Raw genomic sequence first — 140,744 nt, 5'->3', positions numbered from 1 at the left:
TCTACGATAGCTGGCGCCAAACTGTGCCACACCCCTCCCAGCATAGTTTTGTGGGAGCCTTATTTTAGCTTTTAATCCCGATTATTAATCTCACGAGTCTGTGGGATGAATCAGAAGAAAAAACTGGGAAAGGGTGAACGTAAATCGCAACACGTTCGTCAGTAATCCAGTCCCCTTGAAAGGGATTTTTTTTTTAAGACGACGTTTCGGGCAGCATTTCTCTTTTATAGGTCAATAGGTTATGCTTACCTGAAATTGAGTGGGGTATGAGTAAAACATTTGATAAAAAATTTAGATTTAAAACTAATTTTTTTAAACTGCTTTTTGTGTCTAGTTTGGTCTTTGTCTCCCCACACCTCCGATGAGCACGGTTGGCTATGTACGGTGCAAAAGAAGTCCAACATACACGCAAAATTGCACATTGCGCCATGGGATTCGAACAGAATTATATTTCACAAATGTATCCCGATTAACTTTTTTTTTACTGAGGATTTCAACAGAAACCGTGATACAAGTGGGCAGAAGTTGGAGGGTGTTGGGAGTAGAGTAGGGTGATATTTTATTGTATTTAACGAGTGCTTTTACATGTTACTTTTACACAGAGCACCAGATACACCAGAGAAATAATGAAATTAATACATACGTATCTCAGTGTTATACGTGAGGTGGATGTCAGCCCACGTAGCCACAGAGCCATGTGGCAGCCTCCTCCTCCAACACGTGCAGGGTAACCGGTCGGCCCGGCACACCTTGATGGACTTCCCAGCCAGAGACGACGGTGCGCCATTGGCCTCCTGCTCCCTGCATATTCACACAGCGGGGCTGCCGCGCAATCGTACGATGCCCCATCCATGTTCGGGAGCGGCACACAACGCCATGCCCTGGTCACACCAGGAGCGGTTCAACTGAACCCCACTGGTTGCCTTGGGAGGTCGAAGGCAGTAGGGTGAGTGAGATGCGTGAGCATTACTGAGGCTGCCTGCTTGTACTGTCGTCGCTGTGTGATGTGGTACCAATACACTGAAGTCACTTTTCTTTTTGTTGTTGTTAGGTTTCCCTCTTCGCTGTTCCTGGGCGTCGGGCAGGTGATTTACGCTCACAAAAACATCCCAGAGACTCTTTGAGGTTCAGACATTCTGTTTTTATTTTCCCAGGTAAGGCCCACTGAGCTATATAGCTCTTTTTCAGAAGCAACTTGGCCACAAATGATCGCTCTGCAAAGTGGCTTATCACATGGGAATGTATAGCAGCCATATACTCGAAACGCATGTTTCTAAATGTGGAGGAAAAAACGGGAGGACCCGGATAAAAATCCACACAACCACAGGGAAAGACGTGCAAACCGCAAATATACAGCAGCAGCAGCAGGCGTCAGGCTCGGGGTCAAACCCACGACCTCCTGTGTACCACGCGAGATCGTTAATATCTCACATCTCTTTTGAAAAATTTCACTTCTCAACCAAGCCGTGCTGGAGCATGCCGAGCCGACCCAGCGTGACTTGGGAAGCGCCGGCTTCTTTTCCCACCGCAGAACCGGAGCCGCACAGCTGATGCCACGCGTTTAACGTGTTTAGCACTGGTTGCCAGGTTCCGGCTCCGGTGCCGAATGCGGTTTGCCTAAGGGCTGCTTTGTGACAGTTATTTACTGAGGACTGCCGTCTCGTATATTCATGTACGTTGCAGCTCGTCAAATGTGGATGATTTGTTTTTTTCTCGAGTTTGAACAAAAACGGCTCATTGTTATTTTGGTTGCCGAACCCTGATTTAGCGTGATGCTTAACGCGTGGTGCCGGTGAGATGACCTTCCAATTTCTCCTATGACATAGTTGGGTTTTTTTTGCTCTAATTTTTATTTTGCTTCATTTCTATAACTTTTATTCAATGCTTTTTCCTTTTTGGTTAACCCGGATCACTCGTGCGAGTGAGACTTCTACCCCGGTCCCTTGAGATCTCGCTTTGGTTGAAATAAACTTGACACTTCACCTCCGTTGTGCAGATGTTGGTGACGCTGGTGCTGCTGCATGTTGGACGGGTGTGTGGTCTCGTGTCCTTCCCATACTTCGACAGAAACCTCCCCAAGAAGGTGCCTCTCTTATTTTCCTCGTCACACATCTGCCTTTTCTTAAACTAAACTAAATTATGCATTGCAATTCCAGTTGGTCAGTTTTATTTTTCGGGTAAGGCACATTGAGCCAAGAAGCTCTTTGAAAGGCAGCCTGGCCACAGCGGCAAGCGACGTCAGATGGGAAGGGAGAGTTTGCAGGGGCTGCTTGGAACAGCTGATACAACAGTAGCCAGCACGTTCCATGGGAGGTTGAGCTAGTCAGAATCAATCAGAATTGTTAGTTATACTGGAGGAATCCGGTGAGCTATAAATATCTTTTTCACAGATGGCCAGAAAATTACAACAACAAACAATACAAAAACACGATATTCTTGCAAAGTATAGGAATGGTACACAAATCAAATTTTTTTAACGTAAAAGTTAACTATTTTTTATTTAACCAGGTAAGGCCTACTGAACTATAAGCTGCTTTTTCAGAAGCGACCTAGCCACAAATTATTGCTCAACAAAGTGGCTTATCACATGGAAATTTATCCCAGCCAAATCATCTAAATAGTCTGTGAATGTGACACCGAAGCGAGTTTGTGCTATGCTGTGCGAGTCTGTGAATGTTTTATTGACCGAGCGTGTGGTTGTTACATGGAGGGTCATGGTGTCGAGATGTTAGCGACCTCGCCTGGTATAGAGGAGGTCGTGGGTTCGATCCCAACCCTGACACCTATATATTTTGAGTTTGCATGTTCTCCCTGTGGTGGTCCACGTGATTATAAGCCACTTCGTTGAGATATCATTTGTGGCCAGGTGGCTTATGAAAAAGAGCTATATAGCTCGATGGGCCTTACCTAGTAAATACAAAATAAAGATAGAATAAATAGGGTCGAGTCAGACTGTTTTTTTTAAACGAGCGTGCGGTTGTTACATGGAGAGTCGAGTCAGACTGCATGTGGTTTTTTCCACGATTGCTCACCGAGCCGCGACCCCCACTCCTGCGTTCCAGATCTTCCCTTTACCGCTCATCTATCTGGGGAACCATATCACCGGCCTCATCAGCACCAAGAGACTCAGGTGCGTCACGTCACACTCCACCCACACACTGACCGACGCGATCCTCGCTCGGGCTGGCTAGCCGGCACGGACCAAACATGGGGCTGGCTAGCCGGCACGGGCCAAACGCGGTGCTGGCTACCCGGCACTGTCCAAACACGGAGCTGGCTAGCCGGCATGGGCCTAAAACGGGGCTGGCTAGCCGGCACAGGCCAAACGCGCAGGGCTGGCTAGCCGGCACGGGCCAAACACGGAGCTGGCTAGCCGGCACGGTTCAAACAACGGGCCGGCACGGTGGACGTGACACGTGTTGTATGTATGTATGTACGTTGTGTGTATGTATGTTGAACTTCTTTCGCACCGTACGTAGCCAACCGTGCTTATCGGAGGTTCGGGGCAAGGACGACAAACTAAACCGCAAAAAGCAGTTCAATCTAGGGAGGTTGAGAGTGGGGGAGGGCAGGGTTTCACTGCTGGAGTGGCAAGTGTGCACCCGTAGTGCAATCCAGATCTCCTGTGTTCGATTCCCAGCTTTAGCGAACATCAGTTTGAATCGGCCTTTAAATTAGTATTGGCTGCGGTGTGTCAACATCAGCACTGCGGATACAAAGGTGGATCAGAATCTTTATTTAGAATGCAAGAGAAATCCCGATGAGCTATGAAGCATCTTTTTCACAGATGTCCATAATGAGCAGGTCAGCAAGTTACAACTACAAACAATACAAACGAGAACAACAAGAATACAGTCCCAGACCACACCAAGATAACACCACACAGCAGTCCCTCAATAAAATTATACATTAACATTAAACTATCGATCAAAGTTACAAAGCACATTTGCAAATGTGACTGCTGTATCCAGCACTAATCTTCTTCAGGATATTTTTTTGAAGGAAGATTTACGATGTTAAGGGGGGCAACAGGTGTCGTCCTGGCCACACTAGGTTTGGTGGATGAGGTAAAGTATGAGTATTTTGCCACCTTTCGTAAGACGTCTGACCGACATCGAAAAGTATGCGAAATGCCCTCTATAGCCTGAGCTGTCTAGAACTCCCTCGAGTTGAGGTCATTCAGCCAGCAGTGCTGTGAGCAAGTAGTGGTTAGCACAGTAGGAAGTGGTAGTGCAGCATTTAGTACGCTGCGCTATGAACCCGGCGACCCGAGTTTGATTCCCGCTCAAGGTCAACACCAATGACGTTTATCTGAACCGATCCTGGGCCTCGCCTAGGTCGACTCAGGCTCAAATGAGTACCGGGTGCGGTGTGTAAGCGTCGCCACTCGGGAGACAAAGGCATGGTACTGGCCACCCTGCCCCCCTCCTTGTGTGTCATGCCGGCCTTCTTCATAGGTGCAGCTTGCTAACACGGGGGATATTTGTCGTGTGTGCCTGCACAGCCTCCCAATGTTCACGGTGCTGCGGAAATTCTCCATCCTCTTCACCATGGTGGGCGAGATGTTCATCCTCGGGTGAGCGTTTGTCGCACGTGAATCAAATTTGAAGTTTGTAATTCTCAGGGCTGCGTCGTGAATGTACCACTTGGGGCACCGTGGTGGCGAGATGTAAACTACCTCGCTTGGTATGGAGGAGGTTGTGGGTTTGATCCCAACCCTGATGCTTGTATATTCGGAGTTTGCATGTCTTTCTCTCCCCATGGTCGCGTGGATTTTTCTCCACTTCCTCCAGTTTTTCCCTCCACATTTAGAAACATGCGTTTTAGAGTATATGGCTGCTTTGAATTTCCACGTAATAAGCCACTTCGTTGAGCTGTCGTTTGTGGCCAGGTCGCTTCTGTAAAAGAGATATATAGCTCAGTGGGCCTTACCTGGTAAAACATTTTAAAATAAATAGAAAAAAATCGGACCGAACGAGTCTGTAACGGGCTCGCGCTTTAATCAATAACAAATAGGGGGACAGCTTTTTCACATGTGACGTCATCGCATTTTGTTAAATCGCAAGGTAACGTTATCGCTAATTAAGTAACCTCCTGTGAAGAACACACGCTGGGAAAATGAAACAGAATCTGTGTGTGCAAATTTTTTTATTACTGTTAACCCTTTCCTGTTCCGAGACATCTGCAACTTGCAGGGTGGGTGTCCCGTGCATCGCTGGATCTCGGAACGTGCAAGTGGTTGGGCGTTAATTTTATTCAGAGAAGGGTAGTGCCGCTGTTTTTAAAAACATTGTACCCACCGCAGAGAGCTGTAGCGACACGACCGCACTCTATGACAACTGGCACCAAACCGTGCCACACGCCCTCCCGCCTTGTGGTGAGCCTCCGGTTTGTTGACGTACATGTACGTGTGCGTCAACAAACCAAAACCGTACATGTGTACGTCATCTGAACAGTATCGGAAGAAAATCTGATGGCGTACACGTGCGCTATCGGAACGGGAAAGGGTTTCATATACAGTAAAACCTTGGATTGCGAGTAACTTGGTCTGCGTGTGTTTTGCAAGACGAGCAAAAATTTTAAATAAATATTAATTTGATAAACGAGCGAGGTCTTGCAATACGAGTAGTACGTATACGCTTTGTCTGCCGAGCATCACGTGATCACAACTGATATACGAGTGCTTTGATATACGAGTGCTTTGGATTACAAACACGTTTCAGGAACGAATCATGCTCGCAATCCAAGGTTTTACTGTATTATCTTGTGGGCCCCTCCAGAGTTCTGGGCCCTGTGCGAATATCCATTTTTGATCCCTTCCCCCCCCCACCCTTACTCCAACGCTGTGTGCGGGAGGACTGGACTCGTGACTCGTGCGCCCCTGCCCTCTCAATGGTCGCGCCTCTTTCCCTCTTGTTTGATTTCGCAGAAAAACAACGTCACTCCCTATCCAGTTGACTGTGGCCATGATGATGGGCGGGGCCATCTTCGCCGCCAGGTGGGGATCAACTCTTCACCCCACAAACGATGTGTGCCAGCTGTGATGGGAACAAAGACTACAGTGTTTTTTTTATTCATGGCCTGCGGGCAAGCAGGGGTGTGCAGTGCCAATATATGTGCCTCACATTAAGAACGGGCTGGGTTCGATTCCCGATTCGGACGCCTTTCTGCACGCTATTTGTATGTGTTCTCCCCCTGTTGTCCATGAGTTTGCTCCAGGCTCCCCGGTTTCCTCTCATAGTTAAATAAATTGCTGGCAAAAACATCCCATTGCTGGAAAATTACCTGAAAATTACTTGATTTAGGATTTCACGCACAAGCAACATTTCCCCCGACTGAAAAGTTGGCATGACCGTCCTAAAAAAGCCTAGCCTAGTCTTGAGACTCGGCGAGGCTTTCCTGTGTAATCAAGCGTAACAATAAATTTGATAATAGCTCAGCCCATCCTAATGGACGGGGTGACATGACACTCGCATAACAATAATAATCCCTCTTTGACACATGATCCTCATCGGACGCTGCCCACCTAACCCTCACGACTCACCAGTTGTTACGCCTGTGGAGAGGCTCGTGAAGGATGCTACCGGGCAGTTGGAGGCAGTTGCCTTCAAACAACATCGGGAGGGAGGAGGAACGACGCTCGTCGCAACAACGAGCGGAGCACCGAGCGGCTAAAAACGCAGCGAGGTGGCACAGGGAGGAGCACAGGTGGCGCATCTGCCAGTGATCTCCAGCCATTCGACCCACGTCACCACCTGGGTCTGTCCCGTGACCTTCTTCCAGCGAGCCTTCCGCACTCCGCGTGACCTCAATGTGCACCAAGGCTGGCACAAGCGCCGTGGTGACGTCACCACAGCTTAGTGTCGAATGGCGGCTGTTTTCTTTGTGTGTGTGTGTGTGTGTCGGTCCTCTGAAGCTCTGACCTGGCGTTTGACCCCGTGGGCTACACCTTCATCCTGGCCAACGACCTTTTCACCGCCGCAAACGGCGTCTACACCAAACAGAAACTCGACTCCCAGGTCCCGGACACGGAACGCTCGCCTTCTTTTCGCCGTCTCTCACCGCTCTCGCACCACCTCTCACGTCTTCTCACCCATTCTCACCTCTCGCTCACCGCCCCTCTCACTGCCCGTCGTGTTTCTGACTTCCCGTCACCTTCCCACACCCCCTCGTACCCACCTATCACAGTGTTCTTCACTAATTGTCAGAGGGGAGTGGGGGGGGGGCGGCACACTTTCACCGATAAGACACCATCAGTGTGAGGGCCGCCACACGTTTGAAACCATTGGGGTTTGACAGCAGCACGATGACCATGGGGGATGTTTTCACATTTGTGTATTGTCGGGGGCCGTACTAAAGGCCACCAGGGGCCCTACTAAAGGCTACCAGCAACCACAGTGGCCCGCGGGCCTTGCAATGAAGAACACTGCGTGATCACATCACCTCCCTTTCTCTCACCTCTCATCCTCTCGCTACCCCACACCACCGTGTACCGCCTGTCACCTCGCCTCCCATCAAACACCCCCCACCCCCTCCTCTCATGGCTCAATCCCAGCTCTACTCCCACCCAACCCGACTGGCGAGTCGAGCGGTCTGGCATGGCGCCACCAAGCCACAAGTGATTATATTTCCTCCACGGTGGCGAGATGTTAACCACCTCGTCTCATATACAGGAGGTCATGGGTTCGATCCCGACCCTGACGCCTGCATATTTGGAGTTTGCATGTGCTCCCTGTGGTTGCGTGGATTTTCTCCGGGTCCTCTGGCTTTTCCCTCCACATTTAGAAAAATAAGTTTAGAGTATTTGGCTGCGATGTATGTCCACGTGATAAGCCACTTAATTGGGCTCTCAATTTGTGGCCAGGTCGCTTCTGAAAAAGAGCTATATAGCTCAGTGGGCCTTACCTGGTAAAATGAAAAATAGTTTATTAGTTTAGTTTACTTCTCTGTGCTATGTTTAGACAAAGGTAAAGATGCAGCTCGGCGATTGCCTGCTCATGCCGACACCACCACTGTTGGCATTTTTGGCCGAGTCTTCCGTATGTATGTATGTTGAAGTTATTTCACACCGTACGTAGCCAACCATACTCTCTTTCTGTTGAACTTCTTTTACACCGTACGTAGCCAATCGTGCGAATTGGAGGTGTAGGGGAAGGACAACAAACTAAACACAAAAAGTCGTTCTCAAGAAATATGTTTTCAAGCTATATTTCAAACTACATAGCTCCCAGTAGCTTTCTAATATTGGAAGGAAGAGCGTTGCAGACGGCCGCAGAAGCGCTTCTGAAAGTGTGCGATGTGGTGGCCGTCTTTGTTCGGTGGCCAGCCAAAAGCCGCTGCTACTGCTGTGAGGGACGACCACTGGAGTTCGCGTGACGATGGTTTACGCCGACCAGACTTTGCCCCCTACCACGTGCGACATGCCGATCGACTTTCCTCGTCGTTGTGTGTTTAGGAGCTGGGGAAATACGGCCTACTCTACTACAACGCCGTGTTCATGATCGTGCCCGCCGCTCTGGCGTGCGCGTACACAGGCGATCTGCAACTGGTGAGGCACCTTCATTATTTTTTATATCTTTACCTAAGTTTCTCCCGGTTTTGGTCTCTGCACCCTTCGTGTTACGGTAACGGGGCCTGCAGAAGCAGATGTCACAGAACTACCTCTTGAGATCCCTTAAAATTAACTCTGTCCCACACATTAGAGGGCAGCATTTTCCTACATCCCCTCCCACAGAGTATTGTTTATTGCGTGGCAGTCAAACAAATATGTCGGCAGTCCCCCCCGGGTTACGGAAGACACAAATTACAGAAAGCCGACTTTGCGGAAATGCTCCCATAAATCATGTTAAAAAAATGAAATACTGTAAGCGAAAATAGTGCAGCGCGGTGAGGTTGCGAATGAATACAGCGGAGCGAGGCGTAAGGCGGGGGCACACATTCCCCGAGGCAGTGGTGTACTGTATGGCACTCACGCCGTTACATTGTTACCATGAGTATACTGTACCCGGCCACATAGTGTCGTAACTTTCAGTGTAACATTACCCATAATCGAATTGCAATAATGACTGGAAAGCAACCAGGCGCTTGCAAGAGTGCAGGGCCATGCTCGCAAGCGTAAAGCGATAGCTTTAGAGCATAGACGCCACCTTCACCACAAAAACTCCCCCTTCCTGAGCTTCACGAGGATTAAGGTCAATGTTTTTTTTGTAGCGTTATGTAATTGTTCTATGTGCTTCGTGGTATTCATAAACAATTGGACACAGTGCAGTAAATGTTCCATTCGTTGAATTGTGGGTAGCGATAGAAAGCGGACGACAGTGCGATACGGTACTGAGAGAAAACGGTAGGGGAGGCTACATGTATTTCCGGATATAGGATTTTATCTTGATGTTGGGGGAAAACTTGTTCGACATACGGAAAATTGTGGCTATGGATATTTCTCGAGAACCTCCTAACCCTTCCGTAACCCGGGAGACTGCCTGTACTTAAATTTCAAGACTGGAACTATTAGTTTCATTTGTTATAATCAAGTGATGTAATAATTTCAGCACCATGGACTTAACCCTGCCTACATCTTCCCATAGATCATTGATTATATCCGGCACAGCTTCAAGGGGGAAGGCGGTGCCGTATTTCCAAAAACCCCAGATAATCACATAATTATTAAAACTAGCTTATTTTTACACATTCTCGGATCACATGTATATGTTTTGTGTATTATAAATATCCTAAAGTGAAAAGTTACCGTGCAGTATTTACTGTCCCGTACTTACCAATTCCAATCTCGAAGACTCTTCGTGGGGGTGGTTTTCGTGGTACTACTCCGCTCTTGTTTCAACAACTTACGTCCGGACGATTGCCGGACTGATGCGAACGCCGAATTGCACAACGCAAATTTTCTCCGGATCGCCGCGCCTTGTATATTTTCTGTTTTTATTACCGTAGTTATTAGTCGTAAAAAAAATCTATATGCGTGCAGTATTTTCATTGTTTAAGTTGTATTTACTCTATAACGTACTGCGTATAAAAATTGACACGCCGGACTGGTTACAGCCTTTGGAGCGGTTTTGCCCGATCAGCCTTGGACTGCCTAATACTGTTGGAAGCCGGATAATCGCGCAGTGCCGGATAATAGATAATCAACTGTATTTGGTATTCTATAAAACGGCATTGTATTTGTATTGTACCTCTCCCCCGTGTTTCCCCCCCCCCCCCACACCATCTCCCTGCCGCCCCCCTCTCTCCGAAGGCGCTGGACTTTGAGGGCTGGAGCAACCCCTGGTTCGTCGTACACTTCACCTTCGCCTGCTTCATGGGGTGAGTCGGGACGATGCCACGCTGGGTCCCTGCCGCATAAACGGAGAGTAATAATCGTTCAGTCTCGCACGTTATGTTAACACGTTATATTTTCAGGGGCCCAAATAGGGGGGGGGGGACCAAAAATAATAAATTGGAGTTAATTTTTATTCATTGTTATAGTTATAGGCATTATTTTTCTACAATATAAGCTGTGTTTACTCCAAATATCAGCTTGCTAGCTCTTCTAGTCGTGCACGTTGATCAGTTAACAATCACGGTAAGCACACTGTGCTACGAGACCTGGCGACCTGGGTTTGCCTGCCAGCCGTGCCCAAAATCAGTGGGGAATGCCTCGACTAGTCCTGGGCTTCCCTTACGTCGATTCACCATCAAATGTTGTGGTGTATCAACATCAACACCTCAGATTCCCTTCGATTAGCACGGTTGGCTACGTGCGGTGCGAGAGAAGTTCAACAAACATACACATCAAAACTGGGGAGGCAAAGGTGGCGGAGCGCTGTATTTGGCGACAACCCCTACCTCTTGTGCGCCATGGCCATCTTCAAAGGTGCCACTCGCTAACAGCACTTGCCCCAGCAGTCTGGTAAAGGCTACACGGGGGATCTTTGTCTTGTGTGTATGTGTGTGCATGAGAGCACCTATGGAGGCCGATACGGCGTACGAGAGGGTGGGTGGCCAGCACCACACCCGGCCACCTTTGCCTCCCTAGTGGCAGTGTTTACACAATCCACCAGGTACTCATTTGCGGCTGAGTCGACCTAGGGGAGGCCCAGGACCGGTTCAGATAATCGTCACTGGTGTTGGCCGTAAGCGGGAATCGAACTCGGGTCGCCGGGTTCGTAGCGCAGCGCGCTAACCGCTGCACTACGGCTCATAGGTGCTCGCTAACAGCACTTGCCCCAGCAGTCTGGTGAAGGCTACATGTGGGATCTTTGTCTTTTGTGTATGTGTGTGTATGAGCGCAGGTTCATCTTGCTCTTCTCCATCATCCTTTGCACACAGTACAATTCTGCCCTCACCACCACCATCGTCGGCTGCCTGAAGGTTTCTTGAATTTTAATCAATGCATTGATTAATATCTACTGTACCTACAACAGCCCGTCGTTAACAGGGGAATGGTCGGTAAGCGAACACATTGGGCTCTATGGAGCCCCATCATTAAGCGATTAGTCATTAACAGCAGTGACGTGCGGTGAGGTCAATGACTGGGGAGGCACTGGCTAGTGTCAGAGCCAGATTCACACACTGAAGGGAGCGTGGCCTCATTGAGGGGGGCGTGTCACTGAGGGGGGCGTGTTAGATACGTCCCCCTCAGTGAGGCAGATGTGATAGCTGCCTCCCCAGGTGCTTTTTTTATTGCAGTGTCATGACGAGACCAGCGAGCCTAAATATCTTCGTACACATACGTGAAATAAGTTACCTGGAGTATGGAAGGCGAGGACATGAAATGAAGGGGTCTACAAACATTACATTGGTGGCATACTGAGATAGTAACAGGCACGCGCTTATTTCCCGCGCTCCATCCAGTTACTGAGGGGTTGCGCAATCAGAGGGGAGGCTGAGCTCGTCGCCGCCTCACCTCTCGTCTCTTCCTGAATTTGCAGCAGAGCTCCGCAAATTTGGCGATTTTGACTATAAAAATTATGGGACTCGTACAGAAATGACATTTATAACACAGATCAGTGGGAAAATATTAATATTTATTTCATTTGATTTTATTTGATTATCTTTTTTTTACTTTTCGTAACAGCTATTTTCATTGGAGTATGACAGGTGAGGCTCTGCCTCCCCTGACCGCACTTCCCTGGTTAACAGGGGTGGTCGTTGAGAGGGGTTCTACTCTACACTACTATACACTACACTGCTATACACTACACTACTATACACTACACTATACACTACACAATACACTACACTATACACTACACTATACACTACACTATACACTACACTATGCACTACACATTGGGCTCTATGGAGGCCCGTTCGTAAGCGTTTAGTCGTTAACAGGGCTGGTCGTTAAGAGGGGTTCTGCTGTATTTTTGAGGGTTTTTTTTTATGACTCCCTACTGCGTGTGCCACTGCAGAACGTGTCGGTGGCCTATATCGGCATGCTGGTGGGAGGTGACTACATCTTCTCATGGCCCAACTTCGTGGGTCTAAACATTTGGTAGGTGTTTCTGACCGTGTCCGCGTCTGCGAGCACAAGGCAGATTTGAAATACGGCAGGATGAATTCTTCCGCCGTTGCTGATCATTGTTACAATGTTGTGGGCTCTCATGATATTATCTTTTCCGAGACCAAGGTGCTCTGCAAGCCGTCTGGATACCACCAAAGGTTTGTCCATGAGGCCATCCAGATATACAGACATAGACATAACTTCAACCGAGAAGGTGGATTCAAATTGAGCAATCATTGGAAATATGTCATTAACCATGTTAAACCTTAACCGCTACTCTCCCCCGCCCTGCGTCCCTCCCCCCCCCCATTCGTGGCGCTGATGTTTTCCAGCAGCTTTACCTTCCTGGCTCCACCCACACCCCAACCCCCCCCCCCCCATCCTACGCCCGTCCTTCCTGACTCCTCCTCTTACCCTATATAACAGTCTCTCATCACAAATAGCTCTCACCACAGTTGTTTTGCTGTGCCTTTTTTACACCTGATGAAGGAAGCTTGTGTTGCCTCTGAAACGTCGTGATTTTATTTTATTCATTATTATTAGTTTACCTACGTGACTTTACCTAAAGAACCAAATAGTATTTGGTAGGTGCTTGGGCAATGCAACATGTAAGTGCTTCATCTTCTTTGGTTCTTTCGGTAAAGTCACGTAGAATGAGAATAAAATAATAAATTGATAAATAAAATAACACAATAATATTCTCACGACGTTTCGGCCACAACACAAGCGGCCTTCATCAGGTGAAGGGACGAGACTGTCTGGAGGACAGCGCTGGAGTGAAAAAGCCACGCTCAGATCACGACCTTTAAGCTGTCGTGATCTGAGCGTGGCTTTTTCACTCCAGCACTGTCCTCCAGACAGTCTCGTCCCTTCACCTGATGAAGGCCGCTTGTGTTGTGGCCGAAACGTCGTGAGAATATTATTGTGTTATTTTATTTTATCAATTTATTATTTTATTCTCATTCTACGTGACTTTACCGAAAGAACCAAAGAAGATGAATCCTTGCAGTCACAAAAGCTTTAAATCGAAATGTAAGTGCTTGCTAACATCACTTGTCCTCCGCAACGGCCTAATGAAGGCTTATGCAGGGATGTTTGTCTTTAAAAGCACTTTCCAATTAAGGTTGTAAACACTACGTCCGTGTGTCAATCCATCTTTAATGGGAGAGGGGGTGGTGGGGAGGGGCACGATAATTATTGTAAAGACGACCCAATATGAGCGAAACTTGAGAATGAAGTTGTGTTGCTTTTAAGGGTTCGCCCTGTAGGAAATCGACCTGACGAGTTTTCTAATGCTTAAGGGAAAAAAAAAGTGAAACGGTGCTAAAAGCACATGCCCAGGGTATCCCGGCCCAGCCAGCCAAGATGCCCTGACCTTGACAGGGTCGCTATCCAATCCCCGTTTTCCTATCTCGGCCTACGGATGTACCGCTCCCTACAATACCTTTAATTATCCTTAAAAAAAAATTCCGACAACCATGTATTGGAAGGCAACGCATAATGCATTCGTGCGTACGCATGATTTTTGTTCTCGATTGCATTTATGCATGCTGCTCCTCTTTCTTTTTGGTAGCATCAGCGGAGGCGTCCTTTACTCCTTCCTCACGTTCCGGGAGTCGCCGACTGAGAAGCAGGGAGGCTGATCCGGGCGACGCCAGGGCCCGTGCACGCGTCTCCCCCAACGCCCGCTCGCTAGCGCCAGGGTCCGTACGTGCAAGGGGCATGCGCGTGATGCTACGGTCACGTGTGAGCGTGTCCCCGCTCACACGTGCGCATGTCCGCACTCACCTTGCTGAGGGGGGGGGGGGGGGGGGGGGAGTGGCTGCCCTGCAAACATTGTGATAACCCACAAGAGATCATGGTCCAGAAAGTTTATCGAGCTTTTGTCGAGAGCAGGGCGAGCGAGTTAATTCCGTTTGTTGGCGCGGTCGTCCACAGGGAGATAATGCAATCGAACGCCATCAAAAGTGTAAAGTGTTCCAGCGAAGGCAGAATATGTTCGCTTGCACAAATTATATATATATCAATATATTACGTGGGTTATCAGGTTTTTCAGGACACCTCTCGATCAATTCCCACAACTGTTTACAGCGGACGGACGTACGATCAGCACAATCGTCGTATCTTAAAATCAACTTGTGAAGTGACTGGCCGAAATATAGATTTTTTTTTTTTTAAATACGTCCGTTTTGGTATATTCAGGAGCGCAGGGATTTGCAAACGCTTATCTTTGCATGTAAAGCTGAGGGGTTTTGCACAGCCAGCATAACGAATTGCTTCACCTTGCAGTGGATAATGACTCGGCTCTATACCACAGGACCTTTAAGCCATGACTATGAACTCGCACTGACCAGCGTGGTGAAGTATGGGTGAAACAATCTCCATGAACTAGCGCGGAATAAAAAGCCTTTATCAAACGGTGCATTGGATTAAAAAAAGGTGACATGCTAGATTTTTTTAGAGTATATTTGGGTCACATTGCAATACTTGACCTTTTTGGGTGTCTTTTACCTGGAATATAACTTAATTTTTAATTATGTATCTATCATTGGATTCACTGGTGTCTTTATTTGAAACCCCTCAATAGCACATTAAGATTAATGGCACCTGTTGTCAAGGAAAGGTGGGAATCTACGGTTACAAGGGGAATTTTTTTACACTTTTAAACAATAAAACGTGCAATTTTTACAATGTGTGTAAAACAGGAAACTTGCTGTTGGGATAAAGGAATCTGACACGACGACGTTGCTAGGTTAACTGGGTGTGTGGGTTTTACACAAGATTGTTATATTGGTTATATTTACAATATAGGGTGTGAAGAATCTGGTTTTTATATTTTCTGTAATGCAGAATTGGACGGTGTACGTGTGCATGTGTATAACAATGACCGTGGTTGTACTTTTTTTTATTCACAAGCATTTATTTTTAATTATAAAAGATTGCTAAACATCCCAATTTTAAAACATACAAAATTGCACACTTAAGCCACACTTCCCAACGTGGTTGCTTTGTCATTACCACTGGTTAATGCTGTGGCAGCCGTCCCAGTGCCGTATTCAGTAGCCAGGAATCCCCCCACAAAGCCTTGCCCAGCATAACGCGGCTAATGATGATGATTAAGCATCACCAATCCCTGTCCCATCACCTCCCTTCCAGTGGCACACATGATGGGAACGGAGGAGAGATTTTTTTAAAAAAAAATTCATTTCCTTCCAAACTATTTTCGTGGTATCCGAGTGGTCGATTGACCTCACCGGATGATCGGTAAGGGTCTCGTCGATTCACGTAATTAATCTGGAGAGCCCACCGCTGTTTGCGAGCGCTAAGTAAAAAAAGGAATTAAGGTAGCCATTTGTATTCGAAGCTATTGCCTTAAGTAGACCCCATGTAGATAGCCGGGAGAGTCGTGCGTGGTATAATCAAGCCACACCAAGTGTGCTCACTTTTGCACTTACATGCAGTCACTGTTCTACTGTCGTGCCTTTTCGTGATGGGGAGAGTGAGTTTGTGGGGAAGCAATGCTAATCATTTGTGGATATTATAGATAGAAATTACCAATGAACTGGGTTTTTACTTTCATTTTGGTCGGCGATGACATTGAGCGTGACGATGACTGTGAACTACTAAACCAAAAGTCCTAATCGCGACTGACTATGACGAAGTACAACTAACTTTCTGTGTCATAATCGAAGACGCAGATTTGGGTCATAAAGTAACGCGATGAGCGACTGCAGTGCAATGACAACTTTGAATGGTAATTGGTAGTTGCCAATATATGTACTCTACATAACAACATGTTTTATGAGTTCACTGATTGGCCGTACTGATAATATTGGGGGTGAGGGAGTATGGAAATAGTTCACCACTCGCCAACATTGAAAAACTCGGAGTGGACTCAATATTTGACCAATTTAGTCCTTCAGACGTCGAAGATGACTATTAAATGCACAGTGAAACTTGACTTAAAATTCCAAAAGTTATAAGATGGGCTTAAGACTGTGACAAAAATAAACAATGCTAACTTAATTTACACTTAGGTGTGAGGGTATGTGTGTCGCATGATATAAAACATGCGTAAAAAAATAATTGTCTACGTTACGATTGACTTTGAGGTGTATGTGTAGTGATGTTGCTACACTTTAAATAAATGTATTTAAGGGAATGGTTTTGGATCTGATTGAGCGTGACTGTCCATCCCCCCCCCAAGCCAACCAGCCAGCCAGCAAAACTTTTTTTCTCTCCACCGAAGACACGGCTGGGGTGGAGGGTGCGTGGGGGATGCGGTAAGTTCACGCTTACGAACCCGGCTTCACACTGCGGGATGCAGCCAGACGGGCAGGAAGCCAGCCAGAGACAAAGACGTTTTATTTATAATCTAGTCGGAAGTTGTTTGCAAAAAGGCAGCAACAAACAGCACGAACAAAGATTCTAAACGATAAAGAGTGAAACACGATGCTTTAATTGAGCAACGTTATAAGAATGCGTGGTGGGGTGGGAACAGAGACGGATGATGGGGGAGGGCATTACAAAGTGGAACATCACAAACCATTCTCGTTCACGCTCCTTCAACAGAGGAATGGCAAATACCACACAAACGCTCTCTCTCATGAAAGCCCTCTCTTGACTAGCAGACCTCGACATTGGCATTTCGCGCCTGAACATATTTGCATACGCGAGAATGGAATTACAAAGTGGGGCAGTGTGAGGGTATAATTTGAGAAGAGTTTTGTGATCTGTAGTGTGGTGAGTGGGTGAGTGTCTGTGCTTGGATTAGTGAGTTTTTATAACCTGCGGTGTGGCGAGTGGATGAGTGTGCGTGAATGAGTGAGTGGGTGAGTGAGTTGTTGTGACTTGCAGTGTTGTGAGTGGGTGAGTTTTGTGTGACCTGCAGTGTGGTGAGTGGGTGAGTGTGTGCGTGAATGAGCGAGTGGGTGAGTGAGTTTTGTGTGACCTGCAGTGTGGTGAGTGGGTGAGTGTGTGCGTGAATGAGCGAGTGGGTGAGTGAGTTTTTGGGTGACCTGCAGTGTGGTGAGTGGGTGTATGTGTGCGTGAATGAGCGAGTGGGTGAGTGAGTTTTGTGTGACCTGCAGTGTGGTGAGTGGGTGAGTGTGTGCGTGAATGAGCGAGTGGGTGAGTGAGTTTTTGGGTGACCTGCAGTGTGGTGAGTGGGTGAGTGTGTGCGTGAATGAGCGAGTGGGTGAGTGAGTTTTGTGTGACCTACAGTGTGGTGAGTGGGTGTGTGCGTGAATGAGTGAGTGGGTGAGTGAGTTTTTTGTGACTTGCAGTGTTGTGAGTAGGTGAGTTTTGTGTGACCTGCAGTGTGGTGAGTGGGTGTGTGCGTGAATGAGCGAGTGGGTGAGTGAGTTTTGTGTGACCTACAGTGGGTGTGTGCGTGAATGAGCGAGGGGGTGAGTTTTGTGTGACCTGCAGTGTGGTGAGTGGGTGAGTGTGTGCGTGAAGGAGTGAGTGGGTGAGTGAGTTGTTGTGACGCAGTATTGTGAGTGGGTGAGTTTTGTGTGACCTGCAGTGTGGTGAGTGGGTGAGTGTGTGCATGAATGAGCGAGTGGGTGAGTGAGTTTTGTGTGACCTGCAGTGTGGTGAGTGGGTGAGTGTGTGCGTGAATGAGCGAGTGGGTGAGTTTTTTTGTGACCTGCAGTGTGGTGAGTGTGTGCGTGAATGAGTGAGTGACCCATTCCTCAACGTGAGTGGAATAATTGGTGACCAGTAACCACGGATGCAGTGATCTCCGGAGAGTGACTGGAGTGAATTAGTGCTGAATCGTGCTTGTGGATTCAGGTAAGGCCCACTGAGTTATATAACACTTGTTGAGACATGACCTGGCCACACATAAGAGCCCATTGAAATGGCTCATCACGTGGAAATGTATAGCAACCAAATACTCTGAACGCGTGATGTTGATTATAAATGTGTAGGGGGAAAAAAACTGGATGACCCAGAGAAAAATCCACGCGACCACGGGGAGAGAGAGACACGCACACTCAACATATACAGCAGCAGGCGTCAGGGTTCGGGATTGAACTCACGCCCTCCTGTATACCAGGCGAGGTAGTCAACATCTCCTAGCCACTGTAGCGCCCTAATCGATCAGCAGGACGCGTCTAGTGGGGCAAAATGTGGGTAACGCTTACCTTTCGATTTAAAGCTTTCGTGACTGCAGGGATTCATATTCTTGGCTCTTTCGGTAAAGTCACCACGTAGAAGGGAAATAATAAAAAATAATGAAAATAAAACAATAGCAATTTCTTGCTGTGGTTCTCACACCTGACGCTGATTGCTTGCGTTGCAATCGAAACGTCGTGAGAATTTTATCGTTTTATTTTTATTATTTCCCTTCTACGTGATTTTACCGAAAGAGCCAAGAGTAGAACGCTTTACCTCTTGCAACACGTCTCGCCAGCGTGGGGGATGTCACAAACAACCCTCCAGCAGTGTTGGTGAGCGAGCAGTTTCAGGGCTGCACCTTTACCTGCACCTATTTCAGGAATATTTCGATGTTTTTTTCCTGTATTTTCTGTTTGCACAGTCACATAGTCACTTTTTAAGATGTTTTTCTTGTTCATGTTTTTTGTTTGTTGCGGTTGCACCCGATTCAAGAGCCGAATGGCTCACAGGGGCTATACCAAATAAATGAAACTATGAAACTATGTACCAGCAGGGAGGCGTTGATGTGACCGCAGTGTCGACAGCATCCCCTTGTGGCGTGATACAGCATCGCCTTTAACACCGAGCGTGGTTTTTTTGTAGAAGGCCTGTTCAACAGGCGGATGTGAAGCTTCGTCGGGGTGGGTGTTTTTTTTCTCCACATTAAATTCACCGAGACAGACGACGGTTGATATCATTAGGCAACTGGGTTATTGAATGGCAGCGCACTGATTGTGCATTGCCTATAGAGTACAGACAGTAAATGTGCACTCCGCTCATTCAAACACCCTTCAATAATACGTCAACGAACAGCAATTGTATATTCCTTGGTTCTTTCGGTAAAGTCACGTAGAAGGGAAACAATAAAAAAATTAAAATATATATACGTGACTTTACCGAAAGAACCAAGAATATGAATCCATGCAGTCACGAAAGCTTTAAATCAGCAATTGTATAGTTGCCTCAATCCAGCGGCGTGGGTTGGTGAACGCGGCTATACGCTTTTATAAAACTTCACACAATCTCCGCTTAAAATGCGACGAAAGCAATTCGAATAATGAAATGTGGTTTGGTAACGGCAACAACAAAATAAAATAAAAATTCCATGTCAGAAGTGGGATTCGAACCCACGCCTCCAGGGGAGACTGCGACCTGAACGCAGCGCCTTAGACCGCTCGGCCATCCTGACATCGCTGACGGTCTTCAGTAAAAACCGTCCACTTAACACCAAACAACGCGCGGCATTTGATGTTATGCTTGGTGATATTTCGTATTGTGAACACAATTATTGAACAAACCAACAATAATAATAGGGGCTTTCCCCTTTTTTTCTGGCAACAAAACTGAAGGCTTTTTACAAGGATTCATGTATGCATTAACCACAATACCTGCAGTCGAAATGCAAACAAAAAAACATACTATGATAATATATAGTGCATTGTCCTTGAAACTGATTGGTCCACACCAAGGGACGGCTTTCTTTTGAGCCTCGACCCAATTGGTGACGCCAAAGAGAGAGGTTTTTTTTGGGTTAGATCGCGTAAATATAAAGATGTGTTGTTAAAACCCGCCACCACCCGACACAGCCAACTAGTAAGGGTTGTCACGTAAACAGAACGTGGCCAATTCGTCACTAGTACAGCACTAACCGCTGTGTTGGAGAGCCACGGGGCCGTCCATAAATGACGTCACGCGATGTTGGACGATTTCTGACCCCCCCCCTCGTCACACGGCGTCACAAAAAGTCAGACCCCCCTCAAATATGACGTCACAAAGCTCTGCCCCCCCCCCCCAAATAAAACATGCTTCAAATCGCTTTAAACTATTGTCATTGTAGTGCGTATTTAATGTGCCGCTGCACTCTGATGTTGTAGGAGAAAACATTTATTAAAAAGTCTATTCAATTAAGTAGAACGTGTTGTCCATGTTAATTTAAAGTTACGCATTTTGATGTGACGTCACATTTCTCAAACCCCCCCCCCCCCCCTTGTCACACATCGTCACAAATGTCTGACCCCCCCACCCCCACTCCTGGGTGCGTGACGTCATTTATGGACGGCCCCCAAGCCACAACATTTACAATCTGAGTACGACGTTTCGCCAGTAATTAAAACTGGCTTCATCAGGCGACAGCCAGATTTGTAGAGGTCCTCCTGTTTCGCTCCTTATATCGAGGCGTAGATGTGATGACCACGCTTCTGCACTCTTGCAAAATGATGGGGTGGGATTACTGAATCAACGTACATTATGCATTCTGCAAGCCCTTTGGACTTGAACCTTCCTGTCTGTTGTGTTTATTAAAATAGCCCTACCAACGGCAATCCCTATTGAAGTACGCTGCCCTTTGTAGGCATGCAATTAAATCATGTTTCATTTGATGATTCGCTTCCACGCAGCACTTTTTCAGGAATATTTTGCTGTTTTTTTTTTCCCTGGATTTTCTGCTTGCACAATCAGTCACTTTAAGATGTTTTCTTGTTCATGTTTTAGTTTTTTGTTTGTTGCGGTTGCACCCGATTCAAGAGCCGAATGAACAACTAAGACGGTAGCTATCCGAACGGTTAAAATTATTTTTATTTCTTTCAATTTCGATAAATTCTCTAATTAGTCTTAGCCAGTAGTAGCTAGTTTTGCACAAAACTTCAACATCATCAAAATCAATTGAGTGTCCTTGTTGGCACGCGTGTTCTGCTACTGCTGCCAATTGTATTTGGGAGTATTTAATGTTTCTCTGATGTTCTTTTAGTCTCATGCTAATCATTCGTCCTGTTTGCCCAACATAACATTTACCACACGTGCAGTTAATCCTGTAAACAACTTCTGTTGATAGCTTCGGTAATACATATTTTGTAGCAGATATTGGCTTCTGTATTTTATGTACCGTGCCAAATCTGACTCGGATGTTTTTTTTTCTTTCAAATATCTGGCTAGTTTATCAGTTACTCCCGCAATGTACGGTATTTTGATCGTTTTAATTACTTGGGCAGTTTCAATTCTCTTGTTAGTTGATTTGTTTTTGGTATTCAATGCCGTGTTGATTTGTGCATCATTGTAACCGTTCATTTGCAGCGCTTCTTTAACATGTTGAATTTCACTTCTCAGACTGTCACCATCTGACACTTTCTTAGCTCGATGAATGAGCGGGGTGATGGTGTGAGTGCATTCAGATAGGCGTCAGAATGCGTTTTCTTTCGGTAAACCCTGTGTTATTTTACCATTTCTACCCCGTCCGAGCAGAATATCCAGAAATGGTAAAGTTCTGTCAGCTTCCACTTCCATGGTGAACTGGATGGATGGGTTTTGCGAGTTGAGATGATTTAGAAATGCGTTCAGCCCATCTTTGCCGTGTGGCCAGACCACCAATGTGTCATCCACATATCTAAACCAAGCAGATGGTTTTAGCGTGCTTGCATGTTATTGGTTTTGTTTGAAAATCATCAATGTACAAGTTCGCAATCACAGCAGATAAAGGAGAGCCCATTGCTGCTCCTTCCTTTTGTTTATAGAAGTCACCTTGCCACAAGAAGTAGGTGTTCTTTAGACAGTGTTCAGCTAGTCTTGGGATATCTTTGGCTAAACCTTTGTTCGTTACCTGAGTGTCGAGTAATTTAATTGTCTCGTTGACCGGAACCCTCGTGAACAGAGAGGTCACATCAAATTTTACGAGAATGTCATTCGGGTTAAGCTTAATATCTTTCATTATATTTACGAGATGTTCAGAGTTTTTTTATGAACGAAGAGGTCCTACCCATGTAGGGCTGTATTTGTTTCGTTACGTATTGTGCTAATTTGTGCGTGGCAGAGCCTATTGTACTTACTATGGGTCTTAATGGGACATCAGGTTTGTGAATTTTTGGTGAGAATATTATTGTGTTATTTTATTTTATCAATTTATTATTTTATTCTCATTCTACGTGACTTTACCGAAAGAACCAAAGAAGAAGCCCATAAAGTCTTGGTGCCCTTGGTTTGATCAGGTATTGCTCTTCCTTCGGAATTGATGACTTGGCAATGATTGCCGTTGTTATACATTCCAAGGTGCTGGTTGGGTCTCGTTTATTTTTTAATAATCAACAGGACAAAAATATATCCATGATAGAGGTTTTTTTTTTTGGGGGGGGGGGGGGAGTTCGACTGCGTGAATATACAAAAAAACGTGCCAATTAGTTTCTACTCTATGTTTTTTTCGGTAAAGTCACTTGACACAGATATTCTGCTGTGACTGTTCCACCTGAAGACGGAAGCTTGTAGCTTGTGTTGCCTCCGAAACGTCGTGATTTAATTTAGTTGTTTTATTTTATTTTACCTACGTGACTTTACCGAAAAAACCAAAGAGTATGAATCCTTGCAGTCACGAAAGCTCCAAATCTAGAATTAGTTTCTACTCCAGCACACCGGTGTGGTGGACAGTAAACCCACAACATTTACCATTTGATTACGACTCGCTGCATGTTAAATACAAATAAAACATACAGTATGTATGTATGTGTGTTGAACTTCTTTCGCACCGTACGTAGACAACCGTGCTAATCGGAGGTGCAGGGGAAGGACAACAAACGGAATACTAAAAGCAGTTTTCAAGAAATTAGTTTGTCAATCTAGACGATTTAAAACTACATCGCTCCCAGTGGATTCCGAATATAGGAAGAGCGTTCCAGACGGCCACAGAAGCGCATCTGAACGCGAATTTGAATCATTGCTGTTGTAAATGATGCCCTCCCGGACGATCGTGTAACTAATGGGTTTTATTACAAACACGGTACTTTTTATGTGGACAGATAGATACTGCGTGTGAATGCTGCTTATATAATGTTTCGTAATTAAGAAGCTTCGACTATGAATGAAAAACTGCCACGACAACTATTCGGGTTGTGATTGATATCGATATTCATTCTAGAATTCGACGAATGCGAGTGATAACTTTCGTTCACATAAACACAACTTTGTAAACAATCGAATAAAGTAAAAATAAAAATCTTTAAATCAACACGTAATATTAAAACGCGAAAATCACCGCTGTACTCCCTCCCCGCTCGCCGTAGTTATTTTTTGCCGCAGTGACATTCACGAAGGATTGACGTCAACCTTGGTTGTGACGTCATTTTCAGAGCACCTTCTTTGATCACGTGTATGACGTCATCGCATTTTAGCCTCGTGCCTCTGCGACGTCATTACTTGTGCTGACGTCATCATCGCTCACGATTGAAGAAGCTATTTGGGTGGACATGAAGTCACGTCTTTGGTGCGAGGGGGGGGGGATGGTTTAAAAACTAAATTCGGGACGTCATCCCGTCACCGAAGTCACGTGCGCGCCGACGTCACAAAGTCACGTGAGAGAGACGAGCTCCGGCCAGAGGAAGAAGCGGAGCGAGAGAGACGCGAAGGGGGAAATTAACCATTAAAGAATAACGCTTAAACATTATTATTAGTAGTAGAAGTAGTTGTTGTTAAATAATAACAAGTTACACGATCGTCGACACAACTACGACGTCGTCGTCGTCATTATTATTATTTACAGGGTCCGCAGAGTCAGAAGAGGTTGAGCGAGGAGGTTGAATTAGCGGGGGATCTGATCCGGAGCTGTCGCGGTGGTTCAGGTGAGGAGTGGGGCCTGTGGGTCATCGGCGATGATCTCTCCACTGCTGGGGGTGCAGGCCTCTCCGAAGCGGGGGTCGCCGTCCGTCACACGATCACCGTCGTCATCACCATCGGCCGTGATCTCTCCGCTGCTAGACGCGGGGTTCATCTAAGCCTTGGCGATTCACATCAGTCTCATCGCCACCGTCAATCATGATCTATTCACTGCTGGGGTGAAGGCCTTCTATTCCAAGGCCTGCCCACGGCTTTTTAGAATTCGTCAAAACGCTGATTTCAGCCCGGCGAGAGAGAGAGAGATGCGCGTCGTAATATCATGTGTTGTAATGATTGTTGATTGCAGTTGTGACGACGAGTGGGTGTGACATTGATGAGGGATGCTGCTGCTGTGTTGTGCTTACAGTCATGGCCGCGCTCTCTCTTCTCTACGGCGGTGTCTCGCTCGCCTTCTGGAGCACGTTGACCATCGTGGGTGAGTCGAGTCCTGGATCTAGCCACGGGGGTCACCCACATTACCAGTTGTGCCTTGACGTAACCTTTCTTTCGCCACGGTGCCCGCCGATGTCCGTCTTGATGTGTCCCGTTATTTCACCAGTGTGGGTCAGTACGAATTATGCGCGTTTCAGATGTTCACCTTTATTTAAGCGTTTGTTGAATAGTTTTTTTTTATAGTCCTTTGTATAACCGTGAGGGGGTGAGGGGGGTTTACGGTGATCACCGTGGGTGCGTCCTTTAGTGAAACACGGGGGGAGTACAGTATTCGGATTCACCGTGATGACTGATTTGCACGTTCTTTTTGCCGCGGGTCGCATTGTAATCAAAGCGAGTGGACCTCATCGCTTTAACCAATTTGGGGGGCGGGGGTCACGTGCAGATTGATGGTGTTTTTTATGTGTCCTTTTATTTGCCGATGTGGAGGCATTGCGATTCACTGTTGTGAATGTCTTGTGCTGTGATCGCGGGGGCTTTGGCATTCACTGGATTCGTTACACGATTGTCCTTTATTTAACCGCAGATGACGCTGTGATTCCCTGTGCTTATTTTTTTTGGTATGTTAATTCAACTTGGGTGATACATCGACATGTAGATTCATTGCAATTGGCGTTTAACCGCGGGGCACATGGTCATCCACAGTGGGCGAGTGGAGTCCTTTATTAACCATTCAAGACACGCAGTGATTTTCTTTCGTTGTGTCTCCTTTCTTTAGCCATGAGTAAGCATTGAGATTGACTTTGAAGCTTGATGTCAACATTGAGTTCACCCGGGTGCACGACCACTCGCACCTTTATTGAACCATGGTCATTTTATTTTATTTCACATTCGCTGAGAGCTCATCGCACATCGTCGTCAGCCACGATAAATCCCACCGCTGGGATGAGGGCCTCCCCCGGTGCCATTGCCATTGCCATCTCTCACGGTTTTGCGATGCAACAATCCATCTCGCTTATTTCATTTCCACCACCCCCAGTACGTGTTGGAACGTTCTCACAGATGCGTTTTCCCTTCTTTGGCTGCTACTCTGTCATCCCTCTCGACCACCGACCGCGCCCCTTATAGCGGTGTCCTCGAACTTGTGTTTATACTCGAAGTCCACGTGTTCCTTGTCTGTCTCTTGGTGTTATTCAAATCATGGTCGTGGTAGTTAACTCAAGATTTTTCTTTCTTTAACCATGATGACAACGTTACATATTCAATGGGTTTCATGGTGATTAACCACGGGCCCTATCGAGATTCATTGTGGATGTATTTATTCCTTTTTTTAATCATGGAGCCACATGAACATTCACTGGGAGTTGATTACTGTTGTCCTTTATTTTGCCACAGTATGACACTGACATACACTTTGTTCATTGCTAACATATCGGTGCGAGTATTTGAGTGTTATTATCCACTCGTATGCTTGCTGGGTCTACTGCGGGTACTCTGGTTTCTTTCCACATGCAACACACTACTTAAAAGGAAGTATTATTTGGTGATGCAGCTGCTTTGGCAAATATATAATAGACAACTTTTGGGAAATGACCCTTCACACATGAATAGGCCAAAGATATAGAGTGGATAATAAGAGTTGGAAACTGCACTTTACACGATTCAGCCCTGCTTCGCTTGTCATTTCTGTGACATGTGCATTTCAAGTGAATTGGTCGTAAGCTCATTAATTTTGGAACTGATCTAACACTTTGTTTTTCCCTGAGCCTGCCATCACACCTTCCCATCTTCGCGACGCTCATTCTAAAAGAACTCCGGCATGTGTGACGTGAACAAAAATACCTGAACAAGCATCGAAACCTCCGATTTGTCCCACCACGCTAACCCATTCGTGCATTTCCCTCCCTCCTGCCCACCACCCCCCAAGGGATTTGCTACACTATCTTCGACCTCGGATTCCGGTTCGACATCGGATGGTGAGGACTCGACCGCTATGGGGCGGTTTTAGTGGTGGCACGTGCCGGTTGTGGCTGCTTTTCGGTTGGGGCAGGCTCACCGTGCGTGCGTGTATGTGTGTATACGTGCATGTGCTAGTGATACCAGACGCTTACTGTAAACAGAGCACAACGGGGGGGGGGGGGGGAGAAGCGTGATAGTGGCAGGTCGTGTCCGCCCTCTGATGCCCAGTGCCCTTGGTCATTGGTTTCTTGAATTGCGTTGTTTAAAAAAAAAATCTAACTTTGTAACCAATTTGTTTCCGATGATGCCTTTGGTGTTGTATGCATCATGACACTGAGCAATCCATTCATTAAAAAAAAATTCATATAAAAAATTAAGTCCAGATCCAAATTTTACGGGACTATTTTTGTGCAGTCATTGGTGACTGGGATGAGCCCGTCGACTCACTCGAATTGAGAACCTGGTTTTTAATCACAACAACTTATTCTGTAAATCTATAGATACCCATAGTCATTTATATGCATTCGATAACCTCCCCCCACCACTTGATGCAAGAGAAGCGCACAAGTGTTGTCATCACATCTACCCCTCTGTCTGTCGCCTGATGAAGCTAGTTGTAATTACTGGCGAAACGTCGTACTCAGATTGTAAATGTTGTGGCTTGGCTCTCCAACACACCGGTGTGCTGTACTAGTAACGAATTGGCCACGTTCTGTTTACGTGACAAACCTTACTAATTCGCTCTGTCCGGTGGTGGCGGGTTTAACGACACATATTTACGTGATCTAACCCCAAAAAACCTGTTATCTATAGATATCTCATTACGAGTTTGTGGGTCTCGTCTAGGAAATGTATGGGTTTCTCTCAGTCACTGGTCATCAGACTGAGACCTGTCAACATCGCACCACGAGGGAACCCGCTTTAATCACAGGTGGTATCCGGAGTCTAACCCATAATTGAATGCCAGTTCTGCGCACTCACTTCTGAGTCATCTGGCCACTACTGCCTGCCGCCTCTGTAAGAGTGAGAGAGTGCTTAGATGCTGGAGTTGCGATGCACTCTCTCGGCATGTGACGACGCATCTATTAAAATAAAGGCTTATAACACCCATGATGCGTGCTTTGCATGGGCCATGTAAGAATCAATTGCTTTAGGGTTCATACAAAATGTATGCGAATATTAACCTGTGGGTTGAAGGTATGAATGAGTTTAAACAAAAGCGGCAGAACATCGGTGATAGGCAATTCAAACAGGGCGGTAAAAAGAATCGCCTCTTCAATGGAATTTGGTCGATCGGTCCACACAACCGACGCGGCATGGGGGACGGTCTTCATTCCAGCAGTGGATTGAGCACGACATTCACAGATAGTGCTCCTATTAGCTTTGTGGATTGCATGACTACTTGAGTTTTACCGAGGTTATTTTTTAAAATACTTGTACCACCAGTGATGACCTAAAACATTAATGATTGACACGTTTGTCACGGCCGATTTTTTTTGTCGTTTAATACGAACGGCTTTGCGTTCATGATATGATACCAATCGATGAAAGGGCTAGGGTTAAGTACAGTGTTGTATAGTGAAGCTGTTCAATGTTTTAATGTGGAGAAATTGGGTTAATACTGTCTTTGCTCAAAGTGCAAACATCACCCCGGTGATAAATCGCTTGAAAATGTTAATAATTTTCCATACCGCCGTTAGCTTTCTGCGATCTACTTCGGCTGTGTGAAGCAGGTGACGGCTGTAAATGGGATTCGAATGAATGAGTCTACGCAATTATAAAAAAATTTACCGCCTTTTTTTAACGCATTTTTAATTAATTTTCTAAAAGCCCTTTCTAACAAGTTTTGCCGGATTCGCATCGCACTTGCGCTACGAGCCTGGTGAGCAGAGTTCGAATCCTCGTCACGGGTTTCACGTCATTGGCGAGTGACATCTGGAACAGTTCTGGGCCCTTTCTTCTTTGCCATTTTGCTCTGACCAGTGTCGTGGTGACATTTGGTCAAACAACCCCCATGACCAACGTGGCATCAGGACGACTTCATCCAGCAGCAGTGGATTGACAAAAGGGCTGTACACATGTACCAGTGATTATTCTTCCACCTTACCATCGGTTGGGCAAACGTTCGATTGTCACAGTTTTGCCGAGGATAGTCAGAAATGTACAAATGATCGACCTCTCAGCTTGACCCTTAAGAACAATGTTAACTGCATTCGTAACAATTGACCCCTTGTTTGCACAAGAATTTACTCAGTGCTGCACTGTAGTCACACGCCCTTAATTATTCCAGCCTTTTTGTTATTTCCTATTCCAGCCTTTTTGTTATTTCCTGTCCACGTGGCTGACAATTGATTGAACATTTATAAGGTGGTGAATGTCCCACGTGAATACTGGCTCACATTTTTGCCAACCTCCGAGCAACGAAGGGCTGAGTTGAACTCCGACATGGCATCGCGAGACTTCCGGTTGCAAGTCAAGCGACGTGTTAAAGTGTTACATCACACTGTAACAGTGGTGAAGTGTTATTCCGAGTGCAGCCGTTATTGGTGTCATCTGTGTTCCATTGTCGTCTGGCTCGGAGCGGAACCGTGACTTGCCTACAAGCCGTTTGTCCTCTTGCCGTCAGGTTCCTGACCGAGACGTCCCCGTACATGTGGGCCAACCTTGGGATCGGCCTCGCCATTTCGCTGTCCGTGGTCGGAGCTGCCTGGTGAGAGGTCCCCACTCATACGTTCATTCGTTCGCTCACTCTCTTACTCACTCGTTCACTCACGTGTTCGTTCACAAATTTATTACGTGGTTGTAGCTAACGAATATGCGTAGGGCACGATAACGCAATCGGGATGGAGAGACCACCACCTAGCCACCGGCTAAAGCGTTTAGAGCACCTAGAGACATGCGTTTAGAGTATTTGGCTGCTCTATATTTCCACATGGTAAGCCACTTCGTTAAGCATTCATTTGTGGCCAGGTCAGTGGGCCTTTCCTGGTAAAATAAAATAAATAGTTTTAGTTTAAATCAACATAATCTGCGGTTATTTGGGCACTTCAATAAATCCTGAAGATTATTATTTTTTTTTAAACATGACTGTGTTGAGATGAAAGAGGGAGGGGCGGCACCCGAGCAAGGCTGGTGGGGGGGGGGATTTGGAGCACTGCAGACTGGACGAGCTCAAACCACAGTCAGCTGATCCGCGAGGGTGGTGGAGTGGGGGGGATGGTGAAGGTGGTGAGAGGTGGAGGGGAGATCGAGATGGGGGGGCTGCCAGAGCGGGGCTCCAACAGCCTTATCGCTAGATCCAACATAGAGGGTGGATGGATATTTGGCACTTGTTTCTGATCCATATCTCACAGCAGGAAAAATAAAACATGCTAATACAGTAACATTCTTCTGTGGGTACGTCCGTATGTAGCTTTTCGTTAAGTTATTTTTTTTTTACAAAATCGCAATGACAATGTAACAAAAGATGCAAACTGTGTAAAGAAGCATTGGGAGGGGGGGGGAGGTGGTGCATGGGAGATGGCAACGACTTGGGGAAGCCTTCATCCAGCAGTGGATAGATGGTGGCGCATTATTGTTATGATTTTGGAAGTTGGTTTTGTGTGTATATTCCAAAACGAAAATTAATCTTGACATGTAGGAGTGGATTTATGAAATTAATAAATGTATCTTAATTGATTCAGATGTATTTGGTGTTATTTTATTGGAATGTATTTGTTGAGCTTACTATTTCTGTTTAATATTTATTCAGGACTATTATGAAATGTATCGTATTCGTTGTATATGTAACACTTACTTAAATACATTTACATTGTAAGTTCAATTTGGTGAGAGATGTCGATAGCTTGGTGAGGTCTCTGTCCATCAGTGGATTGATCCCAGCCGCTGATGGTTAATAGTAATAATGTGATTATCTCGTTGTTATAATGCTAAAAAAATCTGCCGTCCTTCCAACATCAACTGCTCATCTGCTCATCCGTCCTCACCCGTGAATGTGACTTGCGGTGTGCTTTGCTGTGACCTTGAGTCAGCTTGAGTCAGACTGGTCTGGTGGGTGTGTGCTCGCGCGCACACGACTGTGAGAATCTTGGCCAAACAGGTTCACTGCTGTTGGATCCATGCTTAGAAATAATGCGCGTATAGAGAGGGAGGGAAGGAGCTTTTGTTGGTGTGTTGTGCCCTTGCCAAGAAATCAACACTTTACACAAACACACACACACACACGCGTTTACTTGTGTAAACAATGACTTCTGGTTTGTGTATTCGTGGAAAACTGTTTTTCCTCACATTTTTCCATGAAAATGTACGAAGTTTTTCCTGCAAAATGATGCCACAAACCACTTTTCCGCAAATACAAACACTCGGGCTAAGGCACACACTCCACAAATTACCCATGATCACCACCCAGTCTTGTCAGGGCCCACCGGCCTTGCCCAAATGGTTTTGTGGGTGGGCAAAGTCTCGACGGTAGATCACTCGCCAAATTATTCCTCCAATATGAATAAGTATTCTGATTATGAAATCTCAAGTTTACCACGTCCCAGTGCGATTCTTGTGCCGCGTACGCTGTCATAGCTTGTCGTCTCTTGTTATGAACGTGTGCATATAAACATAATTGTTTTGTACGTATTGTATTGTGAACAATACCGTACTGCAATTTGAATTTACTGTGTGCAGCCTCGTGAGCAGCAGTGATCTACCCACTGCTAGATGAAGGCCTCCCCGATTCCCCGTTGGTTGTCGGTGTATTTTTAGAACGCTTCACCGACCTGCCGCTGACTATCGCGGTTTGGTGGTAGCGCTATTATCTCGATAGTTTCACACGGCCGTGTCGACGCGGTTCCCAAAGCAAACGGCGTGAACGCACCCCCTCCCCCCCCCACCCGACGCACGCGACGTACGCTCTCATATTCGTCTGCACGCGTTCTTCCCCAGGGGCATCTACATGACCGGCTCCAGCATCATCGGCGGCGGAGTGAAGGCACCGCGCATCCGCACCAAGAACCTGGTCAGGTGAGCCCCAAGAGGCCCAGTCAGGTGACCCGGTTGGGTTCAGCGGAGCTATGATTCGCGACAGTTTATGCACCAGGGTAGGTGAATCGGAGGCGTCTGTCAACAAGTTCCAGTGCTTTGTGCGAAGGCAGTAGCAGTGGGTGGTTGTCTTTACGACAGAAGGTCTGGGCTGTGTCAGAAAACATGGGATATACGGCATTGGCTACGTGACAAGCCGTTGTACTTGGTGGTCATCCATGTCCCCCCAGCACTATCCAGGCCCAGTGCTGCTTCGCTTCCGTGATCTGACGAGACCGGGGCACAGTCCGGGTGATTTGATCGTAGGTTTTCCCATCATGTGGCGTGTAAAGCGCGAAGCCACGATGCATCATGCGTAACCATGTGAAAGGGGGCGTCCAGCAGTCGTACCTGAAGCTGTTTTGATGTCGGTGACCGGTCGGTACGTCTCCCCCAACGCTCTCTCCGCTCTCCGTCCCTGCCTCTCTTTTTTTCCCATGCAGCATCATCTTCTGTGAAGCCGTCGCCATCTATGGAATCATCATGGCCATCGTCATCAGCAACCTCGCCGAGGTGAGCGACCAAACTAAATGCCACCGCTTGAGCGGAATATGTTCGTGTTTACTTTTGGCGACGCATGTGTACATCCTTATACAGTAAAACCTTGGATTGCGAGTAACTTGGTCTGCGAGTGTTTTGCAAGACGAGCTAAATTTTAAATAAATATTAATTTGATAAACGAGCGAGGTCTTGCAATACGAGTAGTACGTAGACGCTTTGTCTGCTGAGCATCACGTGATCACAACTGATATACGAGTGCTTTAATATACGAGTGCTTTGGATTACAAACACGTTTCCGGAACGAATTATCCTCTCAATCCAAGGTTTTACTGCATATTATTTACTTGTGGCTCCGCGTGTGTGTACGTGTCTGTAAATGCCTGTGTTTATTGTTTTGTGTTGCAGCCTTTTAAAGGAGCCATCCCTGAGCTCATTGGTAACCGCAACTACCACGCAGGTACGGCACGGCACGCATTCCGCAGTACGGCACAATACAGCAACAACAGAGGTCCCCCATATAGCCTTCAACAGACTTTTGGAGCAAGTTCTGCTTGCAAGCACTTAACAAGGCCGGCATGGCTCGCGGGGCGGGGGGGGGGAGGGTGGCCAATACCACGTCTGGTGCATGATTGTGTGCCGCAGTGCACTTTGGCACATTGTTGTGTTGTGCTGCCCCTCTCCCGACAGGCTACGCTATGTTCGGGGCCGGCCTCACCGTCGGCTTCTCGAACCTCTTCTGCGGAGTGTGCGTGGGGGTGGTGGGGAGTGGAGCGGCGCTTGCCGACGCGCAGAACGCTTCTCTCTTCGTCAAGATCCTCATCGTGGAGATCTTCGGCAGCGCCATCGGCCTCTTCGGCGTCATCGTCTCCATCCTGCAGGTGGGCGGCGGACGTGGGGTTGTGTGTGGGGTTGTAGGTGGGGTTGTGGGTGGGGTTGTGGGTGGGGTTGTGGGTGGGGTTGTGGGTGGGGTTGTGGGTGGGGTTGTGGGTGGGGTCGTGGGTGGGGTCGTGGGTGGGGTCGTGGGTGGGGTCGTGGGTGGGGTCGTGGGTGGGGTCGTGGGTGGGGTCATGGGTGGGGTCGTAGGTGGGGTCGTAGGTGGGGTCGTCGGTGGGGCTGTAGGTGGGGCTGTAGGTGGGGCTGTAGGTGGGGCTGTAGGTGGGGCTGTAGGTGGGGCTGTAGGTGGGGCTGTAGGTGGGGTTGTAGGTGGGGTTGTAGGTGGGGCTGTAGGTGGGGCTGTAGGTGGGGTTGTAGGTGGGGCTGTAGGTGGGGCTGTAGGTGGGGCTGTAGGTGGGGCTGTAGGTGGGGTTGTAGGTGGGGCTGTAGGTGGGGTTGTAGGTGGGGCTGTAGGTGGGGCTGTAGGTGGAGCTGTAGTTGGGGTTGTAGGTGGGGCTGTAGGTGGGGCTGTAGGTGGGGCTGTAGGTGGGGCTGTAGGTGGGGCTGTAGGTGGGGTTGTTGGTGGGGCTGTAGTTGGGGCTGTAGGTGGGGCTGTAGGTGGGGTTGTAGGTGGGGTTGTAGGTGGGGCTGTAGGGGTGCGGTTATGGGGCTGTGGCGCTACGGTAACGATGGACATTGTTGGAGCTGGGCTATCCAATTAATTCAGTGATCGATTACTCTATCGATTATCAATTCTTTATTAGACTATATGTGTAACACGTTGGATAAAAAAGATTCAACTCTGATTATCATTTTGGGTCGATTAATAAACTAAATTGCAGTGTATGCATTTACCAAGCAACTATATGCATGTATGTTAAGCGTCTCTCGCACCATACATAGCCAACCTTGCTAATCGGAGGTGCAGGGAAAGGACAATGATTTACTTGCTGGCATCGTTTTGTTTGTGTTTTACGCAGACATCGAAAGTGAAAATGGGAGACTGAGCCTTACAAGTGACAGCTGCTGTTGGTGACCAGAACGCACGTTCAGTCCACAACCAGCGAACGCACGACTCCTAACCCTAATCCCATGCACATACACTTACACACGTACATACATGTGTATACACACGAGCTTGTACACGAGCCACACACTGTCATACATTAAACACACAACCATTATACATAGACCCACACACAACCCACACACACTCACACACATAATATACACACCGCAAAGACATACACCCACACATACATCATTCACATGTATACCCATTCACTTATGCACATATCCCACTCACACATGCAAAGACACACACACACATATCAACCCACACAAATACACACAACCCACATGCATATACACACACACACACCGTACATGTGCACGCACACACCCCTATACACCAACTGCCCCGCATGATGCCCACGCATACATGCGTGCACACCCCGCGTGAACACCCACCCCGCACACACACACACTCTGCACACACACCCTGCACTCGAACACCCACCCTGCACATACACACATCTGCCTAAGGACACCTACGAGCGCGCTCTCTGGAAACTCCCCCTGTTGAAGCTTAACACTGGGCGGCCACCGCTAAAATCACCGCAGGCGCAGCGTTTATTCGTGACTACAAACCGGTCCGCTGCACGAGAGCCATCCTCGCTCCTCTGCCGGCACCTGAAGGCTCTTCGAGACATTTCGATTCAGTCCTCGCCGATCGTAGCTGTTTCCGAGGGATTGATATGAGAGCGTCTATTTAAGATTGAACTACCCAACGAGGTATTGTGGGTGAGAGACCACTTGATTATTTTTACAATCCCGTGTTGAGGGGGGGTGGCAGTCTTGGTGTAGAATTCTTGACGTGTGCATGTGTGGGCAGCTGCCAGATTGTCAGGGGAAAGTTTCCAGTTCTGCTTGGGTGTGTGTGACCCGCCAGAACTGGCGTCATTTACAGTTATAATTGTGTAATTTGTAATGAAAGCGGTCGAAATTGCAGATAGCAGTTATAACCACACATTAATACCCTGAATAAAACAAAGATACACGCACCTTCACAACAACAACCGCCTTTCGCCACTTAAGTGGTGGTAATATCACCATGGTGTTTGTGCCAGGCTCGGTGCACTTTGTGTGTGTGTCCACCACGTACAAAGACGTACACGTACCCAAGGTCACCTAAGTACAGAGACTCGCAACTCGAAACTCCCCCTGTCGCAGTTTAACCTCTTCCAGTCTGACCATTGGGCCGGCACTGCGAACAATCACTGCCGGGAGAGTCGATGCTCAAGTACAAACAGATCCGCTTCGCGAGACGCACTCGCACTACCATCGCGTCAAGGCTCTCTCGCTCTGAAGGGCTGTTCCTTTTACATAGATTTCTGTTTCATCCGCACCGATTCTTATTTGTACGTATGTTGAACTTCTTTCGCACCGTACGTAGCCGACCGTGCTAGTCGGTGGTGCGGGGGGAAGGATAACAAACTAAACACAAAAAGCAGTTGTAAAGAGATGAGTTTTCAGTCGAGATTATTTAAAAGTGCATAGCTCCAGTGGCTTCCGCATATCGAAAGGAAGAGCGTTCCAGAGGGCTGCAGAAGCGCCTCTGAAAGCGCGCGATGCGGTGACCGTCTTTGTCCAAATGGCTAGCCAAAAGCCGCTGCTTGCGAGGATGACCGGAATTTGCGTGACAGCTTATGCTCCTACTCATTGACGAGATCAGCAAGGTATTGTGGTTAATTTGTTGCAAGCACTGGTGTCTAATGAGTGCGACATTATAATGCGAGCTGTTTGAGATGAGTGCCCGTTGCCGATTTTGAACGCCTACCGTGGTAGGGGCGGACTCGCCGATTCACGGACACCGCTTTACGAATCTCCACGGTCGATCCGTGCCTCGTAGCAGGCCACATGTAGACTACCTGGCATGTGCTTCTGAACGAGAGCTGGTCATCGGTAGTTGGGGAGGAGTTTCCAATTGTGTCAGTCTATCCGTGTGTGTGTGTGCGTGTGCTAGACCTGGAGTCGGTTACAAATGCGTTATCGCGTCACTTTGCAATCGCAATGCAAGTGCAACAACAACAAAAAAAAACAATATCGGGATTGCGGTTGCAGCCAACATCGCTGCTGTTCTCGTGGTTGGTTCCAGCTCTGGTACGTGCTCGCTTGCCAATGCGCTCGCGCGCTTTCATCTGCACTCTCTGGCCATGCACATTCGGGCTATGCGCACCCACGTGCTGGGTCGTGTGCCGTGGGACACGTGGCAACGGAGAAGCGTGACGGACGTTGTAACATGTGGGGGTTTTTTTTATTAAAATTTCCAGCGTTGATACATTCCATGATTGGATTCAGAATGTAATCGCCAATCACCAGGAATGTGTCCTGTTTCGTAAGCCAAGCAGAGACGAGCCTGGATAATGTTTGGATGGGCGATCACAACGTACAAAATTTGTATTGTATAGTACCGCTGTTGGGCTACATTGCCAGCAGAAGGCGGCAGTTCAGCATCTATACTCCACCAACCAGCACTGCCCAGCGGGCATTATGGTCAAATAACACCCATGACCCACACAGCATAAGGAGGCCCTCAGCCAGCAGTGGATTAACTCGAGGACTGAACATGTGATTCTGACTCCACCCAACCAGTGGCGGTGCACATCCGAGGTTGTCACAGTTTTGCCGAGGACAGTGGGACATTCCAAACGGTTATCATCTCGGCTTGCTTAGCCATTAATAAACAACGCTGACTGCATTGATCACAATTCACCTGTTTATTTGCACTGCAATTTAGTTATTGCTGCACTGAAGCCGCGCGGCCGTAATTTTTCCGGTCATGTGTTTAGCATCATGCCACATGTATCGTTGTTCAAAGACGAATAGATGTTTGAGGCGAGCGATTATATCACGATTGCTTTCGGTTGCGTCTGGGGTACACGGACCTGAGCACAAACAACTGTCGAATCACAACTAAGTAAAAACAGAGTAGACCCAAGTCTTCTTTCGCTGAAAGGTTTGGTCTGATTTGTTTTGGCAGCAAATCGGCTCCCTTAAAAAAAATAACTCTTCCGTAATTTTGCATCTTTTTTTTCTTTCGTTATGTTCAGGTGCGGGAGAGTATTGAGATTTGTTAAAATGCACGCAGCCGATCAATACAAAGAGACACACGGCAACCTTGTTCGTTTCGGAATGCTGTATTAATTCTTGCCACGTGTAAATGGCTTAAACAGAATTGAATGTTTGGAAGTGGTGTAGTTGACGTGCGAAACGTGTGTAGTGTAATGTGTGCTCGTCTAAACGTTCCTTCCACCCTCCCCTGGCTCCGGTGTGGTTTAGCAGTCGTGTGAGAGTAGCGGTAACCTCGTTGTGTGGCAGCAAAAACCCTCGATGTGCTGTATTTAATTTTAAGAGGCTTGCCACGGTGCACCGTTTCCTCGCATTGAGTGGCTTGCTTGTCGCTTGAGTGTCGCGCGATTCCTTACGAACTTTATGACCCCCACCACCACCACCTTATCCTTCCTCTTTGAAATGGTTACAGCCAGGGGGTTGTGCGCTGTGTCCTCGAAATAGCATGGGTGGATGAAATGCCACCACGTCCCGCACGCATTGGAAGTGGGGTCGATCGGCAAGGTCACGCGTGGTGTGGGTGAAGTATGGGTACTCCCACCTCTTTAAGATGTCTGGCTGGTGTGGAAGAGTAGGCCAAAAGAGCCCGATAGATCTCCCTCTGGTGATGTGAGTAATCGGTTTGAAGGGCTGCTCCTTTTACACACACAAACTTTTGGGGGGGGGGGGACCCCTAAAAAAAGAGAATGTAAAATCACGTTCGCACAGCTCGCCAGAGGCGTGCAAATGCGGATGCTGATTTGATGACGGGATGCGTTTGCACTCGGTGCAGATTTATCACAAGCCAGGACAGCAGTCCCACTTTGGTACCGTGCTGCAACTCATTGTGGCAAAGAATTGTGTGTGTTGCAAAATTGGCTTGTGATTTTTTTTAAACTGTAATTTGATTGTTTTATATTGCTTTTTGTGTATATTATACCAAGCAATATAAATGCAACTCCTGGTTGTAAATGCGCAAAATTTTGCCTTTGTGGAATATTATTGGTGGTTTGTAAGGAAAGTGAGTGGATTATCCCGGCATTTCGAGGACACTCTGGGAGTTGCTTTTGCCCTGGGCTGTGCCGTTAATTGATTTGGTTCCCCAATCCCCCCCCCCCCCCAGTATCTACGCGTGTTGAATATTCACGGACGCGCGGTGGGAATTGTTGTAAATTGCAATGCTCAATTAAAATTTTAAATAGTGTGACGCTCCTGTCTGCTTGTGGACACTTATTGAAAACGACATCACGCTGATACGTTCGTCTTCCCACACAAATCTGGCTGTCGCATGATGAAGCTAGTTGTAATTTACTGGCGAAACGTCGTTCTCGGATTGTAAATGTTGTGGCTTGGCTCTCCAACACAGCGGTTAATGCTGTACTAGTGACGAATTTGCCACGTTCTGTTTACGTGACAAACCCTTACTAGTTGGCTGTGTTGCGTGCTGACGGGTTTTAACGACACATTTAAGTGATCTAACCCAAAAAAAAACTCTTATTATGGACGTTCGTTTTTGTGTGCAGTGTTTTTGTTGTATATTAACTCAAATCTGAATACATTTAATATAAAAGCCTGCAAACAAGGTTTTTTGTTACATTTCAGGGGATATTCCGGGTGAACTATTCTAAGTGCATATAGTAACTTGGGAATCCATTTATAGATACCACCACTGATTTTTGATAAAAAAACGAAAATACGTAATGCAATATATAACATACACAATATTTCATGGGAACCCTAAGGTCGTGGTTGCAACATCTGAGGATGTGACGTTTATGCTAAATATTGTAGAAAATATATTGTATTTTTTTCCGGGGGAAATTAATAGAAAGTCAACTTTTCCTCATCGAAAATATTTCCACAAATATTTTAAAAGTGTCGTAAAATATGAAAAGTTGTGCTGGTTGACCGGAGGGATGGACGGTTTCGTCCAATAAACGTACGGGCTGCTAAAAAAAATATTGGTTAAAATGACACGTGTTATCCTTAATAATGAATAAAAGTCGACAAAATTTCACATTTTGAAAATAACTTGAGAAAAACAAATATCATGACGAGAAATTGAGTTCACGTGAATCCTGCAGACGCTAGGAGGGCGCTACGGACACTTCCGTTAATCCGCGCCACCAGCAAAAGCTCAACAATTTCAATTTATGGTAGATATGTAATAGCATAATCATAATAAAGAGGATTTGCAATAATGACAAAAATACATTGCCTTTTGTTTTGTATATTCTCCACAATTACACTATTGATTAGTTTGTGTTGTGTATTATTTAGTTTTGCGTCGAGCTAGCGACATGTATAGCCCATGCGCATCTTCACAGTTCAGCATTGATTCAAGCAAGTCTGACTACTGATGAGCCACTGAATGTCGAAACTTGTCCAGAGTTATCCTGTATTGAATCAACAGTGGTGCAAGCCTGACTACTGATGAGCCACTGAATGTCGAAACTTGTCCAGAGTTATCCTGTATTGAATCAACAATGGTTTAAGTCTGACTGCTGATGAGACACTGACTGCTGTTGAGACACTGACTGCTGATGAGACACTGACTGTTGATGAGACACTGACTGCTGATGAGACACTGACTTGATGAGACACTGACTGCTGATGAGACACTGACTGTTGATGAGACACTGCTGATGAGACAGTGACTGCTGATGAGACACTGACTACTGATGAGACACTGTTGATGAGACACTGCTGATGAGACACTGACTGCTGATGAGACACTGACTGCTGATGAGACACTGCTGATGCGACACTGTTGATGAGACACTGACTGCTGATGAGACACTGACTGCTGATGAGACACTGACTGTTGATGAGACACTGACTGCTGATGAGACACTGACTGTTGATGAGACACTGACTGCTGATGAGACACTGACTGTTGATGAGACACTGCTGATGAGACAGTGACTGCTGATGAGACACTGACTACTGATGAGACACTGTTGATGAGACACTGCTGATGAGACACTGACTGCTGATGAGACACTGACTGCTGATGAGACACTGCTGATGCGACACTGTTGATGAGACACTGACTGCTGATGAGACAGTGACTACTGATGAGACACTGACTGCTGATGAGACACTGACTACTGATGAGACACTGTTGATGAGACACTGCTGATGAGACACTGACTGCTGATGAGACACTGACTGCTGATGAGACAGTGACTACTGATGAGACACTGCTGATGAGACTGACTGCTGATGAGACACTGACTGTTGATGAGACACTGCTGATGAGACAGTGACTGCTGATGAGACACTGACTACTGATGAGACACTGTTGATGAGACACTGCTGATGAGACACTGACTGCTGATGAGACACTGACTGCTGATGAGACACTGCTGATGCGACACTGTTGATGAGACACTGACTGCTGATGAGACAGTGACTACTGATGAGACACTGACTGCTGATGAGACACTGACTACTGATGATACACTGTTGATGAGACACTGCTGATGAGACACTGACTGCTGATGAGACACTGACTGCTGATGAGACAGTGACTACTGATGAGACACTGCTGATGAGACTGACTGCTGATGAGACACTGACTGCTGATGAGACACTGTTGATGAGACACTGCTGATGAGACACTGACTGCTGATGAGACAGTGACTGCTGATGAGACAGTGACTGCTGATGAGACACTGACTGCTGATGAGACTGCTGATGCGACACTGACTGCTGATGAGACACTGCTGATGAGACACTGTTGATGAGACACTGTTGATGAGACACTGCTGATGCGACACTGCTGATGAGACACTGACTGTTGATGAGACACTGACTGCTGATGAGACACTGCTGATGAGACACTGTTGATGAGACACTGACTGTTGATGAGACACTGCTGATGAGACAGTGACTGTTGATGAGACACTGCTGATGAGACACTGACTGCTGATGAGACACTGCTGATGAGACACTGCTGATGAGACACTGCTGATGAGACACTGCTGTTGAGACACTGTTGATGAGACACTGTTGATGAGACACTGTTGATGAGACACTGCTGTTGAGACACTGTTGATGAGACACTGTTGATGAGACACTGCTGATGAGACACTGCTGTTGAGACACTGTTGATGAGACACTGACTGCTGATGAGACACTGACTGCTGAAGAGACACCGCTGATGAGACACTGCTGATGAGACACTGTTGATGAGACACTGACTACTGATGAGACTGCTGATGAGAGACTGACTGATGATGAGACACTGTTGATAAGACACTGCTGATGAGACACTGACTACTGATGAGACTGCTGATGAGACACTGTTGATGAGACACTGACTACTGATGAGACACTGCTGATGAGACACTGCTGATGAGACACTGACTGTTGATGAGACACTGCTGATGAGACACTGCTGATGAGACACTGCTGATGAGACACTGACTGTTGATGAGACACTGTTGATGAGACACTGCTGATGAGACACTGCTGTTGAGACACTGTTGATGAGACACTGCTGATGAGACACTGCTGATGAGACACTGCTGATAAGACACTGCTGATGAGACACTGACTACTGATGAGACTGCTGATGAGACACTGTTGATGAGACACTGACTACTGATGAGAGACTGACTGCTGATGAGACACTGTTGATGAGACACTGCTGATGAGACACTGACTACTGATGAGACTGCTGATGAGACACTGTTGATGAGACACTGACTACTGATGAGACTGCTGATGAGACACTGTTGATGAGACACTGACTACTGATGAGACTGCTGATGAGAGACTGACTGCTGATGAGACACTGTTGATGAGACACTGCTGATGAGACACTGCTGTTGAGACACTGTTGATGAGACACTGCTGTTGAGACACTGCTGATGAGACACTGTTGATGAGACACTGACTGTTGATGAGAGACTGCTGATGAGACTGCTGATGAGAGACTGACTGATGATGAGACACTGCTGATGAGACACTGCTGATGAGACACTGACTACTGATGAGACACTGTTGATGAGACACTGACTACTGATGAGACTGCTGATGAGAGACTGACTGATGATGAGACACTGTTGATAAGACACTGACTACTGATGAGACTGCTGATGAGACACTGACTGCTGATGAGACACTGCTGATGAGACACTGTTGATGAGACACTGCTGATGAGACACTGCTGATGAGACACTGCTGATGAGACACTGACTGTTGATGAGATACTGACTGCTGATGAGACACTGAAAGTTACGCTTGTGTTGAACCAATGCTGCTGAAATGATGCACTCCCGGACGGCCGTGCGTTGAATGGGATGAGTCTTAAATAGTGTGTGCATCTTCTTGATTCTTTAGGTAAAGTCACGTAGAAGGGAAATAATAAAATAATAAAAATAACACATCACAAAATAAAATTCTCACGACGTTTCGGCCACAACACAAGCAGCCGTCATAAATTGCATCGCGTTCGTTTTTTTTAATATATAAAAATCATCAGTGAGGGTATCGATAAATTCCGTCCAGAATGGCAATGACCTGGCCAACCACCCCCACGCCTTGCTCTTAAGAGTCAGGTGTTGCCCGACCCCGTCGATGCAACCGGTAATGCCGTCCAGAATGTTGCAATGTAATGATGTTGAATGGAGGATGCGGTATTTTAAATAAATTTATTTTTATTTAAAAATAAATCAAAATACCGCATCCCTTATCGGCTGTTTCCGTGATAACCAACACGCATACGGTGGCCGCAAGGTCATGACCACCAAACGCGTTTTGTAATGCACGTGGACCCTTCCTACACAACAGCGCAATCATTACAATAATAATTATTAGATATTAACAATCGATTTGTTGGTGTTGCTGACGACTGCTATCCGCTTGCACAACATACCGTCTGCGTTTAGAACTCTGGAGTGCGCGCGTTTATTTATTTTTATTCTCTGAAGGAACGTCACCACTTGCTGAGGGCAGTTCTGTTAGTCCGACCCTGGGCTCGGCTTTAAGTTGTTAATGGTTCGATTAAAACGACGTTTTAAAGTCACCGCGGACGACGCGACGCTTTGTTGAGCGAGATATTTGGTGTTCGAACGGGCACGGGCCGAACGAGACACGACACTTTGAGCGTTCGACTCGAAGCAAAATAAAAAATAAAGAAATCTCTCGCGGAAAGTCATCGCCGAGGCCTGGAGTGAAGCCTGCGGGCCAAGGCCTCTACCGTGCCCCTCTCTGTCGGTAAAGACGCGTGCGAGTGTGTGTGTCTGTGTGTGTGTCTGTGTGCGTGTGTCTGTGTGCGTGTGTCTGTGTGCGTGCGTGTGTCTGTGTGTGTGTCTGCGTGTGTGTGTGTGTGTGTCTGTGTGTGTGTGTCTGTGTGCGTGTGTGTCTGTGTGTGCGTGTGTGTGGTGTCTGTGTCTGCGCGTCTGTGTGTGTCTCTGTGTGTGTGTCTGCGTGTGTGTGTCTGTGTGTGTCTGTGTGTCTGTGTGTGTGTGTGTCTGTCTGTGTGTGTCTGTGTGTGTGTGTCTGTGCGTGTGTGTCTGTCTGTGTGTGTGTCTGTGTGTGTGTCTGTGTGCGTGTGTGTCTGTGTGTCTGTGTGTCTGTGCGTGTGTGTGTCTGTGTGTGTGTGTCTGTGTGTGCGTGTGTCTGTGTGTGCGCGTCTGTGTGTGTCTGTGTGTGTGTGTGTCTGCGTGTGTGTGTCTGTGTGTGTGTCTGTGTGTGTGTCTGTGTGCGTGTGTGTCTGTGTGTGTGTGTCTGTGTGTGTGTCTGTGTGTCTGTGCGTGTGTGTCTGCGTGTGTCTGTGTGTGTGTCTGTGTGCGTGTGTCTGTGTGCGTGCGTGTGTCTGTGTGTGTGCGTATGTCTGTGTGTGTGTGTCTGCGTGTGTGTGTGTCTGTGTGTGTGTGTCTGTGTGTGTGTGTCTGTGTGCGTGTGTGTCTGTGTGTGCGTGTGTGTGGTGTCTGTGTCTGCGCGTCTGTGTGTGTCTCTGTGTGTGTGTCTGCGTGTGTGTGTCTGTGTGTGTCTGTGTGTCTGTGTGTGTGTGTGTGTCTGTCTGTGTGTGTCTGTGTGTGTGTGTCTGTGCGTGTGTGTCTGTGTGTCTGTCTGTGTGTGTGTCTGTGTGTGTCTGTGTGTGTGTCTGTGTGCGTGTGTGTCTGTGTGTGTGTGTCTGTGTGTCTGTGCGTGTGTGTGTGTCTGTGTGTGTGTGTCTGTGTGTGACTGTGTGTGTGTGTGCGTGTGTCTGTGCGTGTGTCTGTGTGTGTGTCTGTGTGTGCGTGTGTCTGTGTGTGCGCGTCTGTGTGTGTCTGTGTGTGTGTGTGTCTGCGTGTGTGTGTCTGTGTGTGTGTCTGTGTGTGTGTCTGTGTGCGTGTGTGTCTGTGTGTCTGTGTGTGTGTGTCTGTGTGTGTGTCTGTGTGTCTGTGCGTGTGTGTCTGTGTGTCTGTCTGTGTGTGTGTCTGTGTGTGTGTCTGTGTGTGTGTCTGTGTGTTTGTGTGTGTGTGTCTGTATGTGTGTGTGTCTGTGTGTCTTTGTGTGTGTCTGTGTGTGTGTGTCTGTGTGTGTGTCTGTGTGTGGGAGCGATAGTGTAGCGGTTAGCGCGCTGCGCTATGAACCTGGCGACCCGGGTTCGATTCCCGCTCACGGCCAACACCAGTGACGATTATCTGAACCGGTCCCGGGCCTCCCCTAGGTCGACTCAGCCTCAAATGAGTACCTGGTACGGTGTGTAAACATCGCGACTGGGGAGACAAAGGCGGTCGGGCGTGGTGCTGGCCACCCACCCCCTCGTGTACCGTTCCGGCCTTCATAGGTGCTCGCTAACAGCACTTGCCCCTACAGTCTGTTAAGGCTATACGGGGGATCTTTGTTTTGTCTTTGTTGTGTCTGTGTGTGTGTCTGTGTGTCTGTGTGTGTCTGTGTGTGTGTGTCTGTGTGTGTGCGTGTGTGTCTATGTGTGTGTCTATGTGTGTGTGTGTCTGTTACCGTGGAGCTGATCTGCCCTCTGACCATCGACTAGTCATCTGTAAGATGCGCCTGTCATTCTCCGGTGGTGGGTGTACACCCAGGACCCCATTCCGACCTAAAGTGGCCTGGTCTCAGTTATCTGATGAAAGTTGCAAGCGAGAATTTTATCATCGCTTGCGGCTGGGATTGGCATCGTCCCCGACTCCTCCTGATGTCGAGGGTAAATGGGCGAGGTTTAGGACTGTGACTCATGCAGCTGCAATGGCTGCTTTAGGTACGCGGTCCAGACCTCCCCAGAGACCCTGGCTGACAGAGGAGGTGTTCAGGATGGTTGAGAAAAAGCGACAGGCCCACTGTCATCGGCTACAGAATCCCACGTCAGAGAATGAGGAGGCTTACCGCAGCCTTCGCTCGGAGGTTCGGAGAGCCGTGAGGCGCTGCAAGGATAGGTGGTGGTCGCGGGTTGCTGAGGAGATGGAGTCTGCCTCAGTGGCCCATAATCACACATCTCTATTTAACTCCATCAAAAAAGTAACCTGCAGCGCCACACCTATTACCATCATTAGGGGGAAAAACGGTGATCCAATCTCCGTCCCCCAGGAACAGGTTTGCAGATTTGCTGAGCATTTCTGTGAGGTCCTGGGGGAGGGAAAATCCCTCAGCCAGGAAAACATCGTGGCACAAAGTGAGGATGACCCTGCTGAGGCTGCGGTGCCTCAAATATTGGAAGAAGTCACCCCCTGTGAGTGGCTGGCTGAGGTGCCATCTGTTGAGGAAGTACTGAAGGCGATCCGGAGTCTGAGACCAGGAAAGGCAGCGGGCAGAGATGATCTCCCAAGCGAAATGCTGAGGGAGGGTGGCGTTTGTGCACAGACTGCCCTATATGACATCATAACAACAGTCTGGACCACTGGACGGGTTCCGCAGGATTGGAAGGATGCCCTGGTGGTCCCCCTTTTTAAGAAGGGGGACCGCACAGACTGTAACAACTACAGGGGCATTTCACTCAGTGTGCCGGGAAAGGTCCTGGCAAGGATTATTCAGCATTGCCTTGCCAGGCACGCTGAGGAGAGGCTTGCGGAGCCCCAATGCGGTTTCAGGAAAGGGCGGTCCTGCACAGATGCCATATTTTCTGTCCGTCTGCTACAGCAGAGGTGTAGGGAATTCCAACAAGACCTACATCTCTGCTTTATTGACCTGGTCAAGGCCTATGATACCATCAGTAGGCCTGGGCTCTGGGTCGTTCTTCGTGCTTTTGGAGTACCTGACCCTCTGCTCACGATCATTAAGGACCTTCATGATGGTGAGCGGGCCCAGGTAAAACTACGTGGCCGGGAGTCAGAGCCATTCCCTGTACACCTTGGGGTGCGACAGGGATGTCCTCTGGCTCCCACATTATTTAACATCTATTTTGACCACGTAGTTCGTGAAGCCTTCAATAGCTGTACCGGGGGAATCTCCATATGGTACAGATATAATGGGAGGCTGATCGATGCCCGGGTGCGGTCAAGGGATGGCTCCCTATTGCTCAACCACGTTATGTATGCTGATGATTTGGTAATAGCTGCTCAGTCAGAGGAGGAGTTGGAGACGCTGCTGCTGAGACTGGAGCGTGCCACTAAGAGGTGGGGCCTTACCATCAGCCCCACCAAAACTAAGCACCTGCCTGGGTATTTTGTACCATCGGACACTCCACCCCCACAACTGCCAATCGGTGATGGGGCAGTTGTGGAGAGAGTGGAGAGTTTCCCATACCTGGGCAGTGTGCTTATGAGCGGCTCCAGTTTAACAGCAGAGGTCTCACTCCGAATCAGTCGAGCGGCAATATCTTTTCATCGGTTGCGTAACGCTGTGTGGAAGCTACCTGGTCTGTCGCTCCGCACTAAGCTTCGGGTCTTCTCGGCCACGGTCATTCCCTCCCTTCTCTACGCTTACGAAACGTGGACCCCCCTAATGGAACATCTTCGCCGGTTAGAAACATTTAGGCTGGCCTGGCTACGATCCATCCTGGGTTTAACCAGACTGGATTGTGTGAGGAGTTCACAAATCCTTGAAAGATCTGGGCAAGGTCCCATCGGTGAGCTCCTCCGGCGGGCAAGGCTGCGATGGCTGGGTCATGTAGCCCGCATGCCCAGCCACCGCATGCCGAAACAGCTTTTGTTCGGCCGGATTGAGGGGGCTAAGCGGGCGCGGCAGGGGCTAGAGAAGAGATGGAGTGATGTGGTACAGGAGGACGTGGAGCAGAGTGGACTTGCCGATGACTGGTACCAGCGGTGTCAAGATCGGCCTCTGTGGAGGAGGCTCGTGAAGGATGCTACTGGGCAGTTGGAGGTAGTCGCCCTCCAACAACAACAGAGGGCGGAGGAGCGACGCTCAGAACAACGAGCGGAGCGCCGGGTGGCTAAAGCACAGCAGGTTGGCACAGTAGGGGGCACAGGTGGTGCATCAGCCAGTCAGTCGACCCGTGGCACCTGGGTCTGCCCTGTGACCTTCTGCCAGCGGGCGTTCGACACTTCACGTGGCCTCAGGGTGCACATAGCCTGGCACAAGTGTGGTGACGTCACCGCCACTTAGTGGTGAATGGCGGTTGTTGTGTGTGTCTGTGTGTGTGTGTCTGTGTGCGTGTCTGTCTGTGTGCATGTCTGTGTGTGTCTGTGTCCGTGTGTGTCTGTGTGTGTGTGTCTGTGTGTGTGTCCGTGTGTGTCCGTGTGTGTCTGTGTGTGTGTGTGTACTGTGTGTGCGTGTGTCTGTGTGTATCTGTGTGTGCGTGTGTCTGTGTGTGTGCCTGTGTGCGTGTGTGTGTGTCAGTGTGTGTCTGTCTGTGTGTGTATGTCTGTGGGGAGCGATAGTGTAGTGTTTAGCGCTACGCTGCGCTATGAACCCAGTGACCCGGGTTCGATTCCCGCTCACGGCCAACACCAGTTACGGATTATCTGAACCGGTCCTGGGCTTCTCCTGGGTCGACTCAGCCTCAAATGAGTACCTAGGCGCATTGTGTAAACATCGCCACTCGGGAAACAAAGGCGGTCGGGCGTGGTGCTGGCCACCCACCCCCTCGTGTGCCGTGCCGGCCTTCACAGGGGCCTTGCTAACAGCACTTGCCCCCAACAATCTGTTACAGGCTACACGGGTGGATCTTTGCCATTCACATTAGAAGCGTTTACTTAAATAAAGGAGGGCTTTTACACGCCACGCATCTATTATTATTTGCCCCCGTTGTGAGGCGGTTGCCATCGACTGGGCTGGGTTATTTAAACTCCGTCTTGAGACTGGGCGAGAAGGCCTTTTGGTAGTGTGAGGGTGATGGTTTGGTGGTGGTGGTGGTGATGATATGAATACTCTTTGATTATTTCGGTAAAGTCACGTAGAAGAAAAATAATAATAATAATAGATCACGACGTTTCGATCGCCACACAAGCGGTCGTCCTCAGGTGGGAAAGAGAAACAGGGGGGTAAGCCGTATGGGCTGCTTTATCCCGTTTAAATCACTGGATCAGCGTTGGCGTTTCTGTTGCTCCATATGTATCGAGTTACAGCAGTTTAATAAGACTTATAGATCTGGATTTGCATGCGGTAGAGCAGTGTCTAAATGCGACCAATATCTCGAGACGCAGTACAGAAATTGTGCAAAAATGTGCTTCCACCGGTTTGTGAATTCCATACGTGGTAAGAGCCGGTCATGATCCTGGACTCGGAAGAGGGGGAAAGGAGTCTACAGGATGCTGAAAGGAGTTCCATACTTGAGGGGCAGCAGAGGAGAATGGGTGACCTCCGTCGTGAATGTTGACTGGGACTCTGATCAAAAGCCTTGATTTCCGGAATAGAGAGTGTGGAGGGGAGTTGCGTGTGACGAGGAGTACGTGGAGGGGAGTAGTGAGGCGAGATCGTAGAGGTAGGCAGTTGAGCACATGGAGGATTTGAAAGGGTATAAAAAATGTACCGTATCAGTTTTTCAAGCAATATTTACTCTGATTGCACTCGTTCCAACAACAAAGTGAACTGCATACCCAATACAACTCACGCAGTACTCATTGCCCCCAACCTCGTCGTTTAACGCCACAGGCCGTCTCCACCCGCGACCGCACCCTCACAGTGGGGGTGCCGGCGGTGGCACCAGCATGGCCTCTGTGGCCCAACGCAGACGCAGCAGCAGCAGCGTGGACCCGCATGGGGACTTCCCGGCGTGGCTCGCCTCCCGCGGCATGAAGCTCACGTTCGCCGAGGCCATGGAGCGCGAGCTGGGGATCAGCGACTACGGGGAGCTGCTGGCGTGCGCGCTGGCACCGCAGGTCCGCGTCGAGCTGTTCGCCGCCGCCAAAGAGCGCCTGCCCTTCGCCTTCTACGCCGTGCTGCGCCGCATCGCAGATTCGCTGGTCCACGAGGAGGGGGGCACCGGGGACGGTGGATCGGTGGCGCTGGGCGGGCTGGTGGAGACGATCGTGGCGATGCTGAGCGCGCTGAGCGACGCACTGCATCATGCCGCACAGAGGTTCATCTCGCTGGAGCCTGGGATGGCGGCTGGGGAGGAGCTGTCCCAATCCGGTGGGTGGTGGCGGGTGGGCAAATGGGTCAGCGAATCCAGAGCTAATACCTGGTAACTCGGTTGAATGGCTTTGGACCAGCGTTGGTTAGAGGAAGGTACAATCCAAAACATATGTACAGTCCTCATCTTGTTGTAGATATGTGCCGAAGTAAGCTATGTGCAGTAACATTATTACAGTAAAACCTTGGATTGCGAGCATAATTCGTTCCGGAAACGTGTTTGTAATCCAAAGCACTCGTATATCAGTTGTGATCACGTGACGCTCGGCAGACAAAGCGTATACATACTAGTCGTATTGCAAGACCCTCGGTCGTTTATCAAATTAATATTTACTTAAAATGTTTGCTCGTCTTGCAAAACGCCGCACACCAAGTTACTCGCAATCCAAGGTTTTACTGTAACAGACAAAAATCCTTCATAAAAATAAAATTTTGGTTCATCGGATTATGGGACTTGTGGACTAATGTTGGACTCTAGAAAACATTGATGCAGAAGTCCCATAAGCTTATAGCAAAACTTTCATTTTTGTATGGGTGGTCAAAAAAAACTACTTCTGCTTTTTACGATACAACGACAGTTTTGTTCCCCATCGGCATGTGGGCCTTCGGACTCTGTTTTCTTGCAGCATTCGTACATGCAAGCAAAATCTGAACAGTTTTATCTTTTTTAGAGTCTCACAAAGAGACCGAAACATTTTGGTTTGGTTAACGTACGATTTACATTCCTTTCAGGGCCCATAAAGGTTGTGTGTCCCTCGAGTGGATGAATATTTGAGAGGTCTGTTGAAGTAACTTTAGAAGAAATAGTTCTGTGATGGCATCTTCCAGGCTGTTCTATGGCACAGATTGATGCACTGCCGGCTGCAGAATTGCAAATGAAAATGGCATGACATTGGAAACACCAAGGCAAATCCTTCCAGTGCTGGTTTCATTGGACAACTCTATCTACAGAGTAAGTCTCTAATAGATACAGACAGAACTCGTGGACAGCAGCGTAGCAGAAGAAGAAAAAAATATAACAGCAAAAGGCAGTAGTTTTATAGCATTGGGTGTTCATTCATCATTGCTCCATGCGCACACCACGTGTTCAGAGAGTGTAAAGAGTGAGATCACGGTGGCGGCGGCGGCGGCAGCAACGGGGGAGTCCAGCAGTCCCCTACACCCGGGGGAGGATTGCGGGGTCCTCGAGGATTCTGTGTCGGAGCACCTCGGCTGCGCCCCACGGAACAGCGCACATTGGGGTACGGCAACAGCTCCAGCCACCGGGTAACCTGTGGTGTCTTTTGGAGCCCGGTTCCAATCGTGTCACGTGGCCAGTTTCACTTAATTGCCACTGTCACATTGACCCGTATGTAAAGCGGGGTGTTTACACAAGAGACCCCCCCCCCCCCCCCAGTCTTTCTCCCTCTTTGGCACTACTCACTCCTGGGTACTTATTACCTCGATTAGCGTCTTTGCTATAACATCAGAGTTAAATTTACAATACAGATAGTCCCCGACTTACGATGGAGATGCGTTACGATGACCCCATCGTAAGTCGAAAATATCGTAAGTCAAAGATGGCCTAGACTACCCAGGAGTATTAAAGAATGGTGATAATTTAGCAAAACAGAGCAATTTACAGTACCGTACTGTATCAACTATATACTGTATGTATTTATTAATTACAATACTGTATTTGCACAGTAAAATTTAAAGTAAAAAACAAGGTAAATTCTTAGCCTACCTATATGAACTGCAATTTCATAGAAAGTTTTTTTCAGGAAACAATCCTCCTATCTGCTATAAAAAAAAACCTTTAACATGGATTGAATGTATGTATCGTATCGTGGTAACCCTAAAATGAAATCGCTAAAGCTATGTATCATACATGCATTGAACGTATCGTAACTATCGTATTCTACTGTACTCACCAAGATTCTGTCCGTCGTCTGCATACTTGAACGATCTTAGGTTGTTGATGGCTACATTAACTTAGTTGTCGGAAGAGGAGGATGGCGATGATAACGTTTCAGTATCATACCTCGTACGCTGCTGCGTTTGCCTGCCGCGCGAAATTAAAAAAATATTTTACAACTTTGTCATATCGCTATCGTAAGATCGAAATATCGTAAGTCGGGGACCATCGTAAGTCGGGGACCATCGTAAGTCGGGGACTGCCTGTACTGTCAAACTTTGTCAGTCTGCCTTTATTACCATGTCAACAGTTTCTCCCCGTGGTCGCGTGGATTTTTCTCCGGGTCCTCTGTTTTTCCCTACACATTTAGAATGAACATCACGCGTTTTGAGTATTCGGCTGCCATACATTTCCACGTGATAAGCCACTTTGTTGAGCTATCATTTGTGATAGCCAGGTCGCTCCTTAAATAGAGCCACGTAACTCAGTGGGCCTTACCCGGTAAAATAAAAGAGATTAACTTTTTTTGTTAGTTTCACCAGATTTGCCGTTCATGATTGTGTGGTTGACAAACTTATTTATTTACCCTCCCCATACAACTCGATGAATTGTCAACAGTTTAGGGTCAGGATTCGAGTACGTATATTTTTTTGCTCAGTCTGTTACGTTCCTATTCACACCATTAGCACGTACTTTGCTGAGTAAGTCGATGCTTGTATTCATGAGTGGAGGAGTCAATTTAAACGAATGAATTTGTTAGTTAGCAAGCGCAAATCGCCTCCCCTCTCACCCTCCGAGCAGACGTAGTGAAGAGCGAAACCGATGGCCAGCAGCAGCAGGAGGACATCTCCGCCATGGAAGACCAGGAGCCGCCGAGTGAAAATGAGCCATGGAGCAGGCTCAGCGAGGGGGGCTTCTCTCCCCGTACTGCTGTGGCCGGCGCCTGGAGGCCACAACCGGACGCCGGCCCCTGCGTCGAAGACGGCTTCCCGCTGGCGCCCAGGCCTGACGGGGCCCTGCTGGGGCCGCCGCTCGCCTACGACGGCGCCAACTGGCGTGACGACAGCCGGTGGCCATACACGGACTCTTCTGCCGACCGCACATTCCTCTACGACGGCGGCGGCGGCGGCGGCGGCCTCAACCCGCCCTCCATGGTCTTCCGCTACCGCTTCCTGTGGCGGCAGCAGCAGCAGCAGCGGCGGCGGCAGCAGCAGCAGCTGCAGCAGCAGCTGCAGCAGGCGCAGCAGGCGGGGGTGGATGGCGCGGAGAGGCCGTACGTGTGCGAGGACTGCGGCAAGGGCTTCGGTTCGCCGGCTCACCTGCGCCAGCACCGCGGCACGCACACCGGAGAGAAGCGCTACGCCTGCGCCGAGTGCGGCAAGGCTTTCGTGCACCACGCCAGCCTGTACCGGCACCGGCGTGGGCACGCCGGCGCAAAGCGCTACCGCTGCGGCCGCTGCGCCAAGGAGTTCCGCTGCGAGGAGAGCCTGCAGCAGCACCTGTTGCTACACACGTAGCTATGTGCGAGACTTCAGGGCGTCAGCCAACAGACGGTGCCTGTGGGGGAACACAGAGCCTCGAGCACTGAGAAACAGTCGGGAGAGGAATCGGGAGGCATCCGAGATTTAACTTATTATCTGTGGTCAGATTCACGAGCAACAAGTCTTGTTGAGCTTCTTGAGCGAGTTTAGTTATTTTAAAGATTCACTTTTGGTTGCTCAATTTTAGTTTTTTTTTGCTTGCGATGCAGTAGACATATGATTCGTAGATCCAAATTGGTTCGATGGAATAGTGCACAGTTGTACGGTTCCACGTATCAAAAATAAGTTTCCGCTGACAATAAGGGAAAAAAGGTCATTATTTCTGATCACGTTCACGTTTTTCCACAATATCAGTGGAAAGGTGCACAACTGGTATGAAATTTCACCCAACTGATACTGCTTAACCGGGTTGATGCCATGCGTTCGTACAGGAGCAAAGAAGCTTGCTTCAATGCACTCGGTGAGAATACTCGAGTCCTCAACCATATTGCCAGACCGACCGGTGGCTCGTAATATTTGGACCTCAGTCCACGTTTCTGTGTTGACCATGCACGTGGAGGCGCACACCTCTCGGAAAAGGGTTGGTGGATCAAGACAGATTTGTAAAACTCTCCACAACCACGGGGTTGTGAGGTGACCAGGAGATGGTAGTACAGCAAGTTCGGTTCGTCGATCTCGTGGACTTTTCCGTGATACCCTTTACGAGTGAAGTGGGTTTTCTCCGGGTGCGCCAGTTCCTCCCACACTCAAAAACACTCCGTTGAAATGGATGGCTCAGAGGTCAGAGCACTGAGCTGGCACTGCTGATTTCCTGGTTTAGTAAGATAATGGTCTAAACTTGGTCACCGAGTTTGTTGTCCTACCCCGCACCTCCGATTAGCACGGTTGGCTACGTACGGTGCGAAAGAAGTTCAAAATACATGAATTTCACGGGGAAAAAAAAACGATCACATTAATTTGGTTCTGCACTTAATTTGGCAAAATTCCATATTGCTTTGACGGTCATGCAACGAAATTTACACCAAGTGGCAGGGGTGGGTGGCAAAGTGCTGCCCGCTAACGTGCGCATCAGATGCAGCTCTGCGAAATCCGCATCCATGGGCCATTCTTGAACATGAAGGGTAGCACTACTGCGGGCGATCCTAATGGATACTTTGTATTATTCTGTGGCGCGCCGATAGCACAATCGCGATTAACCTGAGAGGGGGGGGGGGATAACAATATTAAAAGGAAAGTGCCACGGAGCCCTTGAGAACGCGCGTTCATAGTAACGTTTATTTTAGAGGTTGCCCGAGATTGCCAGCGACTGCCGAAATCACAAACCCCAGTGGCAGATTGTCGATCACAGTTAAACTGACCCCCCCCCACTGGTTTATCGCTTAATCATTGTGCTGCTTACAATGTCTATAAATATGGCGATCATGATCACTGCTGGGCGAGTCCGGGGAAAAAATAAGGGTGGAACCCGATGATGGGTTTACGTATGCCTAACGAGTCTAATCATGGGTGCACAGCGCTATCCACACTTTGCACACATCCAGTCTCTCTGTGCATTTTTTCTCAACTCACCTGTTTTTTTTCTACATTTTTTCTACATGAAGCGCTTGACAAATTAATCATTTGGCGGGAGCCCGGGGTCCCGCAAAAATCAGGTCAATAATAATTATTTTTCTTCAGTCCGCCCCACTACGTGATCCCGACAGCAACGCGCCGCCCGCCCAGACTCGCACCAACAAGCGCCAGCAGCAGCAGCAGCAGGCGGCGATCGACACGATGGGCGCCACCCCACCGGCCAAACGCGAGCCCCGGGGGGCGTCCGCCGCACGACGTCCGCCGCACGACGCCCTCCGGTCAGCCGTCAATCCTCAGCTTCTTTGCCAAGGCGAGCCCCGCCTGCCCCCCGCAGGCAGTGAATCTAACGTGTTTGTCATTTTCAACTTTTTAAGAAACTTAGTGCCCCGAGTAGCTCTCGACGAGGCCAATCGATTGACCACTAGTTTTGTTGTCGGTAAGGCAGCAAGACTCGTGTCGCTCCGCGGTTTTTCCCACCCCGGGGCAGTGATGGGACCCCGGGGTCCCGCCAATTGCTTCAAATGCTAATGTCTTAAATGAGTACAAAGAAAATCCAAGATTGGTCAAATTATTTATTTTGTTTAATAAACATACTAAAACTATTTTGAAGTTGTGTTTGTCGCAGGTATAATACAGACATCTATTGCCTGCACAGTGTACAATGTTAATATTTATAATTTTCATAATCACATGGTAACTTGACAGTACATCGATATGTGACAGAAGCTTGCAGCTTCGAGGTAATCCCCAATGCCGATTTAAACAGCATATTGCTATAGAGTGCAGCATTTTCAGCTATTCATAGTGTAAACTTATCGGTTTTTGATGGACATTAATTTTCGAATGCGAAACTTGACAATGGGACATTCAATGACACTGTCAATACATTCATATTCATTCTCTTTTCACAATTGTTAAATCAATGGTTATGCATTTAAAAAAGAAACCCTGACCACCTTTATCATGAACGCTGCCTCGTGTCGAAATGTACTGTCGTCGGCAAAAACGTTTCCGTCAATGGCCCTTCGCCTAGGGAAAAACGACGTTACAATGCACAGGCTCCTGTTAACTAACTGCTGGATGAAGACCTATCCATGCTCCCCTGCCAGCTGTGGGGTTGACCATAGTTCACATTGGGCCAGTCAGCGAAGAACAAGGGGTCCGAGGCCGGTCATATGTAAATCGTCACCGATGTTAATCTGTGGGCGAGAACCAAAACTCCATTCACCGGGTTCTTGCGCCAAACCGCTGCAACACCACTTCTGAAAGTGGCGAGCGCTCCGCTGGGGGTACAACGGAGATGTCGCAAGGTCGCGTCGAAAGCAGCAGCTGGCCGCGTGCAACATCGACAGCGCGGAAACTGGGGAACGACAGCGCAAGACAGGTCCCCGTGGCGTTCCTCCGTGCTCCATGATAGTGGCAGTCTTTGTGTTGTTTGCCTTTTGGCGTCCTCTGGTCTAACACCGTTTAATACTTGGCTCCAAAGAAAGCTGTCTCTGGTGTGGACCAATCGGTTTCAAAGACGATGCAACGTATACTACCAGAGAGCATGTTTTTGTGTTTGAATGTTCACCACAAGTACGTGTGGTTAATACAGACAGGATTCCTTGCAAAAGCTTTCAGTTTGGTGTTTTAACATCTTAACACAAACTGCTTTTATTGCCAGAAAGGGTAAAAACCTATTTTATTCATGGTGGCGTTGGAACTATTTGAAAGCTGCTGCGAAGTGCATAGCGCCATGGAAGGCGCCCTTCAAGCGGCAATCGGGGTTAGCTTCTTCAAGTGTTCATGTGGGAGCTCAGCGGTCGCTGCTCCTATAAGTCTACAGAGACAATCAGGGTTAGCTTTTTCAAGTGTTCATGCGGGAGCTCAGCGGTCACTGCTCCTATCAGTCTACCGAGCCATATGAAGACACACAGAGGTGAGAACTAACCTCTCGGGCAGTCATCGCCAATCCGAGGTGACAGCCAATAAAGTGTTTTATTAGTAGGCAGAGTTACAATGGCAAAGGTGGTGAGATGTTTTCAGCTTTTCCTTGTACACCACTGCCAGTATATTCCATCACGCAGTATTCCATAAAACCGGCTTGTCTATAACACTACACGCAGCCTCTGGATGTCATCCGTTCCCACGCCGAGCCACTCACTGCGTCAAAAAACACTTGTATCGACTGCCAAAGTTCACAATGGTTGTAGAGAAAACCGCTTTTGAAGGATTAATAAAAAAAAAATTAAGTTCATCCTTCAGCATTTGTATTTCTGTGGCCTTCACAAACTGCTTCATCACCAGTGAAACCAGGGTTCTTTAATCATTGGAGGTTGGCAAGCCGAGACGTGAAGAGACAGGTGATTCGTGAGATCAAATAGATAAACAAGAGATACAGATGAGGGGAGCTGTAGAGAAATATATAGAGATGACAGTAAGATGCCAGAGAGATGTACAAGAGATAGAGATGAACACAAGATATCAAGATCAGTAGTCACATGTACGATGTCATCATGGCACCACGTGATGCCATGACAACTGTACATGCGATGCATGACATCACGTAGTTCACTAAGCACACAATTTATTGAGTCTCGCCAGATATGTTTTTTTTTAAACCTCGATTTGTAAAACCGTGTCTCACACTGAGCCAAGTCAAGCAATGAGAGCGGCGAGCCGCTGCACCGAGTGTGTGCATCTTCAGAACCCCGTGTTCAGATGCCGCTGCAGGTGGTGGTGCTGCCCACTCACCGCATGCGTTTGCTGACCTCCAAGAGGCCTGCGTTGCCAGGTGCCCCTGGGGGTGGTGGTGGTGGTGGTGGACCAAAACACGAGTGTGCTTCAAAAGGCTGTGTTTTCAAATGCCCCTGCAGAGCATGACGCTGGCCCGCCACCGCCTGAAAGAGCAGCCTCGGAAGCTTGTGTTTTCAGTTGCACCTGAACGAGGTGGTGCTGGGCCACAGCCTGAGGTCGTTGACCTGCAGAAGCTTGAGTCTTTAAATACCCTTGCGGGTGTGGCTGTTGGCGTAACACAGCTCGAGCCTGCTGATTCGCAGAAGCTTGCGTTTTCAAATGTCCCTGAACGTGGTACTGTGCCACAACTTGAGTTCGCTGACCCATGGCCGGGTGCGTCTTCAAATGCCCCTGCGGACGGTGGTGGTGGACCCCCGCCCGTTGCGCGTGGTGAGCGGCCCCCTCGGACGCGTGGGTCTTCTGGTGCGCCTGCAGGTGGTGCTTGAGACGGAAGGTGGCGTTGCATTGGCCGCACAGGAAGGGCTTCTCGCCCGTGTGCGTGCGCATGTGCACCGTCAGGTTGTAGGCCTTCGTGAAGCCCTTGCCGCACAGCCGGCAGCAGTATGGCCGGCTCGTGGTGTGCGTGATGCGGTGCGCGCGCAGCTGCTGGCGCTGGGCGAACATCGCCCCGCAGTCGCGGCACTGGAACGAGCAGGGAGCCGCGCCGTGCCGGATGCCGGCGATGTCGGTATTGTCGCCCGAAGCGGCTGCTGGCGCATCGAGCGAAGCCGTGTCGGGGCCCGGCCAGCCGTCCGTGACCTCGTCATCGGGGATGCGACTCCGGATGCTCTGGTCGCCATGCGGCGCGTGCTGCGGGACGACGTCGGCCGGTTCTGCGGTGGTAGCGGCGGGCGGAGACACGAGAGAGCTGAACAGGGCAAGACGTGCGGCGGACGAGCCGGTCGCCATTTCCCGTCAACGCCTGCGCGCGCGACGCGCGCATCAGATGGTGCGTGCAGGAATCCATTATTTGCGTGCGTATGCATTCACACTGCCACCATCGGCAACACCAACTGCTCCAACAGCAACTTTCGCACTTACGTAATATAGGGTTTTTTGGGTTAGATCGCATATTAATGTTGTTAAACCCGCCACCACCCGACACAGCCATTTCGTTACTAGTACAGCATACCGGTGTGTTGGAGAGCAAATCCACAACATTTACAATCAACATTTACGATTGCAAATGTTGTAGATTTGCTCTCCAACACACCGGTGTGCTGTACTAGTAACGAATTGGCATGTTCTCTTTACGTGACAAACCTTACTAATTGGCTGTGTAGGGTGGTGGCGGGTTTAACGGCAGATTTATATTCACGCGATCTAACCCAAAAAACCTGTATTATGGATATTTGTCGCAAAAGCCTATGCGTTAAACTTGGCACTTCCAATTAGCACGGTTGGTTGTGTATGGTGCAAAAGAAGTTTAACATACAACTGCCACCACCATCACCGCTACTACCAACAGCAACACCACCATCACGGCCATAAACGCTACCATCAACATCACCATCACCACCATGAGACAAAGATATCCTTTAACACACTGTTGGGGCAAGGGCTGTTAGTGAACACCTATTAAAGGCTGGCATGGAAAACTCCCATCATCTGGGATCCCTCGAGGTCGAGTATGATGAGGGGTGGGTGGCCAACACCACGCCAAGCTGCTTCGTCTCCCCAGTGCTGATGTTTAAGGTTGGGTTGACCTAGGAGAGGCAAGGAACCGGCTCAGATATTCGTAACCGATGTGAGCTTTGAGCAGGAATTTGAACTCGGGTATGCCGGGTTCGTAGTGCAGCGCGATAACCACTACACCACCGTTCCCTACAACCAGCACCACCATTCCCTACAACCAGCACCACCATTCCCTACAACCAGCACCACCATTCCCTACAACCAGCACCACCACGACAGACCTTCGTAGTTGGTGCCGTGCGAGTGCAGCGCCGCCTGCCAGTGCGCCATCACGTCCTCCTCGTGCTCGGTCTTGCCGAGCCAGGCCCCGCTCACCGCGCGCTCCGCCACCATCGCCACCTCGGCCTCGCCGTCGGAGCGAGGCGAGAACCCTACATGCCCACGTCGGGAGATCAAATCTGGGATTACAACTCCGCCGTGTTCGCCATTACACCGCGGCACAATCATCCCTTAGCACCACGGTGGCAAGATGTTAATCTTCTCGCCTGGTATGCAAGTCGTGGCTTAAATCTCAACCCTGACGGTTGTATATTTGGAGTCTGCACGCTCTCCCTGTGATCGCGTGGACTTTTCTCCGGGTCCTCCAGTTTTTCCCTCCACATTTAGAATCAACGTGCGTTTATAGGGTATTTGGCTGCTATAAATTTCCACGTGATAAGCCACTTTGTTGAGCTATCATTTGTGGCCAGGTCACTTCTGAAAAGAGCCACACGGCACATGTATAAAAAAAATGCTAAATGTAAACATACCACTGAAACTACAAAACTAAAGATTATTCCTGGGCACACAATCCAATACTAGATTAATTGATTTTCGATTTAAAGCTTCCGTGACTGCAGGTATTCATATTCTTGGTTCTTTCAGTAAATTAACGTAGAAGGGAAATAATAAAATAATAAAGATAAAACTATAACATTCTCACGACGTTTCAATTGCAACACAAGCAGTCATCATCAGGTGTCAAAACCACAGCAATAAAATTTTGATGACGATTGCTTGTGTTGCAATCGAAACGTCGTGAGAATTGTATTGTTCGATTTTGTTATTTTATTATTTTATTATTTCCCTTCTACGTGACTTTACCGAAAGAACCCAGAATGTAGATTAATTGACGTGCAGTACAACACCAGTACTGCCTGCAGCGTGATATTTGTGCAGTATCGAGATGCTTTTGAACGCCATTCAGTTTTTGAGCTTTGCGAGTCCAAATTGTCAAATTATTTAACACCCCGTTTCACGTGGGATGCGGTATATCCGACCCAGGTTATTTCGAGCACACGTGGGATATTAAGTCCCCTAGCCACACGGAACACCTGTACACCGATCGTCATTCCTCACCGTCACCGCCATTGCCACCGCCGCGGCCATCGTCGTCCCGTTCCAGCTTGATCTCGCGCCACGCGACGCACGGTTCCGCCTGCCCGAAGCAGTTGTGGGAGTCGAACTGTCGCCCCGCGTACTCGACACCCGCTGGAGGAGATGAGGTGCGAGGAGGAGGTGGTGGTGGTGGTGGTGGGGACAGCTCCGGCGCTGGGACAGCCGGGGTAAAAGGTGCGAAACGTTAGAACGACGCGGCCACTGAAGCTTCCGTGGGCTTCAGCATGTGCCTTGCTGACGGTTTTTCTGTAAAAAGGTGTGTTGTAAAGAAATTAATGAACGAACACCAGGTGAAGGGATGTCTCGGGCACTGCCAATTTGTGGGCAATATCACCGACATTCAACAACCCTCCGCAGAGGCTGCCGAATGGCTTAACCACCTCGATAAACACAAGTTTCAAATTATGAAAGAAGTGGCATCATGCGTAGTTTCCTATAGCCTCACCTGTCAGGGACTCGTCAAGCTCTATCCGCTGCGAGCACTGATCATGAGCGCCGTTCATCATGGTCGTAATGGAGTCGGATATTGGGAAAGCCTCCTCCTCCAAGTTCCGCACGTGGGCTTCGTAAGAGCCCAGTGCACCTATGGGGGCACGGTCACGCACAAACATTTCATTGTGTAAGGGGACCTGCTGTGGTTGGCAACAGGTGTCTATGTGTGTGTGTGTAGAGTACTGGTGAAGTGATTTGCACGATGCGCTAATGTATGTACGTATGTTGAACTTCGTTTTCACCGTACGTAGCCAACCGTGCTTACCGTATGTAGCCAACCGTGCTTATCGGAGGTTGCGGCGGCGCTAAGTCACCGGCCATGGCTAACAGTGGCCAAGAGTGATATCTGAAATGTTCACAAGCCTGCCATACAAATGTGGAAATTCCCACTTATTTCTCAGATATTTTCTCAGATGAACAATATATTGTTGTCCTCTCATTCATTGTCTACTTAAATTATTCAGCCACGACACACATTATCTTTTGTAATAGCTGCACGCCGAGGGTGTATTTTTCAGGCTCTCTGACATGAGATTGAAGCTTCGTTAAATGTCACCGTTTAAGCCACTTCCGTGTTTTAAAAACCCAAAGCAATAACATCACTAAAGTATCGGTTGATGATTTTCAAGTCTCTGTGCAAATAACTGAAGCTTCAAACTTGTGCAGGGACCGACCGTGACACACCCGAAGCGTGTAGCGACAAGAGCTCTCTATCTTTTGTGTGTTGCGTCTTGCCTGTGTCAAGTTCACCAATTGTCTGATTCAACCGAGGATTTGGCGTCACAATTCAGGTAAGGAATCGATTCCCTTCACCACAGCCCCCCTGTTGATTGCTGCTACCAGTGCAGCCGTAAACACGAGCCGAGGCCCCCGTCTCTCCCACATACCCGAGGGCGCCTCCGAGAATCCCGGGCTGCGTGGGCTCCTCCTGCCGCCGCACGGCGATGCCGGCAGCGCCGGCTCCAGGCAGCGGAATCTCTGCGCCGACTGCAGCAGCTCACGGCTCAGGGAGCTCAGCGTGGCCACGATGGCGTCGAGGACGGCGCGACTCGCCAGGACTCCCTCGCAGTCGGGGGCGCACCCTCCCGGCCCCTCATCATCCTCCTCCTCCTCATCGCCACCACCGTCATCGTCCCTCGCTCGCTCCTCCTCCTTCCCGTTGCCGGAGAGCGGCTCCCGGCTGCGGCTTCGTCGGCGCCGGCGCCGACGCTGCCGCGGCGCCAGCGCGCGCACGAGCCGGCGCAGCACGGCGTAGAAGGCGAAGGGCAGGCGGTCGCGGGCGGCGCCCAGCAGCTCGGCCGTCACCTGCACGTCCTCGGCGCACGCCAGCAGCTCCTCGTAGTCGCTGATCCCCAGCTCGCGCTCCATGGCATCGGCGAACGTGGGCTTCATGCCGCGCGTCGCCAGCCACGCCGGGAAGTCCCCGCGCGGGTCCGGATCCACGGCCAGCACCGCCGCGCACGCCATCGCCACGCGCTGGCACACGGGCTCCTGGGGAGGCGTGTGGAGAGAGGGAGGGGGGGGTGAGGGTTGGCGGTGCCTGGCACACATTATGCTTTCAAGTTTTACATGTACGGGAGACCCTTGAATACCGCGGGTTTAGAGTTTGCGGTTTCGACCTATCGCGGGCAAGCACTTTGTATACCAATTTAACTATGGGGCCGTCCATAAATGACGTCACGCACCTAGGGGGGGTCAGACATTTGTGACGATGTGTGACGAAGGGGGGGGGGGCGGTTTGAGAAATGTGACGTCACATCAAAATGCGCAACTTTAAATATAGACAACACGTTCTACTTAAATAGACTTTTTAATGTTTTCTAATACATCAGAGTGCAGCGCCACATGAAATACGCACTACAATGACAAGAGTTTCAAGCGATTTGAAGCATGTTTTATTTTTGGGGGGGGGGGGGGCAGAGCTTTGTGACGTCATATTTGAGGGGGGGGCTCTGACTTTTTGTGACGTCGTGTGACGAGGAGGGGGGGGGGTCAAAAATCGTCAAAAATCGCGTGACGTCATTTTTGGACGGCCCCCTTATCGTGGGGGTTAGTTTTTGCTTTTCGCGGGTATAGTGTGCACGGATGTTACTCCTCCTCCTCCTCCCCCCCTGCTCCACTGGCCGACAAATTACTGTGACGGCCAAACAAACCCCGCAACCGACACAATGGGCAGGGGCCTTCGCCCGGACGATGCCTTCACCAAGTGCTGAGAACCACTCCGCAATTATTTACCTTCAACACCCCCCGGGGGTATACGGAGGGGACCGCCAGAGCTTGGACGAACTGTTGACACGCGACCCAACCCACGTGGCCGTCTCTATCTCTCTCTCTCGCGCGCACTAAACAATATTTATTTTAAAAAATCGGAAGCGACCGGTGGGCGCTGCGGGGATAATCCTCCTCTGGCAAGTCGACACACCCGCCCGTCGTTATCGTTACGACGGCATCGACAAGCGACCACCATCACCATGACCACCCTCTCGGACTTGGCGAGATCACGACATCGGCTTGCCGTGATGAAACAATGGGGGCCGAGCCGAGGACCCTCACTCCACCACCACCACAACAACCACCACCCTCACCTTGCTCTCAGTCTCTTTCAGCGCCGATTCAGCCGCCGCCGCCGCACGAACACCAGCAACCAACCCCCACCTTTTTAATTGTTTCTCGGTTGTTGTTATTGTTGTTGTTGTTTTCTAATTGATCGATGTCCAGTGGCGACAGGGCCGCGAATCGACTCGGGGTCGAAGGCGCCGAGCCACAGCCTCGAGCCTGACCTTTGACCCCGCCCGCCACAAGGAGCCTCTTGATTGGTCGGCGACTCCCCCGCCCCTCTTACTCCCCCCGCCCCCTGCTACTCCCTCCCCCCCTTCTACACCCCCCCCCGCACCTCCCCCCCCCTGCGTACGCCAAGGAAGCTCTTCGCTCATTGGTCGCCCCCCCCCCCACGTGTGTGAGTGGGCGGTGTGCTCATGACCGGCTCTGGTTTAACAGCAGAGGTCTCCTCGGTTCTTTCGGTAAAGTCACGTAGAAGGGAAACAATAAAATAATAATACAAATATAAAACAATAAAATTCTCGCTTTTATTGTTTTATATTTTTTATTATTTTATTAAATAACAATACAAATATAAAACAATAAAATTCTCGCTTTTATTGTTTTATATTTTTTATTATTTTATTAAATAACAATAAAAATATAAAACAATAAAATTATCGGTTTTATTGTTTTATATTTTTATTATTTTATTGTTTCCCTTCTACGTGACTTTACCGAAAGAACCAAGAATATAGCAGAGGTCTCACTCCGAATCAGTCGAGCGGCAATATCTTTTCATCGGTTGCGTAACGCTGTGTGGAAGCTACCTGGTCTGTCGCTCCGCACTAAGCTTCAGGTCTTCTCGGCCACGGTCATTCCCTCCCTTCTCTACGCTTGAGAAACGTGGACCCCCCTAATGGAACATCTACGCCGGTTAGAAACTTTTAGGCTGGCCTGCCTACGATCCATCCTGGGTTTAACCAGACTGGATTGTGTGAGGAGCTCACAAATCCTTGAAAGATCTGGGCAAGGTCCCATCGGTGAGCTCCTCCGGCGGGCAAGGCTGCGTTGGCTGGGTCATGTAGCCCGCATGCCCAGCCACCGCATGCCGAAACAGCTTTTGTTCGGCCGGATTGAGGGGGCAAAGCGGGCGCGGCACGGGCTAGAGAAGAGATGGAGTGATGTGGTACAGGAGGACGTGGAGCTGAGTGGACTTGCCGATGACTGGTACCAGCGGTGTCAAGATCGGCCTCTGTGGAGGAGGCTCGTGAAGGATGCTACTGGGCAGTTGGAGGTAGTCGCCCTCCAACAACAACGGAGGGCGGAGGAGCGACGCTCACAACAACGAGCGGAGCGCAGGGTGCCTAAAGCACAGCAGGTTGGCACAGTAGTGGGCACAGGCGGTGCATTAGCCAGTCATCTCAGTCAGTCGACCCGTGGCACCTGGGTGTGCCCTGTGACCTCTTGCAAGCGGGCGTTCAACACTTCACGTGGCCTCAAGGTGCACATGGCCTGGCACAAGCGTCGTGGTGACGTCACCGCCACTTAGTGGCGAATGGCGGTTGTTGTTGCACGGGAGGACAACGTGGAGCTGACTGGCACCTGCCTACGACTGATAACACCAGTAGTGTCAACATCGGCCTCTGTGGAGGAGGAGGACGCTCCTGCTCCTGCTGCTGCTGGGCAGTTGGAGGCAGTCGCCCCTCCAGCAACAACAAACGGAGGGCAGAGGAGCGACGCTCACAACAACGAGCGGAGCGCTGGGCGGATAAAATGCAGCAAGTTGGCACAGTAGTGGGGGGTAAGAGCTGGTGCTGCATCTACCGGTCATCTCATTCGGCCAACCCATGGCACCTGCTGGGTCTGTCCCAAGATCTGCACCTAGCCTGGCACAGTAGGGATACAGCTGGTGGTGCATCTACCGGTCATCTCAGTCGGTCAACCCATGGCACCTGCAGGGTCTGTCCCGAGACCCCCTGTCAGCAGCGAGCCTTCGACACTTCACGTGGTAGCCTCAAGGTGCACCTAGCCTGGCACAGACACCGCGATAACGTCACCGTCACTTGGTGGCGAATGACGGCTGTATTGGAACGGGAGACAGGGATTTGGTGGTTGTGAACCCAAGGGATTTAAGATTTTATTGACATCGCATCGGGCAAACGCGGGGGGGGGGGGGGGCATTGCAAACATTACCTTGTCTTCTTCCGTGTGGCTGATGTCGATGCAGAGCAACAACTAAAATTTGACATTCTATTCAAACCATAAACTCTTTTTTTTAATTTTTACCGGGTAAGGTGCACTGACCTATATACAGTAACTCTTTTTTCAGGAGCGATCTGGCCACAAGTGATCGTCCAACGAAAGTTGCTTATCGTCACGTGGAAACATAGCAATCAAGTACTTTAAACTCGTAGAGATGCATAGAGACCCATAGATTCAACTATTATATTCACCAGGTAAGGTTCACTGAGCTGTGTAGCTCATTGTCAGAAGCGACCTGGCCATCACAAATGATCAACGAAGTGGCGGATTAACGTCGTGTGGAAATTCATAGCAGCCAAATACTCGAAGGGGCCGTCCATAAATGACGTCACGCGATTTCGGAAGATTTTTGACCCCCCTCCCCCCCCCAGTCACACAGCGTCACAAAAAGTCAGACCCCCTCCTCAAATATGACGTCACAAAGCTGTGCCCCCCCCCCCCAAATAAAAAGTAAAACATGCTTCAAATCGCTTTAAGCTATTGTCGTTACTCTTTGGTTCTTTCGGTGAAGTAACGCAAGGTAGAAATAAAATAAAATAAATCACGACGTTTCGGGCGCAACACAAACGCCCGTCATAAGGTGGAACGACCACAGCAAGCAACGAGCAGGATCACGATCTGACACCCGAGCAGCGGTCGCGTCTCCATAAACTACTTTTGGAATTTCGGGATGTTTTCAGTTCGGGAAAATATATTGGTTGGACATCCCTGTTGGCATCACATCGACACGAGGGACGCGCCCCCAATTTGCCTAAATTTCCATCGAATGAGCCCACTGTGGATGAAATGCTGGAACAGGAGATCGTCTCTCCCTCCACCAGCCCATGGGGGGCTCCCATCGTGCTGGTTAAAAAAACGCGACGGCTCCCTGCGATTTTGCGTCGATTTTAGAAAACTTAATAAGATTTCGATTGCGGACACGTACCCGCTTCCACGCTGGACGCCCTGTCTGGTGCGAAATTTTTCTCGACCCTCGATCTCTTATCGGGCTTTTGGCAACTGCCCCTAGACGAGGAGTCCAAGCCGAAAACAGCCTTCCGAACACCGCAAGGGTTGTTCCATTTCAACGTGCTCCCGATGGGACTCCACTCCGCGCCGGCCACCTTCCAACGTCTAATGGGGCTCGTATTGCCCGGATTGCAGTCGGAATCGTGTTTGATATGTCTAGACGACGTCATTGTTTTCAGCAAAAACTTTGACGAGCATTTGCAGCGATTGCGTGCCATATTTGGACGAGTGCGGTTCGCCAAATGGAAATATAAGTGCCACTTGCTGAAAACATCTGTTAAATATTTGGGTCATGTTGTTAGCGCATCAGGAGTCGCCACCGATCCGGACAAAACGAGCTGTGTACGCACGTGACCAGTCCCGAAAACAGTGTCAGAGGTACGTAGCTTTGTGGGTTTTGCGCCATACTACCACCGACTTGTCAAAAATTTCGCAACAATCGCAAGGCCGCTGCATACCTTGACCACTAAGGGTCAGAAGTTCCTGTGGGGCAAAGAGGAACAGCGTTCGTTTGAGACGCTTCTGGGCGCATTGGCAGACGCACCGCCGCTCGGATACCCAGATTTTTCCAAGATGTTTACCCTCGACGCCAATGCCAGTGACACTGGCATTGGCGTATTCTTGTTGCAAACGGCCGACGGTGTTGAGAAGGTTGTAGCATTCGGCAGCGGCGTGTCGTCTCCTGCGGAACGATATTGCGTAACACACAGGGAGCTGCTGGCCATCGTGCACTTCATACAACTGTACCGGCCGTACTTGTATGGCAGGGATTTCTTGGTCCGCACTGACCACGTGGCACTGCAATACTCCTTGCGGGTTGACCAGACCTCAGGCCAAATGGCCCGTTGGCTCGAAATCCTGCAAGGATATTCTTTTAGGGTCCAACACAGGAAGGGGACGCGTCATGTCAATGCAGACGCATTGTCATGATTCCCGCAGCCATCAGGCTCCTGTAGGTGTGCAGAAGGCTCATTACGGTGCGGTCCACCGCTGCAGGCGGCTCCGGCGATGGCCGCCGCAGCTGATTCGGTCCCAGCTGATGGTTTGCTCGCGCAGGGGAACGGCATATTGGGCCTTGCGTTGGCCGATTGGAGGCGCCTGCAAGTGGAGGATTCCTCCTTGACCAGGATGAGGCTTCGGGCTTCACGCTCTAAAGGGTCGGTGGATCGCCCTTTCCTTCGGCTTGTCGACGGACTCCTCGTGCGATGGGACGTCGAACTTGCAAAAGTTCTGTATTGTCGTGCCCTTGTGTCTGCGGGGCAAGCTCATTCATGATACGCACGAAAAACGCATGCATTTGGGTGAAAAAAAGACCGCATTGACCTTGTGCAAAGATTTTGATTGGCCAGGCATGCAAAACGACGTGCATCAATTCATTAAATCTTGCCACGAATGTGCGCGGCGGAAGGGGCCTGCGCAGCCATACCAGGTGCCATTACAATCCATACAGGTCTCCCGTGTTAGCAAGATTGTTGCCCTGGATATTTTGGGTCCGTTTCCCATTACCCCGAGAGGCCTCAAATACTTGCTCGTAGGAGTCGAGTACCTCACCCGATGGCCTATGGCATGGCCATTGGTGGACCAATCTGTGGTTTCAATCACCGAGGCTTTCCTGCAGGGATATGTCCTTGATAAAGGCGCAGCGCAACAACTGCTCACCGACCAGGGCAAGAATTTTTCCTCCCGGTTGCTTAAGGAGGTGTGCGATTCGCTAGGGACGAAAAAGATTCGGACGTCCCCGTACCACCCGCAAACCAACGGGATGGTCGAACGCCTGCATAGGACACTGACATCTATGCTATGCCAACAGGTGAACGCAGCGCAGAACGATTGGGACCTGCACGTTCCGGGTGCCCTAGCCGCTTACAGATTGGCCCCACATGCCTCGACGGGGTATTCACCATTTTATTTAATGTACGGACGAGAGCCCGAGGCCCCTGCCTTGGTGAGGTTGGGCGTGCGTGTGCCGGGGAAGACGGCGGCCGTACCTGTCCCCATGCAGGTGACGTTAGACCGACTGAATGAGACAAGAGAGGCCTCACAGGGTAACACGGCGCGACGACAGGCAGCCAACGAGCGCCTGCACGGCACACGGTCTCCGCGGGAGCCCTGGCGTGTGGGGGACAAGGCCTGGCTGCACTGCCCCATGGTGCCAGCTTCATCGGCCCTGGCAGGGTCCCGCCGAGATTGTGGAAACTCGTCGGCACCAGAGTGTACGTATTCGCTTTGACCGGCGCCAATGGCACGTTCACCCGTCGCGCCTTAAGAAATGTGTTCCTCCGTATGACGCGTCATCCCCAATCCCGGAGCGGCCTGTATTGGATGTGTCCGACGAACCTGTGGTACAGTCGCATGTGGGCACGCCTTAGCGGTCTGCCCCTCGTGTGCCTGCAGGACTGCTACTATTAGCACGGGATGAGCTGGCTGGCAGGCTCTTGGAACGGGAGCCAGTTGGCCAGCCGTGACCTCGGGATGCACCCCAGGATACACGGAAGTGGGGTGCCAGCACACCAGCGAATGGCCACCGTCACGAGGGAAAAGTCGCAACAAGGACGAGACGCGGCTCCTTGTCAAGTATTGAGCGTTCCCCTCCCTTGCCCCAAGTTGACCCATTCAGGGGTGACGGACCAGCAGCTGGAACCTGCTCTCGAGCAACGGCCTTCCGTTGAGGGCACTGCGGGAGCATTCCACTACACATACACCTGTTATTGCGGCACATCATTGTTACTGCTGTTGTTATTGTTGTTGGTTTATACCCGGGTCACTGATTGCGTTACGTTGTCGAAATGTTGTTTAACCTGTGCCACTAATCGCGCGTTGTGTGTTGTTTTAGCTGGGACGGCTAGCTTTTTCATCACGGGGGGGGGGGGGGGGGGGGGATGGGGGGGGGGATGGGGGGGGGTGATGTAGTGGTTCAACGCGCATATTCGAGAACGGCTGTATGTCCGCGCTGGGCAGCCAGAAGAGGCGGTTGTTGAGCATCATCGTGGGGATGTCAAGAGCAGCTAGGGTCAGGATGACCGTTGGGGTAATTCCGTTGGGGCAGCATGATGAAGACAGAAGACAAGAGAAGCTGAAGCCGGACCCGCCAAGCTAGTTAGAGTATTCTTGGGCAAGAGTAGTCCTGTGTGGACCTGGGTAGGCTAGGATAGGGTCGCTAGGGGCAAGCGCAGTCCGTATGTCGGCACGCTTGACCCTCGGGGCTACCGTGGTATCAACCCGCTGAGACAGCAAGACACAGCAGCCGGGAGGGGTGAAACAAGGAGAGTAGAGAATAGGATAGGGATGGGGCGAGTGAGGAAGCGAACGAGCGACGGGCGGCGGATCCTCGGCTTAACTAAACTAAGTGTTTAGTTAAACCTATTATTATATCTTGCTACTGGCAAAGGAGGTCTCATAATGTAAATGCTTCCCCTGAGCTCTCAATACTCTGATAGTGCGCTGTTATTGAGTTGTACGCCTTTTTGGCGTCATCTGGTCCAACACCAGTGGGGACTAGGCTCTAAGAAAAGCCGTCTCGGGTGTGGACCAATCAATTTCAAGGACAGTGTATATCATTATCAGAGTTGTCTCTTTTTGTTTTCATTTTGACTGCTTGTGTTGTGGCTATTGCAAACATGATCCCTTGTATAAAGGTGTCGGTTTTGGTGCCAGATAAAAGGGTAAAAACCTATTACTAAACCAAGTGTTATATAAACAAACTGTAATAAAGTGGCCCGGACAGAAGACAAGAAATCGTCCGCCTTTATTTACAACACTACACATGTCAAATAGAGCTACGCACCCTCCACCACCTGACACCGCCAAACAAATCAAGCCGTCACCTGGACAACTGCGCCCAATGATTTTTTTGCGCCACCATTCATGTGCCACTACCCGAGGACCTGCTTGAACCACAGCTGTCTGGATTCAAACCCTGGTTCTCAGTGATGTAAATTAGGTGCTCTGACCTCTGCGCTACATGCCCGCGCAGTTAACTCGGGTCCACTTTTGCACTCCAACCACCATACTTTCACCACGCCACTGCACTGACCCGACTAAACAAAAGCCTGGGTGAACATCAACGTTGTTCTTTAATCACGACGTGGCAACTTAAACCCTGACTCGAACCGAGGCTCTCGGCGGTGCCGGTTCGGCATCTGTGACACAACCACAATGACCCCCGCCCTCACTGAAGCTTTGAGGCCAACGGGGAAGGGGACACATCACGTACAAACAATTAAAGGGGGGGAAAAACCCGCCATGGATCACAATTTACCACGGTATAAACAGTATTTATTTTCACTGCTGCTGCAACTTAACACTGATGGGTAATACTAATTCAGCTGTAAAAAAAAAAGTTTTGTTTTTAATGGAATCACACCGCTTGTGTTTTGGCAATTGGGCACACTTACTGACTGCAGGAGATGACTTGGCTTCCTCGCATGCACTCCGTTTTAGTCATTCGCATAAAATGTCAAATATGCTACGAAAAGTCATAAACTATAGAGTTTTATAGCCACACATTGGGCATTCACACCCACATGCCACACATTAATCGGAGCCTCGTAAAGATGATCCAACTTCCCGTATCCATGATCCAATATGAACCAAACAGCAGTATAAATTGTGTTTCTGCTAGGGACTCGCCCTATTGAGAAGCGGCCAAATAATTTAAACCGTTGTCCAAAGCTTCGGAAATGCAAACCAGAGCTATAATAATTACAATATTTGCAAACATTCAAATGTGTTTTTGCCCCCGACAGTTAACCGCTGACGTATGTTCTACTTAAATACTTCCTAGGACAAAGACGTTGGAAAGTGTAACTTAATGCATGCGAAATGCACGAATTTTCCTACCTAATTTCCAACTCAAAATCTGCCTGGCAACAAATACTGCATCGTGCACATTGATACAAGTCGGACATTACACACGCACGCTAACCGCTAGCGCCTTGCACAGCTAAATAGCTCCGTCAGCTGTAGGCAAATGTTGATTTTCACCTGACATTTGGAGGTAATGCGCCAAAGTTAATCCGTCACCACAAAACGGGGAAAGCCGTCGATGCGACGCATTTTCGGTCATTACGTCAAGATGGGAATCTGGCACCAGTGTAAGGAATGTATTACGGCATTGTAGCAACGTAATGTTCGGTTTAGGATAAGATCTTCTTGTCAAGTTAAGTAACCGAGTTCTCATTACGGGTATTGCTAAAGTTACGAGAAACCTTAAGAGATGTCCTCAAGCCGCTGGCCCCTTCGTCCCTGTGTGGTTGCCATCAGGGCCGTGTTATCAGAGGCCACAGTAGGCACTGTGCCTAGGGTCTACTAAAACTAAAAGGCCTATGAACACACATTTTTGACTGTGCTTTTGGTATATATGATAAAAAAATGTAACCAAGATATCTTCTTCAATAACTATATTGATATGGCTGCTCGTTGCAATTTATTTGCAGTGGTAGCCAGTGCCGGATTATCCTAGTAGCAAAATTAGTACTGTATATGTTATGGGCCCCACGCCAAATGCTTTCAAGCCATCAATTCCGGTTCAGTGATTCTGCACTTGCTCTTACTATAGTACTATACTGCCTTCAACTTTTATGAACGACCGGGTGTTTAAGGTGATCGATTTGTCGTATAATCTGGCTGTATAGCAAGTGAAAAAATACAATGATTTTACTATACAAGTAAAAAAATTGTGCTTTAATATTTGTGTGTTCTTTTCTTAAATTTAGGGCCCCTTTATAACATATGCTACAGGCCCCGCACTAGCTTAATCCGGCACTGTTGGTAACAAGTTGTTCACTCATAAGTGAGGCGTATTACACCTAAAATAAGTCACATCTTTAAGCCGAAACAAAAGTAAATCAATATGGCCCTTACTATGCGGTCATCCCATCAGAACATTGAAATTGTTATCGGCACCTTTTAAAAGCTGCGTCATCCGATATGATCATCATAGTTAAATACATTTTCGCTTATAATAGTTTAAGGCTCACTTTTTTTTCAATAATTTCAAATTAAATCTGTTTATCTGCGGCACACAGCGTGCTCCCATCGAAATAGGGCACAGACTAAACAATGAACGTATCAGTCACAATCTGTCGAGCGGCTGGACGAGTACGCGTGAAACAAGCAAGTGACAGCGGCGGTAGCAGTCACATGGGCAGCAGCAGTACCCACTGCAGAGAGTTATCACTGCAGGCCTACAAAACAGAAGTGCCTAGAGCCAACAACAATCTTAATCCGGCCCTGGTTGTCGCACATTAAGAACGATAAGCCGAGGCAGCTTAAATACGAGACACTATTCAACGCAATGCAGAACTTTATTATGAATAAAAGCTTGCAGATATTTGTCTGCATAACGGATTTATGGATATTGTAGATAACTCCGTTTTTAATCTTGATTTGAAGCTTTCGTGACTGCAGGAATTCGTACTCTTTGGTTCTTTCCGTAAAGTCACGTAGGCAGAAAATAAAATAAATCACGACGTTTCGATCGCAACACATACCTTACATGACTTTACCGAAAAGAACCAAAGAGTATTAACTCCGTTTATCTTTTGTTGGACAGCCCACGAAGAGCAGCGTCGAGTTATAGCTTCAAGAGCTATTAAACGTAGTTGTTCTGTCATTGTGTCTCCCTTGAAGGTGCTTTTACGCAACCAGCCATAGGTCTCACTCGCACAAAAACGATCACGTCTAAAATACCCCGCGACGTGGTTAGGAATGAGCGAACGGTCACTCACGGAACAGCAGATTAAGTGCATCCACTCGTGGGGACGATTCGAATAAGTGTGTAATGTGCGTTACGAGCGTACGCGTATGAAACCCACAACTATCAGCCATTAAAATAATCTTAACTACCGTTTAGATTAATCGATCAATACGTTTTTTTTACAATTTGCAATTAATTTGCGTGAGGCTCAAGCAGTGTTCTCAGCGCTGGGATAACGGAGTTTTACAACGTCATCGACACCCAACGGTAACAGTGCCATCATTCGTCTTGCCGTGAGTTTCCAGCATACATAGGATATTTTATTCAGCACTAATATAGACAGTGGCCCAGAAGTAATTTGTAAAGATAGTAATTACCGATAAGTTATGCTTATGCTCAGTAAACTAACTGTCATGATCATATTGCCCGCTATTCAGAGTTTGGGCGAGCGTGATTTTACATTTTTTTAGCCGATTCTCAAAAATGTTTAGGGTCACGCATATTAAACGATTATGTGCAGACCGTGCTATATCAACTCACGTGAGATCGACGACACGGTGAACACAAGATGCTTGTAGTAATACGTCGGACGTACGCATTTGCAATACCATTTGCGCGCGCACACACACTGGGGTAGTGAGCTCCTGTAACCCAGCGACACTTGAAACGAGGGGTTGGCGACTTACATTAAGTTGGAACAATCAAGCACACGAGACGCCGACCGTCGGGGGCAGCGAAGCTATGCCTGTAAGCGGGACTCACGCAGGCTCAGAGGTCGGAGCACTGAGCTGGCAACGCTGAGGCCCTTGGTTCGAATCCAGGCAGCCGACGGTTGTTGATTCTCAAGCACAAGTGAGTTGATGGTCTCAGCCCAGGTCACTATTGCCTGCACTAATTTAGCTAAATTCCACCTCTGAGACTTTACATATAGGTTTGACTATCATGCAACCAACTTCACACTCATACGCAAAGCAGGTGGGAAAGTGCTGCGATCTAGAATGTATATACTCTTTGGGTCTTTCGGTAAAGTCACGTAGATAGAAAAATAAAATTCACGTTTCGATCGCAACACAAGCAATCATCTTCAGGTTAAAAAATATAGCAGGCGGACTGCTGAGGCAGGAAGAAATATAGCGAGAGCTACTGCAGCCAAAGGTTATAAAGGTTTGAGATGGGTACAACCCGAGGGTAAGTGGGCGGGGATAGAGATGGAATATGCAAGTAAATGTAAGATCGCAGAGCTAGGTATACCTCCGCCATTGTAATGCTAGAGATTAGCATGTCAATCTCAGGCCTCACAAGTTTTGAGAAATCTGAAACCTAACAAAACTAGCTTAGTTTTGAGACGCCGCCCGGTTTATTTTTGGAGGTCGTTGTATTTCAGCCGAGAAGCGTCTGCAACAGGACGCGCTGCTTGGCCTGCAATATGCCCTCCAGCGACAGATGCATCAGCGCAGTGCGGGTTGTCGTCCAGCTCCCATTTGAGGATGGAAAAGTCCTCAATCTGTCAATGTAACCCCACGGTTACGGTGCTGAAGAAGCCATTGTATTGCTCGAGATTTAGAGATTAGCGTGTCAATGTGGGATGGCTACCGCAGCATCGGCTGTGTTAATGAGAGACATTCAGCAGCTCATTAAACAACGAGCGCCACCACCGCATCGAGGGAAAGGGAGCAGCAGCTATGTTAGTGAGACGTTTAGCCTGTTAATGTAAAGACATTTAACAAGGTAATGTAACTCAGAGTCGGAAATAACTGCTAACATAGGCAGGTAGGATGGAAGCATCACAGCCAGTTATGACTTTATCTGGTTAATAACGTCCTTCCAATGATTGATCAGTTTGTACCCATCTTCTCGGTTGAAATTGTCTGTGTTTATATATCTGGATGGCTTCATGAACAAATCTTTGTTGATAGCCATTGGGTTTGCAGAGTACCTTCATCTTGGAGAAATCAATTTCATGTGTGCCCACAGCGTTAAAACAATGATCAGCCACGGCAGAGGTGTTGGTCCTACCGTGTTTCAGATCCGCCTTGTGTTCGCGAACACGGTCTGAGACGTTGCTTAGTTTCCCCAATGTAACTAACTGCCGCAGACACAGCTTAGTTTGTAGACGGGGTATTGCATGTCAGGGATCACATCCTTCACAGATGGGATCAGATCACGAATTTTATGTACTATGTTGAATCGGACCTGGATCTTGTTTGCTCATGATTTTGGAAATCTTTTTGGTGACCCCTGCTATGTATGGCAAGGTGATGGTTTTGATTGGATCCTCAGGTGGTTCTCTCCCAACGGTTGGGATGACAGCTTTACGGATTGTGCAATCCGAATATCCATTCATCTCGAGGGCTTGGTGTACGTGCTCCAGTTCACTGGCTAGGTGGTGATGGTCGGAAATGCAACGTGCCCTATGGTGTAGAGATTTGATGAGCGATGGTGGTGGGAGTCAGGTTTCAGATAGGCATCCGTGTGGGTGGCTTACCTGTAGACAGTGTGTCCCAATGAGCCATCTGGTCTCTTTTAGATTAAAACATCCAAGAATGGTAACTTGCCATCCTTTTCCACCTCCATGGTGAATTCGATGGCTGGGACTTTAGAAGTGATGTGGTTGAAGAATTGGTTCAGAGCTGGCAGGCCATGTGGCCAGATGACGAACGTGTCATCTACGTATCTCTTCCACAAGGATGTAGGATGGATGTCTGGATGGCATCTGTCTCAAATTTTTCCGTGAAAACATTGGCTACTACTGGAGATAACAATGTGTGGAACATACTCCACTTCGCGCTCTGCGAACGATCCGTCAGTAGACTTTAAGATAACGATAGCACAATTGGGAAAACTTTTTCGTGAAAATGACAACGGCAAAAAGAGGTAGTAGAGAAAATGGCAGTGTGACAAAGCCGAGCGCGTTGGGGGGAGTTTGGGGAGCATTTCTCCCTTCGTATGTGCTGCGGGTTTTCTCTGGGCCCTTCCACATGCAAAAATAAAAACACTCAAAACATTAATTGGCCAAACATCCCATGCAAGATGTAAAGTACATAATTATTAAGACTTTGTGACACCTTCTCGGATAAAACAAATTAAATTACTATACATTTGATAAACGAGCGAGGTCTTGCAATGTGAGTAGCGAACGTAGACGCTTTGTCTGCCGAGTGTCACGTGATCACAACTGATACACGAGTGCTTTGGATTACAAACACGTTTCCGGAACGAATCACGCTCGCAATCCAAGGTTTTACTGTATCTCCAAATAATAACAATTGAAATAATGACAAGTAATTTAAATATTTACCTAGAAGTGTCACACCTTTTAATGAGGACAAATGCCTCTTGCTTTCAAGATATTTTCACACGGCTTGCTTTGGCCAAGCAGCAAACACGTGCCAGTGTAACACCCACAAACCCACACACTCACAAAGAGCCCTGTCAAGCCCCATAGACTGTTGGAGGAAGCGCGGTAATGCAAGCACCGAATAAGCTCTACATGGCGCAAGGTGCGGCGGTGTGGCCAGAACCAACGCCTGGCCCGCTTTGTCTCCTAAGTGCTCACTGAATGCAGAGTTGATCTGTGGGAGGCCAAGTACCAGTGCAGGTATCACTTGCCACCAGTGTTAACTCATCATCATCATCGTCACCAGTCGCTTGCCCCTGGCCGGAGAGTAGCGGTCCCCACGAGACGTCGCCAGGCGGCCCTTTCCAGATCACGCCGCCGCGCCGAGCACGTTCCCAAGAACGTGGTGTTTGACCGCGGCCGGGAATTTAACTCGAGGCTGCCAGGTTAGTAGCTATGTGCACTACCCACTACACTACCGCTCCACACGCGCACTCAAAACACACGCACACATACATAAGCAAGTGTACATTCCCACTGCAACACTGTACATGCGACTCCCGATCGTTCACGGACACACCATGCAGTAGCAAACGAGATGGGTGATGCCCCTGTGGAGCCTTGGCCCTGGGTGCAGCCTGGATTCTGGAACTGGGTTATACGGAGCCACACGTTCCCGCGTCTCCACCGTCCGCCGCGTCTCCCCCCCGCCCCCTCGATGGCCCAAGACTCCACACGGCCCGTGTTTCCACGTCTCCCTCGTATCTCCACGCACGTCTCTGCATCCCCACACTTCCCGCACGTCTCCGCCACGCCGCCATCTCCTCACTGTCAGTCGCCGCCGCCGCCGTCGCCGCCGCCGCGACCCCTCGCGCCGGGCGTGAACCCGAGGGTGGCCGCCACCTTGCGCCAGTGCGTGCGCCGGTGGTCGGTGAGGTGGTGCTTGAGGCGAAAGGCGAGGCCGCACAGCTCGCACTCGAACGGCTTCTGCCCCGTGTGCATGCTGCGGTGCCGCACCAGGTTGCTGAGGTCCGAGAAGGCCTTGCCGCACACCTCGCAGTTGTGCGGCTTCTCGCCCGTGTGCGTGCGCCGGTGCTTGCACAGGTACTGCCGCGTCTTGAAGTCGCGTCCGCAGAAGTCGCAGCGGTGCAGCCGGGACGCCCCTGCCATCACCGCCGCCACCGCCGCCGCGTCCGTCGCCGCTCCGCCGCCTTCCCCCGGCGGGTGCGACGGCCGCGGCGGGATCAGCCGTCGCGGGCTGTTGGTGGTGTTGGCCATGGCTATCGTCGTCGGCGGCAGCGGCGGCGGCGGCGGCGCCGCCTGGACGAAGGGGCGGCCGTGGAAGGCTCGCACGCCGCCGATGCTGTAGAAGATTTTGTCCGAGCGGGTCCAGTCGGCGAGACGCTGCAGCCGCGCCTCCTGCTCGTCCCACGTGTGCATGGGGTGCGGGTGGAGGTCGGGGTCCTCGGAGGAGTACGCTTCTGAAAGAGGTGGAGAGGTGCAACCCTCTTATTCCCGCTGCACAACCGCGCCGAGCCAGCCCGGCGCGGCTCCGGAGGGACCGGGTTGCTTTTCCGCCGCAAAACCAGGGCGGTGCCGCCAACGCAACCAACGAGCCGAGGTGCGCGCGGACGACGTGGGAACTCGGCGCGCTGTGCTGACTTAACGTCACACGCGACGACTGCATCACTAACCCCTGCCTCTGGCCCTGCTCGGCCCCGAGCCAGATTCACGCGTCGCGTGAAAACAGCGCGTCATTTGACGATCTGGTTCCGGCTTAGAACAGAAAATAACCAGCGGGAAACCACCCGTGTGCTGCGAGAGCTCCGTGCTGCCGCAACTCTGACATGTCAGTGGAAAAGTTGGTACTCTGTGACCGGCGACCTCTGGACTGCAAGGCCAGTATGCTAACCATTGCACCATGGCAGCATTTGCTGGCGCGGCAGCTGAAACTACAGGGAAAGTTTCTTAAATCTCACCGCCCACCCTCCGCCTGTGTCCATCCAGCAGTGGAAATGGATTCACCACGGTTTGTCCATCAGCAGACCGGGGGGGAGTGGGTATTTAAACAAGCTTGATGACGTTCAAGTGTTGTGTAAAACGAATTATTACTGGCCAAGACTAATTAGAGAACCCATTGAAATTGAGAGAAATACAAATAACTTTAATCGCTCTGACAGCTACAGGCTTAGTGCGGCTTGGAAGCGTATTATTAAATAATACATATTACAATTCCTTATAGGGGAAACACATACTAATTAACCGATTACAAACGTAGTATATAATTAAAGTAACCCCCCCCTCCGCCACCTCTGATTTCTGATTGGGTATAGTGATTGGGTGGTTCAGTTATTAAATAATACACATTACAACTGATTACTAATCTACAACTGATTACTAATCTACAACTGATTACTAATCATAACAATTAACTGATTACTAATCTATTATATAATTACAATACCCCCCCCTTCGCCTCTGATCTCTGCACCTGATTGGGTTGAATGATGACATCACCCTGCTGCTCTATTTAAGACCGGGAGCAGGTGGAGGGCTTCACTATTCTGGCAAATCGCTCGATGATCCTGTGGATTCACTCTTCAACACACCGGTGGGGGCTCAAGCAGTGAACCATTTGTCTTTTGTCAACGTGACACATTTTTTACTGACTGGCCATTACGGGTGGTGGAGGGTCGCGACACATTTATAAATGACGCGATCTCACCCAAAAACCTTTATTATGAATAATATTGGTCGCGAAAGCCTACGTGTTAAATCAAGCTTGTCCATTTTTTATAACTGCTGCGCGGGGAGACTGAACACCCGGCGAACTCTGTATTGCAAATCCATTGTGCTCACAATAACGTCACGACGGCTGAGTATGTTTCTCGTACTTCTTTCACACCATACGTATCCAACAGGGGAAGGACAACAAACTAAACATAAAAAGCAGTTCTAAAAGAAAAGAGTTTTCAATCTAGATTATTTAAAAGTGCATAGCTCCCGTGGCTTCCTAATATCGGAAGAGCGTCCTAGACGGCCGCAGAAGAGCATCTGAAAGGGTGCGATGCAGTGACTGTCTTTGTTTAATGGTTAGCCAAAAGAGCAGTTCTAAAGAAATTCCTTTTCAATCTAGATGAAAAAGTGCATAGCTCCAGTGGCTTCCTAATATCGGGCAGCTTTCGACCGACGGTACAAATTAAACGTTTCTGCCTCACCTGCACGGCTGCCAGCGTCGGTGTGCTGGTGCTGAAGGGTGGTCGCATGCTCCTCGCGTGCCACGTCACAGTTGTTCTCCGAGGGGATGGCGGTGTCCACCTGCTCATCGTAGAGCTCCTCTGGGAGTGGAGGGCGAGACAAGACGAGGGTCAGGCTGCTACTGTTCCAACGATGTGAACGGGCAGATAACGCTAACCCGCACAAAAATTACGCTCTGGGAACGCATTTGTATAGGTTTCCTACACAGAATTGGGATGAAGACTTCGAATGTGTCGTCTGTTTGCTTCCTAAATCACTAAAATTTGATAAAGTGCTCGTGGTCACATGGGCACCGGAGCCACAGGTCCCCAACGAGTGAGGAGCAGCTTTAAATAATTAAACCAACCCGGTCCACGTGAACACGCTTCGTGAATTTTGGTGTGCACGGAGCGCGCTTCATCGGCGAGCCGGATAATCTGCCCTGGGGACGATCGAGCTGGCTGCGGTGGAACGGCGCCGACTGATGATCGGCCAACGAGGGAAAGGTGGCACAACGAGCGTGCGGGCAGGGACCCACCGGCCTCGGCAGGCTCCACCTTGAGTGGTCGTCCAGCGGCGATGCCCTCCGCGAAGTCGCGATCTTCGCCCTGCGGCGCGGAGTCTCCCGCGTAGCGCGCCGGCTCTGGTTGACGGAAAACAAAACGAGAAACAGCGGGCACGGCTATATCGGTGTAAGAGCGTAAAAATGTAAACGCCAGCAGGATGACCGATCCACGAGGGGCCGGAAGACGCAGACGACGTTACAATTCGCTTCTTTTTACTGTAATCATCAAACCATTTATTCAAGCGTAAGTGTTTTTGAGAAATTGGTGTGTTGCAATCGTCAAGCTCGCAGAGAAGCGCCACATCGGTCCCACTCCACTGCCCCCTTCTGCCAAACTCCCAGGAAAAAAATTTTCAGGCTCCCCGGAGCCATCCGGTCGCCTCGCTCGCCAACACCACTCACCGTCGCCGCCGTCCGAGTGGCACATGTTGGCGGGCGAGCGCGGGCACAGCACCGATTCGAGGGAGACAAACTTCTCCGCCGAGCGGAGCAGCTCCTTGCCGAGCCGGTCGAGCGTCGCCACGATTGCGTCGAGCAGCGGCGCCAACTCCGGCTGCTGCCGCGCCGCCACCGCCGCCGCCGTCGGCGTTCCGTGGCCCTCGGCGCCGCCAAGCGGGCTCACGGCCCTGACGAGGCGGCGCAGCACGGCGTAGAAGGCGAAGGGCAGGCGGTCGCGGGCGGCGCCCAGCAGCTCGGCCGTCACCTGCGCGTCCTCGGCGCACGCCAGCAGCTCCTCGTAGTCGCTGATGCCCAGCTCGCGCTCCATGGCGTCGGCGAACGTGGGCTTCATGCCGCGCGTCGCCAGCCACGCCGGGAAGTCCCCGCGCGGGTCCGGATCCACGGCCAGCACCGCCGCGCACGCCATATTATTCTGCCGATGCCGAGAAATTATCTTTTCATATTTTTTTTCCCCATGTTTTATCCCGTGAAAGAAAGTACACAATCAGAACTCTCATAAAGCAGTGCGGTGCTCTGTTAGAGAATGGGTCCACAGAAGCGGACATCACAAAACTACTTCTGATATCCCTTCAAATTACCTCCATTTCGGCAAGTTGTGTGAAAACCACAATAAATTTCACAGCGTTTCTGCAGTCACTAATGACCAGGCTGAGATCATCACCTCGCTACACTTGAGAACCCAGACTACTAGCAGTCCTGGTTCAGTGTTCGAACCTCTGAGTCACATGGCCATCTCAAGAAACGTTTGTCAAAGGGACCAAACCGATGTGAATCTTCCCAGTCTCGTCGGATCTCGGAAGCTAAGCAGTGCTGATTGGGCCTGAACCAAGGTAGTTGGCGCCACGGTGGCGAGATGTAAACTCCCCTGGTATGGAGGAGGTCGTGGGTTCGATCCCGACTCTGACGCCTGCTGTATATTTGGAGTTTCCATGTCTCTCTCTCTCCCCGTGGCCGCGTGGATTTTTCTCCGGGTCCTCCGGTTTTATCCCTCCGCGTTTAGAAACATCACGCGTTTAGAGTATTCGGCTGCTATAAATGTCCACACGATAAGCCGCTTCGTTGAGCTATCATTTGTGGCCAGGCTGCTTCCGATAAAAAGCTACATAGCTCAGCGGGCCTTACCTGGTAAAATAAAAAGACTTTTTTTTATTTTAGCCCGCGGTTATCTGCTGCTGGACCCGTGCACAAACCTCTTGCAGCGGATACGGCCGGTGGAGTTTCACCGGGGGCCCCTCCGACCAGAAGACCTGGAACCCAGTTACCCGCAGATGGTCAGCATCCCCGATCCTCGAGTCCGAGACAGTTTTGCAACAGCCTCACAAGAGCGTTGTTCCGAAATAGCTTGCTAACGTGTGATCGCGGGGCATTCGTGATTGCCTGCACTCGCAAATGTACACGCGAGAACAAAATAAGTCAACTATAAACGTTTCGTTTTGCCAGGTCACACAGCGCCCACTGAGCTATTTCGCTCTTTTTCAGACAGGCAGAGTGAAAATGGCAATTTGCGGTGTCCGAGCTGAGACTCGGTGCGTCGTTTTTCCATTAAACATTCCACTTCCAAAAAACGCTGTTCACGAAATAAGACACAGCCCATAATCGTTAACGTCACCTAAGGGCAATCAAATACGGATCCGTTCGTGGTTAAGCCTGTGATTGTCCTATTGCGGATAATAACCGCCGTGCAAATATGCCATTTCCACCAATGACGGTGAATATGGGGACTGACTGCCTATCATCACCATCATCCTCACATCTATAAATTAAGTACTAATTTGTGGTTATCGATAATGGTTGTCTTATGCAGAAACTGATTCCCCCACCACCAAAAGTGAAATGTGGAGTTGCCACCATTGTCAGATGCGACCATCCTACCATCATCCTTCCGTCTTTAAACCAGGTACTAATTTGACCGTCAATGGTTGTTTTGTGGAGAGGCTGATCCCTGCACCCATCAGAGTGAAATGTGGAGCTGCCACCACTGTCAGCTGCGACCATCCCATCATCACCATCATCATCCTTCCATCAATAAACCAGGTACTAACTTGTGATTGTCAATAATGGCTGTCCTACGCACAGACTGACCCTACACCACCCCATCAGAGTGAAATGTGGAGCTTGCCACCGGCCAGCTGCGCCCATCCCATCATCACAATCATCAGCCTCCTTCCAAGGTGGTTAAAATAGGCACCAAGCAGTAGTTTAAGCGTACAACGGTTGTTGCTGTGGTGGCGGTGGTCGTGGTGGTGGTGTAAAAAAACACACCTTACACTGTTCCCCCTTGCGCGTAACCCAACCAACTCGTCTAGTTGTCACCGCGCGAGTCGCAATCAGCCGGCGGTGAAGGCGATGGAGCGACACGCCGAGCGGAACGCAGCGGGGCTAGGGGAGGAGAGGGGAGGGGAGGTGGATTACGGCGGGCGGGCGGGCGCGGTCTGGGAACACCGAAAGGCGGCCGCGGCGGGCCAGGCCCGAGGTAGGCCCACACGTCGGGCCGCACGTTCAAAAGCAACGCGTTGAGGGGGGAGGGGGGCAAGTAGAGGAGGAATAACAAACAACAACTTTCAACCCCAACGCGAGAGAAACGTCGACGAAATATGCCACAAAGCCCAAGCGATGTACGTGACTTTACCTTACCGCGGGGGGGGGGGGGTTTGTCGCAGCCGCCGCCGCTGCTGTAACGAAATAAGAGGTACAGTATTGTTACAAAACGCGCCTGTCGCCGCGGTAAATCTACATTGGAATAACCCCCAGCCCCCCCCAGCGCGCTCTACGATAGACTCGCCCGCCAAGCATCGCCCTCTCTGATTGGCTGACCGCGGGAGGGGCCGCGTGCGTGAACACCAACTCGGCGGTCCGCAAAAAAAACTCGCCGCCGCCGAGTGAATTGTGGTTTTCCATGCCGGACCCTCTGAATTAATCAACAACACAAAAAATGCGACCTCTGTTTTCTTGTCTCTGCGATCAATCCACTGGCTGGATGAATGCCTCTCTTTTCTCGCTCTCACCCAACGTCGTCGCCGTCTCTCACCGGTCTCGCGATGTAGGAATCCAACCCGAACACGAGGTGGGGTTCGAGATGCCCTCTCTCGAACGCGTTTCCACCCCACCCACCCGTCCCTCCTTTGACTGCCAATCTTGTCGTCAGTCTCGACCACAAGGGCCATCACCGTGTCCCTTCGCCGCCAATGACTGCCCAAAGCCCATTCACGTCTCTTGATTAAACGAATTATTTGCCGCCTGCTGATACCTGTCAAACCCTTATCAGTGCCTACCTTATTACAGACCAATTCAGACCTTGTAATCGGTTTTTACCCTTTTAGCTGGCACAAAAACTGGCACCTTTATACAAGGGGGATCGTGTTTGCAATAACCACAACACAAGCTGTCAAAAATGTAAACAAAAAGAGACAACTCTGATAATGATATTGGCACTGTCCTTGAATTTGATTGGTCCACACCGGAGACGGCTTTTCTTAGAGCCTAGTCTCCATTGGTGTTGGACCAGATGACACCATAAGGCGTACAACTCAAAAACAGCGCACTATCAGAGTATTGAGGGCTCGGGGTAAGCCTTTACATTGAGGCCTCCTTTGCCAGTAACAAGATATAGTAATAGGTTTTTACCCTTTTAACTGGCACAAAAACTGATACCTTTATTCAAGGCATCATGTTTGCAATAACCACAACACAATACTCTGATAGTGCGCTGTTTTTGAGTTGTACGCCTTATGGCGTCATCTGGTCCAACACCAGTGGAGACTAGGCTCTAAGAAAATCCGTCTCGGGTGTGGACCAATCAATTTCAAGGACAGTGCATATCATTATCAGAGTTGTCTCTTTTTGTTTGCATTTTTGACTGCTTGTGTTGTAGTTATTGCAAACATGATCCCTTGTATAAAGGTGTCAGTTTTTGTGCCAGCTAAAAGGGTAAAAACCTATTACTATATCTTGTTACTGGCAAAGGAGGCCTCAATGTAAAGGCTTACCCCGAGCTCTCAATACTCTGATAGTGCGCTGTTTTTGAGTTGTACGCCTTATGGTGTCATCTGGTCCAACACCAGTGGAGACTAGGCTCTAAGAAAAGCCGTCTCAGGTGTGGACCAATCAAATTCAAGGACAGTGCCAAAATCATTATCAGAGTTGTTTCTTTTTACACCATTGGAAACCTCATTTGCCAGTAACAAAATATGATAATTGTTTTTTTACCCTTTTATCTGGCAAAAAAACTGACACCTTTTTTTACAAGGAGTCATGTTTACATTGACCACAATACCTGCGGTCGGAACGCAAACAAAAAACAACTCTGATAATGTATGCACTTGTGCGCCTTTTGGCGTCTGCTGGTCCAACACCATGTGAGACGAGGCTCTAAAGAAAGCTGTCTCGGGTGTGGACCAATCAATTTCAAGGACAGTGCATACATTATCAGAGTTGTTTTTTGTTTGCGTTCCGACCGCAGGTATTGTGGTCAATGTAAACATGACTCCTTGTAAAAAAGGTGTCAGTTTTGTTGCCAAATAAAAGGGTAAAAAAACCAATTATCTTGTTTCTTTTTGTTTGCATTTTTGACTGCTTGTGTTGTGGTTATTGCAAACATGATCCCTTGTATAAAGGAGTCAGTTTTTGTGCCAGCTAAAAGGGTAAAAACCTATTACTATATCTTGTTACTGGCAAAGGAGGTCTCATAATGCAATTCAGACCTTATTGGTCACCCCGTGCCCCTTATAAATCTCAACGTTCATCCTACAAAGTCTACATCACAAGGGAGAAACACAAATATATATTTTTGTTGTTATTGCCCTATTGAAACGGCTGTAACGCCGTATGGAACTGAAAACGCAATTTCCCTGTACAAGAATACGGTGTAAACCGTGTGGGTGGCGCACGAATAACACAAACAAGCCAAACAAATTCGCCAGAGCTGAATGGAGTTCAAAATAACTCACAAACCACCTGGTTGTAAAAGACCCAACGCAGACGATTCCCCCGTGGTTCTATCTTCCACGAAGCTGCTCATGGTTCCACCCTAAACCGCATCCACCGCACAAACCATGGAAGTAGATGCCGTGATATCTGATGATGCACTAATGGAAAATGGAAAACTCTCCATTTGTAGTAGTGGCGACTGTGGTCATCCAGAACGGATCGCACAACGTATAACGACGCAAAGCCCCGATTCCACAAATGCGAAGGAGACATCACGGCGATGATGATCCACTCCGCTGCTCCTGATGATGTGAAATTGTAGCCGTTACTCTGCATCTACATCAGCCGTACGAAAGTAAGGTGGCACACTTATTGAATCTCTCAATGCGTCTCTGTATCCGTGTTTCTGATCCAGTGGTAACTGCGCAGAGCCGTGCCCCATCTAAGGCGTCCTCATCTGGAAAGGCACGGGTCAGACAACTAAATATGCGAACTATATCATTCAGAATGTAACAATGACAACGCCCTTCGTATCAGGGTGGTACGGTGGTAACATATTCGCCCCACAGCAATACAATCCTGCAGTTCGATTCCCGACTCGGGTGCCTGGGTCGAGTTTGGATGTTCTCCCCTTGTTCTGAATGGGTTTCCGCTGGGTTCTCTGGTCACCTCCCAGTAGCTTAAACACAATTTCATGGGTGTTGGCCAAATATCCAAATATAGGAAGGGGCCCTCTTCTTTGAATGTCATCTTTAACGACCATTGAAGCAAACGGCCGTGTATGATTGGCGAATGCACACACGTAGCGTTAACCAGGGTGGCTGCTGGGCTCGAACCGCAACGAAGCGGCGAAAGCGCTGCCGCTGGGCCCAACTAGTCCGCGACAAGGTCAGGTAAAAACGAACCTACCTTTACCCTACCTTTTACCTTACCCCAATACAATCACTTTACCCTTACCTTTTACCCTTTAGCAAGGCAAGGTAAAAGTTAAAAAGCAACGAGCCCACCTTTACCCTACCTTTTACCCTAACCCCATACAAATTACCCTATTACAGGGTAATTACCAGGGTACAACGCATGAAAAAGGTTAATAACAGGTAAATGCGAGGTAGAGCGCTTTATTCGTATAGAATACTCTCGAATCGGGCATTGAGGCGGTCGATGACACCGTCCTCCATAACCTCCTCGTCCCAGTCGTATTGGTCCATGACGATCTCATCAACAACCTGATCAAGGTCGTCATTGCCGTCGTCCTCGGACGAACGACGGACAATAAGATCCTGCGCCGCTCCGGCCCGGTTAGACAGGACCTTCAGGCAGCCGGCCGCGATCCACGAGCGTAAGTACATGGACTGGATGAAGAGCGTCGACGACAGGGACTGGCGATCGCATGTGAACTCCCGCCCGGCTCCGCTATTTGCGCGTTCCCAGGGAGTTGACGTCGCTGGCGCTCCCAAGTAGTCGCAGGCCATCTTGTAGTGGGCGGGGAGCAGCTCTTTGCGGGGAGACCACCACTGCATTACGTCAATGAAGGCGCTGGCGGTCGTGACGCCCATGCTCAGAAAACGATCGACTTCATCGCCGTCGTCGATGGAGCTGCCGACGTTGCTGAACAGGGCGCTGAATAGCGACCCCTCCTCCACATGGGCAGCGACTGCCATCGTCGAGATCGCGAGCACGTCCGAGTAGCGATGCTGCAGGACAGAACGGATCGTGGCCTTCAGTGTAGCCAGCTCTTCTTGGTCTGTCGTTTTCAGCAGCTGTGGATTCAAGTAGGATGCCACAATGGCAGGTTCCTGAACCAGGAAGTCTCGGTACCGCACCAGCTCGGCCTTCATCCCCGTCGCGGTGAAGGACTCATCGATCGCTCTAAGAGCGGCTTCACCGCGATCGCAATGACAGATCAAGTGCTCCATTGTCACCGGCACGAGATCCAATATCGACTTGCGGTCCGCCGACTACGAGGTCATGACCTGGCGCAGCATTCGCCGGAATCCTGTCACACCCTCGACGTTTGCCCACTGCAGTTCAGAGAAAGCACCGATGCTGATCACATCCTGGAAGCGCGCCATGATAATGTCCAATGGGACACGCTTCTTGATGGTACCGTCGCCCATGTCAAACGTCAAATTCCTGGTGCGTCGGCTCCTTGCTGGCGAGCTTGGCGATCTCGGCCTCGTCGTGGTACGACTGCCAGACGACCTTCCTGCACCTGATATTAACGAGCGCCTCGCGCAGTTTGGCGTTGGTCGACTTGATCAGTTTGAGAACTTGGACGACGCCGATTTGGACCGAATGATCCGCACAGCGAATATGGTGGCAAGCCCGCAACTGCTCATTTCTGGCGTCCGCGTTAACCAGGACGAATAACGTCTTGACAGCACTGATCGCATCGGAGCCATTATCGCTGGTGACAGCGAGCAGCTTGGTCGAGACATTGCGCCCGAGGCTTTGGAGGTGCTCAGAGCGGTGGCAATGCGCTTGCCGACACCCCTTCCGGACTGCACATCGAGGATCGTCAGCAGCATGGATTTCGACGCACCAGATTTGGTGTCGATGCAGTGCACCGTGACCATCCAAAATCCCTTCAGGTTGTGGTTCGACTACCCGTCGATGGTGAGCGAGATGGCGACGTCCAGGTTGGAGAAGAACGCCCCGACGATGGGCAGCATGATAGTGTGAAGCTCGACAAGCCTGCGAATGACGGTGCGGGTTGACGGGCCCTCGTATCCCTGCGTCAGTGTGTGGACTAAGGTCTTGAACTTGTCGCTGCCGGCAGCTCGCAAAGAGATTGCACCTTGGATAACAAAATCAACCACCGCGTTCTAAAACTTTACCAGGAGGCGATCCGGGATTGCTGGCCAGCTCAGCGTTTGCTGCATTCGGCGATTCGCCGACGCCCCGACCTCGCTGCCTGGGGCGAGCACGTTGTGCTTCTTGAGGTGGGCTTTCCACCCTGTGTTCGTGTGGGAGGAAAACCACTTGCGGCAGTGCACACACTGCCACTTTCCTTGCTGCCCACGGGAACGCATGCCGCTGCCTCTTTCTATTGCTGTTCACAGCGACCCCTGAAATGCCGTTGCTGGCATCCTCGACCTCATCCTCTACCTCAAGAACGTGGTCCGTCTCCATCTGGTCCGACATCAACGATTCCAATTTCAAATGGAGGCCACGGACTGCGCCATGGAACTATTAGCGAGCGGTAAACAGGGTATTTACCGGGAAATACCTTTACCCTACCGGGTAATTCTCCCGCGATACCTTTACCCACCCTTTACCTTACCCCTTGGCAAGGTCAACACCTTTCCCCTTTTACCCGGTAAAAAGGATAAATGACCTTACCTTGCCGAGGCCTAGGCCCAACGCTCCCGCTCTCTAGCGCCCCTCTCGCCCTGCGCCCAAGTCTCGCTCTCTTTCGTTCCTTCTCCCCCCTTCTCGCTCCCCTTCACTGGAGCCAACTCCCTCCCCCCTGCGGCACGCAAGAGCCAAACGTCTTCGCGAAAGCAACCTGCAGCTTGTTGTTCGCTTGAAACACCCCCCTATCTATTCTCCCGAGCCAATCCTGCTACTTTCTACCCCTGGCACCGAGTTACGACCAGGCCAACTCCTTATCACTACCCCTAATTTTATCACTACTCTTATCAATACCCCTACTGCAACCCTTATCACTAACCCCAATCCTTATCACTACCCCTATCACTACCCCAAACCCTCCTTAACCACTCCCCCACCTGTTCTCCCGTCACAATTACACCACCCCTTTTAATAACCCCACTCATTTAACTGAACCGCTATCATCTTATGTACGATATTACAATTGTTGTAAAGTGCCTTTTGACTGAGGCACCACATAAAAGTCTGTATAAGATAAATGCCGGGAGGAAGCATTGCCCATGTTGCTGTTTTTTCAGTCGACAAAAATAAATCTCCAAAATCCACACTGCGGAAAACAGGAGTGCGCGGCAGCGAGTAAGCGTGTTTGTAACATATTTATTATAACTTATAAAGCAGGCCGATTAGAAATAACTTGAAGACAGAACAGCCACCAAGAAGGCGGCTTGCATGACTGCGAGCACGCGTCGTCCGCTTGCTTTGAAAGAGAAAAATAAAATGATAATCACATGACCGAGTTCTAAAATGCGCTCGCTTACAAACAGGAGTAACTTATCCAGACATTATAATAAAACATTTTGCTTCTAACGATAATGCGGAAAACTTTTTGATTACTTATCTTAAAATGATTTAAGCCAAAACGCAACCTGTGGCATTTTACACGTAATTCTATAGATACTGATGAGGAACAGTTATCAACCAATGGAAAACGCACATTAACCAAACGCATGGCGATGTGTTTACTATAAAACAAATGCAACCCCGTGGCATCACAGTCATTGTAAGTCCACACGCCAAACAACAAAGCAGTAGGATGCACTCTAAATGTAAGCGTCTCTCTTTCATTTGAACCGGGCACCTCTCAACTTTCTAAACCCGAGACCCACTTAGACGCGCCTGGAAATCTTGTGATTCAGTCGGGGAGTCATCAAGTCACATGCCACGGCCATGACACTTGAGCACAAGAAATAATTCTGGGTCAATTGAACTTTTTTTTCTCGTCTATCCAATGCACCACACGTTCAATTTAATTCCTCCTCACAATGAGTCATGACCCCACCACTGCCCGTTAAACGCGCAAACTATAAATGGACCCCCCCCCCCGTTTAAAAAAATAAACTCACTATGTTCATCATTTAACGCTGCCTTAAAAATGTTTAAAACATAAATTGGACATGTTGGGCAGTGCCTCTTCATTTTTATGTGGGTGGTTGAAACGTTCTTTAGTTGAGGCAGTAACCATGGCAAACGCGGGACATACTTTTTTTATATATAAAAAAGTCCCGCGTTTGTGCACCAATAGCACCGCAGTTGCTTGTTTTTTGCCGTCTTGAGTTTTTTTAAATCAATGCTTGTTTGGCATTTTTGTAAGAATTTAATAAATGTATGCGACATTTTCATTTCGCATACGACAAACCAAGATCCCCCAAAACTCAACATAGGATGGTTCTCATCTGCATCAGCAGTCAGGAGTCGGTGGCTGAAATTCCACATTTCTATCGTGGGTAACCCAGTCTGAAAGTTATTCTACATTTCTCACATAAAAGCCACCGCTGCTCAATGTTTTCATCAATATCGAAGTAGTGATGACGATAATGACAGGGGTCAATTTCACCTCTCGATCTTGATTTGAACTCGCCACCTTTACAACTGAGGGCTGAACGCTTGGATCAGGGGAATGCCCACAACCGCCGCAGATATTGACCCCACGACCTTGGAACACGCGAGACTCGAACCGGCGGAGGGAGAAACGCTCCCATACAAATCACGGCGCACGCTCACGCGCGCCGCGCCCCGCTCGCGAGAATTTAGCTCACAAATCCCCAAACGGCAACGGTAATAAATTACACAAGAAACAATCATAAAATTCTTATTTATGAATGTTAACGCTTACAAATGAAAAGAGTAAAAGGCTAAAAAACGATGCAGTAGTACTCGGAAAAAACCCATCCGGATTGCCGCTGCCGCCGCCACCAATCTCCCGACCCCTTCCAACGCCTTGGCGATTCTCCTGGGATGCGAGGGAGGGGCGGGGGTGGGCCTGTGCCCCGCTTGTGTGCCCCCCATTCAGAGGCAACCCCTCAGGGTGTTTTGGAAGGCACTCAGCCAATACCGTTGATGCCACCATCACTTCTGTTCCTTCTGCCAGATCCCACAGCAGTTTGCATTTGACCTCCAAGTACTGCTCTTAGTATCATCCAATTCATCTATTTTTTTCACTGAGTGGAGGAGTCGATATATAAGGTGCCCGCCCCCCACCCCCATGGTGTTCCATGTTCATCGTATCCTAAAATCAAACACTGCTCCCACGCTGGAATCATAACATATTTGCTTATTAAACTCTCCATCGCTTACCGGTACCGCATTCCTCATGAATTTCTTACGAGATCTTTATATGCCGACAGCAATGACCACGACCATCGGTAACACAAATCCCAATCGGCGGAACCTGCCCACTTCGAACACATGCCACAGCAGTCACGCCGTTGATTATACAAACCCTCGCTAATAAACACATTTAAATCTTGACTTAAAGCTTTCATGACTGCTGGAATTCATGTTCTTTGAGTCTTTTGGTAAAGTCACGCGGATCGATCGTCATCAGGAGGAAAAAAAAGGGGGAAAGCTGCTGAGTCTGCCTCAGCAGCTTCCTCCTGATGACGATCGCTTGCATTGTGATCAAAACGTCATGGTTTTTGTTCATTTTATTTTTTATTAATATGAACCTATCTTAGTGACTTTACCGAAAAACCCAAAGAATATAAACACATTGAAGTAATTAAACCAGCAGCCTAAGTCTTTGCGATTTATTTTGCAGGAGGGTCTTGCATTTGGATGCTCGGCAAACTGCTTTGCGTGCAATTTGCATCGCGATGAGGAAAACTAAAAAAACATGGAGTGCTCCTAGAAAACCCACGCACACAAAGCGGGGGGGGGGGGGGATAATATAGCACTCAAAAACCCATACGTATAAACTTAACCGCTACCAACTTGCACTACACTCTCACCCAGTGTCTGTCCCATAGCTCCAGAGATTGAGGACTCTCTCACGATGAGCTCCATGTGCTTGAAAAACGATTACGTACCACGATAGGCGCGGCTCGGGGCGAGACAGTCGCCGAGTTTCCATGGCACATTTGGAACCGGGCTGGCTCTGAGCTCGCACCGGGATGGGCCACCACATCCCCCATAGCAACCTGGAGTTAGCTGCAACCAATCCCATCGAGGTCCTACAGCCAGGTGTTCCGGATACCTTAACTCTTTCCCGTTCCGCTGATGTACGTGTACATCATCGATTTTTATTCCGATAACGTTTGAATGAGGTACGTCATCGGAACGGAACCAGAAGCAAAAATAACTTTACTGGTAACTTTACTGCCAGAAGGCGTGCCACAGTTTGGCACCAGCTATCGTAGAGTGTGGTCGTGTCACTATAGTTCTCTGCTGTAAGCACAATGTATTTAAAAACAGTGGCGCTACACCTCTCAAAATAAATTTCACTCGGATAGCTAATGCATGCCGAGATTCAGTGGTCAACGGGACCCACCGTGTAACTCGCCGTCGTCTCGGAACACAAAAGGGGTTCAATAAAAATAGCTGCGCTCGCAGCAGGCTGCCCGACGAACCCTGACCCAGCTGCGATGTCACGGGGTCACTGGCAAAGTGAGATGCGCTTCGATAAATCTCTCGCCAAGTTTTAACATCCTCGGCCGCGTTCGCATTTAAACCTCCCCGTCCAAACGTCACTTCATAAATTGTAAGTTGGGAAAAAAGGCCAAAATGAATAGTTCGAGTTTTCTGGGAACGCCCGAGTGGACGATGTTCTGGACCTCGATTGTGGATGTAGCTGTGAAAAGCTGTGGCTTGCCATTGCAGTAACCCCAGGACTCGCTGGTGGACACCTGAGGGAAGCTGTCAAAAGTTGAAGGTTTTCCCTGTCGCCAGACCTACTCATCATGCTGCCACAACCCTTACCAGGACAAGAGGATTGAGAAACGAACGAACAAAAAAACCTATCTTGACAAACGTCGACGTTTAAGCTCCGATAAAAGCCTTGTACATTTTTTTGGAACCATCACTTTCCAACCACGACCGTACGATTTTGATGTTAACTCGAGGCCACGCTCGGTACTCATTGCAACGCTGAGTCGACTTGGGGGAGGCCCATGACTAGTTCAAATATTTTCCACTTGTTATTGGTTGCGAGTGGGAATTTAACGGGTTCATAGCGCAGTGCGCAAACTACTACGCTACCGCTCCCCACATACACACACACTCGTACATACACACATTGACAAGCATACATACAAACGTGCAATGCACACAAATAGTTACACGAAAAATTATGCACACCCATAAAACAGACAATCCCCACCTCCATAGACTCTACATAGACTGTTAGGGCAAGTGTTGTTAGCAAGCACCATTTAAGGCCAAACACGAAATTCAGTGGGTGTGGCCAGTTCTTTGCCTGGCCACCTTTGTCTCCCCCATGCTGATGTTTACCCACTGTGCCAGGTACACACTTAAGGCCGAGTCAGCCTACGAGAGGCTCAGAACCGGTTCAGATGTCACTCCCTACTGATGTTAGCCAAGGCCGGGAATCGAACTTAGGTCGCCTGGGTTCATAGCGTGGCGCGCTAACCACTGCCCCACCGCTCTCCCCCAACAAGTGTGAAAACTCAAATACACACGGACACGTGTTACCAAGCAGAGCAGCACTCCTTACCCCATCCCATCGTGTCACTTCTACCCTGGCGTCAAGCCCGCTGCATTGACCACGAGGTCAATGGTGCGAGGCTCGCCGTTCGTCCGTTTAGTTCTCCTGCGCGCTATCTGTTCGTCTGTCTACCCATTTCTCCATCTGTCCGTCTGTCTGCCCATAGTTCCATCCGCCCGTGTATCTGTGCATTCTTCACCTACCCATCCGCCTGCCCATCTGCATGTCTGCCCATTAACCTATTTATCCGTGTCGGTCCACATGCAACCAGGCGTCTTATCTTTCCTTTGCACAATCTGTATATCCATCTGTCTGCTTATATTTCTCTTGTCCATCTCTGTATCTGTCTATCAACTTTGTAGTCTGTCCGTCAGTCTATTTGTCTGCCCATGCATATGTCCATCTGTTCGTCAGCGGTGTCTGTCCCTCCATTCCACCATCTGCCTGTTCATCTTTCTACCCATGTATTTGTCCTGCCATCCATTCACCTACCCATCCATTTGGCTGTTCATCATTCTGCCTATGTGCTCATCTGCTCCTCCATCAGTCTGTCGGTCCGTCAGTCCGCCCGCACAACTCTTGTCGCTTCTCCACTCAACCCTCCCCCGCTTCATCCCTCCTCCCCTCAAGTACGGAGACGATTCCCGAACTTCTCTCCGTTTAAAGCGGCCGGCTCGATCGGGCGCCGGCGTCACCGTCACGTGAGCTGCAGCCCCGGCGGCACTGGCTCCACCGTCACCCCGCTGCCGCCGCCGCCAACGCCGCCGCCGCCACCGCCGCTGTGCCGGTGGTGCCGCACCGTACGCTTGTGCCGCTCCAGGATCCACGCCTGCGAGAAGCGGCGCCCGCAGTCGGCGCAGGCGAAGGGCCGCTCGCCCGTGTGGGAGCGCGCGTGACGCGCCAGCAGCCACGCCTGCGTGTAGCGCTTGCCGCACATGTCGCAGTGGAAAGGTCGCTCGGCGCTGTGCTCGCGCCGCTGGTGCACGCGACGAAGCGTGGCGCTCGCGAAGCACCGCCCGCACTCCACGCACACGAACGACGTGCGTGCCGCCGCCGGACCTCCCGCCACCGGCGGGGGCTGCGTCACCGATCCCGAATCCTGAGCGCCGCCACCGCCGCCCAGCCCGTCCTGCCGGCGCGGCGGCGCTTTTGGCAACGGCTGGCAAGCGCCGCCGTTCAGCCCCGACGATGAAGGGGGCGGGGCGGCACCGTCCATCTGGCCGCAGCCGAGGCTGTAGATGGACGGCTTGGGTGGCAGGAGCGCCGCCTCGGTGCAGAAGCCGACCACGTTTATGGGGTGGAAGGCGTACGCCTCGTCCGGGAAACAGTTCCTCGTGAAGACGCTGCTGACGCCGCCGATGCCACCGACATTACCGCGTTTGTCACCTGTGGTGGTCGGGAGGGGGGGGGGGGCAGAGGGAGGGGAGGAGAGAGCCTTTTTTTCTTAACAAGTGAATACCCAGTCAATAGTGTGCGTAACACCGCCCGTCGCATGGTTCGCATGTTGGCTGTGCGCGCATTTCCAACGGCGGTGCTTTCGAGAACCCGTGTCCACGGTTACATTTAGAATGCATCCTCTTTCTGTAACGAACGCGACGAGCACCCGAAAATCAAAACCTCGCGCAAAACATCGCCAAAACCGGGCTCGCACGCCACGTCTTCACAACAAGGAGAGAACGACGCGCCGCTTGTCCACGTGCCGATCGGAGATGGGTACCATGTCACACACTTAGAAATTATGCCGCCACCCCGGCCTGACACTGGGCTCACTCCATCTGGAAGTGCGTTATCACTCGAAGGGACATCACGGGAAGTGGCATCTGCTTTCAGTAGGTGCGATGGCGCGCGGCTTCGGGTAATAATGAGTGGGTCGTCGGCACCAACAGGCGACACTTTGCACAAATTCACATTGTGTCTCTTTGCATCACTGTAAAACTCAAAATTTCGGACCTGGCTTGGCTTAACATGTCCTTGTTCAGTAACACATCAGAATAGAGGTAAGAAAGACCACTGCCTGTGACATCGTTTCCTGCGACGTGACTTCACACAACATCACTTCCTGATCGAACGTGCACGCAGGCACGCGGCCGGGGGAATCGTGGCGCCTTCATGACAGCCTGATGCTCTAAAGAATGGCCCCAATACCAAATGTACCAACTATCGTCATTAGTATCGTCGTCGTCGTCATCATCATCATCATCACCGTGACAGGAACAACACCGACCGGCGCGTCCACAACAACCAAGCTGCAACCGCTCCGCCGCGGTCAGAACAGCGCCACCCACGGCTGCACGGGAGCGGTGGCGGTGACCCGGCCCAGCGCGTGTGCCAGCGAGCGCCGATGCCGCGCCAGGCTGCCCGACTGCGAGAAGCGCACGCCGCAGGGCGCGCAAACGAAGGGCCTCTCGCCCGTATGCGTGCGCGCGTGACGCCGCAGGTCCGACGTCTGCGCAAAGCCCCTGCCGCAGTCGGCGCAAGCGTGGAGGAGGGGGGGGCGGTAGCGGTGGCCTCCGACCCCCTGTGCGGCGCGGATAAACCGCCCGTCACCTGTCTGCACCAGCTCCGTGCCGGGTGGCGGGGCATCGCTGGCGCCGTGGATCGCCCCCGCGTCCTCGCCCGGGCCGAGGGGGTGGTACGACGCCGCTGCCGCCGTCGCTGCCGCGTGCTCGTGATGGTGGTGGTGATGCACGTGCCCGTACGGACCCTCGCCGCTCCTCGCGAGCAGTCGGGATGGCTCGGCCGAGGCCGGGTGGTGGTGGTGGTGGTGCCAGTCGGCGGTGAGCGGCGGTACTGGCGGTGGCTGCTGCGGTGGCTGCTGAGGCGGCTGCTGCGGCGGCTGCTGCGGCGGCTGCTGCGGCGGCGGAGGTGGCGTGGGGCCATGAGAGGAGTGGCGGTTCGGTCTGGGGCTGCCGCGGAGGGAGTTGCGACGCTGCCGGTCGCTTTCTTTGGACGGAAAGCGAAAGGATTTGGGAATTAAGGGATGAACACACGTAATGCCCTTGCAGCGCGACAAGACCAGGACCAAGAGCGGAGTTGATGTTCTTAAGCCGACGAACAAATGAGCTGTAATGTGCTCAATCTCGTCACATCACCGAAGCTAAGCAGGATTTTAACCTGGATAGAGCATGGTTGGGTGACCACCACGCACAGATTTCAATGTACCTCAGATCGCTCGGTTAAAAGTGCATTTCACCAACCGGTGCTTTAACAATGGTCAATGTTGATGAGCAGATTTAATTTATTTTAATTTGATATTGACAACAATGTCACTCATCTACCCAGGAAAAAGTGTCACTAAGTCTAAAATATAGATTATTAAAGCAGGGTCAAATCTTGACTTAAAGCTTTCTGGACTGCAGGAATCCATACTCTTTGTGTCTTTCGGTGAAGTCACGTAGATAGAAGTAGTAATAAAAAAATCACGTTTCGATCGCAACACGAGCAATCGTCTTCAGGTGAAAAAAATACGCCGTGATTTTTTTTATTGTTTTTCTATCCACGTGGCTTTACCGAAAGACCCAAAGAGTATAAAGCAGAGTCCTGCATTGCTATGTTTTGCTAACCCACAAGACAGGAGAGTAAAGCACCCAGAGAAAACCCTCAGATGTTGTAACAACAAGGTCTGGTCATGCTCTTGAAAGTTAATGTAAAGTAACTTTCTGCTTAGACGAATATTCAAACTCACAACAGACATCCCAGGACACACAGTGCAGATGTGTACGTACAATATAATAGCTACTAGCATTTTGAGTCTTTACATCTGTGCTTTAAAGATTAAACATTGGCCAGCACATGTTCATGCATTTAAAATGTCGCATATTTATATAACCCCAAAGAACAAGCATCTCCAATCCTGTGGTTAAGCACCTGGGCTGTGTTCCGGACTGTCCAAATTGAGTTGGAAGTTTCGTGTGAGAAGCACAAACTTTTATATATTTGTCTCTTTCCCAAAATATATCCAGACTGTACCATCGGCATCTCAACACGAGATGACAAATCCTTTCGATCTCTTGAAAGAGCAGCGCAGCCCACTGCGTTGGAGAACAGCCCACGGAAGCGGATATTACAGAGCTACCTTCGAGATCCCCTCAAGCGATATCGGGTCCACATAGGATGGAGGTAAGAGTAAGTTCAACACACGATAGTCGAACTGATACAAGTTTCTCACGACTGGCATGTAGGCAAATTAAGCGGTGACCGTGCCAAGGCTATGAAATCACGACTCTTGAGAAGCCAGTTTTGTCACAGGGGCTGCAACCTGGATTCAAACCTAAAGTCTCAACGGTGCCCGGATACGAATCTGCATGGCAAGAGCCGTTGGTGTCGTTTTGCATTGCGTCTTCGTCCCGGTGCTCACCGTTGTAGAATTTCTCCGTCTTCACTGTCGTTGCCTTTTCCCAGTGACTGCTGCCACCGCCACTGCTGCTGCTGCAACATCGCCCGCCTGTGCCCGGCACGCCATGCGTCTCCATGGCGACCACACCCTCCCGAGCGTCGTCCGCCAAGTCTGCGGCAACGCGAGCGGAGCGACGACGGCACGCGGTCAGCGTAATGGACGCAGGGCGAGGAGTTAACGATGAGTTCAATAGGCACCGATGTCGATTGGCACGTGGCGAGGACGTTGCGTCACCTACGCGCGTCTCGACTCGTTCATTGTGTGACACCAGAAAGCACGGCTTCCACGGTGGAAAAACAATACTGGCGCCTCTCAACCCGTGCCGGGCTTTACTCGGGCACGGCCCTCGTGCGGCTCGGTTGTACCGACCCACGTGTACATTATGTGGGTCGGTACCGCAGTTACCCCGCCTCACTCACCTTCCCCACACTCCTCCACGGCTGGCGCCATCCCCTCACCCCACTCCTGCCCCATGTGCCGCCCACCGGCCTCATTCTCCGACATCTTCACCGACTCCTCGTGGTGGAACGCCTCCGCTTCAAATGACTCGGCCACCTCCACTACGGGCGCGTTCAGACACCAAGAGAGCCAAACGTTAGCCTTTCCCAGGAAATTTCACAAATTAGAGATCGGTCCTATCGGTCTATTATTGGATAAAGAGCCCACCCAAGACACCGGACTATAAGGCTACTGTTAATAGTCTGGTTTGTCAGTCTATTAGTGGCTGGAGACCAAACAAACACTAGTCTGCCAGTCCAATGTTTATGAAGACAAGTTTGCCACTCTGTCGTCTAATCATTGCATCAGAGCAATGTGTCAGTCTGTTGCTGAGAGACCCACTCAGAGGCCAATGTGCATTTATACTGTAACTACTTAAAACGTTTTTCTTTATTTTACCAGGTAAGGCCCACTGAGCTCTTTTTCAGAAGCGACTTGGCCACAAATGATAGCTCAACGAAGTGGGTTATATCACGTGGAAATTTATAGCAGCCAAATACTTCAAACGTATGTCGATTCTAAATGTGGATGGAAAAATCGGAGGACCCGGAGAAAAGTCCCCACGACCATGGGGAAAGAAACATGCAAACTCAAAACAACAGGCGTCAGGGTCAGGATTGAACCCACGACCTCCTCCATACCGGAAAAGGAAGTTAACATCTCGCCACCATGGCGCCTACGGTATCGTGAGCAGAGAGCAGTGTGTGTCGCTCTATCCGTCTGTCGTGTAAAGCACCCCACACCTTCCTCCGACATGGTGGTGGTGTTGAGGTAGGGGCTGCCTCCCCCCTCGCTCGGCCCCACGGCACTGTCTCCGTGCACCAGCGAGTCCAGGCAGCGGAATCTCTGCGCCGACTGCAGCAACTCGCGGCTCAGGGAGCTCAGCGTGGCCACGATGGCGTCGAGGACGGCGCGACTCGCCAGGACTCCTTCGCAACGGGGGGCGCACCCTCCCAGCTCCTCATCATCCTCCTCCTCCTCCTCATCACCACCGTCATCGTCCCTCGCTCGCTCCTCCTTCCCGTCGCCATCGTCTTCGCCGTCTCCGGACAGTGGCCCCCGGCTGCGGCGGCGGCCTCGTCGGCGCTGGCGCCACCACCACCGCTGTCGCTGCCGCGGCGCCAGCGCGCGCACGAGCCGGCGCAGCACGGCGTAGAAGGCGAAGGGCAGGCGGTCGCGGGCGGCGCCCAGCAGCTCGGCCGTCACCTGCACGTCCTCGGCGCACGCCAGCAGCTCCTCGTAGTCGCTGATGCCCAGCTCGCGCTCCATGGCGTCGGCGAACGTGGGCTTCATGCCGCGCGTCGCCAGCCACGCCGGGAAGTCTCCGCGCGGGTCCGGCTCTGCCACGGCGCACGCCATCGCTGCAATGTCGCGGTTCGGTTCGCTGGCTCGTTAATTAACGACGATGCCTGCAGAGAGAGTGACAGTGGGTGGTCCCCGGTCAATGTCGACACACAACTGGGGCAGAATTTCTTCCTTTGTACGGCAACAGAGAGTATGTCCATTTGAAAGTTTTTTTTCCTTCATAAATCTGGACCGTCCAACCAGATTTTATTTCACCAGGAGGGAGAAACAATGCATAGTTCTCTGATGTGTTTTCGGGTTGCACCGTGTGTTGCTTGGTGTAATATCCGACGATCCACTGCACATGCTGTTAACTTCTTTAGTAAGTGCCTTCAGTTCGGCAAAGCTTACCTGGGTTATCTCAAAGACCAAACATAGTGAGGTCAGAACCGAATTCGGTTCCCAAAGATGCTCCCAGCACAAGCAGCTTAATGCTGGACGTCGTGCTGAACAATACGTAGTAGAAACTGCAAACACATCGGAGAACTATAGAGCTGAACTGCGAAAACCTACTTCGTAAAACCCATTAAGATAAATATGAACCGTGGTCTTGTTTACAAGTATGATCTGGGGTTAAATAAAATAATAAATATCGTGACATCGAATAAGTGAAATAACAAATACATTCCAAATGCGCCATCGGTGATGTGCTGTAATACGAACAATAAGACTAAGTCAGTGATCTCTGAGGGCACGTTCCTTAGCAACTGCTGCCATAGTGCGTTGTTATGGCAATGTGAATTACCCCTCATAGCTAAGGTCCCGTGACCTTAGACATATATGCCTTATGTAATATATATTGCCTCACCACTGGCTGTGTTGTTGAATGTCTGATTTCTCTTTTGGCAATTAAATGTGTTCTCTTCCATATAATTTAAATGCGAAATCTTCTAATAAAGCGTCACGTTATCACGAGAGGATTACGCTACCAATTGAAACTCTCACAGAGAGCATTAAATAATGACCTGAGGAAGATAATGTCACAGAACTACTTCTGAAGTTATTTTCAATTGCATGGCACGCCTCCTCCCATGCCCTGCTCATCACGTGGTAATGACACAAACAATGATTACATCCTCAGAGCCACAAGGAAGTCAACCAATGCTTGTGCAATAATAAAAATTACTTATTTACCAGGGGTGTAAGGCCAACACCGATTACACCGTACATTTTTAGCAATGGGTGGAAACCAGAGAACCCTGCAGAAATTCATGCAGAACAGGAGGACATAAAAACTCCACTCACTGACACAAATACAAAAAATCCCCAAATAGCCTTAACAGACTTTTGGAGCAAGTGCTGTAAGCGAGCACCTATGAAGGCCGGCACAGCACACAAAGAGGTGGGTGGCAAGAAACACACACAATCACTTGCACGCACACTCTTGAGATCATACACTCTTCCCACAGAAAAGGTGCCCGAGTTAGAAATCGAACCCAGGTCCTTCTTGCTGAGGCAAAGGTGTTAATCCTGCGCCTCCCTGCCACCCAACGTGAGACCTTATTCAACTTGTTATTCAACTTATTAAACTTGAGAACCCGAATTTATCGCAGGTTACGTCCGTCATTAAACACAACAAATATACATTTATCTCATATACGTGTACATGACAGGCCTGTTGTCGTTCCACTGCTGAATGCGATCCTCACCGTGCCATGTTGGCCGAGGGTTACTTGACCAATTCACCACGCGAGTCAGTGTGGGATAAAGGCGGTCAGCATAGATATGGAAAAGTAAATCACTTCAGCCATTTGATTATATCTCACTCGTGAGCGCCACAGCAGCCTAAAACAACCGTTTTATGTATGGAGACTGACCATTAAGGCACGATTCACATCTGTGAAAACTACTGGATATCAGTGAAAAATAGCTTCACAGCTCAGCGGATTACTCCAGAAAAAAAACACACAAATTCTGATTCCTGTAAATTCTAACAAAGTAGTGGCAGTTAAATTTTGATTTAAAACTTTCGTGACTGCAGTGATTCATATTCTTGGTTCTTTCGGTAAAGTCACGTTGAAGGGAAACAATAAAATATATTTTATTTTATATAATAAAATATATTTTATTGTAAAGCCACGTTGAAGGGAAACAATAAAATAATAAAATATCTTTTTATGAAGGGAAACAACAAAATAATAAAAATATATTTTATTATTTTAAAATATATTTTATTATTTTATTGTTTCCCTTCAACGTGACTTTACCGAAAGAACCAATAATATATAAAGTAGTGGCAATTGTGTTATCGGTGCGAGGCCAAGACACACATCACATGGACACAATGTTTATATTCCACTGAGTTCTGGTAAGGTCACATTATTTCGTCGGCATCCCAATACATTCCCTAATCAGACGCAACTTGTTTATTTTTCGCGCATCCGCCCGAGTGAATTCCATACTCCATTTGGACGTCGAACGCTCCTTCCTCAAGTGAAAGCAACAACAAAAAAACCACAACCCTTTGAACAATGCAGGGCGAGTCACCCCGTTCTCGTTTACCGACCCGAGAGTGACAATCACGTGGGAGATGACGGTGATAAATGATGATAGATCTGCGCCTGATGATGCTCGTGATGGCGAATTGAATACGGTGCCAACTTCTTTCGCACCGTACGCAGCCAACCGTGCTAATCGGAGGTGCAGGGGACGACTTTTGAGGGGCGTTTCGTTGTTAAACGCGAGGAATAAAATTGTGATAACGGTGACGACGTCAAGGATAATCGTACTGACGATGGTGATAATGGTGGCGTTCTTGGTAATTATGCTAATGGTGCTGAACGTGCTTAAGGAAATGACCCGATAACAATCGTGGTGACTGTGACTGATTATGCTGACGACGGTGGTGGCGACGGACATGAAGCAGGTAATGCTATTGACGGGATAACGATAATAGTTACGTAAATAACGACAATTGTTATGATGGTGGTGATGTGCAATGATGGTCGCGGCTTTTGGGTCACAATTTACGACGGCGAATCTCGACAACGCGACCGCTTTGTGCCGCATCACATTAATTACACAATCACGAACGGAGGAACACTTTTTTTTTAAATCGGCGTTTGCGGGGCCCTTCGAAGAATTCATTTCCAGAGCCCTGCAACCCAGGCCCCGACAGAGGCCCCCCCCCTCAATAAACCACCTCCACACGTATTTCAACGCCCCCCCCCACCTCCACAGCGACGAGCAATACCGCACGCATCTATCTAAACCCTGGCACGTGTCGCATAACGCGCGCGCACACACCGCACAACACTTCGTTACAAACGTTCGTCCTAATGGTGCACGTTTAGTGCAAGAAGAGAGTTTGAGGTGAGCGGGGGGTAACATTAAAAACTCAATCGTCCGCTCGCTACCTTTTATGCAGCTGTTCCCGCATGCTGTGACCCAACCCCCACCCCTCAGCACCACCCGAGCCAATCGGAGCGCCGCTTGCTCGGCGACCAATGGTGAGCGACGTCATTGGCCGGCCAAACAGGCGCGAGATTATATTTTTTTGTCTGTTATACGGAGCCTGGCCAAAGATCCCATGACGTCATTGTGCGGCGAACTATGCAATGACGTCATGTCACCGTTCCTTGCAGCGTTTAATTTAATCTCGATTTGAAGCTTTCGTGACTGCAGGAATCCATACTCTTTGGTTCTTTCGGTAAAGTCACCAAGTGGGTAGAAAATAAAATAAATCAGACTGTTTTAAAAGATTTGAAACGAGTGTAGCCTCAGGGTCATAAAGAAAACAGTATGCCGCAGCAGCACACCATGGGCGTTCCCACGTGATGCACGCTTGTGTTGCGCCCGAAACGTCGTAACACAAAATAGATACCTTTTGCACGGAATCAAGTACTGCATTAACCACACACAGCACTTGTGGTAAACTGATAACGCTATGTAACACGAATTTTGTTCCTGGGTAGTTAAGTGTTATTTTTCTAATTGTGACCAGGACTTTATGTGAATGAACGACACAAATGCACACCACGTTTTCTGAAAATAGGTAAATTTCAAAATTTCACTGTCCTGGTCACAAAAGCAAAGTTTGTGGGGAATAATAGCCATTTTCTGTACTTTTGAGGCATAAGCAATTAACACTTACTACCCAGGAACAAAAAAAATAATCAATTTGTTACACAGTCAGTTTACTTTTGAGGCATAAGCAACGTCGTACTCAAATTTTTAAATGATGTTGATTCACTCTTCAACACACCGGTGGCCTAAAGTGGTGAACTATTTGTCCTTTGTAAACGTGACACATTTTTTTTACTGTTTGGCCGTGTCGGGTGGTGGAGGGTTACGACACATTTATAAATAACGCGATGTAACCCAAAAACCTTTATTATGAATTGTTACACAGTGTTATGAATGGAGTGGATTATTCACTTTGCTTGTGTCCTGTTCACAAAAGCAAAGTTTGTGAGGAATAATAGCCATTTTCTATACTTTTGAGGCATAAGCAATTCGGAAAATAAAACTTACTACCCATGAACAAAAGTAAATTGTTACACAGTGTATAATATAAAAGTTTGTGTAGCTGCTCACCCCTAGCTATAATTCCTCTGTGCTGTTCGCCTTTTAGCATTCCCTGGTCTGATAATTGTGATACAAGGCCTTACATTGTCTCTGGTGTAGGCCAATCAGTTTTAAAGACAATGCCGTATTATGAACAATGCCTTATATTACCAGAGCTTATATTCTTGGTTCTTTCGGTAAAGAAAGATTCAAGAATATGAATCACTGCAGTCACGAAGGCTTTAAATACAAATTTACCAGAGGTTGTTTTTGTTTGAATGTTCACAAGTACAAGTGTGGTTAATTCAGTACTCGATTCAATGCAAAAGGTTTATATTTGGTGTTTGAACATCTTAACACAATTGTTTAATTGCCAGAAAGGGGTAAACCCTATTCTTATTTTTCAGAATGTAAATGCGATTTACATATACGATGAAAAATATAATTGCCGTCGCGAGTTGTGCGTAGATTAGTAACAAAAACCGCCACACTATAAACACCGTGGGTGATCTGAGGTGGTGAAATATGTAATAGGCGACGTTTCGGCCAACGGCCCTTCTCCATGGTTACTGTACGTGTGTAGTGTACGCTGGGGGAACATTTAACCTCAACAACCTGCGTACGTCCAATCCAATGATAAAGTGGACATTCCATATTCACATGGCGAGTCGCGGAATATCCTCAATAATGCAAGCCCCCCCCCCCCCCTTTGTCAATCCACCGATGGATGAAGGAATCCTTTGTGCCGTATCGGTCACGGGAGTTGTTTGACCATACTTCACCACACGGGTCCATGGTGGTGGGAGGAAGAGGCGTCTAGGATCGGTTCATTTGGTTGGAAATCGAACTCGGATGACCGGGGCTCATTGGCTCAGCGTGCTCACCGCCGCTTCGCCTCGTAAATTATATCAAGCGGTGGAAATTCCACGTTCACGTGACCGATCGCAGTACAACTTTGCCCTCAATTATCAATCAAATAAATCGTGTCCACATAAGAGTTACGACAATGTCCACACTAAATGTGGAACGTCCCGGTCTAATTAGCACAGTGTCTCTGGTGTAGGCCAATCAGTTCAGCTTTTATTACGAGTAATTATTATATCATCGCTTCTGAAATCGCATCCTAATTCCTCGGCATAAATAGCGCCTCGTTACAAATCGCGAGAGGTGGCGGCTTGTGAAAGGGGGAGGCCTTCATCCAGCGGTGGATGGACCACGATCTCACGACGAATTTAACGAGCCCTTACCGGGTGCCGATGACGATGTCAACGATGGAGTACCCGTGATGACTACAACAACAACAAGTCAATACAACTAAACGTGAGCTCATTTGCTTTGTCGGATTTGGAGTCAAATAAGTTGGTGTCCAACAACAACCGACGGCGGCGGCAGCGGCGGCGAAGACAACGATGTCGGGAGCTGGTGAAGTGGGAACGCCGTCGAAAGTCCTCGAGAGAGTCGATAAAACATCGCCACCATCTTACGTAGGGGGACAGAGAGGGGGGGGCTCGATCGCGCGGGACTTCACCGGATAACGGCAACGGAGCGGCGCGCGCTGCGCTTTCCGTAGCCCCCCACCACCACCACCCCGCCGCTGAGATTCAACCCTCACGTAAGATGGCCGGCGAATTTCACCCCTTCCGCCGCTCGGATTCAACCCTCCCGTAAGATGGCCGCCGAAGCTGAACCCCCCCCGCCGCCGCTGGGATTCAACCCTCGCGTAAGATGGCCGCCGCCGCTCACCACCCTCCGCCGCTGAGATTCAACCCTCGCGTAAGATGGCCGCCGAAGCTCACGCGCCGCTGGGATTCAACCCTCACGTAAGATGGCCGCCGCCGCCACCACCGCTCACCCACCTCGCCGCCGCCACCCCCCGCTGTCCACCGCCACCCCCTCCTTTCTCTTCACCTCCTAGAATCAACGCGAGCGACTAGGTTGGAGTTAATCCATCGCACTTTCCTCCTCTCTCAGAGATCGCACACACACAACGCGTTGCGGCTCCGTTAAAGGTCAAGGGCAGCAGCGTCGGCTTGGCCGACCCGGTCGCCCGCGAGAGTTGTTGAGCTCCTCTCTGCGCCAGTGGACGTTCTCCCTTCCTCTCTCCCCCCTCTCTCTCTCTGTCTTCGTGTTCCCCGCGGGGTTTTTTTTCCACCCCCCCCCCCACACTGTCCAAGTGGTTTTTTTTTCGGCCGCTTGCGAGCGCTTCGGGGCTCGCCTTCGAAGACGCAGCCGCCCCGCAACGCAGGGGCAGGGAACTTCCCGAGCAAAGGAGGCCTTGGCGAGCACTACCGGCGAGCAGTCCTTTCCCCCCCGGTAAATAAAGTGTTTAATCTTGACACACATATGTAGCGTTGTTAGCGAGCACCTATTAAGGCCGGGACGGCACACGAAGGGTCGTGGGTGGTCCGCACCGCGCCCGCCTTTATCTCCCGCGAGTGGCGGGTCTTTACTACACCGCACCGGATACTCGTTTGAGGCCGAGTAGACCTAGGGGAGACCCAGGTACCAGTTCAGATAATCGTCACCGATGGTGTCGTTGGCCGTGAGCGGGAATCGAACCCCGGGTTAGCCGGGTTCGTAGCGCAACGTGCTTACACTACTTACACTACCGCAACAACATCAACTATCTCCATTAAGTGGCGGTGACGTGCCCACGGCGCTTGTGCCAGGCTAGGTGCACTTTGAGGCCACGTCAAGTGTCGAACGTTGAGGCAGGAAGTCACGGGGCAGACTCAGGTGCCACGGGTCGACTGACTGAGATGACTGGCTGATGCACCACTGTGCCCCCTACTGTGCCAACCTGCTGTGCTTTAGCCACCCGGCGCTCCGCTCGTTGTTGTGAGCGTCGCTCCTCCGCCCTCCGTTGTTGTTGGAGGGCGACTGCCTCCAACTGCCCAGTAGCGACCTTCACGAGCCTCCTCCACAGAGGCCGATCTTGACACCGCTGGTACCAGTCATCGGCAAGTCCACTCAGCTCCACGTCCTCCTGTACCACATCACTCCATCTCTTCTCTAGCCCGTGCCGCGCCCGTTTAGCCCCCTCGATCCGGCCGAACAAAAGCTGTTTCGGCATGCGGTGGCTGGGCATGCGGGCTACATGGCCCAGCCAACGCAGCCTTGCCCGCCGGAGGAGCTCACCGATGGGACCTTGCCCAGATCTTTCCAGGATTTGTGAGCGCCTCACACAATCCAGCCTGGTTAAACCGGATGGATCGTAGGCAGGCCAGCCTAAATGTTTCTAACCGGCGAAGATGTTCCATTAAGGGGGTCCACGTTTCGCAAGCGTAGAGAAGGGAGGGAATGACCGTGACCGAGAAGACCTGAAGCTTAGTGCGGAGCGACAGACCAGGTAGCTTCCACACAGCGTTACGCAACCGATGAAAAGATATTGCTGCTCGACTGATTCGGAGTGAGACCTCTGCTGTTAAACCGGAGCCGGTCATAAGCACACTGCCCAGGTATGGGAAACTCTCCACTCTCTCCACAACTGCCCCATCACCAGTTGTGAGTTGTGGGGGTGGAGTGTCCGATGGGACAAAATACCCAGGCAAGTGCTTAGTATTGGCAAGCTCCAGGTTCAGCAGCAGCACCTTCAACTCTTCCTCTGAGTGAGCAGCAATTACCAGATCATCCACATACATAAATAGCATGGTTGAACAAGAGGGTATCTGTACCAGATGGAAATTCCTCCAGTACAGCTATTGAAGACTTCACGAACTACCTAGTCTAAAAATATGTTAAATAATGTGGGAGCCAGAGGACATCCCTGTCTATCCCCAAGGTGAACAGAAAATGGCTCCAACTCCCAGCCATGTAGTTTTACCCGGGTCCGCTTACCATCATGAAGGTCCTTAATGATCATGAGCAGAGAGTCAGGGACTCCGAAAGCACGAAGAACAACCCAGAGCCCAGGCCTACTGATGGTATCATAGCCCTTGACCAGGTCAATAAAGCAGAGATGTAGGTTTTGTTGGAATTCCTTACACCTCTGCTGTAGCAGATGGACAGAAAATATGGCATCTGTGCATGACCGCCCTTTCCTGAAACCGCATTGGGGCTCCACAAGCCTCTCCTCAGCGTGCCTGGCAAAGCGATGTTGAATAATCCTTGCCAGGACCTTTCCCGACAAACTGAGTGAGATGCCCCTGTAGTTGTTACAGTCTGTGCGGTCCCCCTTCTTAAAGAGGGGGACCACCAGGGCATCCTTCCAATCCTGCGGAACTCGTCCAGTGGTCCAGACTGGTCAGTTGACAGATCAGCTCCAAGGTAGGTCCTGGTGTCAAGGACATGGGCCCGCATCTGCTGTTCCGTCACTATGTAGTCCAGCAGATATTCTTGCTTGGACCCGGCATGCATCCATGATGTTGTGTGGATGCACCAATGCCGGAACAGCGTCAGTCAGTTTAACATGTAGGTTTTCGCGACCAATATCCATAAGAGGTTTTTGGGTTAGATCACATTTATTTATGCGATCTAACCCAAAAACCTCTTATGCCGGAGCAGCTTATTGGTAATTATCCATGGGCTGCACAAAAATCTAGCAGCCTCCTGCCGTTTGTTATTGAGCTGATCTGGCCCATGCCTTCCAATCACTCCAGACCAGGTACCAGCATCATGACCAACTCGGGCATTGAAGTCACCCAACAAGATGACTCAATCCCAAGGGGCCACTTTAGCTAGCACCTGTGACAGGAGGTCATAGAAGGCATCTGACTCATCGGCCTTGCCTGCATACCCTCACGGATGTTTGTCTTCGGTGGGGGCATAAATAACCACTTCCACCACTCCTCGCCTCTGGTTGATGGGAAGGCGAGCCCAAAGTAGCCTGGGGCTTACAGCTTTCCGCACCTCACCGCCACGCTCCCACGCCCCCCCTTCATTCTTTTGTTCAGAAGAAGAGCCACTCCCTGTTGTGTTTGGTAGTCTCCTGCCCCGAGTAGAGGACTGTCCACCCCTCATAGTGGGTGGAGCTAGAGCCGGGTCCACCGGACCTCCTGAATACCACAGAGATCCAGGCGGTACCAGTCCAGCTCCCGACAGAGGAGTGGCAGCCTCTCCTCCGCAGTGAACGTTCAAACATGCCACGTGGCCACCCGTAGTGGTTTTTTGTTGTTTCTGGAGGAACCCTGAGGGTAAGGATTCAGTCTCCTGGCTCCGCCAAATGGGATTTGGCCAGGAGACGTCATAGAGGCCTGTCCCCCCGGGGCCTCCGGCACAAGCTTATTAATTAAAAATTTTAATCGTTGTTTGATGGTAATTAATTGAAGGTGGAGGGGTTACCAGCCCCTCGCACCAGTCCAGAGCCCCCATTTGGCCGCTGTGGTGGTTACAAACGCCATGAGGGGAACGGCCAATGTATATTTGCCCTCCCCCCACGGCACTGCTCACCACAGCGTTGCCGTCCGGCACCAACGAGGTAGGGGGTTGTTTTTGCCAGACTTGCACTACCGCACCATTCTATACACACGCGCAATTATACAAGCGTGTGTACAATGGGTGCTGATATGTGCAGATTAAAAAGTGCGCTCAGAAGCACGGAGAGCCGCACGCTTGGAATTAAATTGAAAGAACGCTTACGATTAGCACAGTTGCGCTATGTACGGTGCGAAAGAAGCTCTGCATACTTTACATGCGTTGGAGAACATACGCAGGCTCTTGACTTGCTCGTTTAAACTATTCATAAACGAAAGCATGGCTGCAAAGGATGATGACCGATGGTTGAGAATAACCCCTGAGTGGCAGCCAAGGAATGGAACGCGTCTTGTGAGTTCGATGTTCATGGACGAGATACATAACCGTCTCAACCCATACGGTGTACCCCGTATTCTTGTACAGGGAAATTGAGTTTTCAGGTCCATACAGCCGTTTCAATACGGGCAAATAATTTTTATTTTATTTCTTTGTGTTTTCCCTTGTGATGGGACTTTGTAAGATGAACGTTGAGATGTATAAGGGCACGGGGTGACCAATAACGTCTGAATTGGTCTGTAATAAGGTAGGCACTGAAGGGTTTGACAGGTTTGGAGATGGAGCGACGAAATCAGGTCGTGTGCAGGTGCCAAGTGTATTGGCATTGGAAGGATTGTGAGAGCTGGCCATGGCTAGGCATATGCCTTCAAGGTTCTCGTGACTAGGGATTTGCGGACAGTGATGGTATACAATCTATACAAATGATAGCTGTAACGTGACAGTCGTTTAAAAAAGACAGACTTTGGGGTGTTTGTGGATTGTACCACGCTTTGTCAGGGAAGTCTGACATTTCACGCCACGCGCTGGGAGCTTCTTCAGGAGCTGAATTTAACTTCTGAACGTTGGACATGGTGCCGAGCAACTCAATGTACACAACTTAAAAACACGTCAGAGAGGGTTACAGCACAACCCTGGAAAACTTAGATTGTGGGAAGGCAGACATAATCTTGGCACATGTCCTTTCCCCACACCTTTTAATTGTTGTCCTTCCCCTGCACCTCGAATTAGCGCAGTTGGCTACGTATGGTGCGAAAAATTTTGACATACGTACATAAATGAATGTAGACGTTTTGCCCACTGTCACTCACGTTGCAGCGATGGCGTGCGCCGTGGCAGAGCCGGACCCGCGCGGGGACTTCCCGGCGTGGCTGGCGACGCGCGGCATGAAGCTCAAGTTCGCCGACGCCATGGAGCGCGAGCTGGGCATCAGCGACTACGAGGAGCTGCTGGCGTGCGCCGAGGACGCGCAGGTGACGGCCGAGCTGCTGGGCGCCGCCCGCGACCGCCTGCCCTTCGCCTTCTACGCCGTGCTGCGCCGGCTCGTGCGCGCGCTGGCGCCGCGGCAGCGACAGCGGTGGTGGAGGCGCCAGCGCCGACAAAGCCGCAGCCGGGAGCCGCTGTCCGGCAACGGCCAAGACTACGGGAAGGAGGAGCGAGCCAGGGACGATGAAAGCGGCGGCGGCGGCGGCGATGAGGAGGAGGATGATGAGGGGCCGGGAGGGTGCGCCCCCGGCTGCGAGGGAGTCCTGGCGAGTCGCGCCGTCCTCGACGCCATCGTGGCCACGCTGAGCTCCCTGAGCCGCGAGCTGCTGCAGTCGGCGCAGAGATTCCGCTGCCTGGAGCCGGCGCTGCCGACTGAGGTGGTGACACAAACGCCACGGATGTGTGCCAGCGATGGGAGGACAGGCGGTTATTGCATCAGGCCATCCCAAAGTACTCCCATCTCAAGAGAAGGTGTGTGGCAGCCATGTTTTAGACCTGCGTAGGTTTCAGTGGTTGTGCTATATAGGTCTCTGGTGTGTTGTTTGATCGTACTGAATGTTGCTCGGCACGATATCCAAGGTTTCACTCCACTTGCCGTGGGCTTCTTCAGGCGCTGAATTAACTGGAACCATTTTTTTGTCAATCCACTGCTGAATGAGGGTTCACCCCCCGCCTCCCCAACTGGGAAGATCATGGAGGTTGTTTGACCACTCTTAATGCAGGTGAGTGTAGGGTAGTGAAGGCATCTGGCCTCTGGGAGTGTAAAAGTAGAGAATAATGGAATTTTCTGCACTTGTGCAGTCATCGAATGTTACATTTGGTTAGCCGGGTTCGTAGCACAACGTGCCAACCGCTTACACTACCGCAACATCAACAATCGCCATTAAGTGGCGGTGACGTGCCCACGGCGCTTATGCCAGGCGATGTGCACGTTGAGGCCACGTGAAGTGTCGAATGCCCGCTGGCAGGAAGTCACGGGGCAGACCCAGGTGCCACGGGCCGACTGAGATGACTGGCTGATGCACCACCTGTGCCCCCTACTGTGCCACACTTGCTATGCTTTTTCAACCCGCTTATTCTGTATGTTGAACTTCTTTCTCACCATATGTAGCCAACCGTGCTAATCAGAGTTGTGGGGAAGGACAACAAACTAAGCAGTTGCAAATAAATGAGTTTTCAATCTATATTCAAGTGGATAGCTCCAGTGGCTTCCTAATATCGGAAGAGGATTCCAGATGCCGCGTGAGACTCGCCGAGGTTTCCTGGATAAGTAAACAAAAACTGGCGGTTTCATTGAATGAGCTCTTGGCAGGCATTGAAGTGGTTATTTGGTGCCATTTACAGAATTTGTTTCCTAACGAGACACGAAGCTCTACCATCTGTAGGAGTTCTCTGGAGATTCCGACAGCGAGAGAGGTGATTGTCCTCATGGCTGTTCTCATCTTCATTATCCCTGCAGCTGAGGTCTCCCAGGCTGTGGAGGAGGCTTCTCCTGGCTTCCGTGAAGATTGCTTCGATGTCACCCGCATTAAAAAAGACCCATACGAAGGTGCCATCCAGCATTTAAATCGATAAACAAGACAAAATGCATATAAAGTACATCGTTTCTGCATAATGCTTTACAACAATCGTTTGAAATCAATTTGCCTATTTTCAGTCGGGCAAGTTGCTAATAGCGACACATTTTACACAATAATTATGTTCATACTGGGATCTTCTTTGTGATAATTATTTTGACCCCCACCCCCCCCCTACAGACAGATGGACGGACAGAGCTAACAGATTAACAGCCTCAGGGCCGTCCGTCACGAGTGGGAACATTTTCCTTATTCGTATATGTAACTTCTACATTTTCAGACAGGAAATGTCCCTCGTTATCAGCCTCTTCCTCTTTTATCGCACCTTGAGATGCGGTCACAATATAACAGTACCAATGCCTGACTCAGCTGATGTGACCCAGAAGGTCGAAACTGGTCCAGAGTTTGCTTACTTAAACGAGTGCCGGTATGAAATATTGGCTCGGAAGGCCCATAGGCTGATGGACAAGCTCTGAAAATGTGTCTAATTACCTCTGTACGTTCAGTACGTGTGTGTATACACCTGTGGTAGCATAGCAGTTAGCGCTCTGCACTCTGAACCCGACGACCAAAGTTCGATTCCTGCTCACGGCCAATGCCAAAGAAAATTATCCGAACCATTCTTGGGTCTCCCCTAGATTAACTCAGCCTCAATGAGTACATGGTACTATGTGTAAACATCACAAAGGCAGCCAGGCACGATGCTGGCCACCCACCCCCTCGTGTGCCGTGCCGGCCTTCATAGGTGCTACTCGCTAACATAACTTGCCCCAACAGTCTGTTGAGGGTAAAACGTGAGATCTTTGTCTAAACCCGCAGAAGCGGATCTCGTGCCAGACGCTGGCACCCTCGTGAGCGACTGTCTGGGTCAGAGTTTCACTGCGGTCCTGGCCGCCCCTCGGCTGAAGGAGGAGGTGGAGGAGGCGACGGCATTTGAAGACCCCGAGTCTCCTCCGGAGGCCGGGGAGTGGGAAGACGACACGTGGCCGACACAACCGCAAGGTCACATGACACGTGTTTGTGTCTGTCCCTTTGTAGTTCTCCATCACTACCACCCTTAAAAGCAGTCCTCCTCAAGCAGCGGTGGCAAGAACATTGGTCACTTTCAGCTCTTGAAATGCTCATGTATTGATATACGACTGTTAAAACTACGGTTCCTATGGCTATGTTAACATCGAGATAAGAATGAATTGAAGAAACTTGGTTTTCCATTTCGTACCTAAGTCTTCATCGGAACTCCCTGCCATCGTGTCTCTTCCAAAGGTCCTACGACCTTGCTCAATTCCAGATCATCTGCTGTACTATCATTAGGTCTGTTACTGAGTGCATCTGCAATAATAAAAAAAGAGTGCAGTTGTGCGGTTCTTTCTATTAACGACTCGTGCTATCTTAATGCGCCACCAGGCAATGCCGAATGGAGCCACAACCAAGAGGACACGGCACCCATCCTGCCCCAGCCCCCCACCGACGCCTACATCTACCCCGACTACGCCGCTAAACCCTCACCACCGGGGCGCCGGTGCATACCCACTGGCCGTCCGTACAACCAGCGACAGACGTTGCCACCGCCAGCGCCACCACTACAACCACCACCAGCCTCTCACATCACCGCCGCCGCAGCCACTGTCGGCCTCGGTGGCGGCCCCTTCACGTGCGCCACCTGTGGCCTCGGCTTCGGGACAAAACGCTGCGCGCAGGCGCACGCGCGCACGCACACACAAACGGGCGGGCGCGCGTTCAGCTGCGAGGTGTGTGGCAAGGCCTTCACGCTGCGCTGCAACCTGTACCGGCACAAGCAGATGCACGCGGCTGACAAGCCGTTCGAGTGCAGCGCCTGCGGCCGGCGCTTCAGCAAGCGCATGCACCTGCGCGTGCACTTCTCGGCAATGCACAAAGTGGTGGTGGCACCGGTACAGGGGGCTCCGGCGTCAGCGGCTGAAGGCTCCGGCGTCGGTGCAGCGCTGGGAGGACACGGGAGAAATGGTCACCTGGTGGTGTCGGGTTATGGGCACAGGGCGCTGTAATACAATGAAATGACCGATCAGCCATCAGCCCATATATGGTTGTGAAACCTGAATCGAGATATATTGTATTGATGCTCATCGTCGATCCGAGAGCCAAGTTGGAGTATCGAGTTATTGAGGGTTAATCACCGAGTTGATTCATTGGCAAGTGATCCATGGATCGAGTAATCCCATCGGTTAGGATAGCGTCATGTGAAATGGCTTTTTTTTTTAGCTAATATCGGCGGCATCGAATGACAAGGACGATGCTGTTGTTGTTTCAAGACTGGCATGTTTAAATACAAGTCAATCATGAATACATTCATGTGTTCCTGCTATTCTCATAGCACAGGCTATCTCAAAGGCGCGATGCATCTACATACATACTTCTTTCAAACCGTACATAGCCAACCGTGCTAATCAGAGGTGCGGGGTGAAGGAGGTTACATCGTAGTCTGCACTTTAAGGGACAGCTGCAACCACGGTCCCCTGCCGCAGGACGACTCTTCTGCATTGGAGGGAGGCGCGGTGTAATGATTGTGAGGACGTTGCTGTGCGAGATTTAAGTAATTTGCGGGTAACTTGAAAAATGTGGGCCTTGGTCAACACTTTTGATTGTTGCCGGAAACTTTAAGGGCCACTGTGAAGCTGAGGGTGGGTCGTCTTGGTTAACGCACAACTGCGTTCTTAACCATGGCGGCTGCTGGACTCTTGACCACAAACCTTTGCAACTCGCAGGAAATGTGCTGCCAATCTGTCACGTTAAATAATGTAACATGCCCTGCCAAGTGTGTGCATGCATTTAATAAGGCCCTGTTGACACACTGCTGTTACCAAGTCATTGTTTTTAATACATGGACAGGACATATGACAACACAAACCCATATAGCCATACAAAGTCACCGACAACACATTTGGCGTGCATCAGTAGATACGTTTTCAACGACGCGTTATATTTAAATCACATTTACAGAAAATCTATCATTTACAAATATCACTTTAAAAACTAACAAATCATTTGTAGCTTAAGACATTCTCATCACATTTCTAAACTGGATTTTATGGTCATTTTGCGATCATGTGGTCACACAAGAGATATGTTGACTCAATGGAATTTTCTAAATCGGCCAAAACCACACCATCCGGTATTTGGTTCTGGCTTGTGACCACCCAGACGTTGCCAAGAAGTAAAAGTGGTTTGGTGACTAGTCAGGGCACTGAGTTGAGGCCACAGAAATTCTGGGGAAGCTGGTTTCTAAAGCGTAAAGTTAACCAATGGCCACAAAAACATTGCTTTGGCTTACAGCAGCTCTGCCTAAAAAAACCCAAATGGATTGTCACATGACAAACATCTATTGCAGAGCATGTACACTAGATAGTGAGGATAAGAGGTGAATGAAGGAACTTCAGAAATAGTTATGTGACAACTTCCAGAGGTTAATTCTATTCATCATGGGGTGATGTTACACTGCTGAGTTGCAAAAAAAATTAAATTAATCTTACGACTTGAAATAGAACAGATGGAATGTGATTGGGAAGAAAAAGCAAACATAAGGATGCAACCCCTGGTCTTGTCGAGAAGACCCTAAAACAAGCAATAATGTATATTTTCCACAAAAGACTTACTGTTCCTGTATGTATTAAGATGCTAAATGTTTTGTATGAGGTTATGCAGGAGCCTGTAAGATGGATACCAAAGATGAATATCTGACCCAGAGCTGCATTCTAGGATTAACAATGAGAGCCAATTCTGGTTTCCATGGTAGCACGTATCATCAGTAGTTGCCGAGCGATGGTTGCTGTTGATCTAAGCTTCCATGCGCCACACAGAGAAAATAATAAAGCATGCTTCAGTCAGACGTCGGACTTATCACTCCACTCATGTGCGCTGCATCAAAGATCCGGTGGTGAGCAGGGAGGAATCAGCGACGGGTCGTGCCTCCAAAACCTGCCGACAAAATAACAAGAGAAATTGTGCATATGCATGGCTTGTGGAACGCTCATACTCAAAAGTATTTCATGAGCAACAATAAAGCACGTTCCAATCTGCACTACCAGATGGGGTTACGCCACACGTGACGTAAAATGATGCCGTGCACAACGAGGTTACTGAGAGGGCAGGCATGTGCGCCTTGGCCGGCAATGCAAATTTTTTTTGCGCTGGTAATCGCCAGGTTTTGGGCTAGTTTCCTATCGGGCAAGTCTCTAATAGAAAATAGAAATAATAAATAATAATAGAAACTGCACATTGGATCATCTTCGTGAGAGTTATGCCTTCCCTTCGTTACAGACAGACGGACACAGTAAATGCATAAAAACTTTCCACCTTCGTTGCAAAGCATTTAATAAAAAAAGCGACGAACGCCATTCTGTTGATGTTGCTCAAGAATAGATGGGGTTCATGTTTGGTGCCGGCAGTTGGCAAGGTGTGGTGACAGCGACCAGTCAAGGCAATGCCCGGGGTTTGCTTATTGCTCTGCTTTTATAATTACCCACACACATTGTACATAACAATCACTAGGCATGTAACAATTCACCTATTCCCCTCTCCCCCCGTTTCCCCAGTGTGTTGAATTGTCACGATTCAAGAAATTATATATTTTTTGTCTCATTTGTCCTCTCCTGTTTGCCCTACTTTATTCATCCATTTAGCCTAATAGGGGCATTTTCATTGACCAGTATGGCCAAACAACCCTGCACACCAAAAGCATATAAAGGTCTTCATATGGTAGTGGATTAATAGCGGCCTGTACACACAATTTGCAAAATCACAATAAATTATTGCAAGTGCAGATGAACTCTACAAGTATAAAATATTGTGAGCGTAAGAATCTGTTTCAACCAACGATTCCATTAAGAGTTACACGCCTAACATTACCATGTATAAATTAGAGGCCTAATACTAGACATTATACATGACGCCAGTACTTCTGCATCTAACATACAGCAGTTTTACATTAAAACTAGCCGTTAAAAGCTTAAGATAAATTCATAGAAATAATTTCACCAAGATAGCCGCTGACATTTCGCAAAATGCGTCACGCCATTTTGAAAACCGCCCTGCGAATGGAAATGCCCGTCGAGCGGTGGCGTAACGATCAAAAACAGTTTGCTTATCTTGCTTTATATCTATAGAGCTTCGCTCAAGGCGCTTAACATAGTATAAAAAAACGGTGACAATAGAATGATCTAGATCAGGGGTCACCAAACTACGGCCCGCGGGCCGCATGATGTCAGTCCATCAGGCCTGCCGACGGTACTTAAATTTGGTTGATAAAACGTATGGAATACGAGACGTGATACAATTTAAATATTATGTTTAGAATACTAGGAGATCTTCATGCATGCGGAGACCTTCTGACTGCTATGTTCCTTAAATTTACAATTTTAAATTATTGTATCTAGATTTTCGTGTTTATTGTAATGTTTGCTTATTTCGCGCCATCCCAAGTACTTCCCCGGCTCGTGGTAGCTCCGCCTAAGCTCTGACGTTACCATGGTTTCCATGGCAACACACACAAACACGCTTCTTTCCCGCCCCCAGATTTTCCAGCTGTCAACACAGGTCCGACGCTCCAGAAATATGTATTTATTATGCGGCCCGCGCTCGTCATTCTTTCAGTTATCCGGCCCACTGTGAAAAAAGTTTGGTGACCCCTGATCTAGATGGAAAGGGGAGTGCAAGGGTTGAGGAATGAGTGACCGCAATAGAGGGTACGTATGGATCACAAAAGGGTAGGGGAGGGACGTGGAGGGGAGTGAGGGAAGAGAATGGGCAATAGCAGAGGTGAGGCTTTAAGAGAACAAGGGAAGGCGGCGGTTACAGAGGGGGACCGAAATTTTTGTAACTTCTTCTGCACCATTCGTAGCCAACCGTGCTAATCGGAGGGTGTGTGCTGCGTGTCGTCGCACTCACCCGATGCGGTGCGCGTGCCACCTCCGCCACTGAAGTTGGGTACGCTGCGAGAGTTGCTGCTGCTGCTACTGCTCCCAAACCACGACGGGTTATGCGCCGTCTGATGGTGGTACGTCGGGCCCGAACTGCCGCACGGGAGAAACTCGGCAGGGTCACCGACGGATCGCATGTCCACGAGCGTGCTTACTACAACCACGTGAAAGGCCACGGTGGTGACGGTGTGTGACGTAACGTTTTTTTTTTTTTTGCATTAACTTTATGTTTTGCTTTCCACGCATTTATACAGCGGCACCGAAAAATTTGATTGAACCGCATCAACACGTTTAACACTGTCCGTTCTTCTCAAAGCATGTTGGTTTCCTGGGCAGAGTTAATGTGTTATTAAAACTAGTTGGGAGGGGGGGTGGGGGGGGGTGACATGACAGGTTTTTTTGTTGTGGTCTTCGCGTCATCTCGTCTGCTTAAGAATTAACTTACGTATAGAGATGTATCACTCTTTTAAGACATTTCACACCAAGTCCCAAAAAGCCTGTGGTGGGATTTTTTTTTAATGTTGCTGGATAATATTGGTCTGGATAACCAAACATATTTCTACTTTTGTGAAGACGCAGAACAAAGTTCTGCTTATATTTTGCTTATACCCATAGATCACCCTGTATACTGGTTCCGCACCTTCTTATGATTTTTGGACCGCCTATCACCCGAACCACCCAGATACAGACCATGGTCGATGATGATGATGGTCACCGTGTGCGGTACGTGCATGCGTTTGCGGCACTCACTTGCGGCTGCCCAGCAGGTATCCCATGAGGCCTCCCGCGCCCATCCCCGACCAGAACCCGGGGCCCGTGGCCGCTTGTTCCGCGCCTGGCGGGCGGCGCATGCGCGGCTCTCCCGGCGCGGCCCAGCCGTACGACGGTGGCGGTGATGACCCTGCCGGGTAGCCTGCGGTCATAGAGAATCCAAACACAGGGTCAGATCGGTGGAGGCGGTCCAGACTTGAATCCAGGATTTCAGGTGGCGCCAGCTCACAGCTCCCACACAGTATTATCCTCCTTGAACGAGCCAGGCCACCTGAAGTGAAGTTTTTTTCGGGTGAAAGTCACACTAACCTCGATGATAGAATAATGCACTTTATTTAACCAGAAAAAACTTAATGGAATGTCAACGCATTATTTCAAAGGGGGCCCCTACATTTAGATGTTAATACATGCTTTAGGTGCAGCAGGAATCCACAGTTAACAGGATACAATCCAAGCATTTCAGTAACAAATTCCATCCAGATTTAAGAATCCACTGTTGCAGTGCCAATTTGTGACCACCTTGTAGCCCCAAGCATGGTGATTCTCAGACTGACTTCCATCTCAGAAATGACCAGGCACAACTCTGAACTAGTATTTAGAGATCCGGTGAAACAGGGTACTTCGGTCATAGACAGTGCAGCCAAACTAACCTGAGCTGGGGTTCTGGTTCTTGAAGGAGTAGGGTGGCGGTGGTGGTGGGTATGCAGGACCGGTACCAAGCCCAGACGCGTGCTGCTGGTGCACATCATCGGCGGGCGGGTACGGAACGTCTTGCCCTCCAGTGCCACCACCGCTCAGGAATAACTTGTAGACCCCAAAAGCGACTCCTATCAGGACCAGGATGATCAACACCCCCGAACCATTGCCCTTGCCGTCGGGCAAGGGGTTGTTGGACCTCCAGCCTCCAGTTCCCGCGCCGCCGCCACCGCCCACCAGCGAGTACTCGAGGCCGCATGAACCCCGCAGCACATACGGGTCGTCTGGGTAGTCGTAGCCCTCGCAGCTCACGGAAATGCTGCCAAAACGGTACGAGCTGCCCATGTCCGCCTTGCACTCCCACTACAGGGTTGGAGGGACAGGAGGACGGAAGACAGCAGGGTAAGAAGGGGCAAGGGAAGGGATAGGAGTGAGGAGGGGCAAGCAGTGTACAAGTTGGCAAGTGGCGTAGCATGGTTGGTGTGGGGCCCAATTTCCCCTTTCTTTGTAACCCGGTGCCGGCGCCTCTCTAACCTGGGGGCTTGCATAATCAATAGCTACGTCACTAAAGTATAGTGGTGCCAGGACTGTGAGATGTGCTGAATATGCTTCTGATTTAAAGCAGGAGAGTGTTTAAGCGGGAGTGGAGGGGGGGAATCTTTTCCCTAACTGAATATGATGTACGTTTGGCAGACCACACATTAACACGCCACGATCTCACTGAAATAAGCAACTGATCGACATAATATTAGAAACGAAACTACAGTAAAACTTTGGATTGCGAGTAACTTGGTTTGCGAGTGTTTTGCAAGACGAGCAAATTTTTAAAATAAACTTTAATTTGATAAACGGGCGAGGTCTTGCAATACGAGTAGTACGTATACGCTTTGTCTGCCGAGCGTCACGTGATCACAACTGATATACGAGTGCTTTTATATACGAGCGCTTTGGATTACAAGCACGTTTCCAGAACAAATTATGCTCGCAATCCAAGGTTTTACTGTATTTTATTTTTCCAAGTAAAATCTGCTGAGCTATATATCTCTTTTTCAGAAGTGACCTGGCCACAAATGATAGCTCAACAAAGTGGCTTATTGTGTGGAAATATATAGCAGTTAAATACTCTCAACATGTGATGTTGATTCTAAACGTGGAGGGAAAAACCGGAGCCAGAGAAAAATACACGCAACCATGGGGAGAGAGACACGCAAACTCCAAATATACAACAGGCGTCAGGGTCAGGATCGAACCCACAACCTCCTGCATAGCAGGCGAGGTAGTTAACATCTCCGAGCCACCGTGGCATCCCACACACAGTATTTGCCCATCCTAAAATGTTTCCCTCTCGCCCCAGTCGATGCGACAACAACCTGCACGTCGACGCCATCGTGGCCACGGTTAAGGCACTGCACCACGTCTGGCGTGAACGATGAGCAGCCACCCACGCAGCGCAGCTGAGGCACGGCGGCGGAGCGCCGGCCGGCTGTCATCTTGCCGGTGTGCAGAGTCAGCGCCGAGACGTCCCGCAGCAGCAAGCGGTCTGCACGGTCACGAGCACAGTTACGCACACGCGGTCACAACACAGGCACGCACAATCACGTTCTCAGTCATAGTCATGCATGAGTACACACGGAGTCACCAAAGGCACATACGGTAATGCAGACATCAATGAAGTGAAATTTTAGCTTGCAAAGATTTTTTTATTGTAAAGAATTGACCAGAGCTCAGCATTTAAAGTTTAAAAAGAACGATTTTAATCCACAAGCTTGTGGGCTGGCAACCCTCACAGATAAAAGTACTGGCCAAGACGACAGGGCCCAAAGATGTAATGTAATTAAATAAGCTGTGTTGGGTACTACTGCACTAAATTGTTAAAGCCTAACCCTACCCATAAACACTAAACTCTAACTCTAAGTTCATTAACCCTAAACCATTCACACTACACAAACAAAAGTAGCGACTTCCTTAATATTTAATCAACTGAAACCCAAGGTCGGTCCGTGATTGGTCAAAAATCTGGTTTATAATTAGATAAAAATCAACAGTGACATTAACCACTTCCAAGAGAAACTGCGGATAAACAGGAACCCCACGTAAAAGCATGATGACGCATTGGAAGAGGCCTCACCATTGCCAAAACCGCTGACGTAGCCGACGGTGAGAAGTAAGACAGCCAAGGCTGGTTTGAATGCCATATCGTTGGCCCTGCAAGACAAAAAAAATATATATGCGTTGGGACATGTGTGAGGATTAAACTCAATGTGCTCAACAACAACCCGCCATTCACCACTACAGGCTCTCACCTACCTTGACAGGCCAGTGTGATAACCGTTACCAATTGCTGCACTACAATGAGAATAAAGCACCATTAACCAGAGCATAGTTTTTTACACGTTCAGCCCTTTTGCAATCCACTGCTGGATCAGGGTCTCCCCACGCTATGCGGGTCGTGGGGTTGTGTGACCACACTCGCCACAATCGTCAGTGCGGGTCGAAGTTTCTTGGTGGTCAGTTTTTAGAGGCGTGTCCTGCCCAAAGCCCACTTTCGTTAATGAGTCAATTAAATAATGCAATGCACTCCAATATGGCTGACTTTTTTTTACAAAAGGTTAAAAAGTTAGCAAAGTAATCATAAGGGAGGCGTATGTTTGGAATTGCATTGAGCGACGTAAAGAGGTTACACGTGTATTAGGCAACATACCCAAGTTAGACGCATCATACTGCCGGATGTTCATGATGCAATCAAGGTGTTGATGATGCTGATTATGTGGTGACAATTATAATGACGCTTATGACAAGAGAAAATACAATGTTGGTTATGATGTTTATGATGATGTTGGTAGTGATGAGGACGCTTATGATGGTGGTGATGCTGTTTGTAATCTTCCATGATTTTGTAATGATGTTAATAACGATGCTATTCGTAATGATGACGACGGTGATGGCGGTGACAAGCAAACCTGCATTCGCATCATCACATCCACACAACCCTGATCCACACACGTCCCACCAACCCCATTCATCGCTCTTAAAGAACACCAAAACATTCACATACTGCAACAAATACACACATACTGCAACAAATACATACATACTGCAACAAATACATACATACTGCAACACATACACACAACGTTTAAAGCACCGTGAGCTATTACACGACGATCAATTTACAAAAGGCGATGATAAAACAATCTTATAATTTTCGCATTAATATTATGCTGTATTTAAATGAATTCGGAGTTTTCCCCAATTTTCTTGTTTGAAGAAAAATATCCTCCCCATGGAGGTTAGTCAGTTCCAAATGTAGGCTTATCGCATGATACTATTTGTAATTACTAGCGAAACATTTAAAACGTAGGCTGCCGCCTGATGATGCTAGTTCTAATTAATCGCGAAACGTCGTACTCGGGATTGTAAATGTTGTGGATTAACTCTCCAACACACCCGTGTGCTGTATGAGTACCAACGTATTGGCACGTTCTAAGACTGGTGTAGACTGATCAATTTAAAAGACAATGTCATACATTACCAGAGCATGTTTTGTTTGCATGTTCACCACGAGTACTGAGTGTGCTCAATGCAGACATGATTCCTTGCAAACAGGTTTCAGTTAGGCGTTTGAATATCTTAAACACAAACTGTTTTATTGCCAGAAAGGCTAACACCCATTCTTACACTTGGCACATTGTTTACGTGACACAAAATAAAACCCCTCCGTGGCGGCTTTAAAGACACATTTATATTTACGCGATTTAACAACAAAAAAACAAACCACCCCCCCTGTAGCCTACCGCGTGTTAAACTATATTCAAGTTAAATTTTGATTTAAAGCTTTCGTGACTGCAGTAATTCATATTCTTAGCTCTTTCGGTAAAGTCACGTAGAAGGGAAACAATAAAATAATACAAATATATATATAAAACAATAAAAAATTCTCACTATTGTTTTATACATATTTTATTGTTTCGCTTCTAGGTGACTTTACCGAAAGAGCTAAGAATATGAATATATATTCAAGTTATATTCATAGCGCAAGCTCTCCCGTAAGCGACGCGCGTCTTGATGTGGGCCCAAACACAGCCCGGGCTCGCCTAATTCATCCGCCCACCACGGCCCGCTACACGCACTCGATAGACGGCAAACATTCGCCTCCATTCACTCCTCACGTCGTGTTGCCTCTCGCTCGTTGTCGCCCTTTCTCTCTGCGACGGTTGATTCGATTTATAAGTATCATGCGACGCGTTGACGCAACTTACAGCAAGCGACTTCCGCGCCAGTTGAAGACGTAGGAGGTGGTGGGGGAGTAATAACGTCACACGCGAAACGTCGTCACACACAAATTACGTCATTCGGTTTATTGACACAAGCAGTTGGGGTCCAGACTTTGGTTCTTTCGGTAAAGACACGTAGGTGTAAAAATAATAATAATAATAAATAACTATTAAAAATCACGACGTTTCGATTGCAACGCAAGCAATCATCATCAGGTGTGATAACCACAGCAAGGACATTTTTACTGAAGTGGAAGCAGTTGGGGCTTTCATGTTCTTTCGGTAAAGTCACGTAGATAGAAAAAAAATAACAATAAAATAATACAAATGAAAAGAAAGCGAATAATAAATAATAATAAAAAGATCAATATCACGACGTTTTCATCGCGATCAATAATTATTAACCTATCTACGTGACTTTACCGAATGACCCAAATAATTATTAACCTATCTACGTAACTTTACCGAATGACCCACATAATTTGATATGCATCTGTCAACCCCTTATCAGTGCCCTACCTTATTACGGACCAATTCAGACCTTATTGGTCACTCCGTGCCCCTTTTAAATATCAACGTTTATCCTACAAAGTCTCCATCACAAGGGAGAAACACAAATACCGTATATATTTTAATTTGTCCGTATTTAAACTGTTGTACGCCGTATGGACCTGAAAACTCAATTTCCCTGTCCACGAATACGGGGTAAACCGTGTGGGTTCACAGCTCTGGTGGCGCACGAATAACACAAACAAGTCAAACACGTTCGCTAGAGCTGCAATGTGGTTTAAAATAACTCACAAACCACGTGGTCGTGAAAGACCCAACGCAGAAGATCCCCCCGGAGTTTGATTTTCCACGAAGCTGCTCATGGTTCCACCCTAATTGCATCTACTGCACAAACCATGGCAGTATATGTATTTATACTGAAGGAATACGATGAGCTATTAAGCTCTTTTTCCACAAATGTCCAGTAAGGGGCCGTCAATAAATGACGTCACGCACCTAGAGAGGGGGGGGGGTCAGACATTTGTGACGATGTGTGACGAGAGGGGTTTGGAGATGTGACGTCACATCAAAATGCGCAACTTTAAATAAACATAGACAACACGTTCTACTTAATTAAATAGACTTTTTAATAAATGTTTTCTCCTGCAACATCAGAGTGCAGCGCCACATTAAATACGCACTACAATGACAATAGTTATAAAGTTATTTGAAGCATGTTTTATTTTGGGGGGGGGGGGGACAGAGCTTTGTGACGTCATATTTGAGGGGTGTTTGACTTTTTGTGACGCCATGTGACGAGGGGGGGTGTCAAAAAATCGTCCAAAATCGCGTGACGTCATTTATGGACGGTCCCTAAGGCGGGGGTGCGTGTCATAAAGGTCCAACGAACAATAACAAACACGATAGGAGTGTAAAGCATTGCAAAGGTTAGCAAATCACGACAACAACAAAAAAACAACTAAAACTGTTTTTAATATATCACAAGCGACCTGGCCACGATTTTGAACTGCCAGCTGTTTTTTTTTTATTATTGCACGCTTTTATTTAACTCACTCTCTCTGTTGTTGTTGTATCCTTAAATATTGTAATTCAATATTCTTGGTTGTTTCGGTAAAGTCACGAAAGCTTTAAATCGAAATTGTAACTCAATTTTAACCCACTTCCCAATGTGGTATCGACTGCAAACTTGGTATACTTATGTCATACTGATGACAATACTATATTCTATAAACATATCTATTTTTAAACAATATTTTTTATAGGTTAGATGTTTCGGCTTGGGTCGAATTGTCCACGCTCAACTGACGTTGGCTGTAATTGGCCACGGCCCCTTATGTTGTGGCACGCTTCGGGGCCACTTCCTGGAGTCGTGGAGTTTTTCCATTACTAGCACGGTACATTTCATTAAAGCGTGTTTAAAAAAAAAGTATTTTTAAAATATTACTTTTTTCTTGTTAGGTGTGGGTCCTAGGCCCACGCGATACTGATAAATGCACAACACACAATAACCACGAGCGCCATTGCAGAGGTGGAATAAAATACAGCAGCGAGGCCTTGGGGTTGCTGGGTTGTGAAATAAATAATTGTATTGTTTTTTTGTCGGTAAGGCAGAGGCAGAAATGTAAATTCCGTACCGTGTTACGCGACGACGTCATCAAACATTTCAGGCCGCGTGTTGAAATTTGACGTCAGAAAGCTTTTACCTGATGACGTAACCTTTACCTTGACGCAACACGTCATCCAGACTCCAGAGTGTTGCCCCGTGGTTTCCGTGGATCTAAATAGGGTGACGCGTTTACAGTTTAACGTTTCGACGTCTCTCATTACGCGATGACGTGACACCAAAAGTAATACCACGCGATTCGCCACTAAGTGACGGTGACATCACCACGGCGCCTGTGCCAGGCCAGGTGCACCTTGAGGCTACCACGTGAAGTGTCGAAGGCGCCGCTGCTGACAGGGGGTCTGGGAACAGACCCAGCAGGTGCTATGGGTTGGCTGACTGAGATGACCGGTAGATGCACCACCAGCTGTACCCCTACTGTGCCAGGCTAGGTGCAGGAGATCTTGGGACAGACCCAGCAGGTGCCATGGGTTGGCCGAATGAGATGGCCGGTAGATGCTCCACCAGCTGTACCCCTACTGTGCCAGGCTAGGTGTAGGAGATCTTGGGACAGACCCTGCAGGTGCCATGGGTTGGCCGAATGAGATGACCGGTAGATGCACCACCAGCTGTACCCCTACTGTGCCAGGCTAGGTGCAGGAGATCTTGGGACAGATCCAGCAGGTGCCATGGGTTGACCGAATGAGATGACCGGTAGATGCACCACCAGCTGTACCCCTACTGTGCCAGGCTAGGTGTAGGAGATCTTGGGACAGATCCAGCAAGTGCTATGGGTTGGCCGACTGAGATGATCGGTAGATGCACCACCAGCTGTACCCCCCTACTCTGCCAACATTCTGCATTTAACCGCCCGGCGCTCCGCTCGTTGTTGTGAGCGTCGCTCCTCTGCCCTCCGTTGTTGCTGGAGGGCGACTGCCTCCAACTGCCCAGCAGCAGCAGCAGCTGCGTCCTTCACGAGCCTCCTCCATAACAAAGACACAGAAACCCCGTATGGAATTAACAGACTGTTGGGCCGAGTGCTGTTAGCAAGGCCGGCACGGTACACGAGGGGGTGGGTGGCCAGCACCACGCCCGGCCGTCTTTGTCTCCCTCGTGGCGATGTTTACACAACGCGCCTAGGTACTCATTTGAGGCTGAGTCGACCTAGGAGAGGCCCGGGTCCGGTTCATGTAATCGTCACTGCTGGTGTTGGCCATGGAGCGGGACTCGAACTCGGGTGGCCGGGTTCCTAGCGCAAAGGAGCGCTAACCACGATACATGACGTAACACACGCAAATACGGGCCGCGCGCGATGACGTCAAAGCGCGTTTACCGCCCTTTCTTTACGCTCACCGCCGATGGTGAACGCGCGCTATGACGTCACGTGTGCCCCACCCCCCCATTAAGTGAGTTGGAGGGAGGAGGCGGCGGTAGTGGTGGTGGCTGGGGTTTGGTTCCCGGTTGAAGATGGCATCGTACACACCGGGTGAATCATTCTCCACAGTCGTGGTACGGAAACTAACGCCGCTCTCTCTCAGTCTCTGTCTCTCTCGCAGTCTCTGTCTCTCACTCTGTCTCTCTCTCTCACTCTGTGTCTCTGTCTCTGTGTCTCTCTCAGTCTCTGTCTCTGTGTCTCTCACTCTGTCTCTGTCTCTCTCTCTCTCAGTCTGTCTCAGTCTCTGTGTCTCTGTCTCTCTCTTTGTCTCTCTCGCAGTCTGTGTCTCTCTGTTTCTCACTCTGTCTCTCTCTCTCACTCTGTGTCTCTGTCTCTGTGTCTCTCATTCTGTCTCTGTCTCTCTCAGTCTGTCTCAGTCTCTGTGTCTCTGTCTCTCTCTCAGTCTGTCTCTCTCTCAGTCTGTCTCTCTCACAGTCTCTGTGTATCTCTGTGTCTCTCTGTCTCTGTCTCTCTCTGTCTCCCTCTGTGTCTCTGTCTCTCTCGCAGTCTCTGTGTCTCTCTGTGTCTCTGTCTTACAGTCTGTCTCTCTGTGTGTGTCTCTCTCAGTCTCTGTCTGTCTCTGTGTCTCTCTGTGTGTGTCTCTCTCAGTCTCTGTCTGTCTCTGTGTCTCTGTCTCTCACTCTGTCTCTCTCTCACTCTGTCTCTCTCAGTCTGTCTCAGTCTCTGTCTCTCTCAGTCTGTCTCAGTCTCTGTCTCTCTCAGTCTGTCTCAGTCTCTGTCTCTCTCTCAGTCTGTCTCTCTCAGTCTGTCTCAGTCTCTGTCTCTCTCTCAGTCTGTCTCTCTCAGTCTGTCTCTCTGTGTGTTTCTCTCAGTCTGTCTCTCTCGCAGTCTCTGTCTCTCTCGCACTCTCTGTCTCTCTCTGTCTCTGTGTCTCTCTCAGTCCATGTCTCAAGTCCCTGCGTCTCCTCTCTGTGTCTCACGCCACTACGGACCGCCGTCTCTCCAGCTCCCCGCTCTAGGCCCGGGTGAAGTCGCTCGCTCACGGCAGGCCATGCTTGGGGTGGCCCTCTCACCCCCCACCCCCCCCCAATGCCGATGGAGGGCGCGGTCCACTCCTCTCTCGACTTCTTCCTTCCCCACGACTCACGTGGAGATCGCAGAGCGACAACTTACAGTGGTCACAACAATACGAGGTGGTCAGGCCAGACCAGAAGTGACCGCGTATGTTGCGGCTCCGGGACATTGCGTCGTTCGAAAACGTAGTTAGGCGACTCTCTGTTCTGGATGACCGCAGTGGCTCCCAACTACTTACTGCCGCTGGATAAGTTATGTTCGTTTGTTTGTTACATTTTGTGCATCATCAGGTTATCCGGCATCTACTGCCGCCACGGTTTGTGCGGTGAATGCGATTCGGGGTGGAACCACGAAGCAGCTTCGTGTAAAGTCACGTAGGTGAAAAATAAAAGTTAATTAAAGCTCTCTTTTTTTTCCCCCACCTATTTCAGCAACTTGTTTTGTTGTTGTTGCTGTGATTGTTCCCAACTGATGACGGACGCTTGGTTGTGTTGCATCCGAAACGTCGCGATTTCATTTACTTTTATTTACTTTTCACCTGCTACGTGACTTTACCGAAAGAAACACAAACAGCATGGAATCCTTGCAGTCGCGAAAACCTCAAATCTAGAATGAGCTTCGTTTAAGATCAAACTCCCACTCTCTTAATTGTCCGGAGCTGGATCTAACTCGTGTTAGTTCAACCGGTTAACAGCTTCACATCATTTTAATGGGCACTGCGATATAAACTTCGCGAGACACCAACCCCCCTCTATTTGACAGTGCTCTGTACTATTTTGACGGTGCTCTGTACTGTCTACTTACGCATCGCTCTCGTGGGTTTGACACGTGACGGGCGTGGCACGTGTTCGTGACACCCATACTTCACCACAGCTGCGATCGCTGCGTGAGACCAGGTTTGTTATCTGAACTCATCCCCCGGGCCTCCTCTAGGTCGACTCGGCCTCAAATGAGTACCCACTGGGGAGACAAAGGCGGCCGGGCGCGGTGCTGGCCACACACACACACACCCTCGTGTGCCGTGCCGGCCTTCGTAGGTGCCGTTCGCTAACAGCACTTGCCCCCAACAGTCTGTGTTAAGGCTACACGGGGGATCTTTGTCTCTGTATAACTTTACTGATACCGGATACAAGTTTTTGGGTGCGTCTTACATACGCGTCAACCCCTTATCAGTACCGACCTTATTACAGGTCAATTCAGACCATATTTGGTCACCCGTGCCCTGATACATCTCAACGTTCATCCTGCAGAGCCCCCATCCCAAGGGAGAAACGCAAACGAATAGACGCAAAATGTGCCCGTATTAAAACGGCTGTAGGCCGTATGGACCTGCGAACTCGATTTCCTTGCACAAGAATACGAGTAAAACGTATGGGTTGACAGGTATGGATGGTCTCACTCACTTTATGAGCCTGAGTATAATACCGTGTTTGCCACTGGTTTTTAGCCTGCCCCGCCACTCCGACTCAATTGATTTACTGCTGGCAAGTTATGCCTAGATTTGAACCACCTGTTAAAGTTCCCCCCCCACTGTGAGAATTCACAGGTTGACTTTTTAAACTCGGGGTTGCGTCAATCGAGATGGATTGTGTTAAGTGCGGTTGCCTGTGGTCTCACTTAAGATGTATTGATTTTGATTTAACAAGGAGATAAACTAAAACTAAACTTTATTTGTTATTTTACCAGGTAAGGCCCACTGAGCTATGTAGCTCTTTTTTTCAGAAGCGACTTGACTATCACAAATGATAGCTCAACGGAGTGGCTTATCACGTGGAAAATTATAGCAGCCAAGCACTCTAAACGCGCGATGTTGATTCTAAATGTGGAGGGAAAATTCGAGGACCCGGAGAAAAATCCACGTGTGCACGTGTAGAGAGAGAGACACCGCAAACTCCAAATATACAGCAGGCGTCATTTACGGATTCCTGTTATGTTCTTGAGATTCGTTTTCCTCCGTTTAATAACATTTCCGTAACGATAGTCATTGTCTTTTTTCATTTATTTAGGCGTGAAGTCATTGATATTGATTTCCTTAATTGTATCAGGAGATCTCATTGGGTTTCATTACACCCTATGTAACCAGGTAATCATCTCATTGACATGTTTTGTTCATTGACCAGATGTTAAACACAGCCAATGATAATGATGATTACCAAATTATCAGATCTTGAAAGCTAAGCAGAACGTAACCTGGATAGTGCTTCGATGGGTGACCACCACGCAGAAACGGATGATCGCCGTCTGTTGTCCGGCAACGAGGTGAGCATCAGAGGGCAGTACAGCATCACTTGGACTGTACTTCTATGCTCCCACATCTGTGTTCCCCACTTTCAACCCCCCACGACCCGTACGGCGTGAGGAGGCCCTCATTCAGCAGTGGATTGACCAAAGGGCTGTACGCGTACGCACACACTCGCTTCGTGACGTTTGTGATGCTCAGTGCTGCATGAGGTTTTACGGAGACAATGCCAAGGGGTGTTTGATTTCATCGTGAAATATTTAATGACGGTCTGATCGGTGGGGATGAATTGAATGGGATGGGTGTGTGAGATCTGGGAGATCTGGTTGCTGTGGATTAGTGGGTTGGGTGGAGAGAGACCATTCGCACCCTCCCCTCTCTTTATTGTGGCAACAGCTCCTTGTGTTCAGAGTGGCTTGGCTTACAAACCAGTCGTTACTAACGAATAGCACTCAGAAAATGTTGGTGGCAAATTTCACGATGAAGAATAACTCGATTAACAAAATAAGCATCCTGATAATTATCAATCGTGATCATTCCACCGATTAAGGCCTCCACAAGGCGTTGCCAACTCTTGCGATGCGACATTCTGATTGTCGGAAATACAGCGGAGTGGAAGGTGGCAGCCTTCACGAGGTCAACTCTGTTAAGTGAGAAATCACGTCGAAAATGCCATCAGCGCGACGACCAAACATCGATCATCGATCTCCAGAGCAACGACAACACACGCACGCTACCACCAACACCACCATCACTATAACCACCATCACCACTACCAACATTGATCATCGATCTCCTGAGCAACAACAACACAAGCCACGCCAACGGCCCTGTTCATGGCCGAACAGCGTGTCAGATAGACCCCCGAGAACAAGGATCCTCCAACTGAACATTGATTGGGCTCATATTCTTGGTTCTTTCGGTAAAGTCACGTAGAAGGGAAACAAATTTTCTTGCTGTGGTTTTCACACCTGATGATGATTGCTTGTGTTGCAGTCGAAACGTCGTGAGAATTTTATTGTTTTATATTTTTATCATCTTATTGTTTCCCTTCTACGTGACTTTACCGAAAGAACCAAGAATATGAATCCCTGCAGTCACGAAAGCCTTAAATCAAAATTGATTGGACTCTCGCGGGCGAATTGCGAGTATCTCGGGAACAAAATTAAGACTTTGATGTCCTGACACTGCAAGAAACTCACATCTTGGATGCCCTAAATTCCATCGACACGACTCGAATTCTACAGTGCCTCCAGAGCCAGCACTGGCGTGGCTCTGTTGTACAGTGGAAGAGAAGACTCAATAAATCAATGTATATCGCGCATATATATAATACAAAGCCTGTACATGCCTTGTAGTTTATAATTGGCAAAGCAGTGCACCCTGTGTATTGTAATCTAAAATAAACGCTTACATTACAATTAATTTACTGCAATTAAGGAATAAGACCATAAAAGCAGATACCCAGGCTCTCCTCGTGTATGTGCACCATATTGCAGGTGAACTTGTAATAACCTCCCTTTATTTTACACTTGCTGATCCTCGTTTCCATGCAGCTCTATCCGGTCCGTCTCGCACGCCCCCCCTCCGTGGCTCCGTCCCCCGCTGTCGCTCGCGCACACCCCCTGCATCCGGCACCAATGCACGCGACCAACTGCTCGAATAAGCCGACACCTTGCCCTCCGCATGCCCGGCATTCCGGGCCTCCCCCCCCCCCCCCCGCTTGTACGTTGCACGGTCCGCTCGTAATAACCCCACCGCCGTGCCTTGTCATTTGCCGGCCCCCTTGATCAGCCACTCCGCTGCTGGATGAAGGTCTAGCCACGCCGCACGAGTCGTGGGGCATTGCTTGACCATACTTGGTGCACGCCGGTCGGTGCAGGGCGGGGACCAACTTGGTTACGGGTGCAACCGCTTGTGTTCGAGAACGGTCATAAAAGCTGATATCACAGAACTACCTCTGAGGTCTCTAAGTGACCTCTGATCCACACAGTAGGTGGCAGCACTTTCTTACCCACTCGGCAACGACATCGTGGTCTTCACATGACACTCAAACAATTATAGCTTTAATTCTTCTGAGCTGGACATGAGCCAATGTGATGTTTGTGTGTATAGCCATTGGTGACCAGGCTGAGATGTATGTAATGTTGAACTTCTTTCACACCGTACGTAGCGAACCATGCTAATCTGAGGTGCGGTATTCACTGCAATGAAAATTCATGTTCATAACAGGCAGCTGGAACCTGGATTCACGTTTAAATTCCCTGTGCGCATTGCGTTTGAATAACGCCCCGCGTCCCCCCCACCCACCCCGGTAACAGGAGTGCATTGAAGTGCGGAAACTGCGGCAAGGAGACAACCTGATCCTGGGCTTCAGCATCGGAGGCGGCATCGACCAGGATCCGGGCCAGAACCCATACTCTATGGACAAGTCCGACAAGGTCACTCCCCTCCCCTCCCCTCTTCTCCTGAGCCAGTCCTTGACTTTACACTCAATTACTCCACTTGGTGTCCCAAGGCCATATTGTCCAGTACCCTTTGTATGCGTGTAATCCATGCACTGATTTATTTAAATGATTATCTTCTTCATCGGGCACATCATCCTTTCCGGGGGTCAACAAAACTTGGCACCACTTTGTGGAGAAGTCGGCAGTGGTTGTCCGATGCCTAGACTATGCCCCTGCCATACTACTGTGCAGTTTCCATCAACTGGCTCAGGACTGTAAAAAACGGAGATGAATAATCACGAAGTGCTAATTTGGGGCATGAAATTATTGACTGCTTAATACGAGCATAAAACTGTGGTCGTGGTAATCATTTCGTTTCGAATTGTGTTTTGTAATCGAGGCTTAATTTAAGCCGGATGGGTGCTGGTCAGTGACTCGGGGAAAATATTGATGCATCCAAGCGCACCGCATCCACCATACGATGTCTGTAGATACAAGTCACACGCCTCCTCCCAGTTTACCAGGCACCTGGAAAATATTCGGTGAGAAATTAAGCTCTGGTTGTTTGCGATTTGATCAGCAAGCCCGACAGCCACTGGAAGCGCTGCATTCACCACAGTGGGCAAAACAAAATCAACCGTTGAATTAAAAATAACCAATTCTTATGCCCTTGATCCACTACATGTATGTATGTATTGTGGACAAAAGACCTTATAGTAATCAATTGTTGCATAACTCAAACTTTTCCTGGGAATAAAAATAAAGCAGTAACGACACTCTAGAAAAACATGTAATTCTCGAGATAGCTTTCGAGTTCAGGTCTATCGATCATACCGTCGGTCGCCCAAACAATCTCGGCTTCTCGCTAAAGTACACAACCCTAACCCTGTCATGAACCCATGCTTTCCCCACCCCCAGGGTGTCTACGTCACCAAGGTGGCTCTAGGTGGTCCAGCTGACCTCGCCGGACTCAAAATCGGGGACAAGATCATGCAGGTGAGACGACGCGGGTGTTCTTTACATACACAAGACAAAGACCCCCCGTGTAGCCTTAACAGACTGTTGGGGCAAGTGCTGTTAGCGAGCACTTATGAAGGACGGCACGGCACACGAGGGGGTGGGTGGCCAGCACCACGCCCGACCGCCTTTGTCTCCCCAGTTGCAATGTTTACAACACCGCACCAGGTACCCATTTAATACTGCGTCTACCTCAAGGACGGCCATGACCGGTTCATATAATCGTCACCTGGTGTTGGCCGTGAGTAGAAATCGAACTCTGGTTGCCGGGTTCAGTGGGCAGCGCGTCAACCGCTACGCTACCGCTCCCCATTCGCACGCATGCACACACACACACAATTCGACGAGTGTGCGGTGAGCGTGGAATCCGATTTCGGTCCATGAATTGGGTGCATTAACTTGACTGACATCGCCGCCACGCCTACCACCACCACCGCCGCCACCATCGCTGCAGGTGAACGGGTGGGACATGACGATGGTGACGCACGACCAAGCTCGCAAGAAGCTCACCAAGAAGAACGAGGAGGCGGTGCGGCTGCTGGTGACTCGCAAGTCCCTGCAGAACGTCGTGCACCACGCGCAGCTCTGCTAGGGGTGTCGGCCAAGCCATCGTGCAGGCAAGTGTGGCCGCCTCTTTTAAACGTTTCTGGTGCACGCCCGTGATCCAACGTTGCGGAGATGAGGGGTTGGTGGACCCGCCTATAGATCTGTGAAACTGCCAAGCCCATTGGGCTGCTGCAGGTGTACTGGAGATGGCATTACAGGAAGTGGGTACTTAAAACCATCTGTGTGGACCTTTTCATGTTATGTTTGCTGGGTTTTCCATCTTGTACTCCAGTTTGGGCAATGCCTGTGCATTTTGCTTAACGGTTTCGATTTTTTGACATTGGTATGTTGACTGTGCACCATATTGTTACGGGAAGTTCCGGTAGGTGTATCGTAGGGTTGCTTGCCGAGATGTAATTTTTCACGATACGACACCGTGTTAATCTTCGCGGATATGCCGAATTATAACAACGACGGGGTTCCTGTGACTTTGCAATCGTAGTTTGTCCAACAGTTTTAATGGATGGACATAAGGGCTGCGCGTGTACACTGTGTTGGGTGAAACCCATCGCCGCTTCTGTTTTGGCAGGAGCGGCCGTCTGAACACCGCCACTCTGGGACGACGCCTCGTCCGTCACGGTACAAAGTGTGTGTGCGGTGTGCGCTCCCTCTCTCTTCCTGTCCGACCACCAGGAGGAGGACTCGCTTTGCAGCAGTCCCGAAAGAGCGTCACTTCCACCACGGCGACACCTTCCCCCCAACCCCCTCCCCGACGGACACCTCTCTACAAACCGACTGCCACACCGCGCGTTTCCAGCGTCGCGTACGCTTCCCTCGTCGCCTGCGTTAAAGCAGGGGGTTGAGGAACCTACGGTCCACGGCTACGTTTTAACCTACCATTTCAAAGCGGGCTCCGAACGGTATTTATCGGTCTCTGCGAGCATCTTGGCCACGCCAACTAGTGCACGAGAGTGGAATATTATCAAACTGGCAATGCAGCGGCGTTTTCTAATTTTAGCACGGTCACTTTCGTCACTTGTCATACTGCAAGTGCTTGAAGTGTGTGTGAGTGTGGCCACGTGTATAGCCCCGCGAAGGATTTCGAAGGTTCGAATTTATCCCTCGGTCATGAAAAGGTTCCCCTCACCCCTTCTTTCGTGGGAGAGGTCTCAAACAGCCGTGGCAGGATGACGATGGTGTGGTGGTGGTGGCGGCGGCGGCGACCGGTTTGTAAACCTCCCACGAGCCACGTTTGTCAGTGGAATTGCTGCCAACTTGTTTACGAAGTGAGGTACGTTTAGGAATTCTGACAAAAACTCCTGCCAGATATTAAAAACCACATTTTAAGTCATTTTCTTCCCCAATGTTATCCCGATTGGGTTGTGCGATTGGATTCATGTTATGATACGAAAATCCCATAAGCACTGGTGGAGTCAGTGGGGGGGGGGGTGGGGCGGCACGTTCCCCCCAATGATCCGATTGAAATCCCTAATTTCGATCGGATCATTGGGGTTTATTAGTAATAAATCGGCATTTTGCGACCCCCCACTGCCACTGTGTAACATTATTACGTGCCAGGAACTCTATGAGATGATAGGACAATAGTCTGAGTCCATAATTGGCAATAAGTAATGGCAAAGTAGTTATAAGTGACTCTCAGAATTGTGCCCAGTTGCGTATACAGTACACGACTTCCCTAAAGGCATTCACCTTCGGCGAGCGCGATGCCGATCACACAACGCGGTTCGAATTCGACCCTCAATCGATGGCTGCACCATCACCGCACACGCGTCGAATAAAAAGCAAGGGACAACTCCTCTTACTTACTAACAACTCCTCTATCAGTTTTCATTGCTGGAGGGGTTGCCCCCCCACCTGAAAATCCTGGCTCTGCCATTGCCCATAAGGCTGTACAACCCTTTGTGCTTGAGAACGGCCCATTTAAGTGAATCCGAAATCTCCTTAAAACTGTAAACTTTTTATTTTACCAGTTGAGGCCCACTGAGCTCTATAGCTCTTTTTCATAAGGGACCTGGCCACATAATAGCTCAAGAAAGTGGCTTATCACGTGGATATTTATAGCAGCCAAATACTATAAATGTACATTTCTAAATGTGGAGGGAGAAACCGGAGGACCCGTAGAAAAATCCATCCGACCTACGGGGAGAGAGAACACGCCAACTCCAAATATACAGCAGCAGGCGTCTGGGTCTGGATCAAACCCACGACCTTCCCGTATACCCAGCGAGGGAGATAACATCTCGCCACAGTGGCGCCCCTTGGTTCACACAGTAGAGGGCGTCACTTTCCCACACGCTCCACCATTCGAGTGTAATATTTATCACGTGATGCTGCTACTTTTCATTCACAGCTGGAAATCGGTCATGTTACGTGCAGACCCAAATTTTGTTGGAAAATTGGGTGACCGGACTGAAACCCGTCAATTGCACTACACTCGGGACACACCCAGTTTGTTCCACAGATGCCTGACACCTCGACTCGAGCCCAGCATCTCAACAGGGGCTGGCTCAGTGCTCTGATCTCTGCGCCACCCAGCCTTCATTTTTGGCAGACATTTTATACGAGAGCAAGCGATGGGGCACAATCTGCAATCCTCGTGATTCTCTCTCGAACTCTCCTGCACCACATTCCGTGGCCCTGGTGGGAATTGCTAACACAGTCTGTTCTGCAGAACACGTTCCTGAAGAACACGCGTTATAATAAGTAATATATAATATAGGCTAAAGCACAGTCCGCGATAACACATGAGATGAGTACGCAGGCTGAACAAAGACTGAGGTGCGTGAGTAGCATCTTGAGGCATCCAGCAGCATCCCGCCTTGTGCGATGCTATGGCGAGGCAGCCGTTACGACCACTTATTCCCACTCACACAACATGCTTCCATGCACTCATTCGCGTTATATCCAATTCGCGTTGTGAAAATAACACGCGGCGTTGCGGCGGAACAGACTAGTTGTGAATTATCCCAGTGGATGGCGGCAGCGATCACAAAAATGTGAGCAAAGTGACGGCTCCCGCTCCTGTAATCCTCGTCACCCGTGACGCACGTCTCTTTGCCTCGGCCGTTTACAGGCCCCATGTGGCAAACAGCGCCTTGCTGTGGCAAACGTGCAATCGGTGTATTTCCCCCGCAAAGAAAGGCGTCACTTGTTTTGCCCCGTGACCGGGCGTGAAATACAAAAGGCCTTCCTCCACGGGTGGGAACGGAACCCGTACCGTTTTATCCTTGCAGGGCTTACAAAAGAGAAGTGCCTTTTCTTACATCCTTCCACCTGCCTGCCAGTTCTGATATGGAGATGTTCTCACTTAGAACACACGACTACCGCACCCACTGTTGCACTGAATGATGGTTATGTAGGTCGTGTATGTGTGTGTGCACGCGCAGTCTTATCACTGTTAATTTGAGGGTACAGCATCATCGCTATTATCATGGACACCAGATTACACATTGTAATGTCAGTTATTACCCGTTATTGTCAACGCTAAGGTCTTCATTATCAGCGTCATCATAAACATTGTCATCGTCAATGTAATCATCGTCATCGCTGTGGATTATGGCACGAGTTCCATTACACGTTGAATCAACATTCATTACGTATGCATTGAGGTTATATCATTAATTTTATACCGACAAATACTGTACACATTGAATGTAACCTAGTTTTTCTTTAAAACAAAGCAATAAAATGTGCTGAAGTTTTCTTGCCGAGGTCCGTGTATGGTTTCTTTTTACACGGAGCAAAAGTGGTCTTATGTTCACTGAGTGCCACGGTGGCGAGGAGATGTTAACTACCTTTCTTGGTGTACAGGAGGTCGTGGGTTTGATCCCAACCCTGACACCTGCATATTGGAGTTTGCAAGTGTTTCCTGGTCCTCTGGTTTTCCCCTCCGCATTTAAAAACATGCGTTTAGAGTATTTGGCTGCTATAAATATCCACACGATAAGCCACTTCGTTGCGCTATTGTGTGGCCAGGTCGCTTCTGAAAAAACTGTATGGCTCGGTGGACCTTACGTGGTAAAATAAAAAATAACTTTAGTTCATAGTTTAGCTCAGGGTGTCTACCTGCTCCAGTGAACAAGCTTTTCTTTCCGGGTTTACATCGCAAACGTTATCTTTACACTTTACAATTAAGCTTGAAACCATTCGTGCATTCGATATTCATGCTTTGGCGTTTGAATCGCACTTGTGCAGTTCGCCTTTGGCGTCCTTCTAGTTACCCTTTGGTCTCTTGCACCGGTGAGACAAAGCCATAAAAAGAGGCTCTCTGGTGTCGGCCAATCGGTTTTAAGGACAATTACGTAACATCAAAGCATATTTGTTTGCACGTTTTTGCCACAAGTATGTGTGGTTAATGCACAATCGATACATTGTAATGTGTCGTATTTGGTGTTTGAGCATCTTGACACCCCTTGTATTATTGCCATAACGGTAAAGCCCATTTTCATCATCTCGATACGGGCAAAAAAGGGTCCGATAGACCTTAGCTGTTGTTACTCTGCTGCTGTCACGTTGCCTGCTGTTGCCGCCTCTCGTTGCATCAGCAGCTACTCCTGATGATGCTGCTCCTGATGCTGCTGGTGCTGCTGCTCCTGATGCTGCTGCTCCTGATGCTGCTGCTGCTGCTGATGCTGCTGCTCCTGATGCTGCTGCTCCTGGTGCTGCTGCTCCTGATGCTGCTGCTCCTGATGCTGCTGCTCCTGATGCTGCTGCTCCTGATGTTGCTGCTGCTGATGCTGCTCCTCCTGA

The 140,744-nt window shown here is 49.2% G+C and overlaps 9 protein-coding genes and 1 non-coding gene across 22 annotated transcripts in view; 5 read left to right on the top strand and 5 right to left on the bottom strand.

Annotated features, from left to right (window-relative positions):
* LOC116951890 (nucleotide sugar transporter SLC35D2-like) overlaps positions 1–16,661 on the top strand; it is an 18,907-nt gene extending 2,246 nt beyond the window's left edge. Inside the window, exons 2-12 of one of the 2 annotated variants that reach the window (XM_032970714.2) lie at positions 1,052–1,085; positions 1,997–2,083; positions 3,063–3,130; positions 4,505–4,576; positions 5,930–5,998; positions 6,917–7,019; positions 8,456–8,548; positions 10,250–10,317; positions 11,286–11,364; positions 12,408–12,490; positions 14,073–16,661. In XM_032970714.2, the coding sequence (XP_032826605.1) occupies positions 1,052–1,085; positions 1,997–2,083; positions 3,063–3,130; positions 4,505–4,576; positions 5,930–5,998; positions 6,917–7,019; positions 8,456–8,548; positions 10,250–10,317; positions 11,286–11,364; positions 12,408–12,490; positions 14,073–14,142 (826 nt within the window). In that variant the 3' untranslated portion in view covers positions 14,143–16,661. The remainder of the gene's footprint in view (positions 1–1,051; positions 1,086–1,996; positions 2,084–3,062; positions 3,131–4,504; positions 4,577–5,929; positions 5,999–6,916; positions 7,020–8,455; positions 8,549–10,249; positions 10,318–11,285; positions 11,365–12,407; positions 12,491–14,072) is intronic. The other variant, XM_076073979.1, reaches the window with a different exon arrangement.
* A 3,106-nt stretch (positions 16,662–19,767) lies between these two features.
* On the bottom strand, positions 19,768–19,850 carry TRNAL-CAG (transfer RNA leucine (anticodon CAG)). The gene has a single exon. It is a non-coding gene; the product is annotated as a tRNA-Leu (tRNA).
* A 4,095-nt stretch (positions 19,851–23,945) lies between these two features.
* ATP6V0B (ATPase H+ transporting V0 subunit b) lies at positions 23,946–38,405 on the top strand. Its single transcript, XM_032970964.2, has 9 exons — positions 23,946–24,258; positions 24,660–24,728; positions 26,613–26,661; positions 29,271–29,354; positions 31,580–31,657; positions 32,158–32,227; positions 32,621–32,672; positions 32,903–33,093; positions 34,069–38,405. The coding sequence occupies exons 2-9, from the start codon at positions 24,662–24,664 to the stop codon at positions 34,093–34,095; spliced, it is 618 nt and encodes a 205-aa protein (XP_032826855.1). The 5' UTR covers positions 23,946–24,258; positions 24,660–24,661; the 3' UTR covers positions 34,096–38,405.
* Positions 38,406–41,897: 3,492 nt separating this feature from the next.
* LOC116951907 (uncharacterized) lies at positions 41,898–55,293 on the top strand. Its single transcript, XM_032970750.2, has 4 exons — positions 41,898–43,423; positions 49,202–49,681; positions 50,773–50,922; positions 52,380–55,293. Exons 2-4 carry the CDS (start codon positions 49,258–49,260, stop codon positions 53,093–53,095), a joined length of 1,290 nt encoding a protein of 429 aa, XP_032826641.1. The 5' UTR covers positions 41,898–43,423; positions 49,202–49,257; the 3' UTR covers positions 53,096–55,293.
* LOC116951893 (uncharacterized) lies at positions 55,250–63,822 on the bottom strand. Its single transcript, XM_032970721.2, has 6 exons — positions 63,619–63,822; positions 61,921–62,524; positions 60,987–61,124; positions 60,503–60,694; positions 59,386–59,535; positions 55,250–58,302 (listed from the first exon to the last, which is right to left on the bottom strand). The coding sequence occupies exons 2-6, from the start codon at positions 62,498–62,500 to the stop codon at positions 57,518–57,520; spliced, it is 1,845 nt and encodes a 614-aa protein (XP_032826612.1). The 5' UTR covers positions 62,501–62,524; positions 63,619–63,822; the 3' UTR covers positions 55,250–57,517.
* Positions 63,823–70,572: 6,750 nt separating this feature from the next.
* On the bottom strand, positions 70,573–83,912 carry LOC116951967 (uncharacterized). 5 transcript variants are annotated; one of them, XM_032970905.2, is made up of 7 exons: positions 83,769–83,912; positions 83,402–83,518; positions 82,330–82,386; positions 81,083–81,551; positions 80,654–80,758; positions 80,097–80,216; positions 70,573–78,359 (listed from the first exon to the last, which is right to left on the bottom strand). In XM_032970905.2, the coding sequence occupies exons 4-7, from the start codon at positions 81,543–81,545 to the stop codon at positions 77,710–77,712; spliced, it is 1,338 nt and encodes a 445-aa protein (XP_032826796.1). In that variant the 5' UTR covers positions 81,546–81,551; positions 82,330–82,386; positions 83,402–83,518; positions 83,769–83,912; the 3' UTR covers positions 70,573–77,709. The 5 variants fall into 5 exon arrangements, with proteins under 5 accessions (XP_032826796.1, XP_032826800.1, XP_075930089.1 ...); XM_032970909.2 differs by lacking the exon at positions 83,769–83,912 and having other exon boundaries at positions 82,330–82,516; positions 83,402–83,750; XM_076073974.1 differs by lacking the exons at positions 82,330–82,386; positions 83,769–83,912 and having other exon boundaries at positions 83,402–83,750.
* Positions 83,913–90,039: 6,127 nt separating this feature from the next.
* On the bottom strand, positions 90,040–106,527 carry LOC116951961 (uncharacterized). Of its 3 annotated transcripts, none has more exons than XM_032970890.2 (6): positions 106,389–106,527; positions 100,035–100,700; positions 99,213–99,353; positions 98,755–98,904; positions 96,945–97,340; positions 90,040–95,783 (listed from the first exon to the last, which is right to left on the bottom strand). In XM_032970890.2, the coding sequence occupies exons 2-6, from the start codon at positions 100,648–100,650 to the stop codon at positions 95,095–95,097; spliced, it is 1,992 nt and encodes a 663-aa protein (XP_032826781.1). In that variant the 5' UTR covers positions 100,651–100,700; positions 106,389–106,527; the 3' UTR covers positions 90,040–95,094. The 3 variants fall into 3 exon arrangements, with proteins under 3 accessions (XP_032826781.1, XP_032826783.1, XP_032826782.1); XM_032970892.2 differs by lacking the exon at positions 106,389–106,527 and adding an exon at positions 103,992–105,912; XM_032970891.2 differs by lacking the exon at positions 106,389–106,527 and adding an exon at positions 102,285–102,739.
* Positions 106,528–106,870: 343 nt separating this feature from the next.
* On the top strand, positions 106,871–118,064 carry LOC116951965 (uncharacterized). 4 transcript variants are annotated; one of them, XM_032970899.2, is made up of 5 exons: positions 106,871–106,961; positions 111,706–112,344; positions 113,333–113,422; positions 114,270–114,452; positions 114,855–118,064. In XM_032970899.2, the coding sequence occupies exons 2-5, from the start codon at positions 111,708–111,710 to the stop codon at positions 115,472–115,474; spliced, it is 1,530 nt and encodes a 509-aa protein (XP_032826790.1). In that variant the 5' UTR covers positions 106,871–106,961; positions 111,706–111,707; the 3' UTR covers positions 115,475–118,064. The 4 variants fall into 4 exon arrangements, with proteins under 4 accessions (XP_032826790.1, XP_032826793.1, XP_032826791.1 ...); XM_032970900.2 differs by lacking the exon at positions 106,871–106,961 and adding an exon at positions 106,999–107,454 and having other exon boundaries at positions 111,727–112,344; XM_032970898.2 differs by lacking the exon at positions 106,871–106,961 and adding an exon at positions 106,999–107,454.
* On the bottom strand, positions 116,282–125,270 carry SARAF (store-operated calcium entry associated regulatory factor). Of its 2 annotated transcripts, none has more exons than XM_032970914.2 (7): positions 125,128–125,270; positions 122,997–123,073; positions 122,239–122,408; positions 120,823–121,231; positions 120,152–120,314; positions 119,370–119,494; positions 116,282–117,401 (listed from the first exon to the last, which is right to left on the bottom strand). In XM_032970914.2, the coding sequence occupies exons 2-7, from the start codon at positions 123,061–123,063 to the stop codon at positions 117,376–117,378; spliced, it is 960 nt and encodes a 319-aa protein (XP_032826805.1). In that variant the 5' UTR covers positions 123,064–123,073; positions 125,128–125,270; the 3' UTR covers positions 116,282–117,375. The 2 variants fall into 2 exon arrangements, with proteins under 2 accessions (XP_032826805.1, XP_032826804.1); XM_032970913.2 differs by having other exon boundaries at positions 125,038–125,144.
* A 3,369-nt stretch (positions 125,271–128,639) lies between these two features.
* LOC116951970 (tax1-binding protein 3-like) lies at positions 128,640–139,697 on the top strand. 2 transcript variants are annotated; one of them, XM_032970917.2, is made up of 5 exons: positions 128,640–128,764; positions 134,286–134,405; positions 135,330–135,407; positions 135,883–136,045; positions 136,564–139,697. In XM_032970917.2, the coding sequence occupies exons 1-4, from the start codon at positions 128,723–128,725 to the stop codon at positions 136,018–136,020; spliced, it is 378 nt and encodes a 125-aa protein (XP_032826808.1). In that variant the 5' UTR covers positions 128,640–128,722; the 3' UTR covers positions 136,021–136,045; positions 136,564–139,697. The 2 variants fall into 2 exon arrangements, with proteins under 2 accessions (XP_032826808.1, XP_032826809.1); XM_032970918.2 differs by having other exon boundaries at positions 128,641–128,764; positions 136,668–139,697.
* The last annotated feature ends 1,047 nt before the right edge of the window (positions 139,698–140,744 follow it).

Source organism: Petromyzon marinus, chromosome 44 (genome assembly GCF_048934315.1).
Source record: "Petromyzon marinus isolate PM22_M1 ecotype Great Lakes invasive population chromosome 44, UKy_Petmar_22M1.pri1.0, whole genome shotgun sequence".
NCBI lineage: Eukaryota > Metazoa > Chordata > Hyperoartia > Petromyzontiformes > Petromyzontidae > Petromyzon > Petromyzon marinus.
Note: the sequence above shows the minus strand (reverse complement) of the source record. Positions and strands in the feature narration are given on the sequence as shown.

Excerpts from the sequence above, each read along its gene's own strand:
- ATP6V0B (XM_032970964.2), top strand. The coding sequence starts at position 24,662 with ATGGCCGCGCTCTCTCTTCTCTACGGCGGTGTCTCGCTCGCCTTCTGG. Across the intron at positions 26,662-29,270 it reads TTCCGGTTCGACATCGGATG|GTTCCTGACCGAGACGTCCC; the intron begins GTGAGGACTCGA and ends TCTTGCCGTCAG. Across the intron at positions 29,355-31,579 it reads TCCGTGGTCGGAGCTGCCTG|GGGCATCTACATGACCGGCT; the intron begins GTGAGAGGTCCC and ends GTTCTTCCCCAG.
- LOC116951907 (XM_032970750.2), top strand. The coding sequence starts at position 49,258 with ATGGCCTCTGTGGCCCAACGCAGACGCAGCAGCAGCAGCGTGGACCCG. Across the intron at positions 49,682-50,772 it reads GGAGGAGCTGTCCCAATCCG|AGAGTGTAAAGAGTGAGATC; the intron begins GTGGGTGGTGGC and ends CCACGTGTTCAG. Across the intron at positions 50,923-52,379 it reads ACGGAACAGCGCACATTGGG|ACGTAGTGAAGAGCGAAACC; the intron begins GTACGGCAACAG and ends CCCTCCGAGCAG.
- LOC116951893 (XM_032970721.2), bottom strand. The coding sequence starts at position 62,500 with ATGGCGTGCGCGGCGGTGCTGGCCGTGGATCCGGACCCGCGCGGGGAC. Across the intron at positions 61,125-61,920 it reads ATTCTCGGAGGCGCCCTCGG|GTGCACTGGGCTCTTACGAA; the intron begins GTATGTGGGAGA and ends GTGCCCCCATAG. Across the intron at positions 58,303-59,385 it reads GCACGGCACCAACTACGAAG|AACCGGCCGACGTCGTCCCG; the intron begins GTCTGTCGTGGT and ends CTACCACCGCAG.
- LOC116951967 (XM_032970905.2), bottom strand. The coding sequence starts at position 81,545 with ATGGCGTGCGCGGCGGTGCTGGCCGTGGATCCGGACCCGCGCGGGGAC. Across the intron at positions 80,759-81,082 it reads CCACTCGGACGGCGGCGACG|AGCCGGCGCGCTACGCGGGA; the intron begins GTGAGTGGTGTT and ends TCCGTCAACCAG. Across the intron at positions 78,360-80,096 it reads CGACGCTGGCAGCCGTGCAG|AAGCGTACTCCTCCGAGGAC; the intron begins GTGAGGCAGAAA and ends CACCTCTTTCAG.
- LOC116951961 (XM_032970890.2), bottom strand. The coding sequence starts at position 100,650 with ATGGCGTGCGCCGTGGCAGAGCCGGACCCGCGCGGAGACTTCCCGGCG. Across the intron at positions 99,354-100,034 it reads CACCACCATGTCGGAGGAAG|TGGAGGTGGCCGAGTCATTT; the intron begins GTGTGGGGTGCT and ends ACGCGCCCGTAG. Across the intron at positions 95,784-96,944 it reads CACGGAGCTGGTGCAGACAG|GTGACAAACGCGGTAATGTC; the intron begins GTGACGGGCGGT and ends CGACCACCACAG.
- LOC116951965 (XM_032970899.2), top strand. The coding sequence starts at position 111,708 with ATGGCGTGCGCCGTGGCAGAGCCGGACCCGCGCGGGGACTTCCCGGCG. Across the intron at positions 112,345-113,332 it reads TACTCCCATCTCAAGAGAAG|CTGAGGTCTCCCAGGCTGTG; the intron begins GTGTGTGGCAGC and ends TTATCCCTGCAG. Across the intron at positions 114,453-114,854 it reads GTGGCCGACACAACCGCAAG|GCAATGCCGAATGGAGCCAC; the intron begins GTCACATGACAC and ends ATGCGCCACCAG.
- SARAF (XM_032970913.2), bottom strand. The coding sequence starts at position 125,105 with ATGATACTTATAAATCGAATCAACCGTCGCAGAGAGAAAGGGCGACAA. Across the intron at positions 122,409-122,996 it reads CGTCAGCGGTTTTGGCAATG|ACCGCTTGCTGCTGCGGGAC; the intron begins GTGAGGCCTCTT and ends GTGACCGTGCAG. Across the intron at positions 120,315-120,822 it reads GAACCAGAACCCCAGCTCAG|GCTACCCGGCAGGGTCATCA; the intron begins GTTAGTTTGGCT and ends CTATGACCGCAG.
- LOC116951970 (XM_032970917.2), top strand. The coding sequence starts at position 128,723 with ATGGCATCGTACACACCGGGTGAATCATTCTCCACAGTCGTG. Across the intron at positions 128,765-134,285 it reads AATCATTCTCCACAGTCGTG|GAGTGCATTGAAGTGCGGAA; the intron begins GTACGGAAACTA and ends CCCCGGTAACAG. Across the intron at positions 134,406-135,329 it reads CTATGGACAAGTCCGACAAG|GGTGTCTACGTCACCAAGGT; the intron begins GTCACTCCCCTC and ends CCCCACCCCCAG.